The sequence below is a fragment of the Eleutherodactylus coqui genome, chromosome 9 (assembly GCF_035609145.1).
Source record: "Eleutherodactylus coqui strain aEleCoq1 chromosome 9, aEleCoq1.hap1, whole genome shotgun sequence".
In the NCBI taxonomy this organism is placed as follows: domain Eukaryota; kingdom Metazoa; phylum Chordata; class Amphibia; order Anura; family Eleutherodactylidae; genus Eleutherodactylus; species Eleutherodactylus coqui.
Window position 1 is genome coordinate 169,710,942 of NC_089845.1, and position 126,726 is coordinate 169,837,667.

Here is a 126,726-nt window from a genome sequence, read left to right on the forward strand (position 1 = left end):
TGGACACATGCAGTTACAACTCCATGTGGACCGACAGCATGGGTGGCTCCCTGGAACCCACCGGCGGTACATAAATATATCCCATTGCAGTGCCCAACACAGCTGAGGTAACGTCAGCTGTAATGCAGGTGGGCTAAAAATTAATTGGATTACACTGTAGGCGAGGGCCCACAAAAATTGGTGTACCAACAGTACTAATGTACCTCAGAAAAATTGCCCATGCCCAACCAAGAGGGCAGGTGAAACCCATTAATCGCTTTGGTTAATGTGGCTTAATTGGTAACTAGGCCTGGAGGCAGCCCAGTTAAAATAAAAATTGGTTCAGGTGAAAGTTTCAACGTTTTAATGATCATTGAAACTTATAAAAATTGTTTACAAAAATTATATGACTGAGCCTTGTGGGCCTAAGAAAAATTGCCCGTTCGGCGTGATTACGTGAGGTTTCAGGAGGAGGAGCAGGAGGAGGAGGAGGAGGAATATTAGACACAGATTGATGAAGCTAAAAGGTCCCCGTTTTGGATGGTGATAGAGAACGATGCTTCCATCTGTGGGTGCAGCCTACGTATTGCTTAGGTATCGCTGCTGTCCGCTGGTGGAGAAGAGAAGTCTGGGGAAATCCAGGCTTTGTTCATCTTGATGAGTGTAAGCCTGTCGGCACTGTCGGTTGACAGGTGGGTACGCTTATCTGTGATGATTCCCCCAGCCGCACTAAACACCCTCTCTGACAAGACGCTAGCCGCAGGACAAGCAAGCACCTCCAGGGCATACAGCGCGAGTTCAGGCCACGTGTCCAGCTTCGACACCCAGTAGTTGTAGGGGGCAGAGGCGTCACGGAGCACGGTGGTATGATCGGCTACGTACTCCCTCACCATCCTTTTACAGTGCTCCCGCCAACTCAGCCTTGACTGGGGACCGGTGACACAGTCTTGCTGGGGAGCCATAAAGCTGGCAAAGGCCTTGGAGAATGTTCCCCTGCCTGCGCTGTACATGCTGCCTGATCTCCGCGCCTCCCCTGCTACCTGGCCCTCGGAACTGCGCCTTCTGCCACTAGTGCTGTCGGATGGGAATTTTACCATCAGTTTGTCCACCAGCGCCCTGTGGTATAGCATCATTCTGGAACCCCTTTCCTCTTTGAGAATGAGAGTGGAAAGGTTCTCCTTATACCGTGGGTCGAGCAGTGTGTACACCCAGTAATCCGTAGTGGCCAGAATGCGTGTAACGCGAGGGTCACGAGAAAGGCATCCTAACATGAAGTCAGCCATGTGTGCCAGGGTACCTGTACACAACACATGGCTGTCCTCACTAGGAAGATCACTTTCAGGATCCTCCTCCTCCTCCTCCTCCTCCTCCTCCTCTGGCCATACACGCTGAAAGGATGACAGGCAAGCAGCATGTGTACCCTCAGCAGTGGGCCAAGCTGTCTCTTCCCCCTCCTCCTCATGCTCCTCCCCCTCCTCCTCCTCCTCAACGCGCTGAGATATAGACATGAGGGTGCTCTGACTATCCAGTGACATACTGTCTTCCCACGTCTCCGTTTCCGAGTGCAAAGTGTCTGCCTTTATGCTTTGCAGGGAACTACTCAAGAGGCATAGCAGAGGAATGGTGACGCTAATGATTGCAGCATCGCCGCTCACCATCTGGGTAGACTCCTCAAAGTTTCCAAGGACCTGGCAGATGTCTGCCAACCAGGCCCACTCTTCTGTAAAGAATTGAGGAGGCTGACTCCCACTACGCCGCTCATGTTGGAGTTGGTATTCCACAATAGCTCTACGCTGCTCATAGAGCCTGGCCAACATGTGGAGCGTAGAGTTCCACCATGTGGGCACGTCGCACAGCAATTGGTGCACTGGCAGATTAAACCGATGTTGCAGGGTCCGCAGGGTGGCAGCGTCCGTCTTGGAGTTGCGGAAATGTGCGCTGACCCGGCGCACCTTTCCGAGCAGGTATGACAAGTGTGGGTAGCTTTTCAGAAAGCGCTGAACCACCAAATTAAAGACATGGGCCAGGCATGGCACGAGCGTGAGGCTGCCGAGCTGCAGAGCCGCCACCAGGTTACGGTGGAAACAGAACGCTGTAATTAAATGTGCCGCTTATTGCCCTGTGGTTGGAGGCTGACTTCGCTTACGGAACGCCAGGAAATAATTTTGCGCAAGCCTGCTGTAACACTTAGCTGGCTGCGTATGAATTAGGAGGACAACTACACCCAGCACAGACCCAGAACACTGAGGACAGTCACAGGCAGCCCAAATAGATTTTTTTCCCCAAATGTTTTTGGAAAGGCCCACTGCCTATATTCAATAAATATATATATCTTCTGTCCCTGCCTCACCACTACTGGCCCTGGAGTATGTAAAATAACTGCAGACTGTTGCACTGTGGACTGGAATGTGACGTAACAGCCAACACAGAGCCAGGAAATAATTTTGCGCAAGCCTGCTGTAACACTTAGCTAGCTGCGTATGAATTAGGAGGGCTACTACCCCCAGCACAGACCCAGAACACTGAGGACAGTCACAGGCAGCCCAAATAGATTTTTTTCCCCAAATGTTTTTGGAAAGGCCCACTGCCTATATTCAATAAATATGTCTTCTGTCCCTGCCTCACCACCACTACTGGCCCTGGAGTATGTATAATTACTGCAGGGCGCAATGCTCTGCACGGCCGATATACAAAAAAAAAAAAAAAGTGCAACACTGCAAAAAGCAGCCTCCACACTACTGCACACGGTTAGATGTGGCCCTAAGAAGGACCGTTGGGGTTCTTGAAGCCTAAAATAACTCCTAACGCTCTCCCTATAGCAGCTCCGGCACCAGCAGCACTGTCCCTGATCTCTGTCAGAATGCATCTGTGGCGAGCCGCGGGAGGGGCCGATTTATATACTCGGGTGACACCTGATCTCGCCAGCCACTCACTGCAGGGGGGTGGTATAGGGCTTGAACGTCGCAGGGGGAAGTTGTAATGCCTTCCCTGTCTTTCTATTGGCCAGAAAAGCGCGCTAACGTCTCAGAGAGGAAACTGAAAGTAACCAGAACATCGCGTGGTACTCGTCACGAGTAACGAGCATCTCGAACACGCTAATACTCGAACGAGTATCAAGCTCGGACGAGTACGTTCGCTCATCTCTACATACAGGTCTTTTTCTGGTAAGGGTAATCCTATTATGGTGTAAGGCATTGCTTCCAATCCATCGTCCAGCTTTCCTGTTCGATGCTCTTTCTTTAGCCCCACTTTTGTTCTTTTTATTAGTGGTTCAGCCTTGGCTTGCAAGTTAAAATCTTGCTCTTGTCCTTTATAAGTTGCTCCATGCGAGTGTCTACAATTTCTTGTGCTGTTTTCAGACGTCTTTACAGATTGTGAATCCATTCTGTGGTGGATAAAGGATTTCGATCTTCAGACACTTGTACTCTCATTGACAGATCAGCAGGCAATTTCCCTTGTCGACCAAACATTAGTTACCCCGGTTCCCTGAAGATAAGATCTAGCATGATTTTCCAGGATTTTTGAGGGTGCAAAATGATTTTTCAGGCTTTTTGAGGATGCTTACAATATAAGCCCTACTCCAAAATTAAGCCCTGCCAACAGTTAATTTAAAAAGTCAGTTTAAATAGTGTCCAGGCAGCTATACATGTAAAAAAGTTAAATCTTTTTAAGCAAAAATTAATATAAGACACTGTCTTATTTTCAGGGAAACGGGGTAATAAGGTGTGTATCCTAATGAACAATGGATGGACTTATTGTATATATAAATCAATTCAGGCAGTAAACCTGGCCAATCACTTCTCTTGGAGGTTGGTATGGTACATAATAGATTTAGTATCGTCCGGTTCATTTTTTCACAGACTCCATTTCCCTAAGGATGATATGCTGTCGTCCGGATCTTGGTGCATTGATACAGTTTACACAGTTCGTGAAACAGTTGAGACTCAAATGCTGTTCCTTGATTGGTGAGGGTCTTTTCTGGTGTTCCATAAGGCAATAAGAAGTATTTCCAAAACGTTTTGCCTGCTGTTTTGGCAGATAAGTCTCTTACAGGAATTGCTACTGTGAACTTGGTGTAGTGGTCTATCATGGTAAGCAAGCAGGTATAGCCACTCCTACTCATCTCAATCTTCAAATGGTCAAGGGTAAGAAGTTCTAATGGTTTCTTTGTCACTACTGGGTGTAAAGGAGCTTTTTGGTCAGCGTTGTTGTTTCTCCATTTAGCACATGCTTGGCACTCTAAACATAGAATCAGGATGGTAGAGTTGGAAGGGATCTCCAGTGTCATTGGGTCCAACCCCTACCTCAGTGCAGGATCACTAAATCATCCCAGAGAGATATTTGTCCAGCCTTTGTTTGAACGCTACCACCTCCCGTGGTAACCTTTTCCACTCACTGATCCCCCTCATTGTCTAATATCTTATCTGTCTCCTCCCTTTCAGTTTCATCCCATTGCTTCTAGTCTTTCCTTGTACAGATGAGAATAGGGCTGATCCCTCTGCACTGTGACAGCCCTTCAGATATTTGTAGACAGCTATTAAGTCTCCTCTCAGCCTTCTCTTCTGCAAGCTAAACATTCCCAGATCCTTTAACCGTTCCTCATAGGACATGATCTGCAGACCGCTCACCATCTTGGTAACTCTTTTCTGAACTTGCTCCAGTTTGTCTGTATTTTTTAAAGTGGGATGCCCAGAACTGGACACAGTATTCCAGATGAGGTCTGACTAAGGGAGAGTAGAGGGGGATAATGATCTCACATGATCTAGACTCTATGCTTCTCTTAATACATCCCAGAACTGGACCCAGTATTCCAGATGAGGTCTGACTAAGGAAGTGCAGAGGTAATAATTACCTCACGTGATCTAGACTCTATGCTTCTCTTAATACATCCCAGAATTGTGTTTGCCTTTTTGGCTGCTGCATCACACTGTTAACTCATGTTCAGTCTATGATCTCTTAGTATACCCAAGTCTTTTTCACACGTGCTGCTGCTTAGCCCAATTCCTCCCATTCTGCATGTGTTTTTTTCATTTTTCTTGCCCAGATGTAGGACTTTGCATTTCTCCTTGTTAAACAACACTGGGCCTAGGACAGAGCCTTGTGGTTCCCCACTTGATACATTCTTCCACTTGGATGTGCAGCCATTTATGACCACTTTTTGAGTGCGATCACTCAGCCAGTTGTGAATCCACCTAACGGTTGCCTTGTCAATCCCGTATCCGGTCATTTTTTCAATAAGTATGGTATGAGATACTTTGTCAAATGCTTTACTAAAGTCAAGATATACTATATCCACCGCATTTCCCTGATCAACCCAGTCGGTGATTCTGTCATAGAAGGAAATTAGATTAGTCTGGCATGACTTGTTTGTTACAAACCCATGCTGGCTCTGGTTAATTACTCCATTCTCATCCTAGTACTTGCATACATGCCGTTTAATAATTTGTTTAAAGATCTTTCTCGGTATAGAAGTCAGGCTCACAGGCCTGTAGTCTCCTGGATCCACCTTTTTCCCTTTTTTGAAGATAGGGACAACATTTGCCCTTTTCCAATCTTCTGGGACTTCTGTTCTCCAGGAATTTTCAAAGAATTTGGAAAGTGGTTCAGCAATTACCTCTGCTGCTTCCTTTAGTATCCTAGCATGTAAACACCATGTCTTTATATCTTTTCTCATTATTACCCAGTAGAATCTTCTTCAGATGGTATTCTCTGTTTTGTGCCTTCCAAAGTGCCCAGATTGGTCATGGTATGCTGTTAGTACAAGTTGTGCATCTCTTCGTGGAATGAGGATTTAGTGTATCTTCAAATAGGTGATAGGGTCTATGGTTCCTCTGTACAATAAACCTCTCTTTACAAAGAGTCTTTTTCCTTGTCGCCACAACCGGTGAAACTCTGGATTTTATTTTCCCGTTTATCACTCTGACAGGTACAGTACCAGGGCTCAAGAACAGACTGAGTTCTCCGAAGGTGTGACTTTCAGTTTGAAGATCACTATTTTTCTTCCACAGGTTTGTCTTCATTAGTACCGGCGGTTTGGATGGCGTTCTGTTGTACGTTGTAGCAATCAAAATCAGGCATCTCTAGCTCCACCCATTGATTTTCTTCTTCTATGGAGTAATCTATTGATGCAGGTTGTCTAAATAGTGCATCAGCATTGGCATTAGTCTTTCCGGCTCTATATTTGATGCCTAGCTGGCTAGCCATGAAGCCCATCTCTGTTCAAGAGCTCCCAATTTTGCTAACTTTAAATGAGCAAGAGGGTTGTTATCTGTGTAAGCAATGAATGTGGATGTGATCAAGTAATCTTTGAACTTCTTTGTCAAAGCCCACATGAGAGCTAGGAGTTCCAATGTAAATGAGCTGTAGCTCTGGTTGTTTCTTTCTGCTCCTTCCAGAGAACATCTTGCAAATGATATTACTCTGTCTTTATCGCCTTGAACTTGACTTAACACTGCACCCAGTCCTCGCTTACTCGCATCAGTGTAAACTCGAAAGGGTTGTAGTAATCCAGATATCCCAGAACAGGAGGGGATATTAAGTTATTTTTCAGGATTTTCAAAGCTTCTTGTTCTTTCTCCCATCTGATGTAGATGGTTTTTCTGCATTTTTGTTTTGATGTTCCTTGGATCAGTTTGTGTAATGGTTCAGAAATTCTGGTGAAATTGGGGATAAATCTTCAGTAGTATCCTGTGAATCCTGAGGAAACTCCTCACTTGTTTAACAGTTTGGGGTTTTGTCCATTCTTGTACTGCTGCAATCTTCTCTGGTCTAACTCCTTCCACACTCACGATGTGTCTTAAGTATTTTTAGTTGTGTTTGTAACAGATGATATTTGGATGGCTTGACCTTAAGGTGATGGCAAACTAGAATCTCGAACACTTCAGCCAGGTATTTCAGATGGTCATCGTAAGTATTGGAGTATATGATAATATCATCCAGATATAGCAGCACCATTTCAAAATTCTTATGCCCAAAGTATCTTTCCATGAGTCTTTGAAAAGTGCTAGGAGCATTACATAGGCTGAAGAGCATAGAATTGAACACGTATAACCCCATTGTGGTAGTAAAAGCTGTTTTCTCCTCGTTCTCTAGAGCCATGGGTACTTGCCAGTATCCACTAGTCAAATCTAGGGTGGAGAAGTAAGCTGCTTACCCTAAAGCAGTGAGGGATTCTTCAATTCGGGGCAAAGGACAGGCATCTTTATGCATGATATTGTTCAATTTTCTATAATCCACACAAAATTGAATGCCTCCATCTTTTTTCTTCTCCAGCACCAGTGGGGCTGCCCATGGGCTATGGCTCTCCCATATCACCTTGGTGTTTTTCATTTCTTTCATTAGTTTCTTTACAGGTCGGTACATGGCTGGTGTTATGGGTCGTTATCTTTCTCTAATGGGTAGATGGGATACTGTTGGGTAATAGTGACAGACACCTTCAGTTTGGCCTAGCGGGTTTTTAATGAAGGCTTGATGAAATTTCTTAGCCACTCTGACTACTCCTTCTTTCTTTGTAGCAGGGGTGTCAGCATTTCCAATTTGTAATTTAGCCCAACAAGGGGTCTTAGGTTGGCTATATCTGTGGTCGAGACTCTGTGTATTCTGTTTAACCTTTGCTCCAGAGAGGGTGAGGATATCATCCATGTGTAAGAGTGAGATTTGTGCCACTGAATAATTTTTCTCCTATATTACGTAGGCGGACAGGCCCTCTTCCTCTTGAGATGTTCACTACACTCCAGGCTGCCATAATACCTGGATGTTCTTCCAATTAAAGCAGCTCTACCAGGGCTTGGTAATCTCTTCCTTGGAGACCTGGTCAAGTTTGACACCAGATTATAGTTTCAGCCCCGGGTTTTAAAGTTATCGGTCTCACGTCTTTTATTCTTGCATGTCCTACTTGACCTTTATCATTGGTGAACTTCTGGTGGGCGGACAAGCCTTTTATAGCCTGATGTAAAGCTCGTTGCTGGACTTGTGAAGCAGAAGGAATGGAGTTTCGTAAGACTTCCAGCATTTCTCCATAGCAATTTCTAGAAATATTCATGCCTAAAATGACATCTGGAGCATTTCTCTCTGCTACATCTACAACTAATATCTCTTGACGGAGCAGTTCATTATTTCCGGTCATCACCATAGCCTCCCAGTAGCCTACTAAGGGAACATTTTGTCCATTCATAACCTGTTCAGAAGGTTGTACTAATTCTTCTAGTGACCAATACTTCCGAAATATGGCTCTGTGTATGGTGGTCACCTGAGATCCTATATTCAGTAGCGATGGAAAAGGTATGCCATCAAGGTGGATGATAACCTCCGGGCAGGGTCGCACATATTTCGAGAACCATCTGGGGACTTCAGGACCTACTCTTGGTTTCCCTGAGGGATGGTCCTTGGCCTCAGGGGATTTCCGTTTAACTGCCAACAGTCTTTTTCAGTATGCCCTCTCCTCTGGCAATGCCTGCAGATAACCGGGCCTGGTCCACTCGGTCATATTCTGGTAGACGGGAATTACTCTTCTGTGGCAGGACTATTGAGTCCTCTTGCCTGTCTAATCTTGCCTGCAGTTCTTCCATCTTCTTGCAGAGGGCGAATACACTACGGGCTACTGCTGCAACATCCTTCTGTACAATATCCAGGATCTCATTTCCGTCAGACTGGCTCTGACCCGCTTGTAGCACCAGGACATTCTTCAGGGATTCTGTAGATAAATGTCCTTTCTTCTTATAGGGAAAGGCCTCTGACGTTGTGTCAGTCCCTGTCGGAACTGACCCACCTAGCACCTGTTTGCCCAGTTCCTTAAAGTCTAGGAAAGAGAGCAAGAGAGACCCGGATAGCATGCACAGCTGTCTTTTGACTTCTTCTGTAGCTGCTCCCTCCACAAATTGTTCACGCAGCATCTGATCTGCTTCTCTCACTACTACGGGATCTGTGTGGACCATGGGCTTCATGTCTTCTTGTAGCGACTGTGTGTATTCATGTGATTCCTGTCTCCTGTTAAAGCAACATTGTTTTACTCCGGATGCGGTGCTGGTCTTTAAAGATGTTCTGCAGCCTCTAAAAAATCTGATCCACTCTCTTTCTATGTTCTCTAGGCCATTAATTGAACTCTCCAGCTGTGGCACCTTCTGCGCTGATGTGCGAGCCGTACCCCCTGGGTTTAAAGGAAAAAATATGGAGAGGTGAATTTGTGGAATTGCTGTCCTTATTGCTGTTGACAAAGTCTGATAAAAAGGTTGACAATGAGGAGGAGGAGGAGGAGGAGTGCAGGAGCTCCTGGGATGTCTTTTAATAGTTGCTACAAGTCTTTCGTTGAGTTGCTGCTATTTTGTGAGAACCTTCATAAGTTGGCGCTTCTGGGTTATTTCAGCATATCGACATAACTTTAGGAGCTTATTGTAATTTTGGTGGACTCTCTTGGTATTCGTATGAAATATTTCATCAAAAATTTGCAGTTCATCCTAACGTTAAATAGGGTGTCAAGGTCGTCAATCACTGGTTGAACTTAATGCTTCCCCAAAGGCCGACATCTCATTTTAAATCGCAGTCTTCTGGCACTACTTTGCTTGGCTTTTGTGAAGGCATCTGTTTCACCTTTAATGAGGGCCAATGTAAGTGGTTAAAGAATTGTAGATACCACCATGATGGCTCCTGTTGTGGTGGGACGCACACCATGCTGCAGTGTTTTAAAAGAGCCGCCCAGCTAGATGTCCATCCTGCTGGTAAAGAATTTTTACCCAAAAGCCTTGACACCAGTGAGGCTTCCGAGAATGCTTTCCCGGCTAGAGGTCTATCCAGACCATCTGAAGGCCACACTAGTTAGTTTGGGTTTTCAGTAGGGTATTTTGTTCCTGAGTTTACAGGGTCAGGTTGTTCATGGGTTCTGGGTCCTGGGTACTGGGGTCCTATAATAAAATAACAATAGCGGACTAGAATAGGAACGCATGGATGTGCTGACATAGATTTAAATTTCGTGTTGCGGCCCCTTTAAGTGATAGAGAGTAAAAGCCAATTGCAAAGTAGAAGAGTAACATGTGAGAATCAGAAACCCGCTTTCCGCTTCTCTCTGAGTGCAGGATGTCCTGAACATATCGCTGAGCTGTTATTGTCCCTCGTACCACTACTAGGGGGACCGACTGTTGTATACAATGGCCCCCCAGCAAGGGGCAGGATTGAGGTGCTCACCCCGAGGTCTCCAGACATGAACACAGCCGTTGTCAGCGCCCAAACTAAACCTGGATCCAGCACTGAAGACACCCGGTTCCCCTCCGTAGCGTCCAGTTTTATCATTCACAATATCACTGCAAACGGAGGTGACGGCGGGTGTGAAAGGTCGTACATGTAATGGGGGCTGAGAGACCAAATAACCCTCAGCCAAGTGCCTGGAAATAGTTCTGACAGACACAGGGGTGTAACGATGGTGCCCCCTGTCTCTGGAAAGCAGACAACAAAACAGTTGAAGCTTCTGGTACTTGTAGGACGATCAGATGCTTCTCTCTACTGGTGGTCTGTCGGTGGTCCCCATCCACTGTGTGCCCCCATCCACTGGTTCCAACACCTCCTAACAGTCTGGTCAGACGCTCCTCTTCACTGGTGGTCTGTCATGGGGTCCTGAGCCCGATTACCTTGTGTGCCCCCATCCACTGGTCCCAACACCTCTTAACAGTTTGGCCAGACGCTGCTCTCTACTAGTGGTCTGTCGGGGGCATCCTGAGCCCGGTCACCTTGTGTGCCCCCATCCACTGGTCCCAACACCTCCTAACAGTCTGGTCAGACTCTCCTCTCTACTGGTGGTCTGTAGGGGGCATCGTGAGCCCAGTCAACTTGTGTGCCCTCACACATCTACTGGTCCCAACACCTCCTAACAGTCTGGTCAGACGCTCCTCTCTACTGGTGGTCTGTCACAGGGTCCTGAGCCCGGTCATCTTGTGTGCCCCCATCCACTGGTCCCAACACCTCCTAACAGTCTCGTCAGACGGTACTCTCTACTGGTGGCCTGTCGGGGGGGGGCGGGGGGCCTGAGCCTGGTCACCTTGTGTGCCTCCATTCACTGGTCCCAACACCTCCAACAGTCTGGTCAGACGATCCTCTCTACTGGTAGTCTGTCGTGGGGTCCTGATTCCGGTCACCTTGTGTGCCCCCATCCACTGGTTCCAACACCTCCTAACAGTCTGATCAGACGCTTCTCTCTACTGGTGGTCTGTACGACCATCCAGCTTCTCATATCTCAACATTGCACAAGTCTATACTAAGGCCACAGGCTCACGACCAATTCAGATTCCGCCTGCGAAATCACAGTGGAATTATACCCACACGCTCCCCAGAAATCCCAATGCAGCACATGACGCGGTGGCACTGAGATGTGACATGGATTCCTGTGATACTTCTGCTGTGCTCACAGCGGAAATATCAGAGGACGGATGGCTTCCATTGACTTCACTGGAAGCCGTCTTCGCGGAATCTGCAGAGAAATGGAGCATGCACGATTTTTCCTCCACTTGCGCCATCTTTTCTTCTCTCTTCCTCCTGCCATGACTCTTGAACAAAACGTTGCAAACATAATAAACCTTCCTCTTACTCCTCCAGCACACGTATTACACATAATGAACATCATTACTCGGTCTTTATTAGAGATGAGCGAACACCAAAATGTTCGGGTGTTCGTTATTCGGAACGAACTTCCCGCAATGCTCGAGGGTTCGTTTCGAACAACGAACCCCATTGAAGTCAATGGGCGACCAGAGCATTTTTGTATTTCGCCGATGCTCGCTAAGGTTTTCATGTGTGAAAATCTGGGCAATTCAACAAAGTGATGGGAACGACACAGAAACGGATAGGGCAGGCGAGGGGCTACATGTTGGGCTGCATCTCAAGTTCACAGGTCCCACTATTAAGCCAGAATACCGGCAAGAGTGGGCCCCCCCCCCCTCCCAACAACTTTTACTTCTGAAAAGCCCTCATTAGCATGGCATACCTTTGCTAAGCACCACACTAGCTACAACAAAGCACAATCACTGCCTGCATGACACTCCACTGCCACTTCTCCTGGGTTACATGCTGCCCAACCGCCCCCCCTCCCCCCCACAGCGCACACCAAAGTGTCCCTGCGCAGCCTTCAGCTGCCCTCATGCCACGCCACACTCATGTCTATTTAGAAGTGCGTCTGCCATGAGGAGGAACCGCAGGCACACACTGCAGAGGGTTGGCACGGCTAGGCAGCGACCCTCTTTAATAGGGGCGGGGCGATAGCCCACAATGCTGTACAGAAGCAATGAGAAATAGAATCCTGTGCCACCGCCATCAGGAGCTGCACACGTGGGCATAGCAATGGGGAAGCTATGTGCCACACACTATTCATTCTGTCAAGGTGTCTGCATGCCCCAGTCAGACTGGTAATATGTACCTTAACAGTAACCGTGTTGGTGGTAATGTGGTGGTGACTGCGGACCTAGTAGCACGGTTGTATTTTGTTGGTTTTCGGAATGTGGCCAGGATTAAGTGGGCCGTGGCGGGGGGATGGTGTGGGGGCTCTCTTGTTGTGTCGGTAAAGGTGAAATTCTTGGACTGCCACCAGACGAACCAATGCAAAGGCATTTGCCAACAATGTTTTCCCTGTTGGAGGAGGAGGGGGATGTTTTTGAGGCACTACGTGTCCTCTCCACGTGTCCGTTCCATGTCAGCAATAGTAGCACTCAAGACAGGCCCCAGTAACAATTCTGAAGCAGCAGTATAGCGGGAGCGCAGTCTTCGTTCCATGTAAGCAATAGTAGCACTCAGGACAGGCCCCATTAACAATTCTGAAGCAGCAGTATAGCGGGAGCGCAGTCTTCGTTCCATGTAAGCAATAGTAGCACTCAGGACAGGCCCCATTAACAATTCTGAAGCAGCAGTATAGCGGGAGCGCAGTCTTCGTTCCATGTAAGCAATAGTAGCACTCAGGACAGGCCCCATTAACAATTCTGAAGCAGCAGTATAGCGGGAGCGCAGTCTTCGTTCCATGTAAGCAATAGTAGCACTCAGGACAGGCCCCATTAACAATTCTGAAGCAGCAGTATAGCGGGAGCGCAGTCTTCGTTCCATTTCAGTAGCCTTAGTATAGCCAAGGCACAAGTTACATTTATGTAGCTAAACTGTAGGCCAACCCCACACACCTTTCTGTACCATGAGTGCAGGCGAAGAACATAGAAATTACTATGATTACACTGTAGGTGAGGGCCCCAAAAAATTGGTGTACTAACAGTACTAATGTACCTCAGTAAAAATTGGCCATGCCCAACCAAGATGGCAGGTGAATCGCTTTGGTTAATGTGGCTTAAGTGGTAACTAGGCCTGGAGGCAGCCCAGTGTAACGAAAAATTGGTTCAAGTTAAAGTTCCAATGCTTTTAAGCGCATTGAAACTTATAAAAATTGTTCAGAAAAATTATTTGAGTGAGCCTTGTGGGCCTAAGAAAAATTGCCCGTTCAGCGTGATTACGTGAGGTTTCAGGAGGAGGAGCAGGAGGAGGAGGAGGAATATTAGACACAGATTGATGAAGCAGAAATGTCCCCGTTTTGGATGGTGAGAGAGAACGTAGCTTCCATCCGCGGGTGCAGCCTACGTATTGCTTACGTATCGCTGCTGTCCGCTGGTGGAGAACAGAAGTCTGGGGAAATCCAGCCTTTGTTCATCTTGATGAGTGTTAGCCTGTCGGCACTGTCGGTTGACAAGCGGCTACGCTTATCTGTGATGATTCCCCCAGCCGCACTAAACACCCTCTCCGACAAGACGCTAGCCGCAGGACAAGCAAGCACCTCCAGGGCATACAGCGCGAGTTCAGGCCACGTGTCCAGCTTCGACACCCAGTAGTTGTAGGGGGCAGAGGCGTCACCAAGGATGGTCGTGCGATCCGCTACGTACTCCCTCACCATCCTTTTACAGTGCTCCCGCCGACTCAGCCGTGACTGGGGAGCGGTGACACAGTCTTGGTGGGGAGCCATAAAGCTGGCCAGGCCCTTAAAGACTGTTGCACTGCCTGGGATGTACATGCTGCTCGATCTACGCACATCCCCTGCTACCTTGCCCTCGGTACTGCGCCTTCTGCCACTAGCGCTGTCGGCTGGGAATTTTACCATCAGCTTGTCCGCCAGGGTCCTGTGGTATAGCAACACTCTCGAACCCCTTTCCTCTTCGGGAATCAGAGTGGGCAGGTTCTCCTTATACCGTGGATCGAGTAGTGTGTACACCCAGTAATCCGTCGTGGCCAGAATGCGTGCAACGCGAGGGTCACGAGAAAGGCATCCTAACATGAAGTCAGCCATGTGTGCCAGGGTACCTGTACGCAACACATGGCTGTCTTCACTAGGAAGATCACTATCAGGATCCTCCTCCTCCTCCTCCTCAGGCCATACACGCTGAAAGGATGACAGGCAATCAGCCGGTGTACCGTCAGCAGCGGGCCAAGCTGCCTCTTCCCCCTCCTCCTCATCCTCCTCATGCTCCTCCTCCTCCTCCTGTACGCGCTGAGAAATAGACAGGAGGGTGCCCGGACTATCCAGCGGCATACTGTCTTCCCCCGCCCCCGTTTCCGAGCGCAAAGCAGCTGCCTTTATGGTTTGCAGGGAATTTCTCAAGATGCATAGCAGAGGAATGGTGACGCTAATGATTGTAGCATCGCCGCTCACCACCTGGGTAGACTCCTCAAAATTACCAAGGACCTGGCAGATGTCTGCCAACCAGGCCCACTCTTCTGAAAGGAATTGAGGAGGCTGACTCCCACTGCGCCGCCCATGTTGGAGTTGGTATTCGACTATAGCTCTACGTTGTTCATAGAGCCTGGCCAACATGTGGAGCGTAGAGTTCCACCGTGTGGGCACGTCGCACAGCAGTCGGTGCACTGGCAGCTTAAAGTGATGTTGCAGGGTGCGCAGGGTGGCAGCGTCCGTGTGGGACTTGCGGAAATGTGCGCAGAGCCGGCGCGCCTTTACGAGCAGGTCTGACAAGCGTGGGTAGCTTTTCAGAAACCGCTGAACCACCAAATTAAAGACGTGGGCCAGGCATGGCACGTGCGTGAGGCTGCCGAGCTGCAGAGCCGCCACCAGGTTACGCCCGTTGTCACACACGACCATGCCCGGTTGGAGGCTCAGCGGCGCAAGCCAGCGGTCGGTCTGCTGTGTCAGACCCTGCAGCAGTTCGTGGGCCGTGGGCCTCTTATCGCCTAAGCTGAGTAGTTTCAGCACGGCCTGCTGACGCTTGCCCACCGCTGTGCTGCCACACCGCGCGACACCGACTGCTGGCGACATGCTGCTGCTAACACATCTTGATTGCGAGACAGAGGAGGAGGAGGAGGAGGGTGCTTTAGTGGAGGAAGCATACACCTCCGCAGATACCACCACCGAGCTGTGGCCCGCAATTCTGGGGGTGGGTAGGACGTGAGCGGTCCCAGGCTCTGACTCTGTCCCAGCCTCCACTAAATTCACCCAATGTGCCGTCAGGGAGATGTAGTGGCCCTGCCCGCCTGTGCTTGTCCACGTGTCCGTAGTTAAGTGGACCGTGGCAGTAACCGCGTTGGTGAGGGCGCGCACAATGTTGCGGGAGACGTGGTCGTGCAGGGCTGGGACGGCACATCGGGAAAAGTAGTGGCGACTGGGAAATGAGTAGCGCGGGGCCGCCGCCTCCATGATACTTTTGAAGGACTCAGTTTCCACAACCCTATACGGCAGCATCTCAAGGCTGATGAATTTTGCTATGCGGACGGTTAACGTTTGAGCGTGCGGGTGCGTGGCGGCGTACTTGCGCTTGCGCTCGAACACTTGCGCAAGCGACGGCTGAACGGTGCGCTGAACTACACTGCTGGATGGGGCCGAGGACAGCGGAGATGAGGGTGTGGGTGCAGGCCATGAGGCGGTAGTGCCTGTGTCCTGAGAGGGGGGTTGCATCTCAGTGACAGGTTGGGGCACAGGGGGAGAGGCAGGGGTGCAAACCGGAGGCGGTGAACGGCCTTCGTCCCACCTTGTGGGGTGCTTGGCCATCATATGTCTGCGCATGGTGGTGGTGGTGAGGCTGTTGGTGTTGGCTCCCCGGCTGAGCTTTGCGCAACAAAGGTTGCACACCACTGTTCGTCGGTCGTCAGGCGTCTCTGTGAAAAACTGCCAGACCTTAGAGCACCTCGGCCTCTGCAGGGTGGCATGGCGCGAGGGGGCGCTTTGGGAAACACTTGGTGGATTATTCGGTCTGGCCCTGCCTCTACCCCTGGCCACCGCACTGCCTCTTGCAACCTGCCCTGCTGATGCCCTTGACTCCCCCTCTGAAGACCTGTCCTCCTGAGTAAGCGTTGCACACCAGGTGGGGTCAGTCACCTCATCGTCCTGCTGCTCTTCCTCCGAATCCTCTGTGCGCTGCTCCCTCGGACTTACTGCCCTTACTACTACCTCACTGCAAGACAACTGTGTCTGATCGTCATCGTCCTCCTCACCCACAGAAAGTTGTTGAGACAGTTGGCGGAAGTCCCCAGCCTCTTCCCCCGGACCCCGGGAACTTTCGAATGGTTGGGCATCAGTGACGATAAACTCCTCTGGTGGGAGAGGAACCGCTGCTGCCCAATCTAAGCAGGGGCCCGAGAACAGTTCCTGGGAGTGTTCCCGCTCCTGAGCAGGTGTTATTGTAGTGGAGTGAGGAGGCTGGGAGGAAGGAGGAGCAGCAGACAGAGGATTCGGATTTGCAGCAGTGGACGGCGCAGAACTGCTGGGTGGTCGATAGATTGCTGGATGCACTTTCTGCCATCCAGGACAGGACCTGCTCACACTGCTCATTTTCTAATAACCGTCTCCCGCGTGGACCCATTAATTGAGCGATGAATGTGGGGACGCCAGAAACGTGCCTCTCTCCTAATCGCGCAGCAGTCGGCTGCGACACACCGGGATCAGGAGCTCGGCCTGTGCCCACACCCTGACTTGGCCCTCCGCGTCCTCGGCCGCGTCCACGTCCTCTAGGCCTACCCCTACCCCTCAGCATGCTGTATTACCAGTGATTTGATTTCACAGGCAGGAAATAAATTGGCGCAAGACTGCAGGCCAAATATAATTTTTGCCCTTTTTGGAAAACGAAAGGCCCCACTGCCTCTAGTGAATGAATTATCTAAGTTTAATAACTGTGCTGTGTCCCTGCTAATGTGTCACAGAACGTGAAGGTAGCAGAGTTATTATAACTCTTGGAGAGCAGGTATTTTTTTCCCAATTAAGGAAAGCAAATGGCGAAGCCAGCAGTAAAGCGTAGCTGGGTGCGTCTGATTTAGCAATGTTGTTCACGCAGCTCACACGTCTCCACCGCCCGTAAGGACGGACAGAGGCTGGACAAATAGATTTGTTTTCAGTTTTTTTCCACCAAAAGGCAGCACTGCGTATATTCAATGAACATGAGAAGTTTAATAACTGTGCTGTGTCCCTGCTTATGTGTCACAGAACGTGAGGGTAGCAGAGTTATTATAACTCTTGGAGAGCAGGTATTTTTTTCCCAATTAAGGAAAGCAAATGGCGAAGCCAGCAGTAAAGCGTAGCTGGGTGCGTATGATTTAGCAATGTTGTTCACGCAGCTCACACGTGTCCACCGCCCTTAGGACGGACAGAGGCTGGACAAATAGATTTGTTTTCAGTTTTTTGGCACCAAAAGGCAGCACTGCGTATATTCAATGAATAACAACTGTGTTGTGGCCCTGCCTACACAATTCTTTCCCTGCAGTATCAATGGAGGGTGCAATGCTCTGCAGAGGCGATTTTGAGAAGCAAAAAAAAATGCAGCACAGCTAACAGCAGCCTGGACAGTACTGCACACGGATAAATATGGCCCTAGAAAGGACCGTTGAGGTTCTTGAAGGCTACACTCACTCCTAACACTCTCCCTGCCTATGCAGCACTTCTGTCCCTAATGCCAGGTGCAACGCTCTGCAGAGGCGATTTTGAGAAAAAAAAATTTGCCACTGCTAACAGCAGCCAACACACAGCTATCAGTGGCCCTAATAAGGACCTTTGGGGGGTCTTGAAGCCTACACTAACTACCAATTCTTTCCCTACAGCAGCTCCGGTACAAACAGCACTGTCCCTCATCTAACTCACCAGGCATCTGAGGCGAGCCGCGGGAGGGGCCGACTTTTATGTTCGGGTGACACCTGATCTTCCCAGCCACTCACAGCAGGGGGGTGGTATAGGGCTTGAACGTCACAGGGGGAAGTTGTAATGCCTTCCCTGTCTTTCAATTGGCCAGAAAAGCGCGCTAACGTCTCAGGGAAGGAAGTGAAAATAACCAGAACACCGCATGGTGTTCGTTACGAATAACGAACATCCCGAACACCCTAATATTCGCACGAATATCAAGCTCGGAAGAACGCGTTCGCTCATCTCTAGTCTTTATATCAGTTCTCACAATCTCATTAGTCCTTGAAGAAATAATGGTGAACAATGATGGAGAATGCAAACATACCCTTCACAGATATAGATAAAATTAGTAATGTTTATTAATTCATTTTAAAAGACATGGGTTTACCCTGACATGAACACACATAAATCAAAACGAAACAAAAAAGGAAAAAACCAAAGGAAACCCTGGTTTGGATTTGTAAGAAGGGAGTTCAGTACTCTATATAAAGGTGAGTATATTTATCCCTTAAGGTATATGTAGGGATAGTCCAAGGGGAATGGTACACAAACAATTTTGTTGAGTGATAGATAATATCAGATACGTTGAGTCTAGATGCGCAGTTCGTGCTGGAATCTTTCTCAAACAGCGTATATGTATGTCTTTGGACGTTTGAAGACAGACCATCGGTATGGTCATATAGGCATATACTGAATCTCCAAAAATACCACAATAATTTATAGAGTTATTGTTTCGGGGTCTGGTTTTATAGTGCATGTAGATATTATTATTTAACCATAACCCCCAGAGACAAGCTCTTTGTACCTTGGTAGTGTTATAACCACCAGAAATTACCAAGAAATGGCCCTGGCGTGCGGTTAGTAGGGATCCACAAGTTTACCGCTTGCCATACTGCCATGAAATGATATTTAAGAGATTTTAATTCATGCTCATAAATGGGCTCAGATGGGCCCATTTATGAGCATGAATTAAAATCTCTTAAATATCATTTCATGGCAGTATGGCAAGCGGTAAACTTGTGGATCCCTACTAACCGCACGCCAGGGCCATTTCTTGGTAATTTCTGGTGGTTATAACACTACCAAGGTACAAAGAGCTTGTCTCTGGGGGTTATGGTTAAATAATAATATCTACATGCACTATAAAACCAGACCCCGAAACAATAACTCTATAAATTATTGTGGTATTTTTGGAGATTCAGTATATGCCTATATGACCATACCGATGGTCTGTCTTCAAACGTCCAAAGACATACATATACGCTGTTTGAGAAAGATTCCAGCACGAACTGCGCATCTAGACTCAACGTATCTGATATTATCTATCACTCAACAAAATTGTTTGTGTACCATTCCCCTTGGACTATCCCTACATATACCTTAAGGGATAAATATACTCACCTTTATATAGAGTACTGAACTCCCTTCTTACAAATCCAAACCAGGGTTTCCTTTGGTTTTTTCCTTTTTTGTTTCGTTTTGATTTATGTGTGTTCATGTCAGGGTAAACCCATGTCTTTTAAAATGAATTAATAAACATTACTAATTTTATCTATATCTGTGAAGGGTTTCTAAAGAAATTACATATAGATTCTCATACCACTGTGATTTCCAGAATGCAAACATACATTTTAAAATTGCACGTTTTTTCTTTGCCATTGTCCCCGGGGCACACAGACCATAATAAATAACCTGCCGCTGGCCCAACTCCATCATAGCAGGGTCCACATTAGTACAGAACCATGAATCAGCATACAAGAGCTCGCGACGTTGTACGTGGACTATGGATTTAATGACTTTGTGAACTGGAAAGGCTAAAGATCTGCAGTAACTTTTTAAGACAGATCATAAGCTTCCATGATGAGCCGGAGGATTGCAAAGAAAGGCTCAACAACAGGAGTCTCTCGAGTCTTTGCACTCACCGTCTCTTCAATAGTGGGAGCCTTTTAAAAACAAATAAGGAACAATTTGACTTACAGAAATTAATGAGCCTGAGACAGGAAGAGGAGGCTCGCTGGAGAACTATTTGGGAAACGATCTGAACAGTCCTTACATGGGATGGATAATGAATAGGGACCATTCATGCAATAAAGCCCCCATCCCAGCCAGAATTGAACTTTTGTGGAGCAGCACACACAGTGGGAATTCCAGTTGTCCGGAGCGTTCAGGCTCTGGAACTCGAGACAGTCTTTCCAGGCTGGAGACCTCCCACACGGCTATGGAGGCCTCCACCTTGCTAGAGATTCTGAGGAGATTGGGGAGTCCTCTGTTACAGTGTGGTATGGAGGAGCTTTCTTTACCTACAGGCCTGCAGGAGAGATTGAGTTTGCCACTGTAGGGGTACTCAAGGGAGCGGCAGTACTGGCAGGGCACAAGAGTGATGCAGCAGCACCCTCTAGCTAGGAAGGGTGACAGGGCCTGTAGCGGGTTCTTTGCAGAGGAGCAGGAGTCTGCGGCAGCGGGACTTCAGTTCGGCTGGACTGGATGACAGGAAAGCTGAGGTCTGTAGAAGCAAGAACATCCACGGAGGTTGTGGAATCTGCAAGGCCTAGCAGGGCCGAAGAAGGTCGCTTATCCATTTGTGCTATTCCAGGATCAGCAGTGTCTTCTGAGGTGACAGCGTTGGCTACACAGCTAGCAGCAGGAGCATCGTGGTGCTCAGTGAGGAACCGTGGATCTCTGTCGTGGAACTGGAGATGCTGCAGACCAAAGGGGAACCATCCAGGCCTTCAGCGAGGCACTTGCTGGCATCCACGACCATCTTCTCCTTCTCCAGTAACAGTGCGAGCACCTCCGGCTCATCCTCGATCATCCAAGTAGGCTCAGTAGGTAAATTGCCGGATGGAATGCCTCTGAAAGGCATCCTGCGATGAGTTAACAGGAATTTTCTTTGAACACTGGTGAAGGAGGGAACAGGTCTTCTCACTTTAGTCTCCAGGATACAAGTGAGCTGACTGAGGGTAAGATGCTGATACCTGAGTGGGACGCGACCCGCGGAGTCAGGTAGGAGAAGATGTTGTTTTGTTGTGATGCCACTCCATGTGGGGACCCGTCCCAAACAAAATAATAAATATAAAAAAGTGAAGAACTAAATGGGGGATCAACCTCTGTCCTGCCTGGAGTGCTTAGTGTGGTACCTCAGTGCAGATGTGAAGATGGAACAGATGGTGGGAAGTGACTCCAGGAGTCTGGTCATACAGTGAAACAAAACTGTTTTATTCTTCAAAAGCATATGAGAGATAAACTTGACTTGTTGCATTCAGCGCTTATTGACAGACTTTAGTAGAAGTGCTTACAGCTACAGGCATTAATTAGTTCTTCAGATCCTCAGGAACATGATACAGGGACATACATTTATCCTCTGTACATTGTATTTTAGCTCTGTTCTCTGGCTGGGCCTGACTCTGACTGACTGGCTTTCCTTCCTCCTTGGAGCCTAGGAATGGCTGACTTAGATCTCCTTCTACTCTCATCTTTTCTCTTTCCTCTGTTACTAAAACATTCTTGCTCATGAGTACTCACACTTTAGATGTTTCACTTCCTACCACACTGGTTTTCTCCTTGTTTCTCCCTGGTCTTTACCTCAGGCCTCTTCTGGACTGGGATCCTGGATCTGACTACTGGGTCAGACTACTTTAATTCCGCCCACTCTCTACCTCTTATACTGCCACACTAGCTCAACGTGTGATGGAGATGTAAACTACCAATCCCAGGCCCTGTATTCTTGCTAAACCTGGCTAAACCCTCCCCTGACCTGTATCACCAGGGGCTGGAGAATATTACCAGAACACACATTATAGTGAGTAATATGAACAACGTCATAACTTTGCACACATATTATACATTACATTAGGACCTGATTGTAAGGCTCTAGTCGGCACTCATTGTCAGTACCATCCCTCCCCTAGAAGGAGTACATATATCTATCAAAATACTAATGACCACCTGTCTGTGATAGTGTGAGTTACATGTGATGATGTCACCATAATGTGATCATTCACCAGGGCTCTAATCACATGATGGTGATGTCATCACAGGTCCTGAAACACACAGAGCCCTACAGCAGCCGTGTGCTTACAGGACCTGTGATGATGTCACCGTCATGTGATCAGGGCCGGAGCTCAGAGCTCTGATAACTGATCACATGATGGTCCAATAGTATTCAGAAGAAGTATCCCGCAGAACACCAGCGCAACAGCGCAGAGGTATGAAATACTATAAGCCAAGCCACTGATGGGACTATGGACCTCCAGTCCCCAGGTCAATGCATCAAAGAAGAAAAAGTGGCAGCATCCGTAGAGGGTTTTAAATTAAAATGTTATAGTTTTTTTTACTCCATATCTATATATATAAAATTGAATGTATGTCTGTCTGCGTGCGTGCGTGTCTGCGTGCGTGTCTGTTTGTCCTTTATGCGCTACTACACCATTCATCCGATCGCCATGAAACTTTGGGAAGTTGTTAAGTACACTCCTGGGAAGATTATAGGCATAGTACAAATATCCTACGATAAATGGCGCGCGCGCGAGCGTCGTCGAAAGTTACACCCCCCCCACGTAGATCGAATAAGTAAGCCACCTGCTATTGTGATGTCATCACTGATGTCATCAACATCGGACGCCGGAGTTGGAAGTGGGCAAACATGTACTAGGCTATCTTCCCAAGAAGCCACAGCAGACGGATAAATTGGATGTTCCACACAACGGCTATTTTATTCAGCCTGCAAGGGGGAAGCAGCGGCCTACAAAACCTCAGTGGTCGCTGCTGCCGTCATCTAGATATATAAAAACGAATGTATGTCTGTATGTCTGTCTTCGCAGCAACGCGCGACGGGTCTGTCTGCGTGTCTGTTTGTCCTTTATGCGCTACTACACCATTCATCCGATCGCCATGAAACTTTGGAAAGTTGTTGAGTACACTCCTGGGAAGATTATAGGCATAGTACAACTATCCTATGATAAATGGCGCACTTGCGAGCATCGTCGACAGTTACGCCCCCCCACGTAGATCGTTCGATTTCCATCATTGCCACTAATTCTCTCCCTTCCCGATGTTGTAGAAACATGAAATTTGGCACAAGCATTGATTATGTCATAAATAGGAAAAGTTAATGGGTCCAAACTCGATTATTTAATTCTAAGCGCTAAAGAATTAGCGTCCAAATTTTACGTACGGATTCTAATTTTCTCGCTTCCTAATGTCATAGAAACTTGAAATTTGGCACAAGCATTGATTATGTCATAAATAGGAAAAGTTAATAGGTCCCAACTCGATTATTCAATTCTAAGCGCCAAAGAATTAGCGTCCAAATTTTACGTACGGAATCTAATTTTCTCACTTCATAATGTCATAGAAACTTGAAATTTGGCACGAGCATTGATTATGTCATAAATAGGAAAAGCTAATGGGTCCCAACTCGATTATTCAATTCTAAGCGCAAAAGAATTAGCGTCCAAATTTTACATACGGAATCTAATTTTCTCGCTTCCCAATGTCATAGAAACTTGAAATGTGGCACGAGCATTGATTGTGTCAAAAATAGAAAAAGTTAATGGGTCCCAACTCGATTATTCAATTCTAAGCGCAAAATAATTAGCGTCCAAATTTTACGTACGGAATCTAATTCTCTCACTTCCTGATGTCATCTATTTATATAAAAAGGAATGTATGTCTGTCCTTTTTGCGCTACTACACCATTCATCTAATCGCCATGAAACTTTGGGAAGTTGTTGAGTACACTCCTGGGAAGATTACTGGCATAGTACACCTATCCTGCGAGCATCGTCAACAGTTATGCCCCCCAGACAAAGATCGTTTGATTTCCATCTCAAACACAAAAACAAAAGGCATTACGAGCAACGGGAGGCGTGTTCAACCACAAAATGATGCATCCGCCGAACGTTTCGCAAGACAATTGCTGGATATTGAGAATGCTGAGGTAACATGAAAGCTGTGCTGTGATTGGTTGCTATTTCTTATACTGCTGAGGCAACATGAAAGCTGTGCTGTGATTGGTAGCTATATATTGTACCGCTGAGGTAAAATGAATGCTGTGCTGTGATTGGTTGCTATTTTTTATATTGCTGAGGCAGAATAAAAGTTGCGCTGTGATTGGTTGTTATTTCTCTTACTGCTGAGGTAACATGAAAGCTGCGCTGTGATTGGTTGTTATATATTATACTGCTGAGGTAACATGAAAGCTGTGCTGTGATTGGTTGTTATATATTATACTGCTGACGTAACATGAAAGCTGCGCTGTGATTGGTTGTTATATATTATACTGAGGTAACATGAAAGCTGCGCTGTGATTGGTTGTTATCTAGATATATAAAAACGAATGTATGTATGTCTGTCTGTCTTCGCAGCAACGTGCGACGGGTAAGCTAGTCTATATATATAAAATTGAATGTATGTCTGTCTGCGTGCGTGCGTGTCTGCGTGCGTGTCTGTTTGTCCTTTATGCGCTACTACACCATTCATCCGATCGCCATGAAACTTTGGGAAGTTGTTAAGTACACTCCTGGGAAGATTATAGGCATAGTACAAATATCCTACGATAAATGGCGCGCGAGCGTAGTCGAAAGTTACGCCCCCCCCCACGTAGATCGAATAAGTAAGCCACCTGCTATTGTGATGTCATCACTGATGTCATCAACATCGGACGCCCTTGAACATGCCCAACATGTTCTATAAAGCTGCATTGTGATGTCATTAAGGCTCTATTATGACACGTACAGCTTGGAACCACTAGAGCACGCCAGCCAATTACCATTGGAGTTGGAAGTGGGTAAACATGTACTAGGATATCTTCCTAAGAAGCCACAGCAGCCGGATAAATTGTATGTTCCACCCAACGGCTATTTTATTCAGCCCGCAAGGGGGAAGCAGCGGCCTACAAAATCTAATTCTCTCATTTCCTGATGTCATAGATAGATAGATAGATAGATAGATAGATAGATAGATAGACTGTATGCAATAACCCTGATAGATAGATAGATAGATAGATAGATAGATAGATAGATAGATAGATAGATAGATAGATAGATAGATAGATAGATAGATAGACTGTATGCAATAACCCTGATAGATAGATAGATAGATAGATAGATAGATAGATAGATAGATAGATAGACTGTATGCAATGACACGTACAGCTTGAAACCATAAATACTAGAGCATGCCAGCCATTTACAGTCAGTCTCCATTGGAGTTGGAAGTGGGCAAACATGTACTCGGCCAGTGATGGCGAACCTTTTAGGGACCGAGTGCCCAAACTACAACCCAAAACCCACTTATGTATCGCAAAGTGCCAACACGTCAGGGGGCGGGGCTTATCACAACGTATGATTTTACCCCCGTCGTTCTAAAAAGGACAAGGCTGTTTCAGAATAGACCGGGTGCAGATTCTGACTGCTTTTTGGACGCGGAAATACTGCAGAATGTCCTCAGCGGAGATTTCTGTGGAAAATTCTGCAGCATTTCCGCATCTAAAAAGCAGTCAAAATCTGCACCCGGTCTATTCTGAAAGAGCCCTGCCCATTTCTGCCACATGTACACATACCCCAGCAGTAATAGTGACACCTTCACCCCAGCGATAATAGTGACATCCCACAGCAGTAATAATAGTGACACTCCCCCCATTAGTAATAAGAGTGACATACCCCAGCGGTTCCCCCAGCAGTCATAATACCCCCCCCCCCCAGTGGTCCACCAGCAGTCACAATGCCACCCCCAGCTGTCCGCCAGCAATAATAATGCCCCCCTCCCCCCAAGTGGTTCCCCCAGCAGTCATAATGGCTCCCCCCCAGCGGTTCTCCTGGCAGTCATCATGCCCCCCTTCCCCCACAGAGATTTTCTTGGCAGTCACCATGCCCCCCCTCCCCCCAACGATTCTCCCAGCAGTCATGCCTCCGCTCCCCCACCAGCGATTCTCTCACACAACGCCTATTTTATTCAGCCTGGAAGGGGGAAGCAGCGGCCTACAAAACCTCAGTGGTCGCTGCGAAGTATGTATGTATGTCTGTCTTCGCAGCAACGCGCGACGGGTACGCTAGTCTAAGATACAGGCAACGTTTCGACTACGAATAGCCTTTGTCAGGCTTGATAATATATACATACACATCTATACACACTTATTGTCAGTAACATCCCTTCCCACTTGTATTATGTATTGCCGGGCTCGCTCGGGTCCCTCCGCACTGTGGGGGATGTTTTGTTTACTTTCTTCATTGAGGAGGGTAAGCCATTTGCCAATACAAGAAGCAGTGCGCACGGACAGCCCGGCGAAACACATGGAAGCACCAGCGCCACAGCAGCATCTGAGAGATCCTGCCGCAGCTTCACGTTTGCAAGCTTCTGTACTATTGCAAGCTTCAGCAGGATCAGTGGCCCTAAATCATTGCTGGAGCACTGAGTAGGTACATGTCTGCCTGCCCCCCACCACTCCTGCGTGGCCCCATATGTGGCACTCATGGACGTTGTGTGGCACTGTATAGGGTTCGGACATGCGGTGATGTCATGTGCATGATACGATGCTTCCATTCGTACAGGCACTAATACTCACTGGCGTAACTATAGGGGATGCAGGGGATGCGGTCGCACCCCGGCCCAGGAGCCTTAGGGGGCCCATAAGGCCTCTCTTCTCCATATAGGGAGCCCAGTACTATGAATAAAGCATTATAGTTGGGGGGCCGGTTTTATGTTTTACATTGTTTAAGTTATGCCTCTGTGTTAAGGGGTTAAGAGAAGTCAGGGGGCCCCAAGATAAACTTTTGCACCCGGGCCCATGAGCCTTTTGCTATGCCCCTGCAATACTGATGCATGACCCCCACAAATGTACTGCCCTTTGTCCCACTTGCCCTCTGCTACCGCCTCGTGGCCTCGTTTCTCCGACCTGTGTGGAGCTTTTATTGAACTTTAAAATAAAATCAATTATTTGCCGGTGTAATTGTGAAACCTCGGGCCCGGCAGAGACGTCCCCCGCTATGTTACCATCTAATTATGCTTGAGCAACATGTGAAGCCTCCACCTAGGAAAGCGGTGACTTCGGTGAGATCCTGGTACACGGTGTCATGGAGGGACACGTTACATTCAGCAGCAGTACCTTCCTCTCTCTCCTTAGATGTGGTGAATGAGCCGGAGCTCTGGGTGGGCTCCCTTGGGGGGCCATAAGGAGGGGCCCCTTAGGTGATCCTCGCTCAGTAATCCCACGCAGGAGCTTCTGGACCCAATGCAGCATCTGTGAGCGCTCCCGCTAAGCCCCATTCATAATACTGGTGTCTTATGTGGTAGGGGGATACTGCAGGCTGCTGGCGTGATGGTGCGGGCGGCGCGGGCGGCGCAGGCGGGGGTGACAGGCGGAGGCTGTGCTTGTTTTTTGTAAAAATGTGCTTCGGCTTAAAGTTCATCCGAATAAACAGAAGTCATAGTCATGAAGTGAGCGCCGAACCGCGCCAAGCAGAACAGTACATAAGGCTGCTGCCCGTCTGCATCCGAAGGCCTGTCAGTGCAGCGTACAGTGACATTTTTCTCTGCGCATTGCACATGTATATTTTATGCGCACAAATATGATCATCAGAAGAAGCCCTTACATGCATACGTGTACACGCAGCCATACCGCTACACTCATACGTCTACACGCAGCCATACCGCTACACTCATGCGTCTACACGCAGCCATACCGCTACACTCATGCGTCTACATGCAGCCATACCGCTACACTCATGCGTCTACACGCAGCCATACCGCTACACTCATGCGTCTACACGCAGCCATACCGCTACACTCATACGTATACACGCAGCCATACCGCTACACTCATACGTCTACACGCAGCCATACCGCTACACTCATACGTCTACACGCAGCCAGCCATAGCTGTACACTCCTATGTCTACACGCAGCCATACCGCTACACTCATACGTCTACACGCAGCCAGCCATAGCTGTACACTCCTATGTCCACACACACCATACTTGTACACTGCTACGTCTACACACACCATACTTGTACACTCATACGTCTACACGCAGCCATACCGCTACACTCATACGTCTACACGCAGCCATACCGCTACACTCATACGTCTACACGCAGCCATACCGCTACACTCATACGTCTACACGCAGCCATACCGCTACACTCATACGTCTACACGCAGCCATACCGCTACACTCATACGTCTACACGCAGCCATACCGCTACACTCATACGTCTACACACTGGCATGGTTTTGGAATTCTTCTAGACACGCATGATATTTGACCCTCGGCTCACTCTTCCGCAGGCAGTATGCGCACTGTACTAACTACATTTACAGTAAAAAAACATAAATAATACATCTTGCTATTTGCGTAGCATCAGCTGATTCTGCAGCGCTCTTAGGTAATTACAAGTTACAAGCTGGGGCTCATTTTACCAACCTCAGAAGGATGGAAGGTTGAGTCAACCTTGAGCCGGCTACCTCAAATACATATATATCCCGTGTGCCACTGCTTGGGTGGACAGGAGGGAAGTTACTGACAGACAGCGGTGCACCAGTGAAGAGGGAGATCCACTTACCAGCTCAGGGGTCCACCGGGGAGTCACCAGCTTGCCAGTGGGCTCGCCCGAGCGTGTGCCAGGCTGTGTGCACAGTCATTGGTCTGTGCGCACAGGCTTCAGCCTGAGTCTGATGACACGGTTCGTGTGCCAACTTTCGGGCTGACAGGACTAGCACCAGGAGGTGGGTAAGTATAAAAGGTTCTTGCCCGGGCTGCTGGAAATCTGCCCTACGAGTATCATAACTCAGATTAGGGTGCCCATAGCCAGTGATAGGTTCCCTTTAAAATAAAAGCAGGTGTACTTCCCCATCCTCTGCCCTGGCGATCCAGCGCTGCAGCCCGGCGGTCCTCCCGGTTTTTGTTGTGGAGTGGCTACCACCAGCCAATCACAGGCTGCACAGGTCAGATGTCATTCTAGTATCAATGCTTCGATGCTGGAAGCCAGGATGCCCGTAGAACGGCACTGACAGCTGCAACCTCTGATTGGCCACAACAAAGACCAGGAGGCTCATGGGGCTGCAACGCTGGATCCCCGTGGAGAGGACAGGTAGGTTTGTTGAACACATACCAAACCATCCAGCAGCCGGACAACCACTGTGAGCCCTGCAGTTCCCTGCCGGAGTGTCTTTGTGCCATATGCCAATCTTTTGCCCAATTCTTGGCTCTCATTTGTGCTTCTCTCCCGGGTTTTGATGTCTTGGCCTCTGACCTTCAGGGCTTAATCACGTAGGCAGGTTTTAGTCCCGCCATGCGGCTGTGAAAATCACGATCATATAACGGGAAGAAACGAAACCACTGATTTTATTAGCAGGATTCGCCAGTTAATACTACAGGTGAGAAAAGATAGGACTCGCCCCGCTTCTTGCGCTCAGTCTTCCTGCGTGCCGGGGGGGGGGGGGGGGGGGAGGGCGGGACCTAATTTCCTGATTTTGTTTTTTTCAAACTTGTGCGCAGAGTTTGAATAGTCGAAAAACAAAACAAAAAATCCCCGGTTCGTAGACTAATATGCTCCACAGCGGCGGGCGTATTATCACATGTGCCCATGTGTTTAAGCCCTCAAGCCTGACCTTTAGCTGCACCTGTAACCCTATCTGCTACCTGGTATGACTACCTGTCAGGTTGTGCTCCTGGGACCTGTAGCTCTATGTACTTCCAGGAGCACACTGCGGCAGGTGATTTGGCTGGCTGATAATGTAGAGTTCTCCAGACATTCACCAGCCGCTCTTAGTAGATAGTGCCGGTTATTATACCATTTACCCCTTAGAACTCTGGTGCTCAGAGTCCTGCATGGTCTGTTTCGGTGTAGTTGCATGCATGAGGTTCTGGGTGGGATTCCCTCGTATGTTGTGGATTGGAACAGTGATGTGTTCGGTGTCAGTTTACTGGTGAGCAGACATTAGGTGTGAACAGTGTCTTGGTCTGTGTGGTGATGTCTGTAGACACCTGGTGAGTTCTTTGTTGTGTTCCAAGGTGTCTGTAGGTTAGAAGACGCCTGTTGTGTTATTTCCCTTGTATGGTGGTCCTGCCTTCTACCATCTATGGTGAGCCGAACCCCCAGGTTGCAGCATGGGGCCTCCCTATCAGGACTCTCACCCTGCTTGTAGGCAGGACTGCCTTTTTGTGGTGTTAGGGGTCTTCTAAGAATAGGGACTTAGGAGCTCACGTATTTTGGCCAAATTACAACCAATTCCTAATATGTACTTGTTCATAGTTCCATCTGTCAGGGTGTTGCAGTACGTTGGTAAGTATTTTGGTGTCTGTAGTCTCTGTGGTTGTTTATATGCACATTTGGTTTATGTATGTTTGTTGTTGGTGTCGTGCATGCATGATCCTACCCCACTTTCTTCCCTCAAGCCCTTATTTGGGTTGTGTTTGTGTAGGTTGTTGTTGTTCCAACGGCCTGCACGGACGTGACACTGACATCTGACCCTCAGTTTGGTGTCTGGCTTGCTTCAACCTTGCCTCTGCCTGCTAGTTCCTGTAGTTCAGTTGTTACTAATTGTAGACCCCCTTGGTGACTGTGATCAGGGGGTACACTGCAGCAAATGCCATACCTCAGTGAGGGGTGCATGGTGAACACAAAGGCTCCATAACATTGTGTACCTCATGTTAGTCTGTGCCAATCCAATTGAGGTTCAACAGAGGGTTCCATACCAGCCTTCGTTACACCACCACTATCTTGGTAAACCTGGGGAGGGTATGGGAGAGGGAGAATAATTTAGGGTTGTATAGTAGCATAAACCAGTATCAGAAGTGGACTCCATTGTACCTAATCTGTATTGGGAAGGGGAAGCCCTAATTCCCAGTTATGTGTCAGGCCGATGATCACTGCCGCTGAGAAAATGATTTGAAGAGGTTGTGAATACAAATCTGTCCACCAATAGAAAAACAGACATGCTATATACAAGGAAAATGTTCTCAGCCCTCCGTAACACTGCAAGCTTTTTTCAGTTACCAGTATGTGAAAATGTGCGGTATCTGTAGTAATCATGTGAACTGCTCTGTGTCCGGACAGCAAATGAAGCAGCTCTCTCCACCTCTCCCAGAAGGAAGTTCCAACACGATCTCAAACAATAATAGGTGAATTACAGCCGCCTAATTTGTTTCTAATCACCCATTTCATTCAGTGTAACGCTCCTTTGCTTTAAAATAAAGTTTTCTGAGTATCCAACATGAATTAAATCTGCATGTACATGGAATGGCCCCATTATTAAAGACGGTTTTCCTGCATGGAAATTGTCAGCGTAAACCTGAAAGGGATACAAATTGGATGTATGAGCATAAGGGCTCCGGCACACTGGGGTTTAACACAAATGTCAGAGGGATTTTCTAACGTTAAAAACGCATCGCACAAAAATCACAGAAGCGCAAACCTGCGATATGTTTTTAACATTAGAAATTCACATTGACAAAAAACGCAGCATTAAAAAAAACACAAGTGGTGGGAGCCCTTGGGTACAAAGAGAGGAGATCCCAGTACAGAAACCATCAGATGTCACCAGGTGTAGAGCTGACAACGAGGTCTGGTGGGGGGATGTCACCAGGTGTAGAGCTGACAACGAGGTCTGGTGGTGGGATGTCACCAGGTGTAGAGCTGACAACGGGGTCTGGTGGTGGGATGTCACTAGGTGTAGAGATGACAATGGTGTCTGGTGAGAGGATGTCACCAGCCGTAGAGCTGACAGCGGGGTCTGGTGGTGGGATGTCACCAGGTGTAGAGCTGACAACGAGGTCTGGTGGGGGGATGTCACCAGGTGTAGAGCTGACAACGAGGTCTGGTGGTGGGATGTCACCAGGTGTAGAGCTGACAACGGGGTCTGGTGGTGGGATGTCACTAGGTGTAGAGATGACAATGGTGTCTGGTGAGAGGATGTCACCAGCCGTAGAGCTGACAGCGGGGTCTGGTGGTGGGATGTCACCAGGTGTAGAGCTGACAACGGGGTCTGCTGGCGGGATGTTACCAGGTGTAGAGCTGACCACGGGGTCTGGTGGGGGATGTCACTAGGTGTAGAGCTGACAGCGGGGTGTGGTGAGAGGATGTCACCAGCCGTAGAGCTGACAACGGGGTCTGGTGGGGGATGTCACCAGCCGTAGAGCTGACAACGGGGTCTGGTGGGGGGATGTCACCAGGCTTAGAGCTGACAACGAGGTCTGGTGGGGGATGTCACTAGGTGTAGAGTTGACAACGGGGTCTGGTGGTGGGATGTCACTAGGTGTAGAGCTGACAATGGTGTCTGGTGAGAGGATGTCACCAGGTGTAGAGCTGACAACGGGGTCTGGTGGTGGGATGTCACCAGGTGTAGAGCTGACAACGGGGTCTGGTGGTGGCATGTCACCAGGTGTAGAGCTGACAACGGGGTCTGGTGGGGGATGTCACTAGGTGTAGAGCTGACAGCGGGGTCTGGTGAGAGGATGTCACCAGCCGTAGAGCTGACAACGGGGTCTGGTGGGGGATGTCACTAGGTGTAGAGCTGACAGCGGGGTCTGGTGGTGGGATGTCACCAGGTGTAGAGCTGACAACGGGGTGTGGTGGGGGATGTCACTAGGTGTAGAGCTGACAACAGGGTCTGGTGGGGGGATGTCACCAGCCGTAGAGCTAACAACGGGGTCTGGTGGTGGGATGTCACCAGGTGTAGAGCTGACAACGGGGTGTGGTGGGGGATGTCACTAGGTGTAGAGCTGACAACAGGGTCTGGTGGGGGGATGTCACCTGGTGTAGAGCTGACAACGGGGTCTGGTGGGGGGATGTCACCAGGGGTAGAGCTGACAACGGGGTCTGGTGGTGGGATGTCAGCAGGTGTAGAGCTGACAACGGGGTCTGGTGGTGGGATGTCAGCAGGTGTAGAGCTGACAATGGGGTCTGGTGGGGGGATGTGACCAGGTGTAGAGCTAACAACGGGGTCTGCTGGTGGGATGTCAGCAGGTGTAGAGCTGACAATAGGGTCTGGTTGAGGGATGTCACTAGGTGTAGAGCTAACAACGGGGTCTGCTGGCGGGATGTCACGAGGTGTAGAGCTGACAATGGGGTCTGGTTGAAGGATGTCACTAGGTGTAGAGCTGACAACGGGGTCTGGTGGTGGGGATGTCACCAGGTGTAGAGCTGACAACGGGGTCTGGTGGTGGGATGTCACCAGGTGTAGAGCTGATAACTGGTTCTAGTGGTGGGATGTCACCAGGTGTAGAGCTGACAACGGGGTCTGGTGGTGGGATGCCACCAGGTGTAGAGCTGACAACGGGGTGTGGTGGTGGGATGTCACCAGGTGTAGAGCTAATAACTGGGTCTAGTGGTGGGATGTCACCAGGTGTAGAGCTGACAACAGGGTCTGGTGGGGGGGATGTCACCAGGTGTAGAGCTGACAACAGGGTCTGGTGGGGGGATGTCACCAGGTGTAGAGCTGACAACAGGGTCTGGTGGGGGGCTGTCACCTGGTGTAGAGCTGACAACGGGGTCTGGTGGTGGGATGCCACCAGGTGTAGAGCTGATAACTGGGTCTAGTGGTGGGATGCCACCAGGTGTAGAGCTGACAACGGGGTCTGGTGGTGGGATGCCACCAGGTGTAGAGCTGACACCAGGGTCTGGTGGGGGGATGTCACCAGGTGTAGAGCTGACAACGAGGTCTGGTGTGGAGGATGTCACCAGATGTAGAGCTGACAACGGGGTCTGGTGGGGGGATGTCATTAACCAATCAGCAAGGAACATCCCAGTTCTGGACCCTCCAGAGTCCACTGCTGCCCATGTTATTGGGAGATGGTGACTATCTGGTATGTTCGGTGCGGCCACGTTCAGTGAGACCTCGTAAACTGACAGAATGTGGACAATGAAGCCTTGTAGGAGCTGTGAAGACATCACACACATCGTCTGCCCTCGCTCATGGGGGCTCACTGGCCTTTGGAACAGCCATTAGCACCAGAACCCTACATAGGGAATGGCATGTGAAGGGTTACCATGGACAAGCGGCTGCACACAACATTCCAGCAGTAAATGCACAGCGGCGCCTGCGATGGGGCTCGAAGTGTCGGACTGTAAGTGAGTGGAACCAAGTGTTGTGGATAGATGAATCTCAGTACCCCATCTTCCGATTAGATGGCGGCACTTGGGTGTGGTGGTTGCCTGGACAGCGGTTTCTACGTGACACATCGTCCCAACAGTGAGGTTTGGAGGGGCCTGTGACTTGCATGCTGCTGCGCAGGACACAGCTTGTAGCCTCTCCTGTGACTTTTACCCGGATCTGTAGCTCTCAAGCACAGTTCTCACATTTTGGAATGGTTTTTCATGTGTCTGATGGAGTTTCCCTTTACAATGTATTCTGCACAAGATACTTTAGTCTCAGAGTTTCTAGTAAATATGGCGGTGCTGTCTGGACTGTATAGGTGACACATCAGCAGCAAATGTCACTGCAAATGGTTTGAAGCTCCTGTAAGTACAAGGCATTTAGCATTTAACACAAGTCATGGTGTAACATCCCAGCCGAGCCCTTTTATAAATGACACAGGAGGAGCAGATAAACATTAGAGCTGATTATAAAATATTGTCCAATGATAATATAATGGTTGCATCACACGCTGTAATTGTTCGTGTGCAATTAAATAAACAACAACCGCCACTTATTTTCTCACCAGTTTAATCCAGCAGTAGATTGGGCAATGTGCAGCTCCTGCAGCCGCACCGCGCCGCACATGGCAGATACTAGGAAAAGGGCTGGAGACGGATTAAATGTATGACCCAGAGCTCGTAAATGACGGAGCCAACGCTGCGCCGAGGCTCATCTCCAGCGAGCAGCAGCTGATTGACTGCTGGGCTGAAACAGAATCGGGATTTCTAAGGGCGCTTCCACACAAGACGCATCTACCGATGCAGAAGGTTCTGCACCAAAATCCGCATGCATACATGTGCGCTACGGCGCAGAAACGGACAGCAGGTTAAGCTGCGTCTTGTGGAAATATTCTGGCCTGTGTGCACGCGGGAACATGTCCCACACAGCAAGTCGCAGTAACTGCACCGAAATCCACACGATCCTCCGTAGATTGCAACGTGGAAAGAAAATGGCTTTCATCAGCGACCACCTCAAACCGCCGTAAATCCGGCAGATTTTGGTGTAGAATCCCTGAGGTTAAAGGTCGTTAAGGAGCATTTCTGCAAGACGCACCAAAAGACGCCGAAAATTCTGCTCCAAAATCTGCATATATACATTGCGGGTTATAACATCTGCAGCAGGAAATTAAACTGCGACTAAAGGGTTAAACAGACAATCGGGTCTGCGCACATTTTTGCGTGTTTGAAACTCACAACCACAAAATGTGGCAAAGCAAAGCGGCTGATTTCAGCGGGTTCCTTCTCATGGCGTCCGTCTCACACAAGTCCTGCCGCAGGAGTCTATGGCAGGTTAAAAAAAAGGAAAGCGGGATGGTGCGACTGGCGGACCGCCCTTTGTGCGCAAATACACTTCGTTGCAGTGAGCGTATTTGCGAATACGTTCGCCCCTCGTAGCCCCCAGGGTCACGTGTGAAAGGTCCCGAAGGGTATGTTCAGACGGGGGAATGCGCGGCTGAGTTTTCCCAAATTAATTTCACCTCTAAAAACCGTGACGAAGCCCGCGACGTTTTGCACAGAATTAGCCGCTTATGGGCAAAATCTAAAAGCAGAATCGTAATGCGGAAAAACTGTGTTTGTGGTCAAGAAGTCGCAGGTCATTCTTCACATAGAAACTTGCAAAAACGTGCCAGGATTCCGCACACAGATTATGCCCCCTGAAAGGCCTAAATCTGCGCCAAAAACCATGATTTACCACCACGGACTGTCACCACGGCGTACCGCCACAGTTTTTTTTTTTTTTTTTTTAGAAAGGATTCAACATGTAAAAACACAGTAAGCGAATGGACCGCCTCGTGGGAAGGGGGGGGGGGGGGGGGGCTGCCCTCAGCAAACCCTAAATCACTGATTCTTAGGATTTAATTGTGATCACCAAAATCCATCACGCCTTGAGAGGGCAGATTCGGCACCTAGGGGGGCACCTGCGCCCCCATCACATATCCAAACAAGTCCAAGTCTCCCCCTCGGCTGTTCGTTTTCGGCTGCGTCTGGCCTCATAGAGCTCTACAGCACCAGAAGCAGCCGAAAGCGATCGAACATTGCAGAGGGGGCAGAGCGCTCGGATGAGCTCTGCAGCCCGCTCATCATAGTGATCAACGGGGTCTCAGCAGCGGGACCCCCACTAATCAATACCCACTCATCATAGTGATCAACGGGGTCTCAGCAGCGGGACCCCCACTAATCAATACCCACTCATCATAGTGATCAACGGGGTCTCAGCAGCGGGACCCCCACTAATACCCACTCATCATACTGATCAATGGGGTCTCAGCAGCGGGACCCCCACTAATCAATACCCACTCATCATAGTGATCAACGGGGTCTCAGCAGCGGGACCCCCACTAATCAATACCCACTCATCATAGTGATCAGCAGGGTCTCAGCAGCGGGACCCCCACTAATCAATACCCGCTCATCATAGTGATCAGCAGGGTCTCAGCAGCGGGACCCCCACTAATCAATACCCGCTCATCATAGTGATCAACGGGGTCTCAGCAGCGGGACCCCCACTAATCAATACCCGCTCATCATAGTGATCAACGAGGTCTCAGCAGCGGGACCCCCACTAATCAATACCCACTCATCATAGTGATCAACGGGGTCTCAGCAGCGGGACCCCCACTAATACCCACTCATCATACTGATCAATGGGGTCTCAGCAGCGGGACCCCCACTAATCAATGCTTTTGACGTCTCCAGTACATGTCAAACGTTTTCCGATATAGCGGGTGCCGGGAGGTGCGGAGGCACTTGGTAAGTTATGGTTGTATAAATCTCCATATGTTAACGTCATGGTGCCATCTGCTGGTCAGTAGTGATATTACAGTCACTCTGTTCTGATTGGTGGAGGGAGGCTGGCGGGATGTGTTGGACTGGAAGAGGAGCTCTAGCGCGGGAGTTCCAGAGGAAGTGAGCTTTTCATGCGGCTGAATGGCGCCTCCTATTGCGGCTCCTCAATTCGAGTAAAGCCGAGCTCAGACGACCCTATTGGAATTGCGTGCTCTGTACGCCCATGTGATACGCGGTACCTCGCAGGCAGCCAATTATACTGCCTTACGCGGTTCCGCTCACATTCGCGTGTTGGAGTTGTGTAATACACAAGCATAAAATACAGCGAGGTAGAGCCCATATTGCTGCGTATATACATGCGCCCGGATGCAATTACATTCCGTATGGGCCGTGGTTACACGTGTCGTCGCTAAGTGACGGCGCAGGAAATATAAACAGGTTCCTGCGTGAGCACGCGGTCATGCGCAGTCCAGTTTGGCGGCTATAGGCGGACACAATTGGGTTCCGCAGGGCCACAGTTGGGTTCACAGCTGTGAAATGCTGCAGGAGCCCCGCAGTGTTTTACGCTTGCGGCCGTGTGAGCCCGGCCTGTCATTGCAAGGCGTCTGACCCTAAAGAGCAGCTGAGCCCAACCGGAGAAATCTCCTCAGAGAGAAGCGTTTTTGCAGCATCTGCTTTCCTGTCGCGCTCCCCCCCGCCTTGTGCTACCCCAACATCTTGGACCTGCAACCGGTGCTGAGTGCGCCGCTCCCATCAGAGGGAGAGAGCAATGAGAGGACTCATTCTGAACTTCACTGCAGGGTGGTGGCCACAGGGGGGCGCCACCTGTGGCGCTGGATACAAAGACATGATTGACATTCATTCACTAATGCTTTACATCTTTGGGCTTTCAGAAGAATTGAGTAGAGTCTTATTGTTTAATAAAGAGTTATGAGGCAACAACGGCGCCCCCTGTCTGTGACATTTCAGGCCTGTGATTGGGCACACCACAGAATGCACAGTCCTGCCACTCCTCAGCGGATCCTAATAGCAGAGCCCACTCCGTGGGAAGGGGACACAGAAACTTTGTTACCCATCTACTCCGATCAGTGATGGTCAAAAGGATCACCCGAGGTAAGACGCCCATGGAAAGAACTTATCTCAGCTTATGTAACTGACAATTCAGTAGTTAAGCAATAGCTTGGAGACCCCGCTGACAAAGGGGCGGAGTCACTGGGAGCAGATATAAGAAAGTCCCCACCTGTGGTGAAAGTAGATGAGATGGCTAATTGCAGGTCACATTAGCTGGGAGATTGGGTTTACGGGCCTACTGATGGAGCCTGAAAGTCTTTGGATGTCCCGGTCTACCACATAGCAGAACAATCATGTGTGTTGGCCAGCAAGGACTTGAAGAGACTCTTCTGGAAGCCGGCATGCTCCTTCTAAAGCCTCCCAAACACATTAGGCTTTGTCTCTTCCACTGTACCACATAACAGAATGGACGAACGTGTTGGCCAACAAGAGCCTCTTCCGGAAGCTGGACTCCTCCTTCTAAAGGCTACCATGCACAGTAGACCTTGGCTCTTCCCGTGTACTTACATAGCAGACGGTAAGTGTGTGTTGGCCAACAAGGATTTCAAGGCCTCTTCCAGTAGCTGGCCTCCTCCTTCTAAGAGACTGTTCCGAGATGCTCCATAGTCTAGCGATACTAAACCACAGAACCGCCAGTTGCCTCACCGCCACACTTAAGCTGATCACCCATGCTAAAGAGGAGTTGAATGAACCTCTGTTGTCTGCCTGAAGTCATCTTCCACATATGATTCAGGCCCTTTATGATGAGCCAAAGGTCACACTGACATTGAGGCGCATAAGAGACCATGCATGTTCCTAGGGCACAAGAGAGATAGCTGTGCCTGAGGCACTTGAGGTGAGGGAGCACATTTGTTCCTGAGACACTGATTTGGGAAACCCCTATTCTTGTGGTGCTTAAGATGGCCCAGCTGTTACTCTACAGTCATCTGATGAAGAGGCGTGTGTAAATCGAAACATTATTTTGCTGGTTTTAAGTGAAGCCTTGTTACTACTCTACCTTGTTACCTACTACTACTCTACCTCTACTACTCTTGCTACTGCTGCTACCTGTTACAAAAGCACTTAATAAAGGACACTTGTTCTGAGGTATTTGTAGGGTCACCTGTTCCTGACCACTTCAAGGGGTTGTCCAGTTCTAAAGTATTGATGGCCTATCTTTAGAATAGGTCATCATCAGTAGATCAATGGCTCCACCACCCAGGACACCCGCTGATTAGCTGTCTGTTAGGTCACTGTGCTTGTGCACTGAGCTGATTTCTTGCAGGAAGCAGACAGCTCCGTTTCCACTGCAGTGGTCAGGCTTGGTATTACACGCCACGTCCCAGTGGAAGTGACCAGGGATTTTGCCTGTAATAGCAGACCTAACCGCTACAGTGGGAACGGAGCTGTCCACTTCCTGCCGAAATTAGTTCAATTCACAAGAGGAGAACAGCTGATCAGAAGAGGTCCAAGGCATCAGACCCCAGCCAATTTACTATTGATGGCCTATCCTATTCTAAGGATCAATAGCTTGCAACTTAACGGGACAAAGTTTTATGGAAACATCTGGGACTTTCTGTTTTTTTGCCCCATAACACTGACAGTAATCAGGGGGGTCATTTCCTGATTTCGGGGTCATCATTAGATATAAGCACATAATGTAAGATGTCATTGGGGTCAGACGGCCGGCCCGCTGTAGACTCTTCACGGTGGACCTCAGCTGAGGGGATTTTCTGCGCTCTGTTATAACTTGTTCCCCCCGGTCTTAGTAACCCTGAGCGTCCGATAAGGCGCTCCGCGGATGACGGAATCAAAGGTTCGATTGTCTCTCCTAATCGTTAGGCAGGACAAAAAAACTGCCAGAAATTCCACCAAAAAATGCTGCTGGCAGCGAGGAGCGCGAGAGAATGCTGGGAGCCGACGAGAGCGTTACTGCTGGAGGAGGCAGATGGAATATCTCAAGGCCTTTCTTTCGCAATAATTAGGTACACGTGTAGAAGCAGGGGATCTGAGGACACTGAAGAACATGAGTAATACAGGAAGCCGGGCGCGCGGCGCAGCCAGGAACACGGGGAGGGGCGGAGACAGCAGACTTTCCTCGCTAAGATGCCTTTTATCTAAGAATATTCCTGATACCGCAAGAAATCTAATTAAGTGAACTTTTGTTTGCATTCGTCAAGGATTCTGCGATGTGACAGATCCTGCGAGCCGCGCGGTGTGCAGCGTCGCCCTCCGCAGGCTCACAAGGCAGGGCTCGCTTACACAACGCAGCAGGCATTTAAATACACACATGGCGCTGCCAAATGCTGGCACTTATCCGATTACCTGCCCTGCGCCAGCCAACTTGTTAAATGTTTCATCAACACAATTATAATGGCGCTAATATTCTGCTTCGACTTCATTATTTCATCATTAGAGACACCCAGGACAGGTGGGAATAGTCCGAGCGCCGCGCTGCAGGCAGATTACCAGCATTCCTTCCTACAATCTCATATTGCAGAGCTGAGTTTGTCATGTAAGCTTTTGGTGGTAGGAAACCATCAGCAAGTTGCTGCTGACAGCTCTGCGGCTCTTCTGCTTCCAATGCTTGCAGGTCATAACAGTATCCAGCTGGGAAGACCATTATCTATTACCCAGAGCTGTGAATGGCACCTCCTGAGGGGGCGCTGCGTCTACATGGACAGCTATTGATTACAATGGTGTAATACCTCATTTTTCCTGTGGGGGTGCTGCAAGAAAATAAAACACTTGCTGTCCACTTCAATACAAATCACAGCTGATTGCTGGATACCCTAAAATCAGTTTACTGTCCAGAGACTCTGCTGATAAAAAACAGCTGTCCAAACGGGGCGCCCTCTGCAACACCTCCTGGTCATTAACACTTCACAACCCAACTGCAATATTTAATTAGTTATATGTGAATGTGACTCTTTGGTTTGTCTTAATGAGCCCATCTGTTAACAGACCCTCCTTGCTGACAGTTTCCAGTGCTTTATTCTTGTTGCTCCCTGTGCTGGCGCTCCTGTTGTTTTCCAATAGCTAACTAGCAGCTACCTGCTCTTAGGTCCACATAAAGGTGTCTTCTGCCCCTGTGTATTCTATATGGGACGTACACATCTGTCACCTCCTTCCAAGATCACTTCTATGCCCCCCTCCCACTGTGTCCCCTTCATCACCTTCTGGCGCCAATTCAAGAAAATCACTTCCGGCGCCTATACCTACCGATATCCTAACACAAGAGAACACAAGGGCAGGAGTAGAACCACAACCCTCAGCATGCAGACGGCAGATCGCTATATGGAGGGGCATTACACAGGCGCAAGATACTGCCCCGCCCTTGTATTCTTACCAGTATGTCAGTCGGTCCGGCCGCTGGCAGGGATTTTCTTGATTTGATATGTCTTCTGTTAGTAGTTTGTAGTATTAGTGTAAGGCCCCGCAGAGGACGAGCAGCCGCAACGCTGGGCTGCGAGCTTCCGTATTTTGGCCAAAATATTAACTAAGTACCTCGTATTCATCAGTATCTTTGCAGCATGAAGTCTGGCTTTACATGCTGGAGAAGTGCGGGGTGTCAGTGCCCATGTGGGTCACTATGGAGGTGCAAGACAACCTGCAGGGTGTTGATGCCCATATGGATCACTATTGAGGTGCAAGACAACCTGCAGGGTGTCAGTGCCCATGTGGGTCACTATGGAGGTGCAAGACAACCTGCAGGGTGTTGGTGACTGTGTGGTTCACTATGGAGGTGCAGGACAACCCACAGGGTGTTGGTGCCCATATGGATCACTATTGAGGTGCAAGACAACCCACAGGGTGTTGGTGTTCGTGTGGGCCACTATGGAGGTGCAAGACAACCTGCAGGGTATCGGTGCCCGTGTGGGCCACTATGGAGGTGCAAGACAACCTGCAGGGTGTCGGTGCCCGTGTGGGTCACTATGGAGGTGCAAGACAACCCGCAGGGTGTCGGTGCCCGTGTGGGTCACTATGGAGGTGCAGGACAACCTGCAGGGTGTTGGTGTCCGTGTGGGCCACTATGGAGGTGCAAGACAACCTGCAGGGTGTTTTGTGCCTGTGTGGATCACTATGGAGGTGCAAGACAACCCGCAGGGTGTCAGTGCCCGTGTGGTTCACCATGGAGGTGCAAGACAACCCGCAGGGTGTCAGTGCCCGTGTGGTTCACCATGGAGGTGCAGGACAACCCACAGGGTGTTGGTGCCCGTGTGGGCCACTATGGAGGTGCAAGACAACCTGCAGGGTGTTGGTGCCTGTGTGGATCACTATGGAGGTGCAAGACAACCCGCAGGGTGTCGGTGCCCGTGTGGTTCACCATGGAGGTGCAGGACAACCCGCAGGGTGTCGGTGCCCGTGTGGTTCACCATGGAGGTGCAGGACAACCCCCGGGTGTTGGTGTCCGTGTGGATCACTATGGAGGTGCAGGACAACCCGCAGGGTGTTGGTGTTCGTGTGGGCCACTATGGAGGTGCAGGACAACCTGCGGAGGAATCGTATTGGATACCATTAATAGGCTGTAGGCCTGCATGGTGCACTACACGTATCAGCTGGTCCGGCACCCTTTTGTATGCCTCACCTATATGCAGGTATAATACTCAGCCCCCCACCATGCGGTCGGGTGTGACTGGTTGTGCATCTTCAGGCTCCAACACCATTTTTACCTGTAGGGCTACCTTGTGATGCTTCCAACCCATGGAGCCCTAACAACATTCATCACTCCCAACTTCTCTCATAGAGCTCTTGCCACCTTATGGACTCCCACCCATGCAGAGCCCCTGTTATCTTGTGACCCACCCACCCCACAGACCACTAACACCCTATATCTCTGCTAGCCTTCTTCACAGAATCCCAGCCACCCTCTTGAATCCCACCCCTGCGGAGCCCCTGGAAACCCACACCTTGCCCCAGACAGGCTGTATGCACTGGTTCTGAGGGGTACAGAAACACCCTTGCCAACCTTGTATTTCCATAATTAAACAGCTTGGGGGTTGACCATTTTCTCCTGATGCAGGTATAGCTACAGATGTACATGTAACCATGTGTATTAGAGGCTGTTGTGTCCGCAGAGCTCAGCTACATATTACATCCTGCACCGAGATCTTCCACTCCTGCAGGTTTATGCGCAGTCCTATAGATTCATCATGTGCCATAACCAGGCTGATCTAACTCAGCTCTGCTGCATCCGTATCTCAGAACCGCCATATTGCTGATGCCAGATTCATGCTGCTATGTGCCACATGCAATAATGGCTTTATGACATGTTGTAGAGCCGGGAGTTCCCATAGGAAAACCAAATCCTTCCTTCCTCTTTCTACAGAAAGCGCTCAACGAGTCTTGACCTTTCTTCCTCGCGGAGCACGAAGTCGCTACACATGAGAATTTCTCCTTTTTCTCACGACCTTTGGAAAAAAGCAACAACTTTTGAGTAAAAAATAAAAAGTGTCAACGACACGGCGGTAATGATCGTCATATATGGAGAGGCGCGGCGGCGTAGTCAGGCCGAGCTCTGTAAATATGGCCGAGCGGGATTCTCAAGGCGCGGTATATATAGAACAAAGACTCCATGATGACTACGGAAGATCTGCATATAGATATAACAACATTAACCGGCACGATAACCGAACCCGCTGCTTAACCCCTTAGTGACGCCGCCGCTTTAGTCTTAAGGACGCAGCACTTTTTTTTGGGGGGGGGGGGGGGGATTTTGGTCCCCACTTTTCAAAAGCCATACCTTTTTTATTTTTGCGCTGCACGTCTCAGGGCCTGTGTTCTGCGCGGTGAGCGGTGGTTTTTATTGGATTACTTTGGGGTACATATTCTGTATTGTAGAACTTATTACATTTTTTGGAGGGAGAACATCAATTCTGTCATATTTATTTTAGCGTTCGCCGCATTCACACGGCTGAGATTCTCATGCGAGATTTGCGTGTTTTGAGACGCACAAATCTTGCACGAATATGAAGCCCACATATTCATACACATGCGCAATTTTTTTTTCCTGCATCGAACCGCAATGGGATTTGGAGGCAAAATGTCAGGAATATGCTATCTTCGGGCGTGCCCTCACATTGCATCACCCATTGTCTTCGATTGCACATGCGGCAGCATTAGAGGGTCGCGGCCCAATATCGCACTCGCCCGTGTGTAAGGATGATTGCAACAATATCAAAATTAGATATATTTTTTAGTTTTTTTTATTTTTTAGAAGTTTTTTTTTTTTTTCTCGTGTTCTCGTGTAACGATTTGTATTTTTTAGTGGTACTGTTTTGGGGTACAGCTGATTTTTTTGCTTTCTAGGTTTTTTATAGCATTTGCTGTGCAGGATAAAAAGGGTGTTCAATTTTTTGTATGGGTTGTTATTGATGAGCGAGCACGCTCGGTTAAGGCAGTTACTTGAGCGAGCATTGCCCTTCTCGAGTAGCTGCATACACATCCGAGAGAAATTCGGGGGGGCAGTGTGGGTGGGGAGGAGAGAGAGAAATCTGTCTCACTCCCCCCCCCCCCCCCCCTGAATTTTCTCGCTCATCTCTAGTTGTTATGGATGTGGTGATAACAAATAATTTTTTAATTTAATGTTTTTTAAAAACAAATTGGAAATAACACACAAAATGTTTTAAATTACTATCTTTTACATTTTTTAAAACAGCTTTTATTTTTTTTTTACACCCCGGTAGGGGACTTGAACATATGAAGCTATGATCGCTCTGATTATACATTTCAGTACATCTTCACTGCAATGTATTATCACTTATGGTAGACTTGAATGCCATTGTCTGGTACCTGGTACATTTACCAGGCATATATTCCTCATTAGAGGATCTCCTGCGTTGCTAGGAATGGGGAATTCTTGTTTTTCACAGGTATGTACGCATTTACCCCACCCCACGCTAATGATCTCAGAGGGGCCGGGGAGAGGTATGCTCTAAGGGGGTCAGAGAGATCCAGCGTTAGACCTTCGGAGGTGCACTACGGCGTATGGACCTTCTCATTTGTTCCCAGTGACTCTGCACAATTGGGGGGTTATTTGACCTTTTGTTCTGCATGCGTGCAGGAGCCTGGGAAAGCTGGGTACAAATCCACCTGTACTCTAACCACTGCGCTTGCAATCCTACTAGAGTGATCAATCGAGGCTCTGCCGTGACAAGCGGTCATAGAGGCAAGAGTGCTCGGATTAGTGGATTGCCACAAGTCGGTGATAGAGGCAGGATCGGTCGGGGGGTCCCCTCTCTCGCCGTGACACAAGAAACCTATCACTTGTAATTTTATGGATTTTTTTTGTTATAAAAGAAGAATAAAAGTAGTGTTTTTGAGGAGCTTTTGTTGCTATTCAAGACATTTGAGCAGCTGAGAACCTTCAAGCTAGACCCGGTTAAATGCGACCTACTAACCAGATGAAGACAGCGCTGTGCTATGTGTTTTGGAATCTATCTTGAGCTCCTAAGAAGGGGCCACGTGGGGCTTCATTTAGGCATATTGTATCCAATCCAAATTATAATGTGCTTATAGATTAACCCCTGGGGCAACTAACAGGGTCACTATTACTTCTAGGACCACTAATAGGGTCATTATTACTACTGGGATCACTAATAGTGATTGCTATTACTAATGGGGCCCTTAGCAGGCTCCCTATTACTTCTGGGGCCACTATGGTTGGTTACTATTACTACTCTGACCACTAACAGGGTCACTATTCCTACTGGTCCCACAAAGGGTGGCACTTACTATTTGGGTCACTGTTACTCTGTCACTTCATACAAGTCTTACTGGTTCAGATATGTGTTGGGTAGCCTGTATATTTGGGCTTTCAATGCCTGTAAAAAGAGTCGTTTATTTGGGAGGGGGGTGGGCATTTTATGTGTTGCTTCAGGAAGAATAAAGACTTGGAGCACCCGTGAGACCCCCACCCCACAGTTTGGGTTTGATGGAACTTTTTAACTTTACGACTTTGCCATGTTACTTGCTGCATCAGACTCCACTGCATCTGCGCACACGAGACGGGTCATTAGACTCCAAGAAGACTATTTACATGGACACATTTGTATCACTTGTAGGTTAACGTGAGGCACGGATTCTGCGCTTGTTAATATAATGTGACTTTCCACCGAGCAGGTTCATCCTGCAGATATCCTGGAATTCTGTGAATTCAGCAGAAAACATTGACAAACGGACATAAGGAACATATTGTCTCCTTCTAAGTATCTGGACACAGTAGGGGCTTCAGAGGAGCGCAGTGTTGTTCCAGGCGATGCGTGCTGTGTAGTTTCAATTGGCCGTTTCATCATTGTACAAACTGCGGATATTCCACATTCTCCACCTACATCACATCTGATTATCTTCTCATATTCTGTAATAAGACATTCTTGGTATAGTGAGAAGTCTGCAGAATCCACAAGCTGCAGATTCCAATGTCTGCAGAGTCAGTAATCTATTGTCCTTGTAAGATCATGTCAAGGTCCATAGAAAAATATTACTACACGCTACAGACACGACATGTAAAGAGTAACATACTGTACATATTTATATATATGGTATTGTACATAGGGGGCAGTATTATAGTAGTTATATTCTTGTACATAGGGGGCAGTATTATAGTAGTTATATTCTTGTACATAGGGGGCAGTATTAGAGTAGTTATATTCTTGTACATAGGAGGCAGTATTATAGTAGTTATATTCTTGTACATAGGAGGCAGTATTATAGTAATCCTATTCTTGTACATATGGGGCAGTATTATAGTAGTTATATTCTTGTACATAGGCGGCAGTATTATAGTAGTTATATTCTTGTACATAGGAGGCAGTATTATAGTAGTTATATTCTTGTACATAGGGGCAGTATTATAGTAGTTATATTCTTGTACATAGGGGGCAGTATTATAGTAGTTATATTCTTGTACATAGGGGGCAGTATTATAGTAGTTATATTCTTGTACATAGGGGGCAGTATTATAGTAGTTATATTCTTGTACATAGGAGGCAGTATTATAGTAGTTATATTCTTGTACATAGGAACAGTATTATAGTAGTTATATTCTTGTACATAGGAGGCAGTATTATAGTAGTTATATTCTTGTACATAGGAGCAGTATTATAGTAGTTATATTTTTGTACATAGGAGTCGGTATTATAGTAGTTATATTCTTGCACATAGGGGGCAGTATTATAGTAGTTATATTCTTGTACATAGGAGGCAGTTTTATAGTAGTTATATTCTTGTACATAGGAGGCAGTATTATAGTAGTTATATTCTTGTACATAGGGGGCAGTATTATAGTAGTTATATTCTTGTACATAGGGGGCAGTATTATAGTAGTTATATTCTTGTACATAGGAGGCAGTATTATAGTAGTTATATTCTTGTACATAGGGAGCAGTATTATAGTAGTTATATTCTTGTACATAGGGGCAGTATTATAGTAGTTATATTCTTGTACATAGGGAGCAGTATTATAGTAGTTATATTCTTGTACATAGGCGCAGTATTATAGTAGTTATATTATTGTACACAGGGGGCAGTATTATAGTAGTTATATTCTTGTACATAGGAGGCTGTATTATAGTAGTTATATTCTTGTACATAGGGGGAAGTATTATAGTAGTTATATTCTAGTACACAGGGGGCAGTATTATAGTAGTTATATTCTTGTACATAGGGGGCAGTATTATAGTAGTTATATTCTTGTACAAAGGGGACAGTATTATAGTAGTTATATTCTTGTACATAGGAGGCAGTATTATAGTAGTTATATTCTTGTACATAGGCGCAGTATTATAGTAGTTATATTCTTGTACACAGGGGGCAGTATTATAGTAGTTATATTCTTGTACATAGGAGGCAGTATTATAGTAGTTATATTCTTGTACATAGGGGGAAGTATTATAGTAGTTATATTCTAGTACACAGGGGGCAGTATTATAGTAGTTATATTCTTGTACATAGGGGGCAGTATTATAGTAGTTATATTCTTGTACATAGGAGGCAGTATTATAGTAGTTATATTCTTGTACAAAGGGGACAGTATTATAGTAGTTATATTCTTGTACATAGGGGGCAGTATTATAGTAGTTATATTCTTGTACATAGGAACAGTATTATAGTAGTTATATTCTTGTACATAGGGGGCAGTATTATAGTAGTTATATTCTTGTACATAGGAGGCAGTATTATAGTAGTTATATTCTTGTACATAGGGGGTAGTATTATAGTAGTTATATTCTTGTACATAGGAGGCAGTATTATAGTAGTTATATTCTTGTACATAGGAGCAGTATTATAGTAGTTATATTTTTGTACATAGGAGTCGGTATTATAGTAGTTATATTCTTGTACATAGGGGGCAGTATTATAGTAGTTATATTCTTGTACATAGGAGGCAGTTTTATAGTAGTTATATTCTTGTACATAGGGAGCAGTATTATAGTAGTTATATTCTTGTACATAGGGGGCAGTATTATAGTAGTTATATTCTTGTACATAGGGGGCAGAATTATAGTAGTTATATTCTTGTACATAGGAGGCAGTATTATAGTAGTTATATTCTTGTACATAGGGAGCAGTATTATAGTAGTTATATTCTTGTACATAGGGGCAGTATTATAGTAGTTATATTCTTGTACATAGGGAGCAGTATTATAGTAGTTATATTCTTGTACATAGGCGCAGTATTATAGTAGTTATATTCTTGTACACAGGGGGCAGTATTATAGTAGTTATATTCTTGTACATAGGAGGCAGTATTATAGTAGTTATATTCTTGTACATAGGGGGAAGTATTATAGTAGTTATATTCTAGTACACAGGGGGCAGTATTATAGTAGTTATATTCTTGTACATAGGGGGCAGTATTATAGTAGTTATATTCTTGTACAAAGGGGACAGTATTATAGTAGTTATATTCTTGTACATAGGAGGCAGTATTATAGTAGTTATATTCTTGTACATAGGCGCAGTATTATAGTAGTTATATTCTTGTACATAGGAGGCAGTATTATAGTAGTTATATTCTTGTACATAGGGGGAAGTATTATAGTAGTTATATTCTAGTACACAGGGGGCAGTATTATAGTAGTTATATTCTTGTACATAGGGGGCAGTATTATAGTAGTTATATTCTTGTACATAGGGGGCAGTATTATAGTAGTTATATTCTTGTACATAGGAGCAGTATTATAGTAGTTATATTCTTGTACATGGGGCAGTATTATAGTAGTTATATTCTTGTACATAGGGGGCAGTATTATAGTAGTTATATTCTTGTACATAGGGGGCAGTATTATAGTAGTTATATTCTTGTACATAGGGGGCGGTATTATAGTAGTTATATTCTTGTACAAAGGGGACAGTATTATAGTAGTTATATTCTTGTACATAGGGGGCAGTATTATAGTAGTTATATTCTTGTACATAGGAACAGTATTATAGTAGTTATATTCTTGTACATAGGAGCAGTATTATAGTAGTTATATTTTTGTACATAGGAGGCAGTATTATAGTAGTTATATTCTTGTACATAGGCGCAGTATTATAGTAGTTATATTCTTGTACACAGGGGGCAGTATTATAGTAGTTATATTCTTGTACATAGGAGGCAGTATTATAGTAGTTATATTCTTGTACATAGGGGGAAGTATTATAGTAGTTATATTCTAGTACACAGGGGGCAGTATTATAGTAGTTATATTCTTGTACATAGGGGGCAGTATTATAGTAGTTATATTCTTGTACAAAGGGGACAGTATTATAGTAGTTATATTCTTGTACATAGGAGGCAGTATTATAGTAATTATATTCTTGTACATAGGCGCAGTATTATAGTAGTTATATTCTTGTACACAGGGGGCAGTATTATAGTAGTTATATTCTTGTACATAGGAGGCAGTATTATAGTAGTTATATTCTTGTACATAGGGGGAAGTATTATAGTAGTTATATTCTAGTACACAGGGGGCAGTATTATAGTAGTTATATTCTTGTACATAGGGGGCAGTATTATAGTAGTTATATTCTTGTACATAGGGGGCAGTATTATAGTAGTTATATTCTTGTACATAGGAACAGTATTATAGTAGTTATATTCTTGTACATAGGGGGCAGTATTATAGTAGTTATATTCTTGTACATAGGAGGCAGTATTATAGTAGTTATATTCTTGTACATAGGAACAGTATTATAGTAGTTATATTATTGTACACAGGGGGCAGTATTATAGTAGTTATATTCTTGTACATAGGAGGCTGTATTATAGTAGTTATATTCTTGTACATAGGGGGAAGTATTATAGTAGTTATATTCTAGTACACAGGGGGCAGTATTATAGTAGTTATATTCTTGTACATAGGGGGCAGTATTATAGTAGTTATATTCTTGTACAAAGGGGACAGTATTATAGTAGTTATATTCTTGTACATAGGAGGCAGTATTATAGTAGTTATATTCTTGTACATAGGCGCAGTATTATAGTAGTTATATTCTTGTACACAGGGGGCAGTATTATAGTAGTTATATTCTTGTACATAGGAGGCAGTATTATAGTAGTTATATTCTTGTACATAGGGGGAAGTATTATAGTAGTTATATTCTAGTACACAGGGGGCAGTATTATAGTAGTTATATTCTTGTACATAGGGGGCAGTATTATAGTAGTTATATTCTTGTACATAGGAGGCAGTATTATAGTAGTTATATTCTTGTACAAAGGGGACAGTATTATAGTAGTTATATTCTTGTACATAGGGGGCAGTATTATAGTAGTTATATTCTTGTACATAGGAACAGTATTATAGTAGTTATATTCTTGTACATAGGGGGCAGTATTATAGTAGTTATATTCTTGTACATAGGAGGCAGTATTATAGTAGTTATATTCTTGTACATAGGGGGTAGTATTATAGTAGTTATATTCTTGTACATAGGAGGCAGTATTATAGTAGTTATATTCTTGTACATAGGAGCAGTATTATAGTAGTTATATTTTTGTACATAGGAGTCGGTATTATAGTAGTTATATTCTTGTACATAGGGGGCAGTATTATAGTAGTTATATTCTTGTACATAGGAGGCAGTTTTATAGTAGTTATATTCTTGTACATAGGGAGCAGTATTATAGTAGTTATATTCTTGTACATAGGGGGCAGTATTATAGTAGTTATATTCTTGTACATAGGGGGCAGAATTATAGTAGTTATATTCTTGTACATAGGAGGCAGTATTATAGTAGTTATATTCTTGTACATAGGGAGCAGTATTATAGTAGTTATATTCTTGTACATAGGGGCAGTATTATAGTAGTTATATTCTTGTACATAGGGAGCAGTATTATAGTAGTTATATTCTTGTACATAGGCGCAGTATTATAGTAGTTATATTCTTGTACACAGGGGGCAGTATTATAGTAGTTATATTCTTGTACATAGGAGGCAGTATTATAGTAGTTATATTCTTGTACATAGGGGGAAGTATTATAGTAGTTATATTCTAGTACACAGGGGGCAGTATTATAGTAGTTATATTCTTGTACATAGGGGGCAGTATTATAGTAGTTATATTCTTGTACAAAGGGGACAGTATTATAGTAGTTATATTCTTGTACATAGGAGGCAGTATTATAGTAGTTATATTCTTGTACATAGGCGCAGTATTATAGTAGTTATATTCTTGTACACAGGGGCAGTATTATAGTAGTTATATTCTTGTACATAGGAGGCAGTATTATAGTAGTTATATTCTTGTACATAGGGGGAAGTATTATAGTAGTTATATTCTAGTACACAGGGGGCAGTATTATAGTAGTTATATTCTTGTACATAGGGGGCAGTATTATAGTAGTTATATTCTTGTACATAGGGGGCAGTATTATAGTAGTTATATTCTTGTACATAGGAGCAGTATTATAGTAGTTATATTCTTGTACATGGGGCAGTATTATAGTAGTTATATTCTTGTACATAGGGGGCAGTATTATAGTAGTTATATTCTTGTACATAGGGGGCAGTATTATAGTAGTTATATTCTTGTACATAGGGGGCGGTATTATAGTAGTTATATTCTTGTACAAAGGGGACAGTATTATAGTAGTTATATTCTTGTACATAGGGGGCAGTATTATAGTAGTTATATTCTTGTACATAGGAACAGTATTATAGTAGTTATATTCTTGTACATAGGAGCAGTATTATAGTAGTTATATTTTTGTACATAGGAGGCAGTATTATAGTAGTTATATTCTTGTACATAGGCGCAGTATTATAGTAGTTATATTCTTGTACACAGGGGGCAGTATTATAGTAGTTATATTCTTGTACATAGGAGGCAGTATTATAGTAGTTATATTCTTGTACATAGGGGGAAGTATTATAGTAGTTATATTCTAGTACACAGGGGGCAGTATTATAGTAGTTATATTCTTGTACATAGGGGGCAGTATTATAGTAGTTATATTCTTGTACAAAGGGGACAGTATTATAGTAGTTATATTCTTGTACATAGGAGGCAGTATTATAGTAGTTATATTCTTGTACATAGGCGCAGTATTATAGTAGTTATATTCTTGTACACAGGGGGCAGTATTATAGTAGTTATATTCTTGTACATAGGAGGCAGTATTATAGTAGTTATATTCTTGTACATAGGGGGAAGTATTATAGTAGTTATATTCTAGTACACAGGGGGCAGTATTATAGTAGTTATATTCTTGTACATAGGGGGCAGTATTATAGTAGTTATATTCTTGTACATAGGGGGCAGTATTATAGTAGTTATATTCTTGTACATAGGAACAGTATTATAGTAGTTATATTCTTGTACATAGGGGGCAGTATTATAGTAGTTATATTCTTGTACATAGGAGGCAGTATTATAGTAGTTATATTCTTGTACATAGGAACAGTATTATAGTAGTTATATTCTTGTACATAGGGGGCAGTATTATAGTAGTTATATTCTTGTACATAGGAGGCAGTATTATAGTAGTTATATTCTTGTACATAGGGGGTAGTATTATAGTAGTTATATTCTTGTACATAGGAGGCAGTATTATAGTAGTTATATTCTTGTACATAGGAGCAGTATTATAGTAGTTATATTTTTGTACATAGGAGTCGGTATTATAGTAGTTATATTCTTGCACATAGGGGGCAGTATTATAGTTCTTATATTCTTGTACATAGGAGGCAGTTTTATAGTAGTTATATTCTTGTACATAGGGAGCAGTATTATAGTAGTTATATTCTTGTACATAGGGGGCAGTATTATAGTAGTTATATTCTTGTACATAGGGGGCAGTATTATAGTAGTTATATTCTTGTACATAGGAGGCAGTATTATAGTAGTTATATTCTTGTACATAGGGAGCAGTATTATAGTAGTTATATTCTTGTACATAGGGGCAGTATTATAGTAGTTATATTCTTGTACATAGGGAGCAGTATTATAGTAGTTATATTCTTGTACATAGGCGCAGTATTATAGTAGTTATGTTCTTGTACACAGGGGGCAGTATTATAGTAGTTATATTCTTGTACATAGGAGGCAGTATTATAGTAGTTATATTCTTGTACATAGGGGGAAGTATTATAGTAGTTATATTCTAGTACACAGGGGGCAGTATTATAGTAGTTATATTCTTGTACATAGGGGGCAGTATTATAGTAGTTATATTCTTGTACAAAGGGGACAGTATTATAGTAGTTATATTCTTGTACATAGGAGGCAGTATTATAGTAGTTATATTCTTGTACATAGGCGCAGTATTATAGTAGTTATATTCTTGTACACAGGGGGCAGTATTATAGTAGTTATATTCTTGTACATAGGAGGCAGTATTATAGTAGTTATATTCTTGTACATAGGGGGAAGTATTATAGTAGTTATATTCTAGTACACAGGGGGTAGTATTATAGTAGTTATATTCTTGTACATAGGAGGCAGTATTATAGTAGTTATATTCTTGTACATAGGAGCAGTATTATAGTAGTTATATTTTTGTACATAGGAGTCGGTATTATAGTAGTTATATTCTTGTACATAGGGGGCAGTATTATAGTAGTTATATTCTTGTACATAGGAGGCAGTTTTATAGTAGTTATATTCTTGTACATAGGGAGCAGTATTATAGTAGTTATATTCTTGTACATAGGGGGAAGTATTATAGTAGTTATATTCTAGTACACAGGGGGCAGTATTATAGTAGTTATATTCTTGTACATAGGGGGCAGTATTATAGTAGTTATATTCTTGTACAAAGGGGACAGTATTATAGTAGTTTTATTCTTGTACATAGGAGGCAGTATTATAGTAGTTATATTCTTGTACATAGGCACAGTATTATAGTAGTTATATTCTAGTACACAGGGGGCAGTATTATAGTAGTTATATTCTTGTACATAGGGGGCAGTATTATAGTAGTTATATTCTTGTACATAGGGGGCAGTATTATAGTAGTTATATTCTTGTACATAGGAGCAGTATTATAGTAGTTATATTCTTGTACATGGGGCAGTATTATAGTAGTTATATTCTTGTACATAGGGGGCAGTATTATAGTAGTTATATTCTTGTACATAGGAGGCAGTATTATAGTAGTTATATTCTTGTACATAGGGGGTAGTATTATAGTAGTTATATTCTTGTACATAGGAGGCAGTATTATAGTAGTTATATTCTTGTACATAGGAGCAGTATTATAGTAGTTATATTTTTGTACATAGGAGTCGGTATTATAGTAGTTATATTCTTGTACATAGGGGGCAGTATTATAGTAGTTATATTCTTGTACATAGGAGGCAGTTTTATAGTAGTTATATTCTTGTACATAGGGAGCAGTATTATAGTAGTTATATTCTTGTACATAGGGGGAAGTATTATAGTAGTTATATTCTAGTACACAGGGGGCAGTATTATAGTAGTTATATTCTTGTACATAGGGGGCAGTATTATAGTAGTTATATTCTTGTACAAAGGGGACAGTATTATAGTAGTTTTATTCTTGTACATAGGAGGCAGTATTATAGTAGTTATATTCTTGTACATAGGCACAGTATTATAGTAGTTATATTCTAGTACACAGGGGGCAGTATTATAGTAGTTATATTCTTGTACATAGGGGGCAGTATTATAGTAGTTATATTCTTGTACATAGGGGGCAGTATTATAGTAGTTATATTCTTGTACATAGGAGCAGTATTATAGTAGTTATATTCTTGTACATGGGGCAGTATTATAGTAGTTATATTCTTGTACATAGGGGGCAGTATTATAGTAGTTATATTCTTGTACATAGGGGGCAGTATTATAGTAGTTATATTCTTGTACATAGGGGGCGGTATTATAGTAGTTATATTCTTGTACAAAGGGGACAGTATTATAGTAGTTATATTCTTGTACATAGGGGGCAGTATTATAGTAGTTATATTCTTGTACATAGGAACAGTATTATAGTAGTTATATTCTTGTACATAGGAGCAGTATTATAGTAGTTATATTTTTGTACATAGGAGGCAGTATTATAGTAGTTATATTCTTGTACATAGGCGCAGTATTATAGTAGTTATATTCTTGTACACAGGGGGCAGTATTATAGTAGTTATATTCTTGTACATAGGAGGCAGTATTATAGTAGTTATATTCTTGTACATAGGGGGAAGTATTATAGTAGTTATATTCTAGTACACAGGGGGCAGTATTATAGTAGTTATATTCTTGTACATAGGGGGCAGTATTATAGTAGTTATATTCTTGTACAAAGGGGACAGTATTATAGTAGTTATATTCTTGTACATAGGAGGCAGTATTATAGTAGTTATATTCTTGTACATAGGCGCAGTATTATAGTAGTTATATTCTTGTACACAGGGGGCAGTATTATAGTAGTTATATTCTTGTACATAGGAGGCAGTATTATAGTAGTTATATTCTTGTACATAGGGGGAAGTATTATAGTAGTTATATTCTAGTACACAGGGGGCAGTATTATAGTAGTTATATTCTTGTACATAGGGGGCAGTATTATAGTAGTTATATTCTTGTACATAGGGGGCAGTATTATAGTAGTTATATTCTTGTACATAGGAGGCAGTATTATAGTAGTTATATTCTTGTACATAGGGGGCAGTATTATAGTAGTTATATTCTTGTACATAGGGGGGCAGTATTATAGTAGTTATATTCTTGTACATAGAAGGCAGTATTATATTAGTTATATTCTTGTACATAGGAGCAGTATTATAGTAGTTATATTCTTGTACATAGGGGGCAGTATTATAGTAGTTATATTCTTGTACATAGGGGGCAGTATTATAGTAGTTATATTCTTGTACATAGGGGGCAGTATTATAGTAGTTATACTCTTGTACATAAGAGGCAGTATTATAGTAGTTATATTCTTGTACATAGGATGCAGTATTATAGTAGTTATATTCTTGTACATAGGGGGCAGTATTATAGTAGTTATACTCTTGTACATAAGAGGCACTATTATAGTATTTATATTCCTGTACATAGGAGGCAGTATTATAGTAGTTATATTCTTGTACATAGGATGCAGTATTATAGTAGTTATATTCTTGTACTTAGGGGGCAGTATTACAGTAGTTATATTCTTGTACATAGGGGGCAGTATTATAGTAGTTATACTCTTGTACATAAGAGGCACTATTATAGTATTTATATTCCTGTACATAGGAGCAGTATTATAGTATTTATATTCCTGTACATAGGAGGCAGTATTATAGTAGTTATATTCTTGTGCATAGGGGGCAGTATTATAGTAGTTATATTCTTGTACATAGGGGGCAGTATTATAGTTGTTATATTCTTGTACATAGGGGGCAGTATTATAGTAGTTATATTCTTGTACATAGGGGGCAGTATTATAGTAGTTATATTCTTGTACATAGGAGGCAGTATTATAGTAGTTATATTCTTGTATATAGGGGGCAGTATTATAGTTTTTCGTCCCCATAATGAGCCCAGAAGAAAGGTGAGGTCAGTTCAGTGTGAAAAGTTAATAACAATAGATCTCTCCACATACACTGTTGCAGAGACAATTTAAGAAAGAAAACTATTTAGTAAAACTTTGCAATAATTTCACCTCAACAATTAGTTGATCGCAGTAATATAGGTGCAAATGGAATAAGATATGAAAATAATCAGTAATATGCTTGCTCGAAATCATTGTATAGTTTAGAAATCTACTATGTAGTGAATATATTTAGACGTCTTAAATATCTTCATTGAAACCAGTGGATTGTTCTGTTTTCCGTGTGATAGAGGGACATCTTCTGGTAGGACCTGGGATATACAGATGTACAATACTGAATATTTTCTGTGAGACGTTGTGCAGAATCATCATGTAATAAACCTGTTTTTACCCTTCAGCCTCTTATTACCATTAGAATGAGGTGTATTTCTCTTAATTTAGTGTCCGGTTGCGTCTCTGAGCTCATCCATGTGGTAGAACTGCTTTACGGTCTCCATCAGTCCCATAATCCTTGACTGAAGTGTAAGCTGCCATGATTGACTGCTGCTCTTGTGTGTTGAGGAGGAATGAGGGACTCGGGACCCCTGTCCAAAGTGACTGCCTGAGGCTCCAGCAGTGGTGCCTGTGGATAGGTGGTCTGCCAGGCTTTGACTTGAGCCCACCCTGTCTTCATAGTGCTGCCACATCTGCCAACCGTTAATGGATTTTACAAGGGGGGACTGTTCCCAGTCCACTGCTATGATCAGGCTTGATTGCAGCTCTCAGAGGGTTAACGGGCGTGCGGATGTGTATTACAGTCATCACCCTTGTGGTGGTCCTGTGGGCAGAGCTGATGTCCCCCACAAACACCGTTATACTACAGGAGTCAAAGGGCCTCAAGAACCTCGATCCGAAGTGAGCAGGACGGCGAACGGAAAGGTGAATGATGATCAAATAAAAGCACTCTTGCAAAGAAAGAGAAGAAGAAATACGACTTACCTGGCGCAAGCGGGGGGATCCCCAGGAGGGACCAACCTACTAGCACCTGAAGTCCTGGCAAGCTCACCAATAGTCATCGTTATGTCCCGCAGGGCATCCACAACGTAGCGGAGCAGCAAGAAGACGGGTAAAGACAAATAATAAGGAGGGACGCAAACCCTCTGCGCTCATAAGGATAGAGCCAGGAATTAGAGAAGAGGTAGGTCACTTACATGGGGGGAGGGGGTGTAACCCCTGGATAGGAGATCCCCCTCCTTAGGGCCAAAAAGCCAAATGGAGATAGATGTCCAATAGAAGGAGTGTCTTTAATGGTGATACAGGTAGGTTTCGGTGTAAGCATACGCCTGGTTCAAGCATACACATTAGAAAACAGAAGGGTATTTATAAAGGACTAGCTTACTTGTCACATGTTGCTGCGAAGACAGACATACAGACATTCATTCGTTTTTATATATCTAGATACCAACCAATCACAGCGCAGCTTTCATGTTACCTCAGTGGTATAATATATAACAACCAATCGCAGCGCAGCTTTCATGTTACCTCAGCTTTATAATATATAACACCCAATCACAGCACAGCTTTCATGTTACCTCAGTATAATATATAACAACCAATCACAGCGCAGCTTTCATGTTACCTCAGCAGTATAATATATAACAACCAATCACAGCGCAGCTTTCATGTTACCTCAGCAGTATAATATATAACAACCAATCACAGCGCAGCTTTCATGTTACCTCAGTATAATATATAACAACCAATCACAGCGCAGCTTTCATGTTACCTCAGCAGTATAATATATAACAACCAATCACAGCGCAGCTTTCATGTTACCTCAGCAGTATAATATATAACAACCAATCACAGCGCAGCTTTCATGTTACCTCAGTATAATATATAACAACCAATTACAGCACAGCTTTCATGTTACCTCAGTGGTATAATATATAGCAACCAATCGTAGCGCAGCTTTCATGCAACCTCAGTAGTATAAGAAATAGCAACCAATCACAGCACAGCTTTCATGTTACCTCAGCAGTCTCAGGAAGTGAGAGAATTAGATTCCGTACGTAAAATTTGGACGCTAATTCTTTTGCGCATAGAATTGAATAATGGAGTTGGGACCCATTAGCTTCTCCTATTTATGACATATTCAATGCCCGTGCCAAATTTCAAGTTTCTATGTCAGAAAATTAGATTCCGTACGTAAAATTAGCACAGCTTTCATGTTACCTCTGCGGTATTATATATAGCAAGCAATCACAGCGCAGCTTTCATGTTACCTCAGCAGTATAATATATAACAACCAATCACAGCGCAGCTTTCATGTTACCTCAGCAGTATAATATATAACAACCAATCACAGCACAGCTTTCATTTTACCCCAGCATTCTCAATATCCAGCAATTGTCTTGTGATACGTTCGGCGGATGCATCATTTTGTAGTTGAACACGCCTCCCGTTGCTCGTAATGCCTTTTGCTTTCGTGCTTGAGATGGAAATCAAACGATCTTTGTCTGGGGGGCATAACTGTCGACGACGCTCGCACGTGCGCCACCTATCGTAGGATAGATGTACTATGACAGTAATCTTCCCAGGAGTGTACTCAACAACTTCCCAAAGTGTCATGGCAAATGGATGAAGGGTGTAGTAATGCATTAAGGACAGACAGACAGACAGACAGACAGACAGACATACATTCATTTATATATATCAGGAAGTGAGAGAATTACATTCCGTACGTAAAATTTGGACGCAAATTGTTTTGCGCTTAGAATTGAATAATCGACTTGGGACCCATTAACTTTTCCTATTTATGACATATTCAATGCCCGTGCCAAATTTCATGTTTCTATGTGAGGAAATTACATTCCGTACGTAAAATTTGGACGCTAATTCTTTTGCGCATAGAATTGAATAATCGAGTTGGGACCCATTAGCTTTTCCTATTTATGACATATTCAATGCCCGTGCCAAATTTCAAGTTTCTATGTGAGAAAATTAGATTCCGTACGCAAAATGTGGACGCTAATTCTTTTGCGCCTAGAATTGAATAATTGAGTTGGGACCCATTAACTTTTCCTATTTATGACATAATCAATGCTCCTGCCAAATTTCAAGTTTCTATTACATTGGGAAGTGAGAAAATTAGATTCCGTACGTAAAATTTGGACGCTAATTCTTTTGCGCTTAGAATTGAATAATCGAGTTGGGACCCATTAGCGTTTCCTATTTATGACATATTCAATGCCCGTGCCAAATTTCAAGTTTCTATGTGAGAAAATTTGGACGCTAATTCTTTTGCGCTAGAATTGAATAATGGAGTTGGGACCCATTAGCTTTTCCTATTTATGACATAATCAATGCTCATGCCAAATTTCACGTTTCTATGACACCGGAAAGTGAGAAAATTAGATTCCGTACGTAAAATTTGGATGCTAATTATTTTGCGCTTAGAATTGAATAATCGAGTTGGAACCAATTAACTTCTCCTATTTATGACATAATCAATGCTCGTGCCAAATTTCAAGTTTCTATGTGAGAAAATTACATTCCGTATGCAAAATTTGGACGCTAATTCTTTGGCGCATAGAATTGAATAATCGAGTTGGGACCCATTAGCTTTTCCTATTTATGACATAATCAATGCTCGTGCCAAATTTCATGTTTCTACGACATCGGGAAGTGAGAGAATTAGTGGCAATGATGGAAATCGAACGATCTACGTGGGGGGGTCGTACCGTCGACGATGCTCGCGCACGCGCCATTTATCATAGAATATTTGTACTATGCCTATAATCTTCCCAGGAGTGTACTCAACAACTTCCCAAAGTTTCATGGCGATCGGATGAATGGTGTAGTAGCGCATAAAGGACAAACAGACAGACAGACAGACACGCATACATTCAATTTTATATATATAGACTAGCTTACTTGTCACATGTTGCTGCGAAGACAGACATACAGACATTCGTGTTTAGATATACAGATAGCAACCAATCACAGCGCAGCTTTTATGTTACCTCAGCAGTATAATATACAATAACTAGAGATGAGCGAGCACCAAAATGCTCAGGTGCTCGTTGCTCGAGTCGAGCTTTCCGCGATGCTCGAGGGTTCGTTTCGAGTGACGAACCCCATTGAAGTCAATGGGCGACTCGAGCATTTTTGTATGGGACCGCTGCTCCACATAGCTGATGACTAGAGATGAGAGAGCGTACTTGGAAAAGCACTACTCGCTCGAGTAATTGGCTTTATCCGAGTATCGCTGTGCTCGGGTCTAAAGATTTGGGTGCCGGCACGGAGCGGGGAGCTGCAGGGGAGAGCGGGGAGGAACGGAGGTAAGATCTTTCTCTCCCTCTCTCCCGCCCGCTCTCCCCTGCTCCCTGCTGCGACTCACCTGTCAGCCGCAGCGGCACCCGAATCTTTAGACCCAAGCACAGCGATACTCGGATAAAGCCAATTACTCGAGCGAGTAGTGCTTATCCGAGTACGCTCGCTCATCTCTACTGATGACTTGTGAAACACCAGAAAACATCAGAAAGTCATGGAAACACCACAGAAACGGATAGGGAAGGGCAGGGGCAGCATGCAGGGCTGCATCTGCGGCTCCCTGGTCCCACTATTAAGCCAAAATGGGGGCAGAAGCCTGGGATCACCCCCCTAACAATTTTTACTTCTGACAAACCCTCATTAGCAAGGCACACCTTAGCTAAGCACCACACTTACCTCCAACAAAGCACAATCCCTGCCTGCATGACACTCCGCTGCCACTTCTCCTGGGTTACATGCTGCCCAACACCCCCGAACGAACCTGCGACCGCAGCGCACACAAAAGTTTCCCTGCGCAGCCTTCAGCTGCCCTCATGCCACATGCTGGCCTCACAGCCACACCACCCTCATGTCTATTTATAAGTGCGTCTGCTATGAGGAGGAACCGGAGGCACACACTGCAGAGGGTTGGCAGGGCCAGGTAGCGACCCTCTTTGAAAGGGGCGAGGCGATAGCCAACAATGCTGTAGAGAATGGATGATAAATTGACGTACGGTCATCATTCCAATCCCATGGCACCTCCGTCACAAAATTGTCAGGAGCCGCAAACATGGGCATAAAGGGGACTCAGGTGCCAGCACTTCTACACATCTCCACAATGCTGCAATACTCTGTCTGGGAAGTATGTGAGCGGGCCCAGGGTCAGGCTCGGTCCCAGCCTCCACCTTGTGTTACCCAAGATGCCGTGAGTCACATAGCAATGGGGAATCCATGTGTCCACACACTACTCATTCAGTTTGGGTGTCGGATACCTCATTGACAACGCAAAGGGAAAGCCATCTGCACTATGCACCCTACCCAAGTCAGTCAGTGATTTTGTACCAGGCAGGTAAAACACCGCTATGGGAAGTCTGTTTGCACCCACAGCATAGGTGGGTCCTAGGCCACCCAAGACATGAACCATGAAGAAATCAGAGTGCTCAAACATGACAGACTTTCACTGCGCCGAGGACATATGCCTCTGCACAAACCCTCAGCAATCGCGGGCATAGAGCGGACTCCGATGCTAGTACAGCTGTGAACGTCTCATTAGTGCAGTATCGCTCCTCTTGTTTTACCCAAACCAGTGCCCTGGATAACTGTGGTAACGCGAGAGAAAATACATATTGGCCTTGGGCCACAATTCATGCCCTAGTCAGTCAGTGTTTATGGGCCAGATAGGTAAAACACCACGATGGGAAGTCTGTTTGAATCCATAGTATAAACAGACGGCCAGTACCATTTCTGCAGTGAAAGTATAGGCAGACCCCAGTAACATTTCTGTTGTAACAGTATAGGCAGACCCCAGTAACATTTCTGTTGTAACAGTATAGGCAGACCCCAGTAACATTTCTGTAGCAGCAGTATAGGCAGACCCCAGTAACATTTCTGTAGCAGCAGTATAGGCAGACCCCAGTAACATTTCTGTAGCAGCAGTATAGGCAGACCCCAGTAACATTTCTGTAGTAGAAGTATAGGCAGACCCCTGTAAGATTTCTGTAGCAGCAGTATAGGCAGACCCCAGTACCATTTCTGTAGTAGAAGTATAGGCAGACCCCAGTAACATTTCTGTTGTAACAGTATAGGCAGACCCCAGTAACATTTCTTTAGCAGCAGTATAGGCAGACCCCTGTAACATTTCTGTAGTAGAAGTATAAGCAGACCCCAGTAACATTACTGTAGCAAAGGTATAGGCAGACCCCTGTAACATTTCTGTAGCAGAAGTATAGGCAGACCCCTGTAACATTTCTGTAGTAGAAGTATAGGCAGACCCCTGTAACATTTCTGTAGCAGGAGTATAGGCAGACCCCTGTAACATTTCTGTAGCAGCAGTATAGGCAGAACCCAGTACCATTTCTGTAGCAGAAGTATAGGGAGACCCCTGTAAGATTTCTATAGTAACAGTATAGGCAGACCCCTGTAACATTTCTGTTGCAACAGTATAGGCAGACCCCAGTAATATTTCTGTAGCAGCAGTATAGGCAGATCCCTGTAACATTTGTGTAGGAACAGTATAGGAAGACCCCACTAACATTTCTGTAGGAACAGTATAGGCAGACCCCACTAACATTTCTAAAGCAGAAGTATAGGCAGACCCCAGTACCATTTCTCTAGTAGAAGTATACGCAGACCCCAGTAACATTTCTGTTGTAACAGTATAGGCAGACCCCAGTACCATTTCTGTAGCAGAAGTATAGGCAGACCCCAGTACCATTTCTGTAGCAGCAGAATAGGCAGACCCCAGTACCATTTCTGAAGCAGCAGTATAGGCAGACCCCAGTAACATTTCTGTAGTAGAAGTATAGGCAGACCCCAGTAACATTTCTGTAGTAGAAGTATAGGCAGACCCCAGTAACATTTCTGTTGTAACAGTATAGGCAGACCCCAGTAACATTTCTGTAGCAGACGTATAGGCAGAGTCCGGTAACATTTCTGTAGCAGAAGTATATGCAGACCCTAGTACCATTTCTGTAGCAGAAGTATAGGCAGACCCCTGTAAGATTTCTGTAGTAACAGTATAGGCAGACCCCAGTAACATTTCTGTTGTAACATTATAGGCACACCCCTGTAACATTTCTGAAGCACAAGTATAGGCGGACCCCTGTAACATTTCTGTAGGAAAAGTATAGGCAGACCCCAGTAACATTTCTGTAGTAAAGGTATAGGCAGACCTCAGTAACATTTCTGTAGCCAAAGTATAGGCAGAGCCCTGTAACATCTCTTTAGCTAGAGTGTAGCTGAACCCCTGAAACACTGGTGTAGCAAGAGTATAGGCGGACCCCAGTAACATTTCTGTAGTAGAAGTATAGGCAGACCCCAGTAACATTTCTGTAGTAGAAGTATAGGCAGACCCCAGTACCATTTCTGTAGTAGAAGTATAGGCAGACCACAGTAACATTTCTGTTGTAACAGTATAGGCAGACCCCAGTAACATTTCTGTAGCAGCAGTATAGGCAGACCCCTGTAACATTTCTGTAGTAGACGTTTATGCAGACCCCAGTAACATTTCTGTAGCAAACGTATAGGCAGACCCCTGTAACATTTCTGTAGCAGCAGTATAGGCAGACCCCTGTAAGATTTCTGTAGTAACAGTATAGGCAGACCCCAGTAACATTTCTGTTGTAACATTATAGGCACACCCCTGTAACATTTCTGAAGCACAAGTATAGGCGGACCCCTGTAACATTTCTGTAGGAAAAGTATAGGCAGACCCCAGTAACATTTCTGTAGTAACGGTATAGGCAGACCTCAGTAACATTTCTGTAGCCAAAGTATAGGCAGAGCCCTGTAACATCTCTTTAGCTAGAGTGTAGCTGAACCCCTGAAACACTGGTGTAGCAAGAGTATAGGCGGACCCCAGTAACATTTCTGTAGTAGAAGTATAGGCAGACCCCAGTAACATTTCTGTAGTAGAAGTATAGGCAGACCCCAGTACCATTTCTGTAGTAGAAGTATAGGCAGACCACAGTAACATTTCTGTTGTAACAGTATAGGCAGACCCCAGTAACATTTCTGTAGCAGCAGTATAGGCAGACCCCTGTAACATTTCTGTAGTAGACGTTTATGCAGACCCCAGTAACATTTCTGTAGCAAACGTATAGGCAGACCCCTGTAACATTTCTGTAGCAGCAGTATAGGCAGACCCCTGTAAGATTTCTGTAGTAACAGTATAGGCAGACCCCAGTAACATTTCTGTTGTAACATTATAGGCACACCCCTGTAACATTTCTGAAGCACAAGTATAGGCGGACCCCTGTAACATTTCTGTAGGAAAAGTATAGGCAGACCCCAGTAACATTTCTGTAGTAAAGGTATAGGCAGACCTCAGTAACATTTCTGTAGCCAAAGTATAGGCAGAGCCCTGTAACCTCTCTTTAGCAAGAGTGTAGCTGAACCCCTGAAACACTGGTGTACCAAGAGTATAGGCGGACCCCAGTAACATTTCTGTAGTAGAAGTATAGGCAGACCCCAGTAACATTTCTGTAGTAGAAGTATAGGCAGACCCCAGTACCATTTCTGTAGTAGAAGTATAGGCAGACCCCAGTAACATTTCTGTAGCAGCAGTATAGGCAGACCCCTGTAACATTTCTGTAGTAGAAGTTTATGCAGACCCCAGTAACATTTCTGTAGCAAACGTATAGGCGGACTCCTGTAACATTTCTGTAGCAGAAGTATAGGCAGAGCCATGTAACATTTCTGTAGCAGAAGTATAGGCAGACTCCTGTAACATTTCTGTTGTAACAGTATAGGCAAACCCCAGTAACATTTCTGTAGCAGCAGTATAGGCAGACCCCTGTAACATTTCTGTAGTAGAAGTATAGGCAGACCCCTGTAAGATTTCTGTAGCAGCAGTATAGGCAGACCCCAGTACCATTTCTGTAGTAGAAGTATAGGCAGACCCCAGTAACATTTCTGTTGTAACAGTATAGGCAGACACCAGTAACATTTCTGTAGCAGCAGTATAGGCAGACCCCTGTAACATTTCTCTAATAGAAGTTTATGCAGACCCCAGTAACATTTCTGTAGTAAACGTATAGGCGGACTCCTGTAACATTTCTGTAGCAGAAGTATAGGCAGAGCCATGTAACATTTCTGTAGCAGAAGTATAGGCAGACTCCTGTAACATTTCTGTAGCAGAAGTATAGGCAGAGCCATGTAACATTTCTGTGGCATGAGTATAGGCAGAACCCTGTAACATTTCTGTAGCAGCAGTATAGGCAGACCCTAGTACCATTTCTGTAGCAGAAGTATAGGCAGACCCCTGTAAGATTTCTGTAGTAACAGTATAGGCAGACCCCAGTAACATTTCTGTTGTAACATTATAGGCAGACCCCAGTAACATTTCTGTAGCAGCAGTATAGGCAGATCCCTGTAACATTTGTGAAGGAAAAGTATAGGAAGACCCCACTAACATTTCTGTAGCAGACGTATAGGCAGACCCCGGTAACATTTCTATAGCAGAAGTATAGGCAAACCACAGTACCATTTCTATAGTAGAAGTATAGGCAGACCCCAGTTACATTTCTGTCGTAACAGTATAGGCAGACCCCAGTACCATTTCTGTAGCAGAAGTATAGGCAGACCCCAGTACCATTTCTGTAGCAGCAGTATAGGCAGACCCCGGTAACATTTCTGCAGCAGAAGTATAGGCAAACCACAGTACCATTTCTGTAGTAGAAGTATAAGCAGACCCCAGTTACATTTCTGTTGTAACAGTATAGGCAGACCCCAGTAACATTTCTGTAGTAGAAGTATAGGCAGACCCCAGTACCATTTCTTTAGCCGCAGTATAGGCAGACCCCTGTAACATTTCTGTAGCAGAAGTATAGGCAGACCCCAGTACCATTTCTGTAACAGCTGTATAGGCAGACCCCAGTGCCATTTCTGTAGCAGCAGTATAGGCAGACCCCAGTAACATTTCTGTAGTAGAAGGTAAGGCAGACCCCAGTACCATTTCTGTAGTAGAAGTATAGGCAGACCCCAGTAACATTTCTGTAGTAACAGTATAGGCAGACCCCTGTAACATTTCTGTAGCACAAGTATAGGCAGACCCCTGTAACATTTCTGTTGTAAAGGTATAGGCAGACCCCTGTAACATTTCTTTAGCAAGAGTGTAGGCGAACCCCTGAAACACTGGTGTACCAAGAGTATAGGCGGACCCCAGTAACATTTCCGTAGCAATAGTATAGGCGGACCCCAGTAACATTTGTGTAGCAAGAGTAGAGGTGGACCCCTGTAACATTTTTTATAGCAAGAGTATAGGCAGACTCCAGTAACATTTCTGTAGCAAAAGTATAGGCAGACCCCTGTAACATTTCTGTAGCAAGAGTGTAGGCGGACCCCAGTAACATTTCTGTTGTAAAGGTATAGGCAGACCACAGTAACATTTCTGTAGACAAAGTATAGGCAGACCCCTGTAACATTTTTTATAGCAAGAGTATAAGCAGACTCCAGTAACATTTCTGTAGCAAAAGTATAGGCAGACCCCTGTAACATTTCTGTAGCAAGAGTGTAGGCGGACCCCAGTAACATTTCTGTTGTAAAGGTATAGGCAGACCACAGTAACATTTCTGTAGCCAAAGTATAGGCAGACCCCTGTAACCTCTCTTTAGCAAGAGTATAGGCGAACCCCTGAAACACTGGTGTACCAAGAGTATAGGCGGACCCCAGTAACATTTCTGTAGCAAAAGTATAGGTGGATACCAGTAACATTTTTTTATATCAAGAGTATAGGCGGACCCCAGTAACATTTCTGTAGCAAGAGTGTAGGCGAACCCCTGAAACATTGGTGTACCAAGAGTATAGGCGGACCCCTGTAACATTTCTGTAGAAAAAGTATAGCTGAACCCCTCTTATCATTCAGTAGAAACTGCATAGGCGGACCCCAGTAGCATTTCTGTAGCAAAAGTATAGGCAGACCCCAGTAACATTTCTGTAGCAAAAGTATAGGCGAACCTCTCAAACCATTCAGTAGAAAAGGTATAGGCGAAACCCTGAAACATTGGTGTACCAAGAGTGTAGGCGAAGGCTGGAAAAATTAGTTAGATAACAGTATAGGTGAGGGCCAGAAATATTGGTGTACCAAGAGTACAAGTGCACCCTTGAAAAATTGCTCAACCGAGAGGGCATGTGAAACCCATAAACTTTTTTAAAGATACAGCTCGCTGTTGCTTAATTTGTAACAGAGCCTGGAGGCAGCCCTGAGAGAAAAATTGGTTTCTGTTAAAGTATCAGTACTTTTGAAAGTTTGAAAAATTGTAAAAACCTTTTAAACAGAGCCTTTTGGGCCTCAGAAAAATTGGCAGTTCAGCGTGATGACATGCTGTTTTAGGAGGAGGAGTACTAGGAGGAGGAGTAATAATATCCGAGAGTGATTGACAAAGCTAAATCCCCCTTTTTTTCTGGTGATAGAGAATGCTTTTTTCTCCTGTTGCAGCGAAAAGAATCATAAGGTTCCGATGCTTTCCACCGGTGGAGAACAGAAGTATGGGGAAATCCAGTCTTTGTTCATCTTTATGAGTGTAAGCCTGTCGGCACTTTCAGTTGACAGGTGGGTACGCTTATCAGTGATGATTCCCCCAGTTGCACTAAACACCCTCTCTGACAAGACGCTAGCGGCAGGGCAGGCCAGCACCTCCAGGGCATACAGCGCAAGTTCGTGCTGCGTGTCCAGCTTAGACACCCAATAGTTGTATGGAGCAGAGGCATCACTGTGGACGGTGGTACGATCGGCTACGTACTCCCTCACCATCTTTCTACAGCGCTCCCTCGCACTCAGCCTTGACTGGGGCGTGGTGACACAGTCTTGCTGGGGAGCTATAAAGCTGGCAAAGGCCTTGGAGAGTGTTCCCCTGCCTGTGCTGAACATGCTGCCTGATCCCCACTCCTCCCCTGCTACTTGTCCCTCTGAACTGCGTCTTCTGCCACTAGCGCTTTCAGATGGAAACTGTAGCATCACTTTTTCCACCAGGGCTCTGTGGTATTGCATCACTCTAGTACCCCTTTCATCTTCGGGAATGAGAGTGGAAAGGTTCTCCTTATACCGTGGGTCGAGAAGGGTGTACACCCAGTAATCCGTGTTGGCCACAATGCATCTAACGCGAGGATCACGGGAAAGGCAGCTGAACATGAAGTCAGCCATGTGTGCCAGGGTCCCAGTACGCAACACATCGCTGTCCTCACTAGGAACATAACTTTCAGGATCCTCCTCCTCCTCCTCAGCCTATACATGCTAAACAGATGAGAGGCAAGCAGCATTTGTACCCTCTGCAGTGTGCCCAGCTGTCTCTTCCCCCTCCTCCTCCAAAACGCGCTGAGATATAGACATGAGGGTGGTCTGGCTATCAAGCTATATACTGTCCTCCCCCCATCCCCTGTTCCAACTGCAAAGCGCCAGCCTTTATGCTTTGCATTTAACGCTAATGATTGCCGCATCGCCGCTTACCATCTGGGTAGACTCCTCAAAGTTTCCGAGGACCTGGCAGATATCTGCCATCTATGCCCACTCCTCAGTAAAGAATTGCGGAGGCTGACTACCACTCCACCGCCCATGTTACAGCTGGTATTCCACTATTGCTCTACACTGTTCGTACAGCCTGGCCAACATGTGCAGCGTAAAATTTTAGCGTGTGGGCACGTTGCACAGCAGTTGGTGCTCTGGCAGCTGAAACCAACGTTGCAGGGTCCTCTGGGTGGCAGCATCCGTGGTGGACTTGCGGAAATGTGCGCAGACGCGGCACATCTTGCCGAGCAGGTCAGACAAGTGGGGGTTGTTTTTCAGAAACCGCTGAACCACCTGATTGAAGACGTGGGCCAGGCATGGCACGTGTGTGAGGCTTCTGAGCTGCAGAGCCACCACCAGGTTATGGCCGTTGTCACACACGACCATGCCCGGTTGGGAGCTCATGAGGTCGGTCTGCTCTGTCAGACCCTGCAGCAGCTCGGGGGCCGTGTGCCTCTTTTCACCTAAGCTGATTAGTTTCAGAACAGCTTGTTGATGCTTGCCCACTGCTGTGCTGACGTGCCGCGCGCTACCGACTGCTGGCGACGTCCTCACACTTCTTAATTGAGAGGTATAGGTGGCAGAGGAGGGGGAGGGTTTGGCGGAGGTGGCTTAAACCGCCGCAGATACAAGCACCGAGGTGGGACCCGCTATTATAGGTGTGGGTAGGACGTGAGTGGTCCCAGGCTCTGACTCGGTCCCAGCCTCCACCAAGTTCACCCAATGTGCCGTCAGGGAGATATAGTGGCCCTGCCCACTAGTACTTGTCCACGTGTTCGTGGTTAAGTGGACCTTCCAGTAATCGCGTTGGTGAGGGCACGATTGATGTTGCGTGAGATGTGCTGGTGTAGGGCTGGGATGGCACACCGGGAAAAATAGTGGCGACTGTGGACCGAGTAGCGCGGGACCGCCGCCACCATCATGTTTTTGAAAGCATCCCTTTCCACAAGCCTGTACGGCAGCATCTCTAGGCTGATCAATTTGGCAATGTGCACGTTTAAAGCTCGTGTGTGCGGATGGGTGGCGGTGTATTTGCGCTTTCGCTCCAACGCTTGTGTTAGTGACAGCTGAACGCTGCACTGAGAGACATTGCTGGATGGAGTGGAGGACGGTGGAGGTGAGGGTGTGGGTGCAGGCCGGGAGCCGCTCGTGCCTGTGTCCTGTCAGGGGGATTGGATCTGTGTGGCAGGTTGGGGCACAGGAGAAGAGGCAGTGGTGTGACCCGGAGGCGGTGAATGGCCTTCATCCCACCTTGTGGGGTGCTTGGCCATCATATGCCTGCGCATGCTGGTGGTGGTGAGGCTGGTAGTGGTGGCCGGCTGATCTTGGTGCGACACAGGTTGCACACCACTGTCCGTCGGTCGTTCGTGCTCTCACTAAAAAACATCCACACCTTTGAACACCTAGCCCTCTGCACGGAGGCTTGATGCGAGGGGGTGCTTTGGGAAACAGTTGGTGGATTATTCGGTCTGGCCCTGCCTCTACCCCTGGACACTCCACTGCCTCTTCCAACCTGTCCTGCTGCTGCACTTGCCTCCCCCTCTGAAGTCTTGTATTCAGTAGGCTTAGCAAACCAGGTGGGGTCAGTTACCTCATCGTGCAGCTGCTCTTCCTCCAAATCCTCTGTGCGCTCCTCCCTCGGACTTACTGCCCTTACTGCTACCTCACTGATAGACAACTGATCCTCACCCACAAAAAGCTCTTGAGACAGTTGCCGGAAGTCCCCAGCCTCATCCCCTGGACTCCGGGAACTTTCCAAAGGTTGGGCATCGGTCACGACAAACTCCTCAGGTGAGAGAGGAACTGTTTTTTCCCATTCATGGCAGGGACCCGAGAACAGTTCCTGGGAGTCTGCCTGCTCATCAGAATATGTCATTTTCATGGAGTGAGGAAGGAGAAGCAGCCAGAGGATTCAGAGTTGCAGTCCCTAGGCTGGAAGTAGTGGACTGCGTAGAAGACTGGGTGGTCGATACATTGCTGGACACGTTTTCTGCCATCCACGACAGGACCTGCTCGCACTGCTCTTTTTGTAATAAAGGTCTACCACGCGGACCCATAAAATGTTATATGAAGCTGGGGAGCCCACAAACTTGCCTCTCTCCTAATCCCGCAGCAGCTGTGATTCACCACGCCCAGGAACTCGGCCTGTGCCCACACCCTCACTTGGACGCCTGCGTCCGTGTCCTCGATCCTTACCCCTACTCCTCATCATGGCGGATTAAGAATAGAGCAGGGTCCAAATAAATTACCCCACTGTACAGCGCTGACAACTGGGCCTTAATTCACCGCACACACAGACTTGTAGATAGCGGAGGCTCTATGCTGGGACTTGTGTCTTGCAGATAATAGAGGCTGTGTGGAGGGGGAGAAGACTCTAAAGCCAGTGGATAGTGCTGGTAACTGCGGCGATCTCAACCCCACCAAGGAAAGGGTATTGTGAGACGCTCTGCACAGTGGCAGAGCTGAAATGCTTTGCAGTGGCCCCGGTAATATTACAGTACGATTTAACGGTGAGACTGCTGTCTAATGCACTGCAGACACAGAACGGTATAACTGAAGTCGTTTGTAGTAGGCTAGGAAATGTTAGACTGCAGTTTCACAGTGAGAGCTGGATGTACGGCACTGCAGGCTGGGAACACTATTACTGAAAGGCTGGGAACAGGCCTAGATGTGTAATACAAAAATTGATGCACTACTACTCCCAGCAAGCCACAACTATATTGCACACGGTCAGATGTGGCGCTAAAAAAGGACCGTTGGGGTTCTTGAAGACAGGATCCTACTCTAACACTTTCCCTATATAGGCAGCTCTGTCCCTAAACTCTGCGTAATACACTGCAGACTGAGAACGCTATAGCTGAAAATGCTCTGCACAGCCCGAGATGAAAAAAAAAAAATGGTGCACTGCTGCTCCCAGCCAGCCACAACAGTAATGCACATTATGAAATGTAGCCCTAAGAAGGACCATTGAGGGTTCTTGAAGACAGGATCCTACGCTAACACTATCCTTGAATGAGCAGCAGCTCTTTCCCTATCCTGTGCCAGCATGTGTCTGAGGCAGGCCGCGTGCGGTACTAGTTTAAGTACTCGGCGGTCACCTGATCTTTTGCTAAACATGCGGGTAAGGAAATGCAATTGACTCGAGTACCGCGTGGTGTTCGACTCGTTATGTATGCTAGGCTTCTGGTAGGTGCTGTGGAGCACACACTGCTCTCATATCCTCTCTTATGTCTGCTGGGCCTCTGCTGGATGCTGCAGAGCACACGCTGCTCTCATGTCCTCTCTAATGTCTGCTGGGCCTCTGCTCTGTGTTGCGGAGCAAGGCCCCTCTCAGGTCCTCTTACGTCTGCTAGTCCTCTGCTGGATGCTGCGAAGCATACAATGCTCACAGGATCTCTCTTATGTCTGCTAGGTCTATGCTGGGTGCTGTGGAGCATACACTGCTCTCAGCTGCTCTTTTATGCCTGCTAGGTCTCTGCTGGGTGCGGTGGAGCACATGCTGCTCAGATGTCCTCAATTATGTGTGATGGTCCTCTGCTGGATGCTGCGGAACACAAACTGCTCTCAGGTCCTCCCATATCTTCTAGGCCACTGCTGGTGCTGCGGATCACACACTGCTCTCATGTCCTCTCTTATGTCTGCTAAGCCTCTGCTAGGTTCTGTGGAGCACATGCTGCTCTCAGGTCCTCTCTTATGTCTGTTAGGCCTCTGCTGGGTGCTGCGGAGCACACACTGCTCAGAGGTCCTCTCTTATGTCTGCTAGACCTCTGCTGGGTACTGCGGAGCACATGCTGCTCTTATGTCCTCTCTTATGTCTGCTGGGCCTCTGCTGGGTGCTGCGAAGCACACGCTGCTCTCATGTCCTCTCTTATGTCTGTTAGTCCTCTGCTGGGTGCTGTGGAGCACACACAGCTCTCATGTACTCTGTTATGTATGCTAGGTCTCTGGTAGGTGCTGTGGAGCACACACTGCTCTTATGTCCTCTCTTATGTCTGCTGGGCCTCTGCTTGATGCTGCAGAGCACAGGCTGCTCTCATGTCCTCTCTTATGTCTGCTGAGCCTCTGCTGGGTGTTGCGGAGCACACACTGCTCTCATGTCCTCTCTCATGTCTGCTAGGCATCTGCTGGGTGTTGCGGAGAACACGCTGCTCTCATGTCCTCTGTTATGTGTGATGGTCCTCTGCTGGATGCTGCGGTCCACACACTGCTCTCAGGTCCTCTCATGTCTTCTAGGCCTCTGCTGGATGCTGCGGACCACACACTGCTCTCATGTCCTCTCTTATGTCTGCTAAGCCTCTGCTAGGTTCTGCGGAGCACACACTGCTCTCATGTCCTCTCTTATGTCTGCTGGGCCTCTGCTGGGTGTTGCGGAGCACACACTGCTCTCATGTCTAGGGATGAGCGAGCACCAAAATGCTCGGGTGCTCGTTACTCAAGTCGAACTTCCCGCGATGCTCGAGGGTTCGTTTCGAGTAACAAACCCCATTGAAGTCAATGGGCGACTTGAGCATTTTTGTATATCGCCGATGCTGGCTAAGGTTTTCATTTGTGAAAATCTGGGAAATTCAAGAAAGTGATGGGAACGACACAGAAACGGATAGGGCATGCGAGGGGCTACATGTTGGGCTGCATCTCAAGTTCCCAGTTCCCACTATTAAGCCACAATAGCAGCAAGAGTGCCCTCCCCTCCCAACAATTTTTACTTCTGAAAAACCCTCATTAGCAATGCACACCTTAGCTAAGCACCACACTACCTCCAACAAAGCACAATCACTGCCTGCATGACACTCCGCTGCCACTTTTCCTGGGTTACATGCTGCCCAACCCCCCCGCACGACCCAGTGTCCAAAGCGCACACCAAAGTGTCCCTGCGCAGCCTTCAGCTGCCCTCATGCCACACGCTGGCCTCATAGCCACACCACCCTCATGTCTATTTATAAGTGCGTCTGCCATGAGGAGGAACCGCAGGCACACACTGCAGAGGGTTGGCAGGGCCAGGCAGCGACCCTCTTTAAAAGGGGTGGGGCGATAGCCCACAATGCTGTACAGAAGCAATAAGAACTCCAATCCTGTGCCACCTCTGTCAGGAGCTGCAAACGTGGGCATAGCAATGGGGAATCCATGTGCCACACAGTATTCATTCTGTCAAGGTGTCGCATAGCTCAATCCACACTGCAAGGGGAAAGCTGTCAGCGCTCTGCCCCCTACCCAAGTCAGTCAGTGCCTTTGTGCCAGACAGGTCAAACACCGCAATGGGAACTAAGTTTGCACCAACAGCATAGGTGGGTCCTAGGAAACCCAAGACATGAACAAAAAATTGATCTGAGCGGCCAAACATGGCAGACTTGCACCGCGCCCACGGCATAGGCCTCAGCCCACAGATTCAGCAATCCTAGGCTGGAAGCGGACTTTTACTGCACCCAGGACATAGGCCTCTGCACAAACCCTCAGCAATCGCGTGCCTACAGCGGACTCCAATGCCAGCGTAGCTGTGCACGTCTCATTAGCGCTGTATTGCTCCTGTAGTTTGTCCCAATGCAGTGCCACGGATAGTAGAGCTAATGTCAGATTAAATACAGCTGGGCTTCGGCCCACACTGCATGCCCCAGTCAGACTGGGGTTCTTTATAAGTAGACACAGGCAGGTACAACTCCGTGTGGACCGACAGCATGGGTGGGTGCCAGGAAGCCACCGGCGTTACATAAATAAATCCCATTGCATTGCCCAGCACAGCTGAGGTAACGTCAGATTAAATGCAGGTGGGCTTCGGCCCACACTGCATGCCCGAGTCTGACCGGGGTTTTTAATACATAGACACAGGCAGGTACAAATCCCTAATGTGAAGTCCGTGTGGACCCAAAGCATGGGTGGCTCCCTGGAACCCACCGGCAGTACATAAATATATCCCATTGCAGTGCCCTGGACAGCAGAGCTAACGTCAGATACAATACAGGTGGGCTTCGGCCCACCTGGTAATATGTACCTTAACAGTTACCGCGTTGGTGGGAATGTGGTGGCGACTGCGGACCTAGTAGCGCGGTTTTATTTAGTTGGTTTTCGGAATGTGACCAGGATTAAGTGGACCGTGGCGGGGGGGATGGTGGGGGGGCTCTCTTGTTGTGTCGCTAAAGGTGAAATTCTTGGACTGCCACCAGACGGACCAATGCAAAGGTATTTGCCAAGAATGTTTTCATTGTTGGAGGAGGAGGGGGATGTTTTTGAGGCACTACGTATCCTCTCCACGTGTCCATGGATATATGCACTTTAACAGTAACCGTGTTGGTGGGAAATGGCCTCGCCGCCATCATGTCTTTGGGAAGCCTCCGTTTCCACACCCCAGTGACATAGCATTAGCAGTGGTATAGGCAGAGCCCAGAATTAGTAACATTTCAGCGGTAGCATTAGGGACAGGCCCCAGTAACATATCACTAGCAGCAGTATAGGGGGAGCACAGTATTAGTTCCATTTCAGTAGTAGTAGCAGTCCAGACAGGTCCCAGTAACAATTCCGAAGCAGCAGTATAGGGGGAGCACAGTCTTAGTTCCATTTCAGTAATAGTAGCACTCAAGACAGGCCCCAGTAACAATTCCGAAGCAGCAGTATAGGGGGAGCACAGTATTAGTTCCATTTCAGTAGTAGTAGCAGTCAAGACAGGCCACAGTAACATTCCCGTTGCAGCAGTTTAGGGAGAGAACAGTCTCTTTCACATTTCAGTAGTTGTAGTATAGACAAGGCCCCAGTTACATTTATGTAGTAAAAGTGCAGGCCAACCCCACACACCTTGCTGTAGCATGAGTGCAGGCGAAGCCCATAAAAATTACTAGGATTACACTGTAGGCGAGGGCCCCAAAAAATTGGTGTACCAACAGTACTAATGTACCTCAGAAAAATTGCCCATGGCCAACCAAGAGGGCAGGTGAAACCCATTAATCGCTTTGGTTACTGCGGCTTAATTTGTAACTAGGCCTGGAGGCAGCCCAGTTAAAATAAAAATTGGTTCAGGTGAAAGTTTCAACGCTTTAATGAGCATTGAAACGTATAAAAATTGTTTACAAAAGTAATATGAGTGAGCCTTGTGGGCCTAAGAAAAATTGCCCGTTCGGCGTGATTACGTGAGGTTTCAGGAGGAGCAGGAGGAGGAGGAGGAATATTATACACAGATTGATGAAGCTAAAAGGTCCACGTTTTTGATGGTGATAGAGAACGATGCTTCCATCTGCGGGTGCAGCCTACGTATTGTTTAGGTACCGCTGCTGTCCACTGGTGGAGAAGAGAAGTCTGGGGAAATCCAGGCTTTGTTCATCTTGATGAGTGTAAGCCTGTCGGCACTGTCAGTTGACAGGCGGGTATGCTTATTCGTGATGATTCCCCCAGCCGCACTAAACACCCTCTCTGACAAGACGCTAGCCGCAGGACAAGCAAGCACCTCCAGGGCATACAGCGCGAGTTCAGGCCACGTGTCCAGCTTCGACACCCAGTAGTTGTAGGGAGCAGAGGCGTCACGGAGGATGGTCGTGCGATCGGCTACGTACTCCCTCACCATCCTTTTACAGTGCTCCCGCCGACTCAGCCTTGACTGAGGAGCGGTGACACAGTCTTGCTGGGGAGCCATTAAGCTGTCAAAGGCCTTGGATAGTGTTCCCCTGCCTGTGCTGTACATGCTGCCTGATCTCCGCATCTCCCCTGCTACCTGGCCCTCGGAACTGCGCCTTCGGCCACTAGCGCTGTCGGATGGGAATTTTACCATCAGTTTGTCCGCCAGGGTCCTGTGGTATAGCATCACTCTCGAACCCCTTTCCTCTTCGGGTATGAGAGTGGAAAGGTTCTCCTTATACCGTGGGTCGAGCAGTGTGTACACCCAGTAATCCGTAGTGGCCAGAATGCGTGTAACGCGAGGGTCACGAGAAAGGCATCCTAACATGAAGTCAGCCATGTGTGCCAGGGTACCTGTACACAACACATGGCTGTCCTCACTAGGAAGATCACTTTCCTCCTCCTCCTCCTCCTCCTCCTCCTCAGGCCATACACGCTGAAAGGATGACAGGCAAGCAGCATGGGTACCCTCAGCAGTGGGCCAAGCTGTCTCTTCCCCCTCCTCCTCATGCTCCTCCCCCTCCTCCTCCTCCTCAACGCACTGAGATATAGACATGAGGGTGCTCTGACTATCCAGCGACATACTGTCTTCCCCCGCCTCCGTTTCCGAGCACAAAGCGTCTGCCTTTATGCTTTGCAGGGAACTTCTCAGGAGGCATAGCAGAGGAATGGTGACGCTAATGATTGCAGCATCGCCGCTCACAATCTGGGTAGACTCCTCAAAGTTTCCAAGGACCTGGCAGATGTCTGCCAACCAGGCCCACTCTTCTGTAAAGAATTGAGGAGGCTGACTCCCACTACGCCGCCCATGTTGGAGTTGGTATTCAACTATAGCTCTACGCTGCTCATAGAACCTGGCCAACATGTGGAGCGTAGAGTTCCACCATGTGGGCACATCGCACAGCAGTCGGTGCACTGGCAGATTAAACCGATGTTGCAGGGTCCGCAGGGTGGCAGCGTCCGTGTTGGACTTGCGGCAATGTGCGCTGAGCCGGCGCACCTTTCCGAGCAGGTCAGACAAGCGTGGGTAGCTTTTCAGAAAGCGCTGTACCACCAAATTAAAGACGTGGGCCAGGCATGGCACGTGCGTGAGGCTGCCGAGCTGCAGAGCTGCCACCAGGTTACGGCCGTTGTCACACACGACCATGCCCGGTTGGAGGCTTAGCGCCGAAAGCCTGCGGTCGGTCTGCTCTGTCAGACCCTGCAGCAGTTTGTGGGCCGTGTGCCTCTTCTCTCCTAAGCTGAGGAGTTTCAGCACGGCCTGCTGACGCTTGCCCACCGCTGTGCTGCCACACCGCGCGACACCGACTGCTGGCGACGTGCTGCTGCTGACACATCTTGATTGCGAGACAGAGGTTGCGTAGGAGGAGGGTGGTTTAGTGGAGGAAGCATACACCATCACAGATACGAGCACCGAGCTGGGGCCCGCAATTCTGGGGGTGGGTAGGACGTGAGCGGTCCCAGGCTCTGACTCGGTCCCAGCCTCCACTAAATTCACCCAATGTGCCGTCAGGGAGATATAGTGGCCCTGCCCGCCTGTGCTTGTCCACGTGTCCGTTGTTAAGTGGACCTTGGCAGTAACCGCGTTGGTGAGGGCGCGTACAATGTTGCGGGAGACGTGGTCGTGCAGGGCTGGGATGGCACATCGGGAAAAGTAGTGGCGACTGGGAACCGAGTAGCGCGGGGCCGCCGCCATCATGTTTTTGAAAGCCTCCGTTTCCACAAGCCCATACGGCAGCATCTCCAGGCTGATCAATTTGGCTATGTGCACGTTTAACGCTTGAGCGTGCGGGTGCGTGGCGGCGTACTTGCGCTTGCGCTCAAACAGTTGCGCTAGCGACGGCTGGACGCTGCGCTGAGAGACATTGCTGGATGGGGTCGAGGACAGCGGAGGTGAGCGTGGGGTGCAGGCCGGGAGACGGTCGTGCCTGTGTCCTGAGAGGGGGGTTGGATCTGTGCTTGGCCATCATATGCGTGCGCATGCTGGTGGTGGTGAGGCTGGTGGTGGTGGCTCCACGGCTAATCTTGGCACGACAAACCTTGCACACCACAGTACGTCGGTCGTCTGCACTCTCAGTGAAAAACTGCCAGACCTTTGAGCACCTCGGCCTCTGCAGGGTGGCATGGCGCGAGGAGGCGCTTTGGGAAACAGTTGGTGGATTATTCGGTCTGGCCCTGCCTCTACCCCTGGCCACCGCACTGCCTCTTCCAACCTGCCCTGCTGCTGCACTTGCCTCCCCCTCTGAAGACCTGTCCTCAGTAGGCTTAGCAAACCAGGTGGGGTCAGTCACCTCATCGTCCAGCGGCTCTTCCTCCGAATCCTCTGTGCGCTCCCCCCTCAGACTTACTGCCCTTACTACTACCTCACTGATAGATAACAGTGTCTCATCGTCATCGTCCTCCTCACCCACTGAAAGCTCTTGAGACAGTTGCCGGAAGTCCCCAGCCTCATCCCCCGGACCCCGGGAACTTTCCAAAGGTTGGGCATCGGTCACGATAAACTCCTCTGGTGGGAGAGGAACCATTGCTGCCCAATCTGGGCAGGGGCCCGAGAACAGTTCCTGGGAGTCTGCCTGCTCCTCAGAATGTGTCATTTTCATGGAGTGAGGAGGCTGGGAGGAAGGAGGAGCAGCAGCCAGAGGATTCAGTTGCAGCTGTGGATGGCGTAGAAGACTGGGTGGTCGATATATTGCTGGATGCACTTTCTGCCATCCACGACAGGACCTGCTCACACTGCTCAGTTTCTAATAAAGGTCTACCGCGTGGACCCATTAATTGTGAGATGAATCTGGGGACCCCAGAAACATGCCTCTCTCCTAATCCCGCAGCAGTCGGCTGCGATACACCTGGACCAGGAGCTCGGCCTGTGCCCATACCCTGACTTGGACCTCCACGTCCTCGCCCCCGTCCACGTCCTCTAGGCCTACCCCTACCCCTCAGCATGGTGTATTACGAGTAGAGCAGAAACAGAACGCTGTAATTAAATGTGCCGCTTATTGGCCTGTGGCTGGAGGCTGACTTTGCTTATGGAGCACACAGCAGAGCCAGGAAACAATTATGCGCAAGCCTGTAGTGAGACCTAGGTGCGTATGACTGAGCTACTGGAATTCACAGCGAAGAACCAGTCAAGTGGCCAAAGGCTAGTGGTAGGCCTTAAGTATTTTGCTTCTATTATTTAAAATGCTGAGGTGAAAAACCAGACAGACACTGTATGCAGCGTATATATATATATATATATATATATATATATATATATGTATACTCTTTCCCTCTGGCGGGATGACGGCGATCATGTAACGGACACAGCAGAGCCAGGAAACAATTATGCGCAAGCCTGTAGTGATACCTAGGTGCGTATGACTGAGCTACTGGAATTCACAGCGAAGAACCAGTCAAGTGGCCAAAGGCTAGTGGTAGGCCTTAAGTATTTTGCTTCAATTTTTTTAAATGCTGAGGGGAAAAACCAGACAGACACTGTATGCAGCGTATATATTGTATACTGTTTCCCTCTGGCGGGATGACGGCGATCATGTAACGGACACAGCAGAGCCAGGAAACAATTATGCGCAAGCCTGCTGTAACGCTTAGCTGGGTATTAATTAGTGACTACTACCCCCAGCAGACACGCAGTAAACTGAAGACAGTCACAGGCAGCCCAAAGATTTATTTTTACAATTTTTTTGAAAAAGCCCACTGCCTATATAGCCAGTATACCTCTTTCCCTGCCTCACCAGTACTGCCCCTATACTCTGTAAAATGACTGCAGACTGAGGACGCTATGGTCTGCACGCCCGATATACAAAAAAAATAAATTGTGCAACACTGCTAAAAGCAGTCTCAACAGTACTGCACATGGTCAGATGTGGTCCTAAGAAGGACCGTTGGGGTTCTTGAAGACTAAAATAACACCTAACACTCTCCCTATAGCAGCTACACAAGACAGCATTTTCCCTGATCTCTCTCAGCCTGCATCTGTGGCGAGGGCGGGGCAGATTTAAATACTCGGGTGTCATCTGATCTCCCCAGCCACTCACTGCAGGGGGGTGGGATAGGGCTGGAATGTCACAGGAGGAAGTTGTAATGCCTTCCCTGTCTTTCTATTGGCCAGAAAAGTGCACAAATTTCTCAGGAAAGGAAATGTAATGGAGTCGAGCACCGCGTGGTGCTCGTCTCGAGTCGAACACCCTAATACTCGAACGAGCATCAAGCTCGGACAACTACGCTCGCTCATCTCTACTTATGTCCTCTCTTATGTCTGCAAGGCCTCTGCTGGGTGTGGCAGAGAACACACAGCTCTTATGTCCTCTCTTATGTTCTCTGCTGGATGCTTTGGAGCACAAACTGCTCTGATGTCCTCTCTTATGTCTGTTAGGCCTCTGCTGGGTGTTGCGGAGCACACACTGCTCTCATGTCCTCTCTTACATCTGCTTGGCCCCTGCTGAGTGCTGCAGAGCACACGCTACTCTCATGCCCACTCTTATGTCTGCTAGTCCTCTGCTGGGTGCTGCGGAGCACACGCTGCTCTCATGTCCTCTCTTATGTCTGCTGGGCTGCTGCTGGGTGCTGAGGAGCACACACTGTTCACAGGTCTGCTCTTATGTCTACCAGGCCTCTGCTGGTTACTGCGGAGCACATGCGGCTCTCAGGACCTCTCTTATGTCTGTTACGCCTCTGCTGGGTGTTGAAGAGAACACACTGCTCACAGGTCCTCTCTTACATCTGCTTGGCCCCTGCTGAGTGCTGCAGAGCACACGCTACTCTCATGTCCACTCTTATGTCTGCTAGTCCTCTGCTGGGTGCTGCGGAGCACACGCTGCTCTCATGTCCTCTCTTATGTCTGCTGGGCTGCTGCTGGGTGCTGAAGAGCACACACTGCTCACAGCTCTGCTCTTATGTCTACTAGGCCTCTGCTGGGTACTGCGGAGCACACACTGCTTACAGGTCCTCTCTTATGTCTGCTAGGCCTCTGCTGGGTGCTGCAGAGCACACACTGCTTTCATGTACTCTTTTATGTCTTCTAAGCCTCTGCTGGGTGTGGCGGAGAACACGCTGCTCTCATGTCCTCTCTTATGTCTGCTAAGCCTCTGATGGGTGCTGTCAAACACACGTTGCTCTCCTGTCCTCTCTTATGTCTGCTAGTTCTCTGCTAGGTTCTGCGGAACACACACCGCTTTCATTTCCTCTCTTATGTCTGTTAGGCCTCTGCTGGGTGTTGCGGAGAACACACTGCTCACAGGTCCTCTCTTATGTCTGCTAGGCGTCTGCTGAGTGCTGCGGGGAACACACTGCTCTCATGTACTCTTTTATGTCTGCTAAGCCTCTGCTGGGTGCTGTCTAACAAAAACTGCTCTCATGTCCTCTCTTTTGTCTGCTGGGCCTCTGCTGTGTGTTGCGGAGCACAGGCCCCTCTCAGGTCCTCTGACGTCTGCTAGTCCTCTGCTGGATACTGCGAAGCATACAATGCTCACAGGATGTCTTTTATGTCTGCTAGGTCTCTGCTGGGTGCGGTGGAGCACACGCTGCTCTAATGTCCTCTAATATGTCTGCTAAGCCTCTGCTAGGTTCTGCTGAGCACATGCTGCTCTCAGGTCCTCTCTTATGTCTGTTCGGCCTCTGCTGGGTGCTGCGGAGCACACACTGCTCAGAGGTCTTCTCTTATGTCTGCTAGGCCTCTGCTGGGTACTGCGGAGCACACGCTGCTCTCATGTCCTCTCTTATGTTTGCTGGACCTCTGCTTGGAGTTGCGCAGCACACGCTGCTCTCATGTCCTTTCTTTTGTCTTCCAGGCCTCTGCTGGGTGCTGTGGAGCACAAACTGCTCTCATGTCCTCCCTTATGTCTGCTAGGCTGTGGCTTGGTGCTGTGGAGCGCACGCTGCTCTCATGTCCTCTCTTATTTCTGCTGGGCATCTGCTGAGTGCTGTGGAGCAAATACTGCTCATGTTCTCTCTTAAGTCTGCTAGGCCTCTGCTGGGTGTTGCAGGGCACACACTGCTTACAGGTCCTCTCTTATGTCTGCTAGGCCTCTGCTGGGTGCTGCAGAGCACACACTGCTTTCATGTACTCTTTTATGTCTTCTAAGCCTCTGCTGGGTGTGGCGGAGAACACGCTGCTCTCATGTCCTCTCTTATGTCTGCTAAGCCTCTGATGGGTGCTGTCAAACACACGTTGCTCTCCTGTCCTCTCTTATGTCTGCTAGTTCTCTGCTGGATGCTGTGGAGCACAAACTGCTTTCATGTCCTCTCTTATGTCTGCTGGGCTTCTGCTGTGTGTTGCGGCGCACAGGCTCCTCTCAGGTCCTCTTACGTCTGATAGTCCTCTGCTGAATGCTGCGAAGCATACAATGCTCACAGGTCCTCTCATGTCTTCTAGGCCTCTGCTGGATGCTGCGGACCACACACTGCTGTCGTGTCCTCTCTCATGTCTGCTCGGCCTCTACTAGGTTCTGCAGAGCACATGCTGCTCTCATGTCCTCTCCCATGTCTGCTGGGCCTCTGCTGGGTGTTGCAGAGCACACACTGCTGTCATGTCCTCTCTTATGTCTGCTAGGCCTCTGCTGGGTGTGGCGGAGAACACGCAGCTCTCATGTCCTCTCTTATGTCTGCTAGGCCTCTACTGGGTGTGGCAGAGAACACGCAGCTCTCATGTCCTCTCTTATGTTCTCTGCTGGGTGCTGCGGAGCACGCACTGCTCAAAGGTCCTCTCTTATCTCTGCTAGGCCTCAGCTGGGTACTGCGAAGCACACGCTGCTCTGATGTGCTCTCTTATGTGTGCTGGGCCTCTGCTTGGTGCTGCAGAGTACACAGTGCTCTCATGTCCTCTCTCATGTCTGCTAAGCCTCTGCTAGGTTCTGCGGAGCACACGCTGCTCTTATGTCCTCTCTTATGTCTGCTGGGCCTCTGCTGGGTGATGCGGAACACACGCTGCTCTCATGTCCTCTCTTATGTCTGCTAGGCCACTGCTGGATGCTGCGGAGCACACGCTGCTCTCATGTCCTCTCTTATGTCTGCTAGTCCTCTGCTGGGTGCTGTGGAGCACACACAGCTCTCATGTACTCTGTTATGTATGCTCGGCCTCTGGTAGGTGCTGTGGAGCACACACTGCTCTCATGTCCTCTCTTATGTCTGCTGGGCCTCTGCTGGATGCTGCAGAGCACATGCTGCTCTCATGTCCTCTCTTATGTCTGCTGGGCCTCTGCAAGTTGTTGCGGAGCACACACTGCTCTCATGTCCTCTCTTATGTCTGCTAGGCTTCTGCTGGGTGCTGCAGAGCACACGCAGCTCTCATGTCCTCTGTTATGTGTGATGGTCCTCTGCTGGATGCTGCGGACCACACACTGCTCTCAGGTCCTCTCATGTCTTCTAGGCCTCTGCTGGATGCTGCGGACCACACACTGCTCTCATGTCCTCTCTTATGTCTCCTAAGCCTCTGCTAGGTTCTGCGGAGCACATGCTGCTCTCATGTCCTCTCTTATGTCTGCTGGGCCTCTGCTGGGTGTTGCGGAGCACACACTGGTCTCATGTCCTCTCTTATGTCTGCTAGGTCTCTGCTGGGTGTGGCGGAGAACACGCTGCTCTCATATGCTCTCTTTTTTCTGCTAGTCCTCTGCTGGGTGCTGCAGAGCACACACAGCTCTCATGTCCTCTCTTATGTTCTCTGCTGGATGCTTTGGAGCACAAACTGCTCTCCTGTCCTCTATTATGTCTGCTAGGCTGCTGCTGGTTGCTGTGGAGTGCACGCTGCTGTCATGTCCACTCTTATGTCTACTGGACTACTGCTGTGGAGCGCACGCTGCTCTCATGTCCTCTCTTATGTCTGCTAGGCATCTGCTGAGTGCTGTGGAGCACATACTGCTCATGTTCTCTCTTTTGTCAGCTAGGCCCCTGCTGGGTGTTGCGGAGCACACACTGCTCACAGGTCCGCTCTTATCTCTGCTAGGCCTCTGCTGGGTGTTGCGGAGCACACACTGCTCACAGGTCCACTCTTAACTCTGCTAAGCCTTTGCTAGGTGCTGCGGAGCACACACTGCTGTCATGTCATCTCTTATGTCTGTTAGGACTCTGCTGGGTGCTGCGGAGCACACACTGCCCTCATGTCCTCTCTTATGTCTACTAGGCCTCTGCTGGGTGCTGCGGAGCACACACTGCTCTTATGTCCTCTCTTATGTCTGCAAGGCCTCTGCTGGGTGCTGCGGAGCACACACTGCCCTCATGTCCTCTCTTATGTCTGCTAGTCCTCTGCTGGGTGCTTACATGGTCCCTTAGGCTGCAGATCTGTTTCTTTTGATTGGCTGCTGTCTTGAGCTTGTGGCAGGCTCGTGCTCAGCCATTTTGAGTAAGCAGAGCTGCAGCCAATCTCTTTGTGGGTGTGCAGAGCGGCTGATGAATCCGGATATGGCTTCCAGACATTGATTAGTAAGCGGCATTTAAGCGTCCCTTAAGGTTATAATTTTTAAGACACAGCTGGAAAGTGACCTGTAATATAAAATCTGTACCTGTGATTTGCGCCCTACATTACTGAAGGTAGAACTTTAGGCCATCGCTCCATCCATCCTGCCGCTCGTATAATCATGTAGGCTCACACATGTAAGTCAGATCCAGGATGACACAACATCTAGACTCATCACAAGTCTCAGACATGCCGAGTCTTCAGACGCCGGGTGAGCTGAGTGAGATCACGGTCTGACGGTGCGGCTGTAAGGAAGCTCCGCTTAGCTCATAGCAGGGAAGCAAGCAGGGCTATCAGTTTACATTGCTGACCATCTTCCTGTGGTTGGTGCCCGTCACAGCACAGGGTCATCTATTAGAGAGGCAGATGTTACTGTTTCCACTACAGAGAATGGCCACAAATTCAACAACGTAGTCATAATGGAAACGTCACATGTGGATCGGAAGGTGGAATGTACAAAGTATACACTGCAGGGCGCCTTTATTAGAACTCCCAACTGTCACGGATGACGGGGATCACAGGTCCGACAGTCACCAACCTGTGATGTACCAGTAGTAGGTAAGAGTAGTTAGGACAGCAAGGTTATGGTGCCGGTAAAACAGACATCCATCAGGATGGGACTTCATTCCTTACAGACAGCAGCCACGTTTCGACCACATTCTGGAGTATTTGTATATCATTGTAGTCGTTGCTGAAGTCTTTGTCACGTAGTCGAAACGTTGCTGCTTTCTGTGAAGGAATGAAGTCCCATCCTGACGGATCTCTGTTTTACTGGCACCATAACTAGAGATGAGCGAGCACCAAAATGCTCGAGTGCTCGTTACTCAAGTCGAACTTTCAGTGATGCTCGAGAGTTCGTTTCAAGTAACGAACCCCATTGAAGTCAATGGGCGACTCGAGCATTTTTGTATATGACTGGTGCTCCGCTAAGGTTTTCATTTGTGAAAATCATAGCAAATCACCAAAGTCATGTAAAAAACCCAGAAATGGATAGGGCAGACGAGGAGCAACATGCAGGGCTGCATTTCGGGCTCCGAGGTCTCACTGTTAAGCCACAATAGTGGCAAGAGTGAGACACCTTCCCCCCCCCCCGCACTGTCAGCATAAAGATCGTTCTCCTGAATGACAGCTGAGAGCTGCCCCTGATTGGTCCCTGCGCTGAGCCAATCAGAGGCAGCACTCACCCATTCATGAATTCAATAATGGGTGAGTGAGAGCTGCCTCTGATTGGTGAGGCTGTGACCAATCAGAGGCAGCTCATTCAGCAGGCGGGGATTTTAAATCCCCGGCTGCTGCATACTACTCACAGCAGTTCAGGAGAACTGCCGGCCGGCCGCGGCTGAACTCCGTCTGCCGGGACAAGGTGAGTATATATTTTTTTTTACTTTTTACATATTTCTTGATGAATTTCAGGGAAGGGCTTATATTTTTAAGCCCTTCCCGAAAATTCATCCCGCGCTCGCCGGCCGCCCATTGCTTTCAATGGAGTCGGCTGTATTGCCGGCTCCATTGAATTCAATGGCCAGTGCTCGTTTAATCGAGACGAGTGCCGCGTGGTGCTCGTCTCGAGTAACGAACATCTCGAGCACCCTAATACTCGAACGAGCATCAAGCTCAGACGAGTATGCTCGCTTATCTCTAACCATAACCCTTCTGTCCTAACTACTCTTATCTCCTACTAGAACTATTGGTCTGGAATCCTGCCTGAACGGGACGTGCAAAATCCATCATCTCCTGCAAGGTTTGATGGTGATTGAAATAGGAGTGCTGCTGCTACCGAATTATTTCTAGGATCACCTGTGACGTATGGCACCCAGGGGCGGACTGCAGCGTCAACCTATTTCCAGCTTCCTGGACCCTGCAAGATGGAGCTGAAATTATACCATGCACGGCCTAACACGCCCCAACACACCTCGCTGCCACCACTGACCGTTTCTGACAGGTAGGTCAGCCCCCTCGGTCTCCAGCAGCCGACACACAACTAACACACTTCAGGGTTTTGGATCCCTTAAAGCATTCAAGGATGACTAATAAGGTTTAAAGATTTATTCTAAAAAGTCTTCACAGTAATTACATAAAATATACAAAACGAGATAATTACAAAAGGGGGAGGAGCTACAAATACAGACAAACAGTATAAAGACAAAAAGGGAGAAAATAGTAGAAAATACCTGTCTATGAAGTTATTTCCAATAGTCCTGGGGCGGGAGCACGTGGAACGAGGGACAGGCTGACATTAGATGCCATTATGGGGTCTGACAATTTGAAGAGGGACCCTCTTCGTTTTAGAGCCCTTTTTTTTACATCATTGATGGGCAGGCTGAGTACATGCGCAGATCTTGTGGATAGAAACCCAATTTAACATTTCGGCCAGATTTTCCCAAGAGACCCTCTGATAGCGGTGCTATGGCCAGCATGTTTCATATCACGAATTTACATGCTCATGGATACCAAACATGATATGTGACAGATGATTGGCTTCGCAGATATGTGATTCTTTGGGTTCCGGGGGTTGCACAGTGACCAGAGTGAATGCAGGGGGTCCGCGGTACACTCCCTGTTCTGCTAATATAACCGCTGTTGGGCTGTGACCTTCAGATGACCCATAATCCCCATTATTAATTCCTCCTCTGATTAGTAACCGTATCAGCGCTCCATTCCACAATGTCTGGGTTGTGTATATCGGACCCAGGAGGTGACACAAATGGTTGGGGGGATACAACAACTGACATCACCTTGTAACTTGGTGACTTAACATCACAACAAAGGGCTTCCTTGCCGGACCCAGAAGGGCAAGTGACATCACAGACTCCTTCGGTACGGCTAAGAATGGCAGTGGAATGGATATTAATGAGCTCTGATTGGTGCAGTGTCTGAGGCGTGGGCCCACAGCCGAGGATATAACAGGGTAGAGAAAGGCTTTTGTCATGGGGCTATACCATCTTCTCCTCTGGGGGTAGCTCGGAACCGACCTCGTTACTGCTGGGGGAGATCACAGGGATAGTAACCTCCAGTTACCTTAAGTCCAGTTGCCACTTGTGACACCACTGTTCCGTCCTCTGCGGGGGATCTTCCAGATGAAATAAAGTAGTCCACACACAGAGTAACTTTCTGAATGAGAATCGGGAACAGTTGGTTTTGCTCATTTACTGAAAACTCTTGAACTTCAATCCAACTAACAGTCTTCATACAGATACAGCAAGCCAAATTGGTGTAACAGGGAGGATTCTCGGGGCATCAGGATATTCCACAGTCCAAGTTATCTGTGAAGTTCCTCTCCCGGCAAACTCTCTCTCTCTACCGGTCAACACTCACTCTCACTTTCTCCTCTTCTCGCTAGACAGTGGGTTGTTTCTCTCCCAGTGCTCACCAGAAGCGCCGAGAATCCCTGGGTTGGTTAGGCCCAGGCTGAGCATCAGATCATCGCTCGGCCTCCTCCATGCTACACACACAACCCGACTTGTCTGGTGTGTGGGAGTAAGACTCTCCAAGCTTCCAACTCTTTCCCCTTCTCCTGCTGACCTGACTACCACTCATTGCATCCTTGCAAACACATATATATCAAGCACAATCACATGACCACAACTGATGCACACAAAACGTTACATTTTCCAGACAGAACAAAACATACCAGACATTAACCCATTCAGTCCTGCAACTGTGCAATCCACGTAAACCTAATGCATTCCTCAAACAAGACACTAACAAGACAATGGCACAAGACAGACACAGAACATTATGGAGGGGCCCCATTAGCTTTGGGCCACTATAGTGCCAGAATATGCTTAAGTCTCTTTTCCGTGGGCCGATAGTCCTTTCAGTAGATACATGATAAGTTAGGCACACACATCACGAGATTGTCTCATCTTTGCGCATGCACGCTATGCCACAATGATGTGCGGTACACATATTTCTTTGGATAGTGTCCTGGTTTCCATGGACATGTGCGGAGTGTCATTTGGATGATGACGATGTGTACTTAATATTTTCTACAATCCTTTCAGTGACTGCATGAGCGCTGATGTCACCACTGAGGTCACCGGTGCTCGTTGCAGTGCTTTCACACTGTAAAGGCCCATTTACACGGAGCGATGATCACTCAAAAATAGCTAAAAAGCGATTGTTTAAGCGATCATCATTGCATCTAAACGTGTGGCCACTGTGCCCTTTTTGTGCACTGCTAGCTGATCGTTAAATTCAAGTCAGCCTAAAACTGATCCTGTGGCCTTATCAGGAGTTCTCCATGGGGAGTGCTGATAGCATTGTTTCCTGTTGGAGAACAAAGGAGCTGAATGCAGATTAGAGCCCTCCGGCTATTAACTGCTTTCAGCTAAAGCTTTATTTGCATGCTAATAAGCTATTAAGTATCTGAGTAGCTACTTAATAGTTTATGCAAAATGATCTCCCAAAGCTGCCAGTCAGACTATTTTTTGAGCGATCTTTGGGCCGTGTAAATGGGCCTTAAGTCCTGCCGGCCGCTCGCTGGCTTATTGTCCGCTTCTCGCTCACCGCTCAGCACTTCTTGTGGGAAGCATTGTGCAAGGGGCTGTCACACAGGATGAGAAGCCAGCGGGTTAACGAGACAGAAAAGTCAGCCTAAAGATCCGCTTACAACAAGTGAGCGACCGTTCCGCTTCCACATTAAACGATTATCGCTCACTTTCACTCGTTTGACCGGATTTTGAGCAATAATTGTTGTGTGCAGAAAGGCCTTTAGACATCTGTTTAGGCCAACTGAGCTGTGCCAGAGCAGAAAGATGGCAGACTGACACAGAATGATGGGTGACGATCTACCAGGTAGATGTGGGGACTAACGGCCCTCACTTACGCCCTTACTTGCAAAAGGGGGAGGGGCTTTGTGCAGTATTCGTTCGTGCTGGCCAGCAGAGTCCGATCCAAGACTGTGTGTATCCGCCCGTGTCAGGGTATGTGGGACGCGATATCATAATGTGGGACTTTTTGGTATCTGATAGGATGATTTTTGTTTTTATATGCCCATCCCACTTTGACATTTAGACAACACATTATTTTTTGATATACGGGTATAATCACTATTAGCGAGGATGGAGACCCACTGTATCACATTGAGTAAAGCTATAACCGAGGGGATTACTGCCGTCTCATTAAATATCATTTTGGCACTGGTGACATTTTCCCCATTGAGAAGGGTTAATGCGTAGGAATAATAGGCTGACCATGTGATCATCACATGACTGATGCATCAGCCGGTAGCCAGACAACATGATCACATGACTGTGTCATGTGATCGGAGTGGTGATTGTAAAGTCTTATTTAGACATGACACCGCGGCAGTATTCGCTGGAGAGTATTGGATACATTATGCGCAGCAGTCACATTTCCCTTGTGACACTATCATGGGAGTATAACGCCACTACGCATATGCGCACTACAATGACAGTTCCTGATCCCCATTTTTGGGTTGGATTCTTGTGCTTAATTGGCACACTGGTAACTACGTGTAACAGTGTGGAGAGTATACAGAGAATGGTGCACTGGAGGAAAACATCCAGCGAAAGGGGATCCTGCGGACGGAAACAACTCATCACTGAAAGGGGTCGGAGGAGGATGTCAGGAATCGTTCTGACCAACAGGCTGCACAGTCAGCTGAATACAACGCTGGAGCTCCAACTAACGTGTCCGAACGCACAGCTCGCCGTTCCTCCGCACGGATGGTATAACAGCAGGCGACCAGCTCCAGCACCATTGTTTCTAAGAGAAACAAACACTCCAGCGGGCAAAAGAGCGCAAAACGTGTATCACTGAGCAGCAGGAAAACATCTCCTGGTCAGATGGAGCCAGATCTCTGTTGCTGATGGAATGTCAGAATTTGGTGAAAGCAGCATGAATCGGTGACCCCTTCCTGTCAGCTGGTCAGAACATGTCAGCACCGCCATCTAATCTGCGGCAACTACAAGAAGCTTCCTGTCCGCGGGGGCCAAGATCCCTGCAGAAACGTTTCATCAAAGACAAGAGTGGACACGCAAGAAGGACGTCCGCTGATTTCGAGTCTTTCAATACACGTAATGGGTAATGGCCATCCCCGATTGACTTTCCACGCCTCCGTACTACAAGTCATATTTGTCAAGATTGTACCAAATTTATGGGGACCTGCGGCCCCGCGCACCTGCCGCCGGAGGCCCCCGACCTTTACCGGAGCTCTCCTGTGGCCGGACCGCAGGCCAAATGTCTTATTGTTAATGTAGCTGTTGGTATTCTCTGATAGTTTGTAGTCTTTTGCTCTCATTGATCTTAATCCTGATGCTCCTTAATCCGGACCTCCCACTTCTTACTGTGAATGTCGGGGCATATTTTTTCCCTTAATGTACACAGTCTTAATGCCCCTTATAGAAGGACGGCTGCGTGGAGGGATGCGCTGAGGTCCAGAGCTGATGTAATGTGTTTGCAGGAAACCCACTTTGTGGCCTCCGCACCTCCCAAGACGACACATCAAATGTCCTTTAACATTCTTCGTCAACGCAGAAGAGAAGCTCCCCGGAGTCATGGCTGCCATAAAAGACTCACAACATGTTTCACTAGTTGAACAGACTGTAGACCCCAAAGGCCGCTACATAGTTTATCATGTATCATTGACTCTGTTCCTGTGACATTGCTGAACACATGCGGCCCAAATGCCAAACAGATACATTTTTTCAACAAATTAATCAAAAAGATCATCAAATGTAATTAATGTGGGGATTTCAATGTAATTCCTGACAAAGAGCTGGATACCACGGGGAGTAGTAACAGAGCGGGCCCCACCTTAAATAGATGGCTCCAAGACCAAGCCTCGTAGGACACCTTCAGGTGCAAAAGAAGCATCCGCTAGGGAGTCCTCCTTTTATTTGGCCCAACAGAATACTTTCACAAGGATCGATCTCTGCCTAGTAAATAGAACATTCCCCCCTAACGACTGCTCCACTAAATTGGGCACTGCATCTTGGTCGGACCACACAGCTTGTATCATTGTAGCTTGTATCACATCCTTGGTGGTAAATTCATCCCAATACCCTGTGCACTTATCAAAGAAATTAAAGAAGCAGAAACTGAATGAAGGACAGTCCCATCGGATAGAACTAATAGACAGCGTTTCAATCTGAGAGAAATTCTGAAAACTCTCGCTCAGTGACTTTGATAGGGAACTAATGCTAAAACCACAGGTGCGCCTCTGTTGGAAAACCATCCAAATGGTTTACAAATCAGATTAAAAGAAGGGAAGCGAGGACACACATCCCTTTTGTTTTGGATCCGAGTGACCGTGGGAACAAACTATCACACCCTGAACAGAGAGCAGAGGTGTTCAGATCCGACTATAACAATTTATACAAAGACCCAATCATTATCCAACCTTCCTCTAGCAACATAAGGGAATTCCTCAACAAATACGGCTCCCCAAAGTAACCCAAGAAAACACTGAAGAATTAGAGGCCCCCAAATCATTGCCTGAAAAACCGAAACAATAGCCAAACTAAAAGAGTGTAAAGCTGCGGGCCCAGACGGCTTCACCAACCAATATCGTAAATTGTAAACTCTCCCCACACTTCTTAAAAGCATTCCAATCAGCGACCCGCAGCGGCTCCCCAAAAGAACTTCTACCCGCCACAATAGTTACTCCCCCAAACCAGGTAAAGATCCAGACCGACCAGAACATTTCCACCTCGTTTCCCTATTAAATTCAGACACGAAAATATTCGCAAAGATAATTGCCAATTGACTCCTTGATATCTTTCCCAACGTAATCCACACGGATCAGGTGGGCTTTACTGAAGGCAGGCGAGCCTCCGACAGAACACGCCAAATTCTAGAGCTCCCGCACTGTGTGGAGCGCTCCCGGTTACCCTTTGTCATGCTACCATTGGATGCAGAAGTGATTGGATTCCGCGGTGTATTCAGTGCTTTAATTGAAAGGTTTAGGTTCCGCACCGCGTGTCAATTTTCACACAGGTTTGTGTGGATTTTGAAAATCTCCTCCTCTTTGCTGCTGTAACTGCTACGTAGGGGCAGAATCCGTGGCAGATCCACCACATGGGGCAGAATCCGTGGCAGATCCACCACATGGCACATGGCAGGTAGCTTCAGGCGGTGGAATTACAGATGAATTTTCCACAATGAATTCAGTCTAAAAAGTGTCTAAATCTGCCGCATTCCGCCGAGTATTTTGGGTGTGGATCGGCACGCTTGTTCTGCCTACATTGGTCACCTGATCAGAGGGTCTTCATCTGGTGACTTTTTCTAGGGAAGCAGTTCCATGAGTGCTTGTTGAACAGGAACTCCTTGCATACATATACGGCAGACTGGTGGGAGAGCTGTATACTCAAACACTATTATTACATAACCGGTGTCTACTGTTGGGAAGAGGGGTAATACAGTCTCTGATTCAATTCTCGATTCGTTACTGGTTCCCATATTCCTGATGAACCACCATATTGGTGGGAAACAGGGGCGCAACTTGAAGCTCCCAGGCCCGGACGCAAAACTTGTAACAGGGACCCCAACTTTAATGCTTTACTCATAGTACTGGGCTCCCTATATGGAGAAGAGAGGCTTTATGGGCCCCCTAAGGCTCCTGGGCCCTGGTGCAACCGCATCCCCTGCATCCTCTATAGTTACGCCCCTGGTGGGAAACGTGTTGAATGGTGAATTTGGGGCACTATGATTCACAAACTATAATAGAAAAAGTATCGTCTCTCTTATGAAGTATGAACTGAAACAAATGTATGTTTTACACTACATCAAGTAAACCCGTGTCATTTATACTCAAATTAGTCTCTGGAACACCTGAAAATAGAACGGAGTTAGTTAACCCCGTAAAATCCTCTTTGAGATTACTGAGACAATTCGGTGGCAACAAAAAAAAGGTTCTTTTGGACGCACGGTGTCATCCTGGTCGTACCTATGCAGCATCCCATACGGTGACCCCGGACATAGGGCATACGTTGAGGAGCTGGGAGGGTAAAACGGTTGCTTGTCATGGCGGTACCTACCACGCTCCCTCCCAGAGGGACGCTAGCCTCAGCCAGGGCAGCACTGGGCCTCTTCCGGGTACACTTAGGTGAGGGATGTCCAAAAAACTTGCGAACAGGCATAGGGATTGTCACGGGTGACGCCACCATTCTGTTACCCAACGGAAAGACCCTTGATGGTAAATAAATGAGCCGCAGACTTGTATCACGTACCTCAGATGCCCGGGAACGGTCAGGGCCTGGCAGAACTTTACTAGAATGAACACTGGGTAGAAGGCACAAATTACACAAAGTTGAGGTGCAGGAAGCCAAATAAAAGGATAGTACCTCTACACAGTGATCCCCGACACGGGACAGCCATGTAGGAAACAGTAGACTTTAAGTACCTCTACGTGGGACAGGATGGCCACGTAGGAACAGTAGTAGGAGAGTACCTCTGCACGGGGATTTTGGCCTTGACTCACCACCAACACGCTCATGCTCTCTCTCTTTTGGGGCTCAAGCTCTCACAGTCACTGGCATACAGATGATCGGGAATCACTCTTCTTCCTCCATTCTTCACCACATGGGAGTTGAAGGTACCCCCATATGGCTGGCACTCTTTCTCAGGAACCCAGAAGAATTGAACCTCTCTCTGCTCTCAGACACTCCTATTTACATTTTCACTCATACCACATGCCACGACATAAATGATACATTGCAAGCATCTCCCAGTGCAACACCCCAAAGGGGAGACCCTGGGCCCCTGGCTAACGTGAAGAGCTGGGAGGGATAAATGCTGTCTCATCATTGTGGCACTTACCAGGCTCTGGTCTTGGAGGGATGAGATGCAGCCAAGGCCAGAGCAGTATCGCAGGCCAGCTTCAAAACTCCTTTGTTAAGGAGTGCCAATATAGGGGATGGGAGAAGTAGTAGTACCAATCACTCGTGACACCACCATTCCCACACACCGATATTCTATGCGGCGGAGTAATAACACAGAGACTTGGGTGTAGTACCTCGGGTCCCTAAGAACGGTTAGGAACCGGTTTAATTTTTACTGACTTTGTATAACAGGTAATTCAGGTAGAATTCACTTTCAGCAATAATAGGCTATAGCTCAGAGGTAGGGAGGATACACAGGATGAATACGGCCCTACAGTCCACGTTATCTATATGTTACCGGTCCTGGATTGGGAACACTCCGCAGGAGGAACAGGGTAGGGGGTCACTCCACATATACTCTGGCAAACACAACTATTCAATGAAGGCTTAGTCAATATACACCACACATAGCAGATGTGTGGGTGTCTCAATCAAGTACCTCTGTGCGGTGATCCTAATGATGGATGGCCGCACAGGAAAAGCCTGTAGTGTGAACGAACGGGTACCTGTTTTCAGAAACTGGGGGTTGCTCTCTCTCTCTCTCTGTTGTTGGGATTCACTCACTCAACTCATGCATTCATATGCGGTACGGGAGTCTCTCCTTCTCCTCCATATTAAACACAAGGCACTCAGAGGTTTCTCCCTGCGCCCCTGCGGATTCTCCAACAGATGGGGGAAGAGGAAAGATCCTCAACTCCTCCAAAGGGAGCCTCTCATTCCTCTCCATTTTCAACACATGCAAGCTAAAGGTGCTTCCCTGCATCACTGTGGGTCCTCCAACAGCATGGGTAGATGGATGATCACTAGAGATAAGCGAACGTACTCGCAAATACTCGAGCGAGTATTGCCTTTTGTGAGTACCTGCCTGCTTGTCTGAGCATAATATCTATGCCATAACTGTCTGAGTCTACTTATGTGTGTCTTGTATAGCGGGCACCCGCTCATTTTCCCTCTGACATGGTGGATGCAAGAGGTTTTTTTGTTTTAAAGGTTTTACTTAGTAGTGTCTATTCAGTGAAGTGTTCTCCATTGCACATCGCCATCAACAGTCTCAGAGGAGTTTACTACCCTTTACGCTCAGGTCTACTAAATAGTCGGCTCTCATGAAAAGCAGTTGATGATATTCTACCAGTAGAATTTACATCATAAGTTGTTAGCGATTTGCTTTAATTGCTTAAATGATGTTCTCTTCTCCAATCACATCCAAAGCAGCAAACAGAATTCTATTAATTTTATATTTACATAAAGCAGTGCATCATGGGAGCTCAAATCACCATTAAAGGGTTTCGGCTCTTACTGCAGACGTGGATCTTTGAGCCTCAATTGCTGATGCCAAATAAACGATTCCCCGTTCCTTACCCTTAACCCCTCCACGGAGGTGGGGACTCTTCAGAGGCTCCCAGAGACATCACTGATGGGCATGCTGCTGCAGAAGCAGAGGCAAAGTCAGGAGTGAGGCCAAACCATGGTCAGCAGTAGCACCCACCGCTCTCGGGCCATGCTCCATACAGACGGCAATGGTGTGTGAACAATTACTACTAGTGGCACAGAGGGGACAGTATGACAGAGGGGGCAGAGGGGGCACTAGTACTGAGCTATGGGGGATACTGTAAGATTTATTGGGGTAGCAGCGGGAGAGTGCAGAGATGAGTAGGGGAACAGGGAGGGGAGTAAAGAGAAAAAAGCTACATTGTCACAATCTATATTTTAAGAATAATCCTAAAATCCTGCAGTTTTCTTGCTGTCCACTAGGACTAATAATAGTCTGATACTTACTGTTCTATGGAGAATACACAGCGGTCATCTCATTATCATCGCAAGCAGGATTACACTGAGAGGAGACACCTATATATAGATAACACTGGACCCACCATTCACAATAGTCACAGCTCACCTCCTGCCCTCCCTGCACAGACAGGATTACACTGAGAGGTGACATTATATATATATATATATATATATATATATATATATATATATATATATATATATATATATATATAGATAACACAGGATCCACCATTCATAATAGTCACAGCTCACCTCCTCCCCTCCCTGTACAGACAGGATTACACTGAACGGTGACACCTATATATAGATAACACAGGAGCCACCATTCACAATACACACAGCTCCCCTCCTCCCCTCCCTGTACAGACAGGATTACACTGAGAGGAGACACCTATATATAGATAATACAGGATCCACCATTCACAATAGTCACAGCTCACCTCCTCCCCTCCCTGTACAGACAGGATTACACTGAGAGGTGACACCTATATATAGATAACACAGGATCCACCATTCACAATAGTCACAGCTCACCTCCTCACCTCCATGTACAGACAGGATTACACTGAGGGGAGACACCTATATATAGATAATACAGGATCCACCATTCACAATAGTCACAGCTCACCTCCTCCCCTCCCTGTATAGACAGGATTACACTGAGAGGAGACACCTATATATAGATAACACAGGATCCACCATTCACAATAGTCACAGCTCACCTCCTCCCTTCCCTGTTCACACAGGATTACACTGAGAGGTGACAAATATATATAGATAACACAGGGTCCACCATTCACAATAGTCACAGCTCACCTCCTCCCCTCCCTATACAGACAGGATTACACTGAGAGGTGACACCTATATATAGATAACACAGGACTCACCAGCTAGAGGCACTGGGGGGGGGGGGGACGACTCACCAGCTAGAGGCACTAGGGGGGACTCACCAGCTAGAAACACTGGGGGGGGGGGCATCACCAGCTAAAGTCACTGGGGGGGACTCACCAGCTAGAGGCACTGGGGGGGGGGGGGGGGGCTCACCAGCTAGAGGCACTGGGGGGGACTCACCAGCTACAGGCACTCAGGGGGACTCACCAGCTAGAGGCACTGGGGGGGACTCACCAGCTAGAGGCACTGGGGGGGGGGGACGACTCACCAGCTAGAGGCACTAGGGGGGACTCACCAGCTAGAAACACTGGGGGGGGGGGGCATCACCAGCTAAAGTCACTGGGGGGGACTCACCAGCTAGAGGCACTGGGGGGGGGGGGGGGGCTCACCAGCTAGAGGCACTGGGGGGGACTCACCAGCTACAGGCACTCAGGGGGACTCACCAGCTAGAGGCACTGGGGGGGACTCACCAGCTAGAGGCACTGGGGGGGACTCACCAGCTAGAGGCACTGGGGGGACTCACCAGCTAGAGGCACTGGGGGGACTCACCAGCTACAGGCACTCAGGGGGACTCACCAGCTAGAGGCACTGGGGGGACTCAGCAGCAAGAGGCACTGGTGGGGACTCACCAGCTAGAGGCACTGCAGGGATTCATCAGCTAGAGGCACTGGGGGGACTCACCAGCTGGAGGCACTGCAGGGATTCATCAGCTAGAGGCACTGGGGGGACTCACCAGCTAGAGGCACTGGGGGGAGTCACCAGCTAGAGGCACTGGGGGGGGGGGGGGGACGACTCACCAGCTAGAGGCACTAGGGGGGACTCACCAGCTAGAAACACTGGGGGGGGGGGCATCACCAGCTAAAGTCACTGGGGGGGACTCACCAGCTAGAGGCACTGGGGGGGGGGGGGGCTCACCAGCTAGAGGCACTGGGGGGGACTCACCAGCTACAGGCACTCAGGGGGACTCACCAGCTAGAGGCACTGGGGGGGACTCACCAGCTACAGGCACTCAGGGGGACTCACCAGCTAGAGGCACTGGGGGGGACTCACCAGCTAGAGGCACTGGGGGGGACTCACCAGCTAGAGGCACTGCAGGGATTCATCAGCTAGAGGCACTGGGGGGACTCACCAGCTAGAGGCACTGGGGGGAGTCACCAGCTAGAGGCACTGGGGGGAGTCCCCAGCTAGGCTTAGTAATGCACACTCTCAGCAGGATGTGGACCTTTCATCCAGAATCCAACCAAGTTACGTCTCTTCAGAGTTGGAGCAGCATGTGGAGTGCGGATGCATAAACTTCATAGAGACATCTTCTTAATCAAAATGGACACTTTACAGACGACGTTTCCAACTTTGCAGAAAATAAAAGCAGATTAGAAAAATGGAAAACGTGTCGTTATCTGGTTTTAATTAAGGATTACAATGCAGGCGATACATTCCCTTTAATGTTGGCATTAGCGCCCTCATCACATACACAGGCCAAAGCTGTAGTGCGTGATCATCTGGAGGAGCCATGTGTGCGCTTAGATGATCCGTCACATTTATTAAGCAGCAGACTGCACTTTGTCTTGTAAAGAGCTGATTTACGACACAGTCATTCGCCTGACTCGCCCCTAGAGGGCGCTGATGCACTTTAGCATTCCAGAAAGTCTATGTAGGAGCTTGTAAGGTTCCTTTGACGTGTAATATCCAGATTCTGAGCCTCGTCTTGGGAAATGATTTGTATATTAAAAAAAAGAAAGCAGCAACGTAAATTTTCATTTGCAAATGATTTGCGCAGAGTCGCAGGAATTCAATTACAGCGGAAGCTACGGCGCTCCATAAATATGGGAACATCCCGCTAAGACAATTAAACTTTACTACTACTAACAAATACCATGAAGTGTCATCGAAGGGGAGCGCCTGAGGATGCTTAATCAAGTGCTGAGGCAGGGCATGTCGCAGCGCGGCTGTCAGTAACAAGGGGTTAACCGTGCCGGATTTACCGCTCGTGAATACGTATGGAAGTCAGAGACAGAAGCAACAATACTTCCCGCAACTCCAAAGCGATTCCACCTGCTGGTCACTGGACAGAGGGTCAGTTTTTGTGGCATAGCATCTCTGTGCCAGATCACTTTGTTTGAAGCTACACCACGCCCCTTTATGCTAAGCCACGCCCTTTGGATCCGCTCACAGTACTCACTCCATAATGGTCCTTTTTTGGTTTTCTTTTTTTCCTTCCACACTTATTTATCCATTGAGGTCAGCGATAGTACCGCAGGGAGTGCAACGCCCATTTTATGGCTAGACCCTCTTTCTCGACAACAGAATGATTTCTTGTATACGGGTTAGCTTTTGTCTTCAGAACAGGACCGCCTGCTCTTCCCCATTGACCTCTGGAGAGCTGACCGCGCCTAAGCCCGCGTCCGAGCCGTCTGTCTGAACTTCGAATTCATTCGCGAAGTCCGGGGCCACCAGTACTGGTTGGCGACACAGCATTGGCTTCAGTTTCCCAAATGCTCGTTCGGCTTCTGGGGACATTTTTTTTCCTTTCCTTTTGTGAACTCCGTTAATGGGGCCACTATTGTGGCAAAGTTAGGGACAACACGCCTGTAATAGCGTACCACCCCCAAAAAGCTCTTACTTGTTTCTTGGTTAGATGTCGGGGCCAATTCTGGATTGCTTCAATTTTGTTGAGGTGGGTTTATTCAGCCCCCTTCTATCCCAGATATTTCACTTCCTACATGCCCAGGGCACATTTTTTAAGGTTCATTGTGAACCCAGCCTTCCTAATAGAATCCAGAACAGCTTGAACTTTACTCAGGTGGCTCTCCCAATCCTGGCTCAATATCATTATGTCATCTAGGTAGGCTGCGGCATACTCCTTGTGGGGACTTAAAATCCTATCCATCGCTCTCTGGAAAGTGGAAGGGGCCCTGTCACATCCGTGCGGCTTACAAGGACCATGTTCAGCACGGACGCAGGGTGATGGTAACAACTGGAGTAGTAGATAGATTTATGCACTGCAGAACAGTGCGCACCACAACTGAAATACGTAGCCCAGATGTAAAGCCCATGTGACACCTGAGCACGGCGCAGGGCAAAACTATGCAGATCCTGAGCACCACTCCAGGGGGGAAGGAAGCCTGTCCCTAACCTAGCAAAGAGGTAACGGGTCCTTGCCTGAAGCAGAGTCATCGCCTCGATAAAAGGCGGCCCCACGTCTTTTTTTCTGGGCCGTGATTGTCCCTATAGGAACCCCTGGAGAGATGAACCAACATGCAAAGCAAAACAGAAATGAACAGCAAGAAAACAACTGAAAAAGGAACCTGCAGCAACATATCTGTGAGTCGCAATACACCCAGCATGGAAGAGCTCCAAACTCCAAGGACTCCACCAGGAGGGGTGAGAATATATAGCCACTCTGCACCTGAAAACTGGCAGAGTGAAAAGAAAACCGCACCTCCAGCCTACTCCCAGGCATGACTAATCCAGCATGCATCCATGCAGCAAAGACAGACAGCACCAGCAGACTCTGCACTAACCCTTGACCTGCTTAACAAGGCAACGGGTCTTTACCTGTGTTGAGGCCACCATGCTACGACGTTGCTGCGACCGACAAGCCGCGACAGGCTCTTGTAACACAAACGGCTGTAGAGAAGGCGGTCTTCTCCTTTGTACTCTCAGACATGGGAATTTGCCAATATCCTTTGGTGAGGTCTAAGGTGGAAATATACCAGGCAGGAGCTAATCTTTCAATCAGTTCGTCTACTCACGGCATCGCATGTAGAAACTTCATTGAGCTTTCTATAATCGTTACAGGACCGCCGCTCCCCGAGGGTTTTGGTACTAGGACTATTTAGGACTATTGGACTCCACCACTCACTCGTGGATTCTTCAATCACCCCAAGTTCCAACATTCTTTTTATTCCTTGGGAAACTATCTCCTGGAGGGCTTCGGGAATTCGATAGGCTTTAGTTTTACCTTTACGCGGGGTTCTGTAATGACTAGAGATGAGCGAACACCAAAATGTTCGGGTGTTCGTTATTCGGAACGAACTTCCCGTGATGCTCGAGGGTTCGTTTCGAACAACGAACCCCATTGAAGTCAATGGGCGACCAGAACATTTTTGTATTTCGCCGATGCTCGCTAAGGTTTTCATGTGTGAAAATAATAATAATAATAATAATAATCTTTATTTGTATAGCGCCAACTTATTCCGAAAATCTGGGCAATTCAGGAAAGTGATGGGAATGACACAGTGACGGATAGGGCAGGCGAGGGGCTACATGTTGGGCTGCATCTCAAGTTCACAGGTCCCACTATTAAGCCACAATACCGGCAAGAGTGGGCCCCCCCCCCTCCCAACAACTTTTACTTCTGAAAAGCCCTCATTAGCAATGCATACCTTAGCTAAGCACCACACTACCTCCAACAAAGCACAATCACTGCCTGCATGACACTCCACTGACACTTCTCCTGGGTTACATGCTGCCCAACCGCCCCCCCTCCCCCCCTCCCCCCCCACAGCGCACACCAAAGTGTCCCTGGGCAGCCTTCAGCTGCCCTCATGCCACACCACGCTCATGTCTATTTAGAATTGCGTCTGCCATGACGAGGGACCGCAGGCACACACTGCAGAGGTTGGCACGGCTAGGCAGCGACCCTCTTTAAAAGTGGCGGAGCGATAGCCCACAATGCTGTACAGAAGCAATGAGAAATAGAATCCTGTGCCACCGCCATCAGGAGCTGCACACGTGGGCATAGCAATGGGGAACCTATGTGCCACACACTATTCATTCTGTCAAGGTGTCTGCATGCCCCAGTCAGACCGGGGTTTTTAATTCATAGACACAGGCAGGTACAACTCCCTATTGTGAAGTCCCTGTCGACCCACAGCATGGGTGGCTCCCTGGAACCCACCGGCGGTACACAGAAATATCCCATTGCAGTGCCCATCACAGCTGAGGTAGTAATGTCGTGCTTAATGCAGGTGGGCTTCGGCCCACACTGCATGCCCCAGTCAGACTGGGGTTCTTTAGAAGTGTACAGATGTAGTAAAAACTCCGTGTGCACCTACAGCATGGGTGGGTGCCAGGAAGCCACCGGCGGTACATAGAAATATCCCATTGCATTGCCCAACACAGCTGAGGTAGTAATGTTGTGCTTAATGCAGGTGGGTTTCGGCCCACACTGCATGCCCCAGTCTGACTGGGGTTCTTTATAAGTGGAAACAGATGCATTTATAATTCCCTGTCGACCGACAGCATGGGTGGGTGCCAGGAAGCCACCGGCGGTACATAGAAATATCCCATTGCATTGCCCAACACAGCTGAGGTAGTAATGTCGTGCTTAATGCAGGTGGGCTTCGGCCCACACTGCATGCCCCAGTCAGACTGGGGTTCTTTACAAGTGGACACATGTAGGTTACACTCCGTGTGCACCTACAGCATGGGTGGGTGCCAGGAAGCCACCGGCGGTACATAGAAATATCCCATTGCATTGCCCAACACAGCTGAGGTAGTAATGTTGTGCTTAATGCAGGTGGGTTTCGGCCCACACTGCATGCCCCAGTCTGACTGGGGTTCTTTATAAGTGGAAACAGATGCATTTATAATTCCCTGTCGACCGACAGCATGGGTGGGTGCCAGGAAGCCACCGGCGGTACATAGAAATATCCCATTGCATTGCCCAACACAGCTGAGGTAGTAATGTCGTGCTTAATGCAGGTGGGCTTCGGCCCACACTGCATGCCCCAGTCAGACTGGGGTTCTTTAGAAGTGGACACATGTAGGTTAAACTCCCTGTGGACCCACAGCATGGGTGGCTCCCTGGAACCCACCGGCGGTACATAAAAATATCCCATTGCATTGCCCAACACAGCTGAGGTTACGTCAGCTGTAATGCAAGTGGGCTAAAAATTAATTTGATTACACTGTAGGCGAGGGCCCACAAAAATTGCTGTATCAACAGTACTAATGTACATCCCAAAAATTGGCCATGGCCAGCCAAGAGGGCAGGTGAAACCCATTAATCGCTTTGGTTAATGTGGCTTAAGTGGTAACTAGGCCTGGAGGCAGCCCAGTGTAACGAAAAATTGGTTCAAGTTAAAGTTCCAACGCTTTTAAGAGCATTGAAACTTATAAAAATTGTTCTGAAAAATTATTTGACTGAGCCTTGTGGCCCTAAGAAAAATTGCCCGTTCAGCGTGATTACGTGAGGTTTCAGGAGGAGGAGCAGGAGGAGGAGGAGGAATATTAGACACAGATTGATGAAGCAGAAATGTCCCCGTTTTTGATGGTGATAGAGAACGATGCTTCCATCCGCGGGTGCAGCCTACGTATTGCTTACGTATCGCTGCTGTCCGCTGGTGGAGAAGAGAAGTCTGGGGAAATCCAGCCTTTGTTCATCTTGATGAGTGTTAGCCTGTCGGCACTGTCGGTTGACAGGCGGGTACGCTTATCTGTGATGATTCCCCCAGCCGCACTAAACACCCTTTCCGACAAGACGCTAGCCGCAGGACAAGCAAGCACCTCCAGGGCATACAGCGCGAGTTCAGGCCACGTGTCCAGCTTCGACACCCAGTAGTTGTAGGGGGCAGAGGCGTCACCAAGGATGGTCGTGCGATCCGCTACGTACTCCCTCACCATCCTTTTACAGTGCTCCCGCCGACTCAGCCGTGACTGGGGAGCGGTGACACAGTCTTGGTGGGGAGCCATAAAGCTGTCCAGGCCCTTAAAGACTGTTGCACTGCCTGTGCTGTACATGCTGCTCGATCTCCGCACCTCCCCTGCTACCTTGCCCTCGGTACTGCGCCTTCTGCCACTAGCGCTGTCGGCTGGGAATTTTACCATCAGCTTGTCCGCAAGGGTCCTGTGGTATAGCAACACTCTCGAACCCCTTTCCTCTTCGGGAATGAGAGTGGGCAGGTTCTCCTTATAGCGTGGGTCGAGCAGTGTGTACACCCAGTAATCCGTCGTGGCCAGAATGCGTGCAACGCGAGGGTCACGAGAAAGGCATCCTAACATGAAGTCAGCCATGTGTGCCAGGGTACCAGTACGCAACACATGGCTGTCCTCACTAGGAAGATCACTTTCAGGATCCTCCTCCTCCTCCTCCTCCTCCTCCTCAGGCCATACACGCTGAAAGGATGACAGGCAATCAGCCGGTGTACCGTCAGCAGCGGGCCAAGCTGTCTCTTCCCCCTCCTCCTCATCCTCCTCATGCTCCTCCTCCTCCTCCTGTACGCGCTGAGAAATAGACAGGAGGGTGCCCTGACTATCCAGCGGCATACTGTCTTCCCCCGCCCCCGTTTCCGAGCGCAAAGCAGCTGCCTTTATGGTTTGCAGGGAACTTCTCAAGATGCATAGCAGAGGAATGGTGACGCTAATGATTGTAGCATCGCCGCTCACCACCTGGGTAGACTCCTCAAAATTACCAAGGACATGGCAGATGTCTGCCAACCAGGCCCACTCTTCTGAAAGGAATTGAGGAGGCTGACTCCCACTGCGCCGCCCATGTTGGAGTTGGTATTCGACTATAGCTCTCCGTTGTTCATAGAGCCTGGCCAACATGTGGAGCGTAGAGTTCCACCGTGTGGGCACGTCGCACAGCAGTCGGTGCACTGGCAGCTTAAAGTGATGTTGCAGGGTGCGCAGGGTGGCAGCGTCCGTGTGGGACTTGCGGAAATGTGCGCAGAGCCGGCGCGCCTTTACGAGCAGGTCTGACAAGCGTGGGTAGCTTTTCAGAAAGCGCTGAACCACCAAATTAAAGACGTGGGCCAGGCATGGCACGTGCGTGAGGCTGCCGAGCTGCAGAGCCGCCACCAGGTTACGGCCGTTGTCACACACGACCATGCCCGGTTGGAGGCTCAGCGGCGCAAGCCAGCGGTCGGTCTGCTGTGTCAGACCCTGCAGCAGTTCGTGGGCCGTGTGCCTCTTATCGCCTAAGCTGAGTAGTTTCAGCACGGCCTGCTGACGCTTGCCCACCGCTGTGCTGCCACACCGCGCGACACCGACTGCTGGCGACATGCTGCTGCTAACACATCTTGATTGCGAGACAGAGGAGGAGGAGGAGGAGGAGGAGGGTGCTTTAGTGGAGGAAGCATACACCTCCGCAGATACCAGCACCGAGCTGGGGCCCGCAATTCTGGGGGTGGGTAGGACGTGAGCGGTCCCAGGCTCTGACTCGGTCCCAGCCTCCACTAAATTCACCCAATGTGCCGTCAGGGAGATGTAGTGGCCCTGCCCGCCTGTGCTTGTCCACGTGTCCGTAGTTAAGTGGACCGTGGCAGTAACCGCGTTGGTGAGGGCGCGTACAATGTTGCGGGAGACGTGGTCGTGCAGGGCTGGGACGGCACATCGGGAAAAGTAGTGGCGACTGGGAACTGAGTAGCGCGGGGCCGCCGCCTCCATGATACTTTTGAAGGACTCCGTTTCCACAACCCTATACGGCAGCATCTCAAGGCTGATGAATTTTGCGATGCGGACGGTTAACGTTTGAGCGTGCGGGTGCGTGGCGGCGTACTTGCGCTTGAACACTTGCGCAAGCGACGGCTGGACGGTGCGCTGAACTACACTGCTGGATGGGGCCGAGGACAGCGGAGATGAGGGTGTGGGTGCAGGCCATGAGGCGGTAGTGCCTGTGTCCTGAGAGGGGGGTTGCATCTCAGTGGCAGGTTGGGGCACAGGGGGAGAGGCAGGGGTGCAAACCGGAGGCGCTGAACGGCCTTCGTCCCACCTTGTGGGGTGCTTGGCCATCATATGCCTGCGCATGGTGGTGGTGGTGAGGCTGTTGGTGTTGGCTCCCCGGCTGAGCTTTGCGCAACAAAGGTTGCACACCACTGTTCGTCGGTCGTCAGGCGTCTCTGTGAAAAACTGCCAGACCTTAGAGCACCTCGGCCTCTGCAGGGTGGCATGGCGCGAGGGAGCGCTTTGGGAAACTTGGTGGATTATTCGGTCTGGCCCTGCCTCTACCCCTGGCCACCGCATTGCCTCTTGCAACCTGCCCTGCTGATGCCCTTGACTCCCCCTCTGAAGACCTGTCCTCCTGAGTAAGCGTTGCACACCAGGTGGGGTCAGTCACCTCATCGTCCTGCTGCTCTTCCTCCGAATCCTCTGTGCGCTGCTCCCTCGGACTTACTGCCCTTACTACTACCTCACTGCAAGACAACTGTGTCTGATCGTCATCGTCCTCCTCACCCACAGAAAGTTCTTGAGACAGTTGGCGGAAGTCCCCAGCCTCATCCCCCGGACCCCGGGAACTTTCGAATGGTTGGGCATCAGTGACTATAAACTCCTCTGGTGGGAGAGGAACCGCTGCTGCCCAATCTGAGCAGGGGCCCGAGAACAGTTCCTGGGAGTGTTCCCGCTCCTGAGCAGGTGTCATTGTAGTGGAGTGAGGAGGCTGGGAGGAAGGAGGAGCAGCAGACAGAGGATTCGGATTTGCAGCAGTGGACGGCGCAGAACTGCGTGTTGACGATAGGTTGCTCGAAGCACTTTCTGCCATCCACGACAGGACCTGCTCACACTGCTCATTTTCTAATAACCGTCTCCCGCGTGGACCCATTAATTGGGCGATGAATGTGGGGACGCCAGAAACGTGCCTCTCTCCTAATCGCGCAGCAGTCGGCTGCGACACACCGGGATCAGGAGCTCGGCCTGTGCCCACACCCTGACTTGGCCCTCCGCGTCCTCGGCCACGTCCACGTCCTCTAGGCCTACCCCTACCCCTCAGCATGCTGTATTACCAGTGATTTGATTTCACAGGCAGGAAATAAATTGGCGCAAGACTGCAGGCCAAATATAATTTTTGCCCTTTTTGGAAAACGAAAGGCCCCACTGCCTCTAGTGAATGAATAATCTAAGTTTAATAACTGTGCTGTGTCCCTGCTTATGTGTCACAGAACGTGAGGGTAGCAGAGTTATTATAACTCTGGCAGAGCAGGTATTTTTTTCCCAATTAAGGAAAGCAAATGGCGAAGCCAGCAGTAAAGCGTAGCTGGGTGCGTATGATTTAGCAATGTTGTTCACGCAGCTCACACGTGTCCACCGGCGTTAGGACGGACAGAGGCTGAACAAATAGATTTGTTTTCAGTTTTTTTCCACCAAAAGGCAGCACTGCGTATATTCTATGAACATGAGAAGTTTAATAACTGTGCTGTGTCCCTGCTTATGTGTCACAGAACGTGAGGGTAGCAGAGTTATTATAACTCTGGCAGAGCAGGTATTTTTTCCCAATTAAGGAAAGCAAATGGCGAAGCCAGCAGTAAAGCGTAGCTGGGTGCGTATGATTTAGCAATGTTGTTCACGCAGCTCACACGTGTCCACCGGCGTTAGGACGGACAGAGGCAGGACAAATAGAATTATTTTCACTTGTTTTACAAGCAAAAGGCCGCACTGCGTATATTCAATGAATAATAACTGTGTTGTGGCCCTGCCTATACAATTCTTTCCCTGCAGTATCAATGGAGGGTGGAATGCTCTGCAGAGGCGATTTTGAGAAGCCCAAAAAAAATGCAGCACAGCTAACAGCAGCCTGGACAGTACTGCACACGGATAAATATGGCCCTAGAAAGGACCGTTGAGGTTCTTGAAGGCTACACTCACTCCTAACACTCTCCCTGCCTATGCAGCACTTCTGTCCCTAATGCCAGGTGCAACGCTCTGCAGAGCCGATTTTGAGAAAAAAAAAAATGCCACTGCTAACAGCAGCCAACACACAGCTATCAGTGGCCCTAATAAGGACCTTTGGGGGTCTTGAAGCCTACACTAACTACCAATTCTTTCCCTACAGCAGCTCCGGTACAAACAGCACTGTCCCTCATCTAACTCACCAGGCATCTGAGGCGAGCCGCGGGAGGGGCCGACTTTTATGTTCGGGTGACACCTGATCGCCCCAGCCACTCACAGCAGGGGGGTGGTATAGGGCTTGAACGTCACAGGGGGAAGTTGTAATGCCTTCCCTGTCTTTCAATTGGCCAGAAAAGCGCGCTAACGTCTCAGGGAAGGAAGTGAAAGTAACCAGAACACCGCATGGTGTTCGTTACGAATAACGAACATCCCGAACACCCTAATATTCGCACGAATATCAAGCTCGGACGAACGCGTTCGCTCATCTCTAGTAATGACCTCATGCTCAATAATATTAGTCTGCCTGGGAAAATCAGTAAACAGATCTTTGTTTTTCTGTATTAACTCCTTACATTGCTGTTTCTGAGATCCTGATAGGAACTCAGCTTGTTGCCTCAACCATAATACAAGGAGAATTAAGAGTCTCTACAGGGCTTTAGTAAATTTGCATGATACAATTGTATACATTTTCTTTTACTGGGCTGGTGGACTTTTTCAACCATTTCGTAGGGCCCTTGCCACTTGGCAAGGAACTTACTCTGCTGTGGGTACTCAAGCTAGCAGCCAGTCTAGCGGCCCTGTTATAAACCCTTGCTTGGTTTTCCGGAGCCCTAAGGAGATGTTCTTTCACAATAGGCATCACCTTTAAAATTGTTTCTTGCATTTGGGCAATATGCTCTATCGCACTCTTGTGAGGGGTGACATTGAGCAATCCCATATTTACTCCCAGGCGAGCAGGAATCTCCACTTTTAGCTTGCTATACTCTTTTGTGTCCTGCTGGGTCAGATCATAATAGGCCTTTTGAAATTCTCCAGTAAGGGGCCACCACATCTGCCCACCACTCAGAGGGCAGTTTCTCCCTCTCTCCTATTCTCCCAAATATGGTTAAGAAGGCTTCCACATCGCCCTCTCAGGTCATCTTTTGTAAAACCTCCTCTTCTCTATCTACACAGCCCCAAACCATTCGCAAATTCAGCCTCCAATATCATCTCTACGCTAACAACACCCGACTATGCACCTCTTCCCGTGAGATCCCTGCACTCTTCATCCAAAACATCACCAACTGTCTGTCTGCTGTCTCTAATACTATGTAACCTCTCTAAAACTGACCTCCTTGTCTTTCCGCCTTCTAACCGACCTCCCCCCAACATCTCCATTCCAGTGTCTGGCACCATCATAACCCCCAGACGGCATGCCCGATGCCTTCGGGTCACACTGGTCTATGACCTCTCCTTTACCTCCCACATCCAATCTCTGCCCCAAACATGCCACATGCATCTCAGGAATATTGCTAAAATCTGGCCGTTCCTCACCACGGTCACACTAAAGACACTCGTGGTCGCCCTCATCCACTCCCGACTCGATTACTGTAACTCCCTGCTCATTGGCCTTCCCTGCACCAGACTTACTCCACTCCAATCCATACTAAATGCAGCAGCTAGGCTCATCTTCCTATCCATCCACTTCTCAGACGCCCCCGCACTATGCCAGTCATTGCATTGACTGCCCATCCACTGTAAAACTCAATTCACACTCATCACCCACAAAGCTCTCCATGGCACTGCACCACCGTACATCGCCTCCTCCTGTCTGTACACCACCCAGCCCGCACACTCCATACCTCTGTGTATCAATTCCCTCCTGTCCGTACACTCCGAACAGCCAACACATTAAGAGTAAACAACCCCCTAATTCAATCCTCACATGCTTGTCTCCAGGACCTCTCTATAGCAGCACCGATCCTCTGGAACGCACTACCCCAAAACATCCGGACATCTGGAACTTTAGACGTGCCTTAAAAACACACCTCTTCAGGAAGGCATGCCAAATCTCCTGATGTAATCCCCCACAACATGCCCCCTGCCTCTCCCTATGGCTCCCCTTCCCTTCCACTTTGCCTATCATATACATCTTCTGCCCCTGCACCTTCTTATCACCCCCGTTCTGTTCCCTAATAATTAAGTACCGTATGTAATTTTCTTACTGTTTTGTGCTCTCTCCCCAAATAAGTGTATACTGCATGTAATTGTCTTGTTTGTGTTCCCCTATGCTTTGAAAGCGCTGCAGAATAGGTTGGCGCTATACAAATAAATATTATTATTATCAAAACCCCTCTCACTACTGTAAGGGCATCTACACCAGTGCTCTGGTTGTAGAGGACTGCAGTCTCTTTTACCCTGACTGACTCATAGCAATCTGCCTTACGAGGAGTTGATTTGTCTTCTGCTGCACCTGCATAGCCTCCACATGGGCTTTTTGCTGCTGAGACGACACCTGCTGCTGTTGGGCAACTGCCTTTTGTTGCTGTGCGTTCATCTGTACTAACTGCTTCACCAACTCCTCCATACTTGTAAAGGCTGTTTGCATTTCCACTGCCGTTTTGAGCCAGGACATTCACCGCTGTAATATAAACTTTTGCCCGCATACTCCACCATATGTAAGCAGGGCTCTATAAAAGGTCTGCTTCCACAGAGAGAGGTGACTGTAACTCAGGGTAGTTTATTGCAAAACTAAATAATAAACAGGCTTTCTCCAGAAATACAATATCCATAATTCTAACAATCCCTGTAACTTTACAGAGGGGTTCTCACTCAACCTTCTCCTTAGAGTTATCTTTATTCAGCTCTCCCTGGTCAATTCCAACCAGCTTTCCAGAGCTTCTGCACAGAGACTATCCTTCTCACTCTGTTTCTCTGGATTTGCTTCTCACTCTGTAACAACCTCTCTTACTGAGCTTTTGACTGCTCCTTTCCCAATTGGGCTTCAAATGGGCTCCAGCTTCAGGTAACACCTGGACTGGAGTATACGAGTGACCCGGACAACCATAATCACTCACAAACTCGGGAATTACATCCCTCCTTTAGAAGGAGCATACTATTACTGCTGGGGGCGCTATTATTAATTGGGGTACTATTACTATTGGGGCCACTGTTACTAGTCAGGTCAGTACCCAGGGCACTGTTACTATTGTGGCCACTACTAAGGGGACTATTACTATTGGGGGCACTATTACTTCTGGGGCCACTACTGTGGCACTATTACTGATGGGGCTAATACTGGGTGCACTATTACTACTGGGGGCACTTTTACTACTGGGGGTGCTGTTGCTACTCAGGCCACAATTGGGGGCACTCTTACTACGGAGGCCACTACGGGGGGCGCTATTTTTACCGGAGAACCTACTACTATTGGGACCACTACTGGGGGCACTATCACTAAATAGGTCACTACTGAGGGCACTATTGGGGCCTCTACTAGGGGCACTATTATTGTTTGGACCACTAGTGGGTGCACTAGTTCTATTGTGCACACTATTACTACTTGGGCAAAACTGGGGGCACTGTTACTAGTGGGGGCACTACTAGGGGCACTAGTGCAATTGAGGACACTATTACTACTGGGGCCAAAACTGAGAGCACTTTTACTATTGGGGCTACTACTAGGCATTCTATTACTATTGAAGGCACTTTTACTTTAGGAAGCACTGTTACTACTGGGGCCACTATAGGGGGCATTCATACTACTCAAGCCACTACTTATACTAATGGGGCCTCTACTAGGGCCACTATTACTATTGGAGCCACTAGTTGTAGTACAATTATTATTGGGGGCATTATTACTACTGGGGCCAAAAATGGAGGTACTGTTACTATTAGGGCCACTACTAGGGGTGCTGTTACTATTGCAGGCATTATTTCTATTAGAGGCTTACTACTGGGGCCATTACTGGGGAAACTATTACTACTGGGGCCACTACTGTGGACACTATTACTATTGGAGGCACTACTGGGGGCACAATTACTACTGGGGTAACTATTACTATTGAGGGCACTACTGGGGGCACAATTGCTACTGTGGATACTATTACTACTGGGGCCACTGAGGGGGGCAAAATTACTAGTTGCAACTGCTAGAATAACATATGAGGTAAAAACATATGTTGTGATAAGCCACGCCCCTAGGAAAATAAATGTAGTCTTGGCAGCATCCAAAGTGATAAAATTAAGTCTTCTTTACTCCTCCATAAAAGTACAGTAACTAGCAACATTTTGACCGTTTACAGAAAGAACTACGGTCCTTGTCAAGCCATACCCCTAACCACACACCCTTTTACTTTGACTAATAGTTTTTTGTGACAAAGGTGGCAACACTAGCCAAACCTCCATCAAGCTACACTGTCAGTGAGTTATCTCTCCGAAGCAGCATTATGGCCTTGATGGGGCCACCAGTCACATTGTAGTCCTTCTTGAAGTTAATTTTCTGCAGTCAACAATATTATCCATAAATACATTCTAGCTGTATAAACCGCGACCGGTTGGGTTGTTGTTAGTCGTCATCAGGTCGACCAAAGACTCCAGAGTCGCTATTAGGCCGCTGAGCGCTCAGTGCACTTACGTCGTTTCATCTTGTCCGATGAGCTGCTGTTAAGAAGGTACAAATCCCGTTAGATATACATTTGCAAGTGATAAAGGATAATGGTAGGATGATACAATCCGCATTAAGACGACTCAGGCGTGGTAATAAAGACTGACAATTGGAGGCGCAGAATACCGGCGTGCCGCTCCATCCATTAAGAACAATTTATTGATGTGACAATAGCAATAAAAGACTCGCAGCGAGACAGGATGGAATTGGCCCTCGCTGAGAGAAAAATGAGGCTGCTCGAATACAGTTCCACGGTAGTCTGGTCTCTGATCTGCGGAGCTGAGTGAGTGTTATACCTGGCATCACTGGCATCAATACCTTATAGCTAACCACTGGTGCAATGCCTCACAACTCCATAGGTGGAGGGGGGCAGGTTACTAGAAATAGCTGGCACATTTGTGAAAAGGGTCTGAAGAATGCAGCCCTTTCCAAGAGGTATGATAATGTTCACTTTGTATAGTTGGGTGAATGCTATAATTACTAATGTTTATGCCGCTGCACTTCTCCTAACTTAATAGCGGCTTGCGGCTGCTGCGAAAGGCAATTCCAGATGCCCAGAGTAAGCTCTGCCCCCTCCAGTTCAGGACCAGGATGGGCATGCCAGCATTGAGGAGCACTGGGAAGCACTGTGTGTGTTCCTCTCTGCCAGGTCAGTGCCATGGCTGGGAAGAGTACAGGCACTTCAGCACTGGTTCGAATCCCCACTCTCCTGCCTGACAGCAGTGGTAGGGAGCAGTTAGGTAAAAGGGGGCATGAAAACAGTTCTGGCAACACTGAGAAGGAAGTTCTGCCCTCATGGTGACCTATAGAATCATAGAATTCTAGAATGGTAGAGTTGGAAGGGACCTCCAGGGTCATCAGGTCCAACCCCCTGCTCAGTGCAGGATCACTAAATCATCCCAGACAGATATTTGTCTAGCTTTGTTTGAACACTTCCATTGAAGGAGAACTCCCCATCTCCTGTGGTAACCTGTTCTACTCACTGATCCTCCTCACTGTCTAATATCTAATCTGTGTCTCCTCCCTTTCAGTCTCATCCCATTGCTTCAAGTCTTTCCTTGTGCAGATGAGAATAGGGCTGATCCCTCTGCACTGTGACATGCTTCAGGACCCGTTCCCGCTCAGAAGAATCCTGCCTGCACTGGAACCTAAGGACCTAGATGGTAAGTGATCCACAGCAGCACAGTGACACCAAGAGCCACAGACACGCAGGAGCATGACACTTTTCATGCTGAATGATGCACAGAAGATACAGAAGACTGCACAAACATGAAGGAACACAACACATTTCACACTGAAGGGGAAGGGGGGAAAGGGACTTGTTATATAATTTATTTAATTGGCGCTATACAAAGGACAGGTAGTTGTCTCATTAGAGTAGGGACCGCAAAACAACAAGGACCCTTAAAGTGGGCTTGCGGCTTAAGTGACTTGGCCAATCCACAAACGAATTCCTTGTACTTATTATAGCAATTCTATCTGTTTATTCATGTGAGTGTTTTGAGTGTTTGTCAGTCAGTGTTTTATGCTGCTCAGTCCACATACCGGTAAGACTCTGCTGAGTGTTCATGTCCCAGTTTGACGTTACAGTGACTAAGCAGACTAATGCTAGAAGACTGACCAATAAAGAAGATGAATTGTAAGTACTAATGTCTAAGGAAAACTACAACATAATAGCAAAGACCTGGTTGGACGAAAGCTGTGATTGGGGGTGAACCTACAGGGTTACAGTTTGTTCAGAAGGGAAAATAAAATAAAAAACAGAAAGGGGGAGGGGCTTGTCTTTATGTAAAATCCTGTTTAAAGCCCACATTACAGGAAGCTATATGGGAGGGAGATAAACATGTGGAGTCTCCATGGGTAGATATAAATGGAGGGAAAAACAACAGTAAAATCCCCGTAGAGGTTTTGTATAGACACCAAATGTAACTGGGGCAAACAGACGAAGCAGCAAATCACAATAAAGTAATTATTATGGGTGACTTTAACTATCCGGATATAAACTGGGAAACAGAAACCTGCGAATCTCGTAAAGTTAACATCTTCCTGTCAAATACTAAAGATAATATCTCACCCAACTTGTACAGGACCGACTAGAGGGACGGCCATTAGGGACTTAATATTAATGAACAGACCTGACAGAATAACAGGGGTGCAGGTTGGAGGGCAGATAGGAAATAGTGGCCATAATATCATATATTTCAACTTGTCCTTCCATAGAGAGTTTTATAGGGAAGCTACGGAAATACTAAACTTTAGGAAGGCCAAGTTCCATCAGCCCAGTGATCCCCTTAACCTTACTGACTGGGACAATGTCCTCAAAAATAAGAGCACAAATAATAAATGGAAAATGTTTAAAAACATCCTAATTACTGACTGTGAGCGATTCATAACTTACAGGAATAAAAGGGGTAGGAAAGGGGAAAAAAAACAATGTGGCTCAATAAAGATGTAAAGGGGGCAATAAACAGCACAAAGAAAGCGTTTCAACTACTAAAAAAAGAAGGTAGCAAAGAAGAAGCACTAATAACCTATTAGGAAAAAAATAAATTATGTAAAAATCAGATAAAGACAGCAAAGATGGAGACAGAGAGACTTATTGGGAAAGCAAATAAAACTAACCCTGAACTGTTCAACTATATAAATGGAAAAACAATTAATACTGAAAGTGTTGTCTCTTCAATAAATAATGTAGGAGACATTGTAGAGGGTGATAAGGAGTGAGCAAATCTATTAAATAGTTTTTTCTCCAGTGTATTTATGGAGGAAAATGAAATATCAAATGCGATGCAGAGTGATAAAGTAAACTCTCCACTGGATTATCTCAATCCATCAACCAGCCCGGGCTCTCCGCTCTGCTAATGAAACCAGACTGAGTGCCCCTTTCATTCGAACTTCTCATTCCCGCCTCCAAGACTTCTCCAGAGCAGCACCGATCCTCTGGAACGCACTACCAAAGGCTACCCGAGCAATCCAGGACTCGCAGAACTTCAGGCGTGCTCTAAAAACGCACCTCTTCAGGGAGGCATACCGCATTCCCTAAACAAACCCCTCTGTACTCCGCCTGATAACATGCTCCCTGACCTACTGACTACAATCCCTGCTAGCCATCATAAACCGCTCCTGCAGTCATACTGTTTCTGCCGTCACACGGATAAATGTCTGACCATTGTCTATGTGTATAACATCGCTCACACTTCGCCATACCGGGCACATCTCCAGCCCTTTACCTTCTGTATCACCCCATTACCTGTAGTATGTAAGCTCGTTGGAGCAGGACCCTCACCCCTATTGTCTCCATCAGCTGATTACTATGTAACCGCGGTTCTGTAATGTTTGTACTTTTGTCTTTCTGTATTCCCCCTGTCTATGTAAGCGCTGCGGAATATGTTGGCGCTATACAAGTAAAGTTTATTATTATTATTATTATAAATGTCACCAGTCTAACCCAGGAAGAAGTGCAGAGCCGTAAAATAGATCAACTGTCTGAAGGGTTTCTAAAAGATGCTATCCTGGAGGATCTCACAGAAAATAGCTGATAAGTCCATATCAGCATGAGTGATCACTCCTTATTCAGCGCTGCGGAATAAGTTGGCGCTATACAAATAAAGATTATTATTATTATTATTATTCCTGTCAAACATGGTACAGAATTTTGTTCCAAAACTGGAGGGTTGCTTTAACCTCTTAGTGGCGAAGCCTGTTTTCCCCTTAGTGACGGAGCCAAATTTTGGAAATCTGACATGTGCCACTTAACATATCATAACTCTGTAAAGGTTTTGCATGTCCAAGTAATTCTGACATTGTTTTTTCGCCACATTTAGGGCGCCTACCCACTGGCGTTGCCGATTTTCATGCGTGAAAAATGCAGCGTTTTTGCCGCGTTTTTCATGCGTTTTTCGCGGCTTTTTTGCACGTTTTCCGTTAATTTCCATTGACATTCATGGGTGCATTAAGAGAAAAATAAGGACACATATGCAACTGACAGTTCCTATGTGAAAAATTGCAACGGACCGAAAAAAAACCGCAAATGGACAAGAACACATTCTATACTAATTGCTCTTCAGAAAAAACGCAAAACGCAAAGGAAAAAAAATCGCCAGTGGGTAGGCGCCCTTAGGTAGTAAAAATAGACCCAAAGAATTTGTGTATATTTATTAAAAGTGCCAATATAGGGAAAACTTTGAAAAAATTGTTATTTTTTTACAATTTCAACTGTAATATCTCAAATATGTGCAAACATGCTGTACAAATTTTTGCTCAGTTATATATTTCCATCTGTTTACTTTATTCTGGACGCACGTTTGAAAAACTTTCTTTTTTTTTTTTTTGTAACCATTTAGGAGACGTACACATTTAACATTACTTATCAACATTTTGAGGAACACTTTACTTTCCGGCACCAAGCCAGGATTGCAAAGGCTCATAGGTGTCAGAATTATTGAGACCCCCACAAATGACCTCATTTTATAAACTACACCCCTTAGTGTATTCACTGAGGGGGTCAGGAGGATTTTGACCCCACAGTTTCTTTTCTGGAATTAATGCAGTTTAGAGTAGAAAAAATAAAATTTCATATTTTTGCAAATACATCATTTTAAACACAGGAATATTTCTATAGTGCGCATTTCTATAGTGCGCATGAAAATGAGGATTTGCACCTTAAAATGGATACCCCTGTTTGTCCTGTACTCAGAAACATACCCCTTGTGGCCCTAATCTTCTGTCCGTATGCACAACGGGACCCTAACTGGAAGGTTTTCAGAACAGACATTTTGCTTGAAGGTGATTTAGGCCCCATTGCCCACTTGTGGAGCCCTTGAGCGGCCAAAATGATAGAGAACCCCCACAAATGACCCCATTTTAAAAACTACACCCCTAAACACATTCATCTAAGTGTGTGCTGTGTATTTTGACTCCACTGTTTTTAAATGAATCGAAGCAAAGCAGAAGGAAAAAATTACAATTTTTGTTTTTTTGGCAATTATGTCATTTTAAAAATAGTTTTTTTTTTGTACAGCACACATAGGAATAAAGACTTTCACCACAAAATGTATACCCCCATTTGTCCCGTGTTCAGAAACATACCCATTGTGGCCCTAATCTTCTGTCTGGATGCACAACGGGGCCCAAACTGAACGGAGTGTCAAACTTTAACTGTCTTTTAACTTTTACGTGATCGCCATTATCCATTGGATAATGGCAATCATGTGACCGAAGACCGCTCACTGCTGCCCCCCGTGACATCTCCAAGCTCTTGGCTACCTTTAGTAGCCAGGAGCAAGGAGATTTTAAATTTCCTCTTGCCCTCCACAGCTTCTGCGCTTGTGCCCGCCATTTTGGCGACAGGCGCATGCGCCAAAACTGGGGAAAGGTCCGCGGATAAGGATCCCATCAGGGAACATCTCCGGTGGCCTTATTTAAGTAATTTCACCTCCCCTCACGGATCTGATCCGTGATGGGAGGTGAAAATTGAGCTTTTTATAACTTTTACGTAATCGCCATTATCCACTGGATAACAGCGATCACGTGACTGGGAAACGCATACCATGGCACCCCATGAAATCTCCATGCTCTTGGCTACATTTAGTAGCCAGGTGTGGGGTGATTTTAAATTACCCCGCCAATCTGCGGCTTTTGCGCCTGCGTCCACCATTTTGGGGATGGACGCTTGCGCAGAAACCGGGCAAGGTCCGCGGATAAATCTGGGGGCTTTAGGTACCTAATTTCATCTCCCCTCATGAATATGATCCATGAGGGGAGATGAAACAAACTTTTTTCTTTTTTTTACACTTTTTAACTTTTTTTTAACTTTTAACTATCCATTGGATAGCAGCGATCACGTGACCGGGAACCGCATACAGCGGCTCCCGGTGACAGCTCCCTGCTCTCGGCTACTAATACTAGCCGGGAGTTTTTACATTTTCCGGGCCTCCCGGCTCTCTGCGCATGCGCGTGACTTAATGCGTCTGGCGCGCATGCTCAGAGGCTGGCGGCAGGGCCGTTGAGGATCAAGAAGACGCCGGACAGCGTGGTCGACCGGAGGTGAGTACTCTCAGCTCCCCTTACAGATCCGATCCGTAAGGGGAGTTGAAACTTTAACTTTGTTTTCGTTTCCATTGACTTTAACGCAATCGTCGATATCCGGTGGATACTGGCGATCGCGTAACCGGGGGTCGGGTCCCGCAGCCCTCGATGACAGCTCCATGCTGTTGGCTACCTCCGGTAACCGGCAGCATAGAGCTATCACAACCTGATCCTGCAGGGCTTTCATTCCTAGAGGAGGCATGTTTTTACGTACGTAGGGCGTAAAAAGGCAATGGGGCCGTCACTAAGGGGTTAAAGCGACCTTCCAGACCTGGAGAAACAAAGATGACCAAACCTCTTCTCTGACTACCTGATGTACATGGTTTATTAGTAGCAGCAATAGTCTAAGACACTACATGCTGCTCTGACTGGTCAGCATGGATCATGTGGACAGCATCGGTGGTTCAGAGTAGGTGTAGTGTCTTAGACTAATGACCCATGCTAATGCACAACATGCACTAGGTAGTCAGAGAATCTGGTGCGGCCATCTTCGTTTGTCCAGGAGCAGAGGGTCTCGTTAAATACCATCCTTTTTTTTGACGGTTTGTTTTCTCATCTGCATTCCTTGAAAGCCATCACTTGACATAGCTTCGTAATATGACTGCAGACTCACCAGATGAGCAAGGGGTTCTGCACCGGCCACTGCTGCAACGTCTAGCCGGTGCGAATCCCTTGGAGCTGGCATAGCTTTAACCATGTCATAGTGGTCATAACTGATGCCTTGTAGGGTCAAACAAGATGGTGGAGCAGAAAATAAGTAATGCCGTATGTTGCTCAGACAGAGGTGTACGGGTAGTCAATGTCTGGTGGCCACAGCAGACTGGCCTACTGGCTCAGCACTCACTTGGGTTGGTTCACTCAATACACAGTCCTTCTGCAGCCACTATTCCCCGGGCGTCCAACACGTCTGGCGCACTTATACAATGGCTCAGCCCTCTCAGAGGCAATCTTTACAATGCTGGCTTCATTTGCTCCTCTGCCCGCTGCTCCTGCTCCACTCTCCTGGGTCTCTCCGCGGGAGCACACAGCTTCCCCTCTCTGCGACACACAAAGTGCGCAACCGTGTTCCCTTCTGTAACACATCATCATCCACAACTCTGTACAGGAACCCGACTCTTCACACTCCACTAATGCTAGCCACGCCCCTCACTCACACAGCTCCACCCACCACAACGCTATTTACCCGCTATTTCAATTTGCAATCATAATTATGAAGGAGACAGAACCATAAATGACCGCTGTATAATATTCCTGGATACTTTGCAACATTATTAAACAACTTTGACAACTCCGAGGGGGTTGATGCTTTATTACCGGGTTGATCTGCCCATAAAGGTCCTTATATCTGTATTTGGGCTCATGTACTGCAGGGGGGAATTGTATTTTTTTAATGGTACCATTTCATGCGTTGAAAAACTGATAAGAATTTTTGAATGGAATTAAATGGTAAAAGACGCAGTGTGTTGGAGCCGATGCCTGCTGCTGATGGCTTAGACCATCCTTGTACCATAAATGTGTGGCCATTTGTGGGAACTACCTGCCTGCTCTGCTGTACAGTTATGGAAGGGGTTAATAAGTTACTAGTTACTCATAAGGAACAGATCCTAGTGGCAAATGATTGCTTCAAAGTCACCAAATGGGGTTGCCCTCTGCTGGATCATTGGGGCTCATCATTGTGTCAGAGGGTCCTCTAGTAGGCAAGTCCGACCTTGGGTGCCATCCAACTTTCCATTGACCCCAGATGCCATCCAGCTGTCCATTGACCCCAGCTTTCTATTGACTCTAGGTGCCTCGTGTTGCACAGAGTTTTAAGGCAGGAGAAATGCAGTCCTAAGCTGTCACTCCTGACCTGAAGGTTGTGAGTTCAATCCCCGCATGGTTCAGGCAGCCAGCTCAAGGTTCACTCATCCTTCCGAGGTTGATAAAATGAGTACCCAGCTTGGTGGGGTGGGGGTGATAAATAAATTACTTGAAAGTGCTGTGGGATAAGTTCTTGCTAGACAAATAATAATATTTATTTTATTTTTTTATTTAGGTGCCATGCAACCTTCCACTGACCCCAGGTGCCATCCAGCTTTTCATTGACCCAAGGTGCCATAACGCTTTACATTGACTGTGGGCAGCATAAATCTGCACTGCTATGTGGCATTACTCCCCCCTCTGCCCACACTCGCTCCTTCTGCACTGCTCTGCTTTGTATGCTATTCATGAACCAGGAGTCCCTGGATGAACATCTCAGCAGGCATTGTTGGAGGGCACCGGAGGAGCAGCGTCAACAGTAAAGAAAATCATTCTTAGAACACAATGTATGATTATCATCAGAAAGGAAAGCGGCATCTCTAACTGCAGCCTATGGGGACCTGCTGGAACAGCTCCTTAAGCACAATCTCCGAATTTCTCAAGAAGTCATAACAGTGATAAATAATGTAACATTATAATCCAGCGTGAGACGTTCCATCGGCTGCCGGTGCGCTCCCCGCAGATCTGCATGATTAATACACAATAAAACACATCACTCACACTGACAGAATGTTCATGGATCAATTTCCCTCCGCTTGTAAGTATCACAAGATGTTACAATGCACAAGTCAGAAGCCATTTCCTACAGACATCATCAGTCTGGAAATTGCAGAAAAGGACAGAAACTTCTGACGCAGAAAACTGAGTTTCCACAACATGTTTCAAAGGCGGGAATTGAATCGGTGCAAGAGGTGGCATAATGTCCTCGGATGCCACCAGGTATTTGTGTGCTTAAAGAGGTTTTTCAGGATGCAAGATAAGTCATTAACACTTGAGCCGTGGGGATCTGCTACCCTGGACCCCTGCCGATCACTGGATCGCTGGGCGTATGGAGCAGATAAAAACACACAGCTCCATACACTCTGCAGTGGCCAGGGTCAGTATTGCAGGAACTTCCTCCCCGGGGAGTGAATACTCCCTATATAGGGCCATACTAATAATCAACAGGCTCAGTGGGTCTTGCTCATGCCATTACTATGCAGCTGATATCATGTTGCAACAGGCGGGATCAAAGATAACTCTAATGCTGCACTCAAATCTAGCCAAGACACCTATATTGTTTTACAGAAGTCGGTGGCTCTCTTTGTAAGCCCGTTGATGCCCCTGTGGTGTGAATAGCAGATACAATCCTTGCAGTTGCTATAGACTGCATGGATCAAACTCCCTTTGTCAGCTCCAAGGGCATATGTATCATAGACCATGTAACTGTGGGGCTCATGGAGAGAGGAGGCCTCAGCTCTGATTGTACCACCTCTTTTGCTACTGAGTAGTGGGAACATAATATAGGACCAGACCTTCCTCCAAAGAGGAACTGCATTGTTAGCAAACAAGGAGGTAGAGAATTGGCCCCGGTCATTTTAAAGGGCATGGAATGGAAAGCAAACATCAAGCCCCCCCTGTCTTGGCTGGGGTGGCAAAAATGTACACTATAATGGGGGACCCATTTAAGGGGCCTAGTCTCTTCTATGTGCACCACTTGTCAGCACCTATCAGCTATCAACCCAACACACCCTTACCAGCACCCGACCCAAAAACCAATTAAACACTTAATGCTCTATTGTGGTTCAAGTGGGATTGTCCACAGCTGATTTAGTAACACATTTTTAATTAAGATAACAAAAATGTTCCATGCCAATGTCACAGACCTTTGGACCTTGAACTTCAACTTACTGTATCTGCTGAAAGGCGCCCGGAATGCCACAGCTGCGAATACAGCAGACATGGGGACCATATCCTTATTTGCTCCTAGCATGGAATTCTGCCAAGGAGGAGTCAGAGTATCCTGATCCTAATCTCCGACCACCCCACCTGCCCATTCAAGGCCATCCTGTAGATATCCAGGTCGATAGGATTCAGGCGCACGTCATCCCCAAGCCTTAGGAATAATCTCCGACCAAAGCAAAAAAGTCCCTAAAGCAAGAAAAAACCTGTTTCTTCAGATAAATGATTTCCCCAACCTTTATTTTTCCTGAATCATCCCCTAGCAGGATCACCGTCCCCTGACTCCATCTGCAAACACATACCACCTTGGATAGCTCTTGCTTCCATTGAAGGTCCCTGACACCTTTCCAGTGGACCTCCACCACTGATGGATCCAGCAATGAACCATAGGGCTAACTGATGGCTCGCTGTTCTGCCCATTAGATGAACAAGTGACCCACCGATCAGATATGTAACTCAATCAATCACAACTGCGGCACCTATATTGTTTTACAGAAGTCGCTGGCTCCTTTGTAAGCTCGTTAGCACCTTTGTGTTGGGTATAACAGGTGCAAGCCTTGCGGTTGCCATAAGACCCATTGAGAGTGAATACCCCAGCTCAGATTCCTCAGGGTTGGCATGAGCCTCCAGCATTGATGATACAACCACAAGCTGGACGCAGTGCGAGGACCAACCCCGGGCTGTTCTCTTGAGTAATGTGATGCATGGTGGAGATATCTGCTTGTTTTTTGCACCTGGAGTTGCTGATAAATAACGCATGTAAACATACGTCCTGCTCACCTCGCCGAGCTCCAGCGCCACACAGATGGTGTCAAGTTGCCATGGCAACATAATGCCGTCTCTCTGGCGGGGAATTTATACTTTGCATTTCCAGAATGCCGTTGCCTGTGAGTCTTTAGTTTCCATGTTTACTGTACGTTTGGCTGTTTGCCACTTAATCTCTTGTCCGTTGCGGCTGCCTTGGTGTTCCTGTAGAGACTTCGCCTGAGACCATCTTGGGGGGTGATTACATCTGTAGTACCGTGTGTAGTGGCCGGTTGATACATGCCTGGTGGTAGGTTACGTGGCGGTGCAGTGATGACAGACCGACATTGAGGCAACTTTACTGAGCAGGAACAGTTTTTACATTGTATCAATCCATAGGAGGGTTTGGATACTTAAACATTGCATGATAACTCAATATTAGAGATGAGCGAGCACACTGGTCCGAGCTTGATGCTCAATCGAGTATTAGGGTACTCGAGATGCTCGCTACTCGAGATAAACACCACGCGGTACTCGAGCCAATTGCATTTCCGTCCCCGCATGTTTAGCACCATTTTTTAGCCACTAAATATGCAGGGAAGGCATTACCACTTCCTGCTGTGACGTGCCAGCCCTATCCCACCCCCCTGCAGTGAGTGGCTGGTGGGATCAGGTGACCGCCGAGTACTTAAACTGGTCCCGCCCGCGGCTCGCCTCAGACGCATGCTGGCAGAGGTTAGGGAAAGAGCTGCTGGCTTGAAAAAGGCCCTACAGTGGGCAGAAACGCGTTGCAATAAAACTCCACCTTATGGTGTAGATATATATATTCGATTTTTTTCTTCATTCCGTGAAGCGCTACATTGGATAATTTTTATTTTGGATCTTCATCTACACTGGGTTCCCTACCATTAGGGATCCCAGGCATCCAAGCAGCTCTCCGGCCAGGATTGGGAAGAAGGATTGATTCATTTATTTACAGGCTATCCAGGAATTGGAGGTACTAGTGAGCTATCCCACAACCTGGGATACTCACTCAGTGCCGGGTAAGTCCTCAGTTTTCATTTTACTTTATTGTCACATCACCATTCAACACTGAAGGAGCGCTATTTCTGATCCCGACACCATTGATATAGGGAAAGTGTTAGAGTAGGGATCCTGTCTTCAAGAACCTCAACGGTCCTTCTTAGGGCTACTCCTCATTGTGTGCATTACTTTTTTGGCTGGCTGGGAGCAGTAGTGCACCATTTTTTTTTCAAGCATCTAGGTCTGTGCAGAGTATCTCACATCTACCATTCTCTGTGTGGGGTAAGTTAGCCGCAGTTATCAGCACTATGCACTGGGTTAATTTTTCTGCCCATGTGCAGAGCATCTCACATCTCCCATTCGCTGTGTGCGGTGAATTTGCCGTAGTTCTGATCGCTAAACAGTCAGTTAATTTTTCCTGGCTCTCTGCAGAGCATCTCAAATCTCCCATTTGCTGTGTACGGTGAATTAGACATAATTCTCATTGCTAAATAGTGGGTTAATCTTTCCTGGGGCTGTGCAAAGCATTTCCCATCTCCCATTCGCTGTGTGCGGTGAATTAGCCCCAGTTCTCAACACTATACAGTGGGTTAATTTTTTCTGCCACTCCATACAGCCTCTATTATCTACAAGTCTCTGTGAGCGGTAAATTACCCCTAGGTATCAGCGCAAGACAGCGGTTTAATTTTTTCTGTCACAGCATAGAGCCTCTGGTATCTACAAGTCTCTGTGTGCGGTCAATTAGCCCCAGTTCTCAGTGCTCTACAGTGGGTTAATTTATTTGGGCCCTGCTCTATCCTTTATCTGACATGATGAAGAGTAGGGGTAATGGTCGAGGACGTTGACGTGGATGCGGGTGTCCAAGTGAGGGTGTGGGCAGAGGCCAAGGTCCTGGGCGGGGTGAATCAGAGCCGGCTGCTGAGGGATTAGGAGAGCGCCGCGTCTCTCCGCCCCCCAGCTTCATCTCACATTTTGCGGGTCCGCGTAGCAGACCTTTATTACAAGCACAGCAGTGCGATCAGGTCCTGTTGTGGATCGCGGATAATGTGTCCAGCAATTTATCCAACACCCAGTCTTCCACGCGGTCCACTCCTACCGGCCTAGGGACTGCACCTCTGAATCCTCAGGCTGCTCCTCCTTCCTCCCAGACTGGTCCCGCCAGGAAAAGGATATATTCTGAATCGGCAGACTCCCGGGAACTGTTCTCGGGTCCCTGCCCTAACTTGGAAAAAACGATTTCTCACCCACCTGAGGAGTTTGTCGTGACCGATGCCCAACCTTTTAAAAGTTCCCGGAGTCCGGGAGATGAGGCTGGGGACTTCCGTCAACTGTCTCAAGAGCTTTTAGTGGATGAGGATCATGAGACACAGTTGTCTGTCAGTGGGGTTGTTGTAAGGGCAGTAAGTCCGAGGGAGGACCGGACAGAGGATTCAGAGGAAGAGTTGCTGGATGATGAGGTGACTGACCCCACCTGATTTGCTAAGCCAACTGAAGACTAAGCTTCAGAGGGGGAGGCAAGTGCAGCAGCAGGACAGGTTGGAAGAGGCAGTGGGGTGACCAGGGGGAGAGGCAGGGCCAGAGCAATTAATCCCCCAACTGTTCCCCACAGCACCCTCTCACGGCAAGCCTCCGTGCAGAAGTCTAGTTGTTCGAAGGTCTGGAGGTCTGGTGAGAGCACGGACAACCGACAAACAGTGGTGTGCACCAAGATAAGCTGGGGAGGCACTACTACCAGCCTGACCAC

At 47.4% G+C, this 126,726-nt stretch overlaps 1 long non-coding RNA gene across 1 annotated transcript; it reads left to right on the plus strand.

The window, feature by feature from the left end:
* Positions 1-20,864: 20,864 nt before the first annotated feature.
* On the plus strand, positions 20,865-121,612 carry LOC136578888 (uncharacterized). The gene is made up of 3 exons (XR_010786679.1): positions 20,865-20,926; positions 114,419-114,550; positions 121,510-121,612. It is a non-coding gene; the product is annotated as an uncharacterized lncRNA (long non-coding RNA).
* The last annotated feature ends 5,114 nt before the right edge of the window (positions 121,613-126,726 follow it).